This window comes from Rhinopithecus roxellana, chromosome 8, assembly GCF_007565055.1.
Source record: "Rhinopithecus roxellana isolate Shanxi Qingling chromosome 8, ASM756505v1, whole genome shotgun sequence".
Lineage (NCBI taxonomy): Eukaryota > Metazoa > Chordata > Mammalia > Primates > Cercopithecidae > Rhinopithecus > Rhinopithecus roxellana.
Window position 1 is genome coordinate 15055478 of NC_044556.1, and position 126927 is coordinate 15182404.

Genomic DNA, 126927 nt, shown 5'->3' on the forward strand with positions numbered 1-126927 from the left:
TGTAACCTCTACCTCCCAGGTTCAAGCAATTTTCCTCCCTCAGCCTCCCCAGTAGCTGTGATTACAGGTGCTCAACATCACACTCAGCTAATTTTTCTATTTTTAGTAAAAACAAGGTTTCACCATGTTGGCCAGGCTGGTCTCGAACTCCTGACCTCAGGCGATCTACCAGCCTTGGCCTCCCAAAGTGCTAGAATTACAGACGTGAGCCACCACACCTGGCCTTTTAAAAAATATGTATTTTTTTGAAACAGAGTTTCGCTCTTGTTACCCAGGCTGGAGTGCAATGGTGCACTCACCACAACCTCTGCCTCCCGGGTTCAAGCAATTCTCCTGCCTCAGCCTCCTGAGTAGCTGGGATTACAGGCATGTGCCACCACACCCAGGTAATTTTTTTTGTTTTTTTGTTTTTGTTTTTTTTGAGACGGAGTCTTGCTCCTCGCCCAGGTTGGAGTGCAATGGTGCGATCTTGGCTCACTGCAAGCTCCACCTCCCGGGTTCACGCCATTCTCCCCCCACCCAGCCTCCCAAGTAGATGAGACTACAGGTGCCCGCCACCACGCCCTGCTAATTTTTTGTATTTTTAGTAGAGACGGGGTTTCTTTTTATTTTTATTTTTATTTTATTTTTTTTGAGACAGAGTCTCACTCTGTCGCCCAGGCTGGAGTGCAGTGGCCGGATCTCGGCTCACTGCAAGCTCCGCCTCCCGGGTTTACGCCGTTCTCCTGCCTCAGCCTCCTGAGTAGCTGGGACCACAGGTGCCCACCACCTCGCCCGGCTAGTTTTTTTTTTGCATTTTTTAGTAGAGATGGGGTTTCACCATGTTAGCCAGGATGGTCTCGATCTCCTGACCTCGTGATCTGTCCGTCTCGGCCTCCAAAAGTGCTGGGATTACGGGCTTGAGCCACTGCGCCCGGCTAGAGACACGGTTTCACCGTGTTAGCCAGGATGGTCTCAATCTCCTGACCTCGTCATCTGCCCGCCTTGGCCCCCCAAAGTGCTGGGATTACAGGCTTGAGCCACCCCGCCCGGCTAGAGACAGGGTTTCACCGTGTTAGCCAGGATGGTCTCAATCTCCTGACCTCGTCATCTGCCCGCCTTGGCCCCTCAAAGTGCTGGGATTACAGGCATGAGCCACCGTGCCCGGCCAATTTTTTTGTATTTTTAGTAGAGACAGGGTTTCTCCATGTTGGTCAGGCTGGTCTCGAACTCCCGACCTCAGGTGATCCACCCTCCTCGGCCTCCCAAAGTGCTGGGATTACAGGCGTGAGTCACCGTGCCTGGCCTTAAAACATTTTTAAAGGATTGATTAACAACAACAACAGTAGGCTGGACACGGTGGCTCCTGCCTGTAAGCCCAACACTTTGGGAGGATGAGGGAGGAGGATCCCTTGAGGCCAGGAGTTCATGATCTGCCTAGACAAGAGCCAGGCATGGTGGTGTGCGCCTGTAGTCCCAACTACTTGGGAGGCTGAGGAGGGTGGATCACACCACTGCACTCCAGTCTGGGTAACAGAGTGAGACCTGTCTCTAAAAATAAATAAAAACAAACAACAAAGAAGAATGTGCAACAGAGAACCTATGTGGCCTGAAAACCTATAATACTTATTATCTGGTCCTTTACAGAAAAAAAAAAAAAAAACTGCCTACTCCTGAGTTAGGGCATTTGTTATCTATTCCTATGAAACAAATCACCACAGCTGGGCGCGGTGGCTCATGCCTGTAATCCCAGCACTTTGGGAAGCTGAGGTGGGTGGATCACCTGAGGTTGGGAGTTCGAGACCAGCCTGACTAACATGGCGAAACACCGACTCTACTAAAAATACAAAATAATTAGCCAGGTGTGGTGATGGGCGCCTGTAATCCCAGCTACTCGGGAGGCTGAGATGGGAGAATTCCTTGAACCTGGAAGGCGGAGGTTGCAGTAAGCCTAGATTGCACTACTGCACTCCAACCTGGACAATAAAGCAAGAATCTGTCAAAAGGAGGGAAGGAAGGAAGGAAGGAAGGAAGGAAGGAAGGAAGGAAGGAAGGAAGGAAGGAAGGAAGGAAGGGCCGGGTGTGGTGACTCATGCCTGTAATCCCAGCACTTTGGGAGGCCGGGCGGATCACGAGGTCAGGAGATCAAGACCATCCTGTGAATGGTGAAAGCCGGTCTCTACTAAAAATACAAAAAATTAGCGGGGCGTGGTGGTGGGCGCCTGTAGTCCCAGCTACTTGGGAGGCTGAGGCGGGAGAATGGTGTGAACCCTGGAGGCGGAGCTTGCAGTGAGCCGAGATAGTGCCACTACACTCCAGCCCGGGCAACAGAGCGAGACTCCTTCTCAAAAAAAAAAAAAAAAAAAAAAGAAGAAGGAAGGAAGGAAGGAAAAATGGGAAGCTCCGCCGCAAGCCTTTATGGTGCACTTCTCCCCCAGAACCAGAACCTGCACATCCTGCATCCCCTGTTCTTCAACATGGAAAACACTTGAGTAGCCACGGACAAAAATATATAACGTTTCTTACTGTGTGTACACAGGGACTTCCTCCTTCTGGATCAAACACTTCTTTTTTTTTTTTTTTTTTTTTTTTTTGAGACGGAGTCTCGCTCTGTCGCCCAGGCTGGAGTGCAGTGGCCGGATCTCAGCTCACTGCAAGCTCTGCCTCCCGGGTTTATGCCATTCTCCTGCCTCAGCCTCCCAAGTAGCTGGGACTACAGGCGCCCGCCACCTCGCCCGGCTAGTTTTTTGTATTTTTTAGTAGAGACGGGGTTTCACCGTGTTAGCCAGGATGGTCTCGATCTCCTGACCTCATGATCCGCCCGTCTCGGCCTCCCAAAGTGCTGGGATTACAGGCTTGAGCCACCGCGCCCGGCCGATCAAACACTTCTTAGTGTGTAACTTTTTGGAGGAGGGGTCCAACACGCTCTGCTTTTGCAATCAGAAAAGGAAAAAAAGGGCAGAATATCATGCTTAGAGGAGAGGGAATGCTATCGGCAAATTTAAAATTCCAAAATGTAGGCCAGGTACGGTGGCTCACACCTGTAATCCCAGCACTTTGGGAGGCTGAGGCGGCAGATCATGAGGTCAAGAGATTGAGACCATCCTGGCTAACACGGTGAAACCCCGTCTCTACTAAAAAAAAAATACAAAAAAGTAGCCGGGTGTGGTGGCGGGTGCCTGTAGTCCCAGCTACTGGGGAAGCTGAGGCAGGAGAATGGCGTGAACCTGGGAGGTGGAGCTTGCACGGAGCAGAGATCGCACCACTGCACTGCACTCCAGCCTGGGCAACAGAGTGAGACTCCATCTCAAAAAAAAAAAAAAAAAAAAAAATCCAAAATGTAAAGTAGACGGAGGACATTGTCTGGCCATCCCACATCCCAGAATTATAGGTCTGGTGTCTGCACCAACTGGCTTTTTTTTTTTTTTTAATGGAGTCTCACTGTGTCGCCCAGGCTGGAGTGCAGTGGCGTGATCTTGACTTACTGCAACCTCTGCCTCCAGGGTTCAAGTGATTCTTCTGCCTCAGCCTCCTGAGTAGCTGGGACTAAAGGCCCGCACCACCACACCTGGCTAATTTTTGTATTTTTAGTAGAAACGGGGTTTCGCCATATTGGCCAGGCTGGTCTCAAACTCCTGACCTCGTGATCCCCCTGACTCAGCCTCCCAAAGTGCTGGGATTACAGGCGTGAGCCACCGCGCCTTGTCCCAGCTGGCTTTTTTTCAGTACTTTCCCTCGGGGCCTTCTGGCCTTGGTTCTCCTCCAGAATGTAGGATCAATGATTAATGATGGATGATTCTGCTGTCAGGAGCTGAGATGTGGCAGCGGTCCCTGGAGTAGAGTGAGGGACCGTTTCCCACAGGCCACGCCTTAGGAAAAGCAAGTTAAACCAAAGTGGTGGGTGTGGTGGCTCACACCTGTAGTCCCAGCACTTTGGGATGCTGACGTGGGAGGATCACTTGAGTCCAGGAGGTCAAGGCTGCAGTGAGCTATGATCACACCACTGCACCCCAGCTGGGTAACGTGGCAAGTCCCCATCCCCCCAGAAAAGAAGAAAGCAGCTATGCATCTTGGCTTATGCCTATAATCCCAGCACTTTGGGAGGCCGAGGCAGGCAGATTGCTTGAGGCCAGGAGTTCGAGACTAGCCTGACCAACATGGCAAAACCCTGTCTCTACTAAAGATACAAAATTAACTGGGCGTGGAGGCACACGCCTGTAATCCCAGCTACTACTCAGGAGGCTGAGGTATGAGAATCCTTTGAATCCAGGGGGCGGAAAGAGCAGTGATGTGAGATTGTGCCACTGTGCTCCAGCCTGGGCAACAGAGCAAGACTCTGTCTCAAAAAACAACAACAAAAAAAAAAACACCAGAAAGAAAAGAGGATGGGCCCAGTGGCTCACGCCTGTAATCCCAGCACTTTGGGAGGCTGAGGCGGGCGGATCACAAGGTCAGGAGCTCGAGACCATTCTGGCTAACATGGTGGAACCCCGTCACTACTAAAAAAATACAAAAAATTAGCTGGGTGTGGTGGTGGGCGCCTGTAGACCCAGCTACTCCGGAGGCTGAGGCAGGAGAATGGCGTGAACCCATGAGGCGGAGCTTGCAGTGAGCTGAGCTGAGATCGCGCCATTGCACTCCAGCCTGGGCGACAAGAGACAAGAGTGAGACTCTATCTATATATATGTATATTAGGCAGGAATGGTGGCAGGCGCCTATAATCCCAGCTACTTGGGAGGCTGGGGCAGGGAATTGCTTGAACCAATGGGGTGGGGGTTGCAGTGAGCCGAGATTGCACCACTGCACTGCAGCCCGGGCAACAGAGCAAGACTCTGTCTCAAAAAAAGGAAAGAAGGGAAGGAAAGGAAAGGAAAGGGGAAAGGGGAAAGGGAAAAGGAAAAGAAAAGAAGAAAGGAAAGAAAGGAGGGAGGGAGGGAGGGAGGAAGGAAGGAAGGAAGGAAGGAAGGAAGGAAGGAAGGAAGGAAGGAAGGAAGGTAGATAGGTTGGTTGGTTAAGGACTGTCTGGTTCCAAAGCATGCCCCCTTCATCTCCACAATTCTCAACCTAAATTCCAGCTTGAAGGAGTTTGCAGTCAGTTGGCCTGAGTTCAAATCCCGACTATACCACTTACAAGCTGGGTATCCACATGATTTGCTTAATCTCTTGGAGGCTCAGTTTCTTCATCTGTAAGGGCCAATCATGCCTAAGCCAGAAGATCCTAAGGCCTAGGGCATAACCTGCAGAGAGCCCAACACCCAGTGAGCCCCAGATACACTCAGGGAATTCATTTTAGCCATTGTAATTTCTCCACTCACCACTCACTAAATTAATTTGAGCATAACCCCACCAAACAGGTTCCTCAACTTTTGCACATAATGTATTCCTGGAAAAATGTAAGAAACTGATTTCACAAAACTCGAACAATAGATTTCTGTGCTACAAAGGATGTTGCATTTACTCAGAACTACTCAAATTATAAAATTCCAAATTACTTCTCACCCATTAGGTGTCATTGTCAAAGATAGTGTCCAGGGTTTCAAACATGTTATTTTAAAAAATTAATTGGATTGGCCGGGTGCGGTGGCTCACACCTGTAATCCCAGCACTTTGGGAGGCTGAGATGGGTGGATCACGAGGTCAGGAGTTCGAGACCAGCCTGGTCAACACGGTGAAACTCTGTCTATACTAAAGATACAAAAAATCAGTTAGGCGTGGCAGCACGCGCGCCTGTAATCCCAGCTACACCAGAGGCTGAGCCAGGAGAATTGCTTGAACCCGGGAGGCCGAGGTTGCAGTGAGCAGAGAGCACGCAATTGCACTCCAGCCTGGGTGACAGAGCAAGACTCTGTCAAAAAAGAAAAGAAAAAAATAAAATAAAAATTAATTGGATTTATCTTATTGGGTATTTTTTTCTCATTACAAAAATGATAGATTAGATGCTTGTTGCAAGAAAAATTCAAACCAGGTGCAGTGGCTCATGCCTGTAATCCCAGGACTTTGGGGGGGCCAAGGAGGGAGTGTCACTTGAGCCCAGGAGACCGAGATCAGCCCAGGCAACAAAGTGAGACCCTGTCTCTACAAAAATAATAAAATTAGCTGACATGATGGTGCACACCTATCATCACAGCTACTTGGGAGACTGAGGCAGGAGGATCACTTGATTCCAGGAATTCAAGTGAGCTATGATGATGACGCGGCACTCCAGCCTCGGTGGCACAGTGAGACTCTGTCTCAAAAAAAAAAAAAAGGGAGAAGAAGGAGGAGGAGGAGGGGAGGATGAGAAGGAGGAGGAGGGAGAAGAATAAAGAGGAGAAGGAGAAGGTGAAGGAGATGGAGAAGGAGAAGAAGGTGACATGAAATGAGAGACAAGATTAATCCAGCATGCTTAATAGTTTAGTAGTAGATTTTTCCATTGTGTCCTTCTCGAAAGGTTTCACCAATGGATGCTGTCTCCCGTGATTTGGGAGATTTCTCATTTCCCTACAGCTTCTCCAGCTCTGAGCATTCCTGATCAATTTTTCATTTGACTCAACTGGAGTGGGAAATTGGCTAGATTGTGAAAAGCACACACATGCTCCAATGGTCTCCATCTCCTCCATAATATTTTGTTTTTGTTTTTGTTTTTGAGATGGAGTTTTGCTCCTGTTGCCCAGGCTGGAGTGCAATGGCGCGATCTTGGCTCACCGCAACCTCCGCCTCCTGGGTTCAAGCAATTCTCTTGCCTCAGCCTCCCAAGTAGCTGGGATTACAGGCATGCACCACCCTGCCCAGCTAATTTTGTATTTTTAGTAGAGACAGGGTTTCTCTATGTTGGTCAGGCTGGTCTCGAACTCCCGACCTCAGATGATCCGCCCACCTCAGCCTCCCAAAGTGCTGGGATTACAGGTGTGAGCCACCGTGCCAGGCAATTTTTTTTTTTTTTTCAGATGGAATCTCTCTTTGTTGCCCAGGCTGGAGTGTAGTTGTGCGATCTTGGCTCACTGCAACCTCCACCTCCCGGGTTCAAGTGATTCCCCCACCTCAGCCTCCTGAATAGCTGGGACTACAGGCACGCACCACCATGCCTGGCTACTTTTTGTATTTTTAGTAGACAGGGTTTTGCTATGTTGGCCAGGTTGGTTTCAAATTCTTGGCCTCAAGTGATCTGCCCTCCTGGGCCTCCCAAAGTGCTGGGATTATAGGTGTGAGCCACTGCACCCGGCCTTCCTCCACAACTGAACACACAGTCACCCAGCTTAAGCCTCCAAGGGTCTGATTCCAGGTCAAGATTTGCTGTTTTTGTTATGTTTTATTTTATTTTTGTTTTTGTTTTTGAGACAGAGTCTTGCTTTGTCACCCAGGCTGGAGTGCAGTGGCATAATCTTGGCTCACTGCAACCTCCACCTGCTGGGTTCAAGTGATTTTCCTGCCTCAGCCTCCCACATAGCTGGGATTACAGGCACCCGCCACCATGCCTGGCTAATTTTTGTATTTTTAGTAGAGGCGAGGTTTCACCGTGTTAGCCAGGCTGGTCTCGAATTCCTGACCTCAGGTGATCCACGCACTTCGGCCTCGCAAAGTGCTGGGGTTACAAGAGTGAGCCACCGCGCCCAATCGATGAGGTCTCACTACGTTGCCCAGGATGGTCTTGAAATCCTGACCTCAAGTGATCATCCTGCCTTGGCCCCCCAAGTGCTGAGATTACAGGCATGAGCTGCTGTGCCCAGCCAATGAGCTTTTAATGTACACAATGTGGCAGAAGTGATGCTATGTGACTTTCAGGCTAGATCATAAAAAGATACAACTTCCACCTGGCTCTCAGCTCTTAGATGGTGTGCTCGGGAGGCCAGCTCCCATGCTAGGAGTACACTCATGCCACTCAAGTATACTGGGAGGAATCGAGGCATCCCGCCAATCAAAGCACCCATCTGCATGCCCTGGGAGTGAGCCACCTTGGAAGCAGATTCGCCAGCCCCTGTCAAACCTTCAGATGACCGAAGCCGTGGCCAACCTTCTGAGAGGCCCTGAGCAAAAAGCAAAGCAAACAGCCCAGCAAAGCCATTTCTCAAGTCCTGAGCTACAAAGACTACATGAAATCATAAGGATTGACCAGGTGCAGTGACTCACGCCTGAAATCCCAGCATTTTGGGAGGCCAAGACAGCAGGATCACTGGAGCCCAGGGGTTCAAGACCAGCCTGGGCAACACAGTGAGACCCACAGCTCTACAAAAAAGTATAAAAATTAGCCGGGCATGGTGGCACACACATGTAGTCCCAGCTACTCAGGAGGCTTAGGCAGGAGAATGGCTTGAACCCGGGAGGCAGAGCTTGCAGTGAGCTGAGATCGTGCCACTGCACTGCAACCTGGGTGACAGAGCGAGACTCTGTCTGAAAACAAAAACGAAACAAAACAAAACAAAATAAACAAACGAACAAATCAGCCAGGTGCGGCGGCTCACACCTGCAGTCCCAGCTATTCAGAAGGCCAAGGCAGGAGGATCGCTTGAGCTCAGGAGGGTGAGGCTGCAGTGGAGCTATGATTGTGCCACTGCACTCCATCCTGTCTTTAAAAAAAAAAAAAAAAAAAATGCCACCTCTAACAGACCTTTGCTCTGCATATTCTGTGCTTAAAAAAAAAAAAAAATCAAAAAACAAAAATCCTAGCAGATCTGATTTATGTCAGGGCTAGCTCAGACTCTTACCTGTTTCCTTCCCACTCAGTGCCCATCTCGGCCAGTGGATGGGACATAACTATGACCTCCCTCTGCACTGGGCAAATAGATTAGTAACCGGCAACTATGACAGGAGATGCCCTCCAAACCTCCCCACTTCCTTCAGGATAAAATCCCAGGTCCTCTCTGCAGTCTCCAGCCCCCGTCCCTGCCTAGAATTCCACCATTCAGCCACGAAGAATCATGAACTGCTTTTGTTTGCGAATATAGTAGTCTCCAGAGTGCAGTACATACACCCTATAAAAAAAGTTTTGGGGTTTAACTAGAAAACACTAGAATATCTAGATTTGGGGGGGTTTATTTTTTTTTAGTTTATTTATTTTTTAACAACTTTTTTCTTTTCTTTCTTTCTTTCTTTTTTTTTTAAGAGACAAGGTCTTGCTATATTGCCCAGGCTGGTTTTGAACTTCTGGCCTCAAGTGATTCCCCACCTTGACCTCCCAAAGTGCTAGCATTACAGGTGTGAACCATCATGCCCAGCTTCATTTACTTCTCCACATTTTTTCAAGAGTCACCCTGTCACCCATGCTGGAGTGCAGTGGCATAAGCTCATCTCACTGCCACGTCTCCCTCCTATATTCAAGAGATTCTGCTACCTCAGCCTCCCAAGAAGCTGGAATTACAGGCAGGCACCACCATGCCCAGCTAATTTTTGTATTTTTGGTAGGGTTGGGGTTTCCCCATGTTGGCCAGGCTAGTCTCAAACTCCTGGCCTCAAGTGATCCGCCCGCTTCAGCCTCCCAAACTGTTGGGATTACAGGCGTGAGCCACCAAGCCCAGCCCTCATGTATATTTTTGAATCTGCAGTTTTCTGTTTTCTTTCTTTCTTTCTTTCTTTTTTTTTTTTTTGAGACGGAGTTTTGCTCTTGTTGCCCAGGCTGGAGGGCAATGGCATGATTTTGGCTCACTGCAACTTCCATCTCCCAGGTTCAAGCAATTCTCCTGCCTCAGCCTCGCAAGTAGCTGAGATTACAATTTTTTGTTTCCTAAAGAACATATATTTTGGCTGGGTACAGTGGCTCATGCCTGTAATCCCAGCACTTTGGAAGGCCAAAGCAGGAGGATCATGAGGTCAGGGGTTCCAGACCACATGTAGTGTCCAACATAGTGAAACACTGTGTCTACTAAAAATACAAAAAATTAGTCAGTCATGGTGACGGGCACCTGTAATCCCAGCTACTTGGGAGGCAAAGGCAGGAGAATCACTTGAACCCGAGAGGCAGAGGTTGCAGTGAGCCGAGATCATACCATTGCACTCCAGCCAGGCAACAATGCGAGACTCCGTCTCAAAAAAAAAAAAAAAAAGAATATATATTTCTATAATAAAGATACTGTTACGTAACAATTTACAGAATATATTGATATAATTGTATTTGTATATAATTTAAATAATATCCTGGCTGGGCGTGGTGGCTCACGCCTGTAATCCCAGCACTTTGGGAGGCAGAGGCGGGCGGATCACGAGGTCAAGAGTTCGAGACCAGCCTGACCAATATAGTGAAACCCCGTCTCTACCTAAAATACAAAAGTTAGCTGGGCGTAGTGGCGCATGCCTGTAATCCCAGCTACTTGGGAGGTTGGGGCAGCAGAATCGATTGAACCCGGGAGGCGGAGGTTGCAGTGAGCCGAGATGGCACCACTACATTCCTGGGCGACAGGGCGAGACTCTTCTAAAAAAAATAATAATAATAAATACAAATAAATAAATTTAAAAAAAATATCCATCTTTGAGACCAGGAGTTTGAGACCAGCCTGTGCAATATAATGAGACCCTGTCTCTACAAAAAAAAAAAAAAAAATTGAAAATTAACCAGGCATAGTGGCATATGCCAGTAATCCCAGATACTTAAGAGGCTGAGGCAGGAGGATCGTTTGAGCCCAGGAGTTTGAGGCTGCAGTGAGCTGTAATCAAACCACTGCACTCCAGCCTGGGCAACAGAGCAAAACCTTGTCTCAAAAGATAAATAAATAAATAAATAAATAAATATCCATCTGAGGGTGTGACTTTAACAGTTTTACCTATAGAGGTGTGCAATGGAGAAAAAAATTTAGAGTCGTTGAACACAATGCTATTTTGCCCCTCAGAGAGTATCTGGCAGTCTCTGGAGACATTTTTCGTAGTCACAACAGGGAGAGTGGGGAGCCACTGGCATCTAGTAGGCAGTGGACAGGGATGCTGTTAAATGTCCCCCAATACACAGGACAGTCCCCCACACAAAGAACCAGGCAGCCCAAAGTGTCAAGAGTGCTGGGCTTGGGAAGCCCTTGCCAGAAAGCCCCAGACTTAGTCTTGCTTTGGGGGCTCTGCACGGCTGCCTCATCTCCCCACTCTATTCGTCCCCGAGCTAAGACTTCCAATTTCAGTGACTGTACAAAGCAACCCCTCCTCCAGTGAAGTAGCCATCTCTGTGTCCCCAGGCTGGGCCACAGCCCCACCACCTAACGGCTCCCTGATGCGCCCTGTACTGGGTTAGAATTGTCCAGCCCACGGGGTTCTTAACCATTGCAGATTCCCTGGATCCCTGAGACAGCCGGATTCTACCGGGCAACTAAAGACCAAGAATCTGTATTTTCCTCAAGCACCGCTCCCGGCAACCACACACACTGCCTGCCCCTATCAAGGGCACACAGCAGGTGGCCCAGTGACTAGTTGAGTGCCTACTGCAAGCCAGGCGCTATTACGCGAGCCACTCGGGAATCTTGGCACATACTCCACTCCATGGTGTAGACACCAGGATCCTCCCCATTTCACGGAGGAGTAAACTGAGGTTCAGAGAGGTGACCCTAGCTAGGACAGAGACTCAGGGCAGGAAAAGGGCCCAGGTCCTCATGAGCGCCAGATTCCCGGGGAAGGAGGGAGGACAGAGAGGAGGGTAATGAACTGGGGGAGCGCGCGCGCTGGGTGGGGGGGCGCGGGGCCTCGCCGCGGCCTTCCGATGCGGCCCCGCCCCCACGAGGGACGTGAAGACGCGGACCCCGCGCAGCGTGGGGACATGTGACCGACTGCAGAGGCCGCGCCGCCTCCCCCGCCCGAGGTCTGCGCGCTCCGCTGCAGGGTGCAGACCCGGGGCGCCCGCCTGGGTTTGGGGCGCAAGAGCAGAGGCGGAGCCAGGGCGGAGCCAGCGCGCCGGGTCCCCCCTGAATCGAAAGCGAAACAGGGGCCGGGGAGGAAGGGCGGAGCCGGCCCCGAGGCACCGCCCCCTGCCCTGCGCGGCTGCTGGACCGACGGGCGCGCCCAGGTAGGGGGGCGGCTGAACCGCGCAGTGCGGACCCTCGCGGGGACCTGCGCCGCCGTCACCATGTCTCAGGAAGGTGTGGAGGTAAGAGATGGCTACAGCTGGGCCGGGGGCAGACGCGACAGACTCCGAGGAGCGGCCGGGAGGCGCGGAGGGGGCTTCGCAGTTCCTGGGGACCCCTATCCTAGAACCCCAGATCCTTACCCCTGCCTGGCGCTCATCCCTCTTGAAAAGGAAAGTGACTCCCACGTTTCCCCAGAGCGAAATGAGGCCTCCCCGAGGAAAAGCGGGGGCTGCAGGGTCAAAGGTCAGAGGCCAGAGATAACCTGGCCGCCCCCCCACTTTAGGCTGGGACGCTCGCCTCAGTCCGCGCCCTCCCCCAACGCTCTGTGGGGACTTTGGCTTTTTCCAGGAAATGCCGTAGAGGGATGAAAGGGGGGGGCGGCGGAGGCCAAAACCAAGGGTCAAGTTCAGGCCGGGAGAACGGTGCCTAGAGATGGGGGAGGGACGATCGCGCTTCCCCTTCGTCCACTGGAACCCCCCTGTCCCCATCCCAGCTGGAGAAGAGCGTCCGGCGCCTCAGGGAGAAGTTTCATGGGAAGGTATCCTCCAAGAAGGCGGGGGCTCTGATGAGGAAATTCGGCAGCGACCACACGGGAGTGGGGCGCTCCATCGTGTACGGTGAGGCTGCGGGGGTCCCGGGCCTGGTGCGGGGACCGCGCGTGGGAGCGCCAAGGGGGCGTGGTCTAGGGAGAGGCGTTGAGCTCACCTCCCCCGGAGGTCCCAGCCTCGGGGAGGCTCTGCATCGCGGCTCTGGGTGGCCTGGAACTCCCGCAGACCCTTGAAGGGCCCTTCTCTTATACGCACTCTCCCCCGCAGGGGTAAAGCAAAAAGATGGCCAAGAACTAAGTAACGATCTGGATGCCCAGGTAACCTGTCCCCTCCCCTCGCAAAGGACCAGGTCACGGGAGGGACAGCAAGAGGGGGGACCCGACCGGTTCATGGTGACTGACACTTCTCTGAAACAGGAGGGACCAGGCATTGTTGGGCCGTAACTCATCACCCAATCTCACTTTTTCACCTCTCCATCGTTTGTCCGGCCAGGGAGCCTGCAAACAGTAGGCGCTCATTATGCACTGATTGTATTCAAAGGGGGACAGCCATGAAACTAGGCAATGAAAGGAGGCAGGATTATTGCCATCGTAGAGGGGGCAGAGGTCAGAGAAGACTTCCTGGAGGAGGAGGTACCAAGTCTTAAAGGATGGAGAGGAGTGAGCTCTGGGAGGGGAAAGGGAAAGAAAGGCAGGGGTCTTAGGGTGTGGGAGGGAATGGCATGAGCAAAGGTTGGGAGGTGCGGAAGGGTTGTTAGTGGCAGTCTCTAGAAAGGCTGGGATGAGCAGGGGATTGGGGAGGGGAGAGAGGCAGGGGAACGGAACCCTTGTGTTGAATGAATGAATGAATGAATGAATGAATGAATGAATGGCTTTGAAGCACAGGTGCATCATGGCTACTTTGCTTCTTTGAAAGCTTTGGTGATGGGAACACTGTGGATTTCGCCTGCCTGAAAGGCTCAGTGTAGGGCTGTTACAGTATAATAGACCTGGAGCCATGGCTCACGCCTGCAATCCCAACACTTTGGGAGGCTGAGGTGGGCGGATCACCTGAGGTCGGGAGTTCGAGACCAGCCTGACTAACATGGAGAAACCCGTCTCTACTAAAAAATACAAAATTAGCTGGGCATGGTGGCGCATGACTGTAATCCCAGCTATTCGGGAGGCCGAGGCAGGAGAATCGCTTGAACCTGGGAGGCAGAGGTTGCAGTGAGCCAAGATCACACCATTGCCTTCCAGCCTGGGCAACAAGAGCGAAACTCTGTCTCAAAAAAAAAAAAAAGGCCAGGCGCAGTGGCTCACGCCTGTAATCCCAGCACTTTGGGAGGCCAAAGCGGGCGGATCACGAGGTCAGGAGATCGAGACCATCCTGGCTAACATGGTGAAACCCCCTCTCTACTAAAAATACAAAACAACAACAACAACAACAATTAGCCAGGCGTAGTGGCGGGCGCCTGTAATCCCAACTACTCAGGAGGCTGAGACAGGAGAATGGCATAAACCCAGGAGGCAAAGCTTGCAGTGAGCCAAGATTGTGCCACTGCACTCCAGCCTGGGCAACAGAGCAAGACTCCGTCTCAAAAACAAAACAAACAAAAAACCCCAGAGTATAGTAAAACATGTATCATAGTCTACATTTATACATATAAAAATATGATAAAAATGATAGCAGAGGGGCCGGGTGCGGTGGCTCACGCCTGTAATCCCAGCACTTTGGGAGGTTGAGGTGGGCAGATCACTTGAGGTCAGGAGCTCGAGATTAGCCTGGCCAACATAGTGAAACCCCATCTCTACTAAAAATACAAAAAATTAGCTGGGCGTGGTGGTGCATGCTTGTAATCCCAGCTACTTGGGAGGCTAAGGCAGAAGAATCACTTGAACCTGGGAGGCGGAGGTTGCAGTCAGCCGAGATCACGCCATTGCACTCCAGCCTGGGCGACAAGAGCGAAACTCCATCTCAAAAATATAATAATAATAATAGCAGAGGGTAGCATTCATTGAGTATTTCCCATATGGCAAGACTCCAGGAATTGATTTATTTCATCTCCACAGTGACCCCAGGAGACAGGTCCTATTATTTATCCCCATTTCACAGACAAACTGAGGATGAAGTCACTTGCCAGGTTCACGAAGCAAGGAGGTGGCTGCTGCGATTTGAACCCTGGCCACCTGGAGTCAGAGCCTGGGCTCTAACATGCCTGTCAGTGGGAACCCAGGAGGCAGGGAGTGGCTTGCCCAAGTCCCCACAGCTGGAAGTGATAGAGCTGGGATTGGAACCCACATCTCTCTCAGTCCAGATCCCCACCACTTAGCTGAGCACAACGTGGCCTCAAAGGGGCGATATTGTCACGACACCAACAAGCATGTGGCATTTGCAGGCAGGAAGTGAGTACAGGGGGTCAGGCTGACCTCACTCAGGCAAGCCCTCCCCTAAGCCTCAGTTTCCCCATCTGAGCAATAAGGTAACAGGTGTGCCCACCTCTCAGGGCTGCTATGAGGACAACTGAGGCCACACACCTGGCTCTCAATATGTGGGCAGTGCTCTGTGAGCTGGCGAGCTAGGGGCACCCTATTCTCCTCGCGGCCGGGGCCCTCCTCCAGCAAACGGGTGGAAAGAGACCGGAGCCCCACCCCAGTTTCTGCCCCTGCTATCTCCACCCAGGATCCACCAGAAGATATGAAACAGGACCGGGACATTCAGGTGAGTTGGTGGCTAGGGCTTGAGATGGGGAAGTAGGGAGGGGGACATCTGCAGGCACGGAAGGATGTCCATTAGGGCAGGAGGGGAGATACTGGGGCAGGAGGAGGACTCGTCTGTAGGGAGAGGAGGGCTGACGCTTATGTTGGTACAGAAGGGGTGACACCCTTCCACCTCATCCCCACCTGCCCCATTCCACAGGCAGTGGCGACCTCCCTCCTGCCACTGACAGAAGCCAACCTACGCATGTTTCAACGCGCCCAGGATGACCTTATCCCTGCTGTGGACCGGCAGTTTGCCTGTTCCTCCTGCGACCACGTCTGGTGGCGCCGCGTGCCCCAGAGGAAGGAGGTAGTGACCCACAATTTAACCTTGACTTTGACTGTCCCGAACTCCACTCCTGACTCCCATCCTCAGTGACTGTACCTCTGACCTAAGGATTTCCATCACTGAGAGTCCAATCCCTGACATCCAAACTCAGAGCTCAGCCTTCATCTCTGATCCCAACCCCTGACCTTAAATGTGAGAAGCCCAATACCTCCTTACCCCAGAGCCTGACCCTTGACCCCACAATTGAACAGCTACTACAGAAATCAAACCTGGCCAGGCGCAGTGGCTCATGGCTGCAATCTCAGTGCTTTGGGAGGCTAAGTGGGGAGGACTGCTTGAACCTAGGAGTCTGAGACCAGCCTGGGTGACAGGGTGAGACCCTGGTTCCAAAAAAAATTTTTTTTTGAAGAGATGGGGTCTCGCCCTGTCACCCAGGCTGGAGTACAGTGGCAGGATCATAGCTCACTGCAGCCTCCACCTCCTGGGCTCAGGTGATCCTCCCCACTCAGCCTCCCAAGTAACTGAGACTACAGGCCTGCGCCACCACACTTGGCTAATTTTTGTATTTTGTGTGTGTGTGTGGAGATGGGGTTTTGCCATGTTGCCCAAGCTGATCTCAAACTCCTGGGGTCAAGCAATCTACCGCCTCAGCCTCCCAAAGTGCTGGGATTACAGGCATGAGCCACTGCGTCTGGCAAAAAAAATTTTTTTAATTAGCTGGGAGTGGCGATGTGTGCCTGTGGTCCCAGCTACTCAGGAGGCTGAGGTGGGAGGATCGTTTGAACCTAGGAGGTCGAGGCTGCAGTAAGTCATGATCACAACACTGTATTCCAGCCTGGATGACTGAGTGAGACTCTGTCTCTGAAAAAAGAAAGAAAGAAAAGAAACCAAATCTGACCTCAAAAACACAGCCCCAAATCTGGCCTCTGAACCTCCTGACCAGTAGTTCGCTTCTGGTCAATGCTTAACTAGTTCCTGCAAAAGAGGCAGGAAGCCAAGATGTGTAGTGTTTGCCAATTTCTGTGGTGTAAGTATTCCCACCATGGTCAGTATCAGGCTCCCCAAGTGAAGTCACTGATTGAGTTGGGTTGCTCAAGCTGAGGCCAGCCACTGCAGCACACTGCTAGCCCTGACCCCAACCTCAGACACCTCTGACAATCCTTGGTGCCCTCTCTGCACGCCCCTCCCCCCCACCACCAGGTATCCCGGTGCCGGAAATGCCGGAAGCGCTACGAGCCAGTGCCAGCTGACAAGATGTGGGGCCTGGCTGAGTTCCACTGCCCGAAGTGTCGGCACAACTTCCGGTGAGGGCGCTGACCCCCAGCTCCCCCTCAGCCCTGCCCCACCCCAGCCCTGCCCCTCCCTGCCCTGGCCCCACCCTGGCCCAGCCTCGCCCTCGGACCCTCACAGCCCTGCCCGCCCCCAGGGGCTGGGCACAGATGGGGTCCCCGTCCCCCTGCTACGGGTGCGGCTTCCCCGTGTATCCAACACGGATCCTCCCCCCGCGCTGGGACCGGGACCCGGATCGCCGCAGCACCCACACTCATTCCTGCTCAGCCGCCGACTGCTACAACCGGCGAGGTGAGGCTTTTCTCCTCCAACATCCTGGGCAGTCTTTGTCCCCTTCTGTGCCTTTAAGTCCCCAAATCTCCACTCAGTCCACTTCGTCTCCCACAGCAGCAGCCACTGCTTCTACGTGGCCTCCATGGCCCCCCAGTCTCCATGGTCTTGCCCACCAGGCTCTGAGGTTTCACCCCAGTGGCCTGTGCCTGAGGGTCTCCATGGCCTCTGCCCCCATGGTCTCTGGGTTTGGGGCCCCTGTTTTGTCCCCTGTAATCTCAGGTGACCCCCATGTCCCCAGGTCTCCTGTATCTTCAACACCCCTGAATGTCCAGTTGTGCTGGTCCCTGTATATTGTGGCCTCAGCTCCTCCCTAGAGCCCCTCATGTCCTCAGCCCCCTCCTGCCCAAACTCTCATGGGACCTCGAGTTCCATGTCTACAGCACCTCTCCCTCCCTAGAGCCCCACGTGCCTGGGACATCCTGTGCTCACCCCAAGAGCCGGAAGCAGAACCACCTGCCCAAAGTGCTCCACCCCAGCAACCCTCACATTAGCAGTGGCTCCACTGTGGCCACCTGCTTGAGCCAGGGCGGCCTCCTGGAAGACCTGGACAACCTCATCCTGGAGGACCTGAAGGAGGAGGAGGAGGAAGAGGAGGAGGTGGAGGACGAGGAGGGCGGGCCCAGGGAGTGACCCCTGCCAGGTGCAGATACAAACCAGACACAGTCTGTGGCTACTTTGTGTTATTATAAGATATGAGCTCAAACCGAGATATGAATGACCTTGGGGAGCCATCTGGGGCCAAGATATTGATGGGGGGGATTCCTGGGTCCCATTTTCAGCACCCAGGGTCACAGATCCACAGTGGGAGGTTCTGTGGGACACACTGGCACTGAGCCACAAAGGTGTGGCCAGGACAACTTGAGTTCCTGCTGACCAATGTCCCCTGGGGCCTAGGGGACAGAGGAACAGAGAGTCACAGCTTCAGGGGCCGAATGAGCATGGCGGCCTTCCTGAGAGAGTATGCTCCACCACGAAACTCAGCCCAGTAGACACCATCCTGGTAGCGGCTTCGGTAGTGGCCGCCGCGGTGCCACACACCGTTGAGGTTGGAGTGGGCACAGGCATGGTACCACCAGCCTCCCCGCTGGTACAGGGCACAGTTACCTGAGGGGAGAGAGAGAGTCCATGTCCTCTCACCAGAATAAAAGTCTCTACCTGCACCTTACAGTGCAAGGCTTTTGCCAGGTATCCCCTGGCCCCTCCCATTCTTATTGAATACAAGCCCTGATCTTCCATCTCCTCAGCAAAAAAATAGGAGCCCTGGCCCCCCAACTTTCTTCGGAGTAATAGCCTTAATTCCTTCCCTATCTCCTTACCAAAGTACGAGTCATGCCTTTCCCACTTTTTCTGCAAACTAGGAGTCTACCACTCATTCCTTTATCAAAGAAAAGAAAATGATCTACTTCCTTTCTAGAATAAGAGTACTAGCTCTCACCCTCTGCCCTTCACTTGAACAGGAGTCTTGATTCTTTTTTTGCCTCATCAGAGAAGGAATCTGGACTCCCCATACCCCCAGCAGGATAAAAGTCCTGACCTTTGTTCTCTTGACAGAATAAAAGCTTGCTTATCCTAATACTTACCAGAGGGGCGTCTTACCTACCCTACCTCCTTTCATTCCCTCACCAGAACAGAAGTCCCGCCTCCCCTATCCTCCCACCAGAATAAGAGTTCTCCTTACCAGAATAGGAGTCTCGGTCCCTATCCACGGTGCTGAAGGGCTTGTCATTGTGCCAGGAAAGAGAGTCTCCAGCATCACCATGGTACTGGCCAAGCCGCAGGCGGTAGTGGTCGCTCTCAGGTTCCAGGGAGAAGCCATCATAGTGGGCACGTGCTCCACGGCCCCCCCAGTCTTCCAGGAGAACCAGCAGCTCATGGTCCCCACGGCTGGTCAGCTGATACACGGGTTCAAGGCCCAGCCAGTATTCTCCGTCTGGCCACCCAAAGCCCGCCTGGCAGGGCAGGAAAGTCAGGAAGCCAGAACAGGCTCCCTCCCCTTCCCTGCCTCTGCCCACCTGTGCCCACCTTATAGTGCTGCCAGGTAGTGAAGAAGTTGACTGAACCATCTTGCCTCCGCTGGATCACAGTCCAGCCTCCACCCTCCAGCTGCTGCTCACACCATGCTGACACCACATGCCGGCCCACTCGCAGTTCATACACTCCACTCTGTTCATGGCCTGCCTGGCGGGCCTCTGCACAATCCTGCCATGGGCCTGTGGGCACAGGGATATGTGGGAGGCACAGCCTGGGCTGACCAATCCTTTACTGGAGCAAGAGTCGAGATTCTCACAGGTCCCCTCACCAGAATAAGAGTCCTGCCTCTCCCACTTTTCTACCAGAGTCCTGCCTCTCCCATTTCTTCACCGGAATAAGAGGCCTGCCTCTCCCATTTCCTCACTAGAATTCGAGCCTCAATAGCCATTTCCTTACCTGAGTAAGAATCTGGGTCCCTTGTCTCTAACCAGAGGAAGTGTCAAGCCTGGGGTTCTTTTTTATTTTTATTTTTTATTTTTCGAGACAGAGTCTCGCTCTGTTGCCCAGGCTGGAGTGCAGTGGCGTGATCTCAGCTCACTGCAAGCTCTGCCTTCCAGGTTCATGCCATTCTCCTGTCTCAGCCTCCCGAGTAGCTGGGACCACAGGCGCCCGCCACCACGCCCAGATAATTTTTTGTATTTATAGTAGAGACGGGGTTTCACCGTGTTAGCCAGGATGGTCTCGATCTCCTGACCTCATGATCTGCCCACCTTGGCCTCCCAAAGTGTTGGGATTACAGGCATGAGCCACTGCGCCCGGCCAAGTCTGGGGTTCTTAAACCCTGGTTTTTATGGTCTCCTCACCAGAATATAAGTCCTGAATATGGTACTCTGAACCAGTTCAAATTCTTACCAAAGTAGCAGTCCTAAATCTACAATCGCCTCACTAAAATAAGAGTCCCTCCTCTTCTATTTCTTGTTTCTCCTATTTTCACACCTTAGAAGTTTGGTCTTATTTTTAATCAGAATCATTTCTTCCGGTCCTCTCACGATGAGAGAAATTTGCCACTAAAATCCTGACTCCTCAATTTGCCTCTACCCACAATTCCTCAGCTCTGCTGTCGACTTACCCACAGGCTTGGTGGGGACAGCAGGTTGACCTGCAGGGATGGGAGAACCCAGGGGCTCCTGCTGTCTCTCGATCTGGTCTCTCTGGGGTTCTGGGACTGGGTCCAGCGTCCTATTGGTGTCATTGGTGCTACCCACAAGACGGACCGGAACCACAGGCACCAGTGGGGGTGGTGGCAGGACCTGGGGTGACGGAGAAAGTCAGGTGTTATTGTACTAACCCTCAGGCCAGGAGGCCTGGTCTCAGGGGCAGAGATGGTGGATAAATCTCCCAGGTCCCAAATGACCTGGACATCTGGCAGTGGGGGTGTCCCAGCCCCAGGAATAATCCTCCCCAAAAGCTAAACAACTTGGCTTTAAAGTGCAGACAGGTTGTGTGCGACGGCCCACGCCTGTAATCCCAGTACTTTGGGAGGCCGAGGCAGGCAGATCACCTGAGGTCAGTAGTTCAAGACCAGCCTGACCAACATGGTGAAACCCTGTCTCTACTAAAAGTACAAAAAAAAGTAACTGAGTGTGGTGGCTCACGCCTGTAATGCCAGCCACTCAGAAGGCTGAGGTAGCAGGATTGCTTCAACCTGGGAGGTGGAGGCTGCAGTGAGCCAAGATCACACCACTGCACTCCAGCCTGGGAGACAGAGCAAGACTCTATCTCAAAAATAAAATTAAAAAAATAAAGTGCAGACAGAGCTGGGCTTAAATACCGGTTCTTGGTGCTCCTGGCTTAATTGATCTGTGCCCCAGCCACCTTCTCTGTAAAGTAGGCATAATAAGAACACATCCAACAGTATCTTAAGTTACTGACTCCTCTCACCAACCCTGTAAGGTAGGGACTGTCACAGAGCAACATACTCTTATCCCAAACCCAGACCCGGACACGTTCCAGAATTCAGAATAACACGGCTGGATTTAGACACAGTGACATAGGGAGGGTTATGTATATGCATGTGCGTACAGAATATACATAACACTCCTAAAGAGGTTTTTGGTCTTTACGTGATAATGATATGCTTAATTATAGGATCCTATGACTATTCACATTAAGTGGATAAGTAAAGGCTATAAATAGCCACCAGTCACTTTTTGACCCAAATAAGTTACCAGATGGGGCGAGTAGCAATCCGGTTTTCAGGGTTTTGCGGATCTCGGAACTGTGGATTGGGGTTGCAAAACGCCCATTTCACAGACGATGCTGCTATCCGGGGAGGCTGCGAGGTTACCTGCTGCTGCCCGCCCGCGCCTCCCGGGCACAGGCGCTCCAGGCGGGCGATGAGACTGCTCTGCTGGGTGACGAGCTGCGCCAGCTCGCGGAACTTGACGTCCAGCTGGTGGAAGCGGGCGGCGGCGCGCTGAGCCTCGGCGGACGCGTTGAGCACGCGCTCCCCGAGGAGCTCCAGCGCCGCGGCAGGATCCGCCCCCGGATCCGCCCCCGGGCCCGCCCCGGGCCCCGCCTCGTGTTGCAGCTGCGCGCGCAACTGGCCCAGGCGCGCGCTCAGGCCGCGGCTCTCCTTGCGCAGCGCGCGCACTTCGCCGGCCACTGCGCCGTCGGCCGCCGCCAGCCTCTGCAGCTCGTGCAACAGCTCCTCGTGGCGGCCGACGCGCATGCGCAGCGCCGCTAGCTCGCTGGCGTTGGCGGCCTCGGGCGCCGCCCGCGTGGACGTTGGACCGCTCCAGCACACTGCGCCCGTGAACTTCTGCGGCGGCAGCACAAAGGTGTAGGTGCAGCGCGGGGCACCCTCCCGCGCCCACGACGCGCCCAGCAGGAGCAGCAGCTGCAGCGCACGCAGCCAGGGCCTCCCCATGGCGGCGGACCTGCAGGCAGAAGAGGAACGGGAGGAAGACAGGGTGCTGGGGCCCGGCCAGACTCCTCTGCTTCCACGGGGGGATGCGCGTGTCTGCACCCGCGGTGTCCCGGGCCCATGATTCCCATCCCCATCTCATTCCCCCCGCGGCTGGAGGGCCCCAGGGTGATCCCACTCTGGCTACAACACCGAGCTCCTGGCGCCCCGCGAGATAACGCATCTCAGGCATTCATTCAAGCGAGGCCGGCGCGGTGGCTCACGCCTGCAAACTCAGCACTTTGGGAGGTCGAGGCGAGAGGATCGCTTGAGACCAGGAGTTCGAGACCAGCCTGGCAACATGAGGAGACCCCTATCTCTACAAAAAAATTAAAAATTAGCCGGGCGTGGTGGTGCACACCTCTGGTCCCAGCTATTCGGGAGGCTGAGGCAGGACGATCACTTGAGCCCAGGAGTTCAAGGCTGCAGTAAGCCATGATCGCTCCCATGCACTCCAGCCTGGGCAACAAAGTGATACCCCTTCTCAAAAGTAAATAAATAAATAAAAACAAGCCTGATGTGGCAATTCAGGCTGGTAATCCCAGCACTTTGGGAGGCCGAGGTGGGCTGAGCGCTTGAGCCTAGGAGTTGGAGACCAGCGCAGACAACAGAGAGAGACCCTGTCTATACAAAAAATACAAAAATTAGCTAGGCATGGTGGCAAGGGCTTGTCATCCCAAGATCGCCTGTGCCCAGGAATTCCAGGCTGCAGTGAGCTGTGATCACGCCACTGCACTCCAGCTTGGGCGACAGAGCGACTCTGTCTTAAAAAAAAAAAAAAAAGTCACTAGGTACTATGCACAAATGTGTGCCAGCCCCCTTTCTAGGCACTGGAAATACATTTAGGAACAAAACAGACAAAAATCCCTCCCCCAGTGGCAAAACAAAACAAAACAAAAATACTGTATAGGATGAATAGAGTATATTAGACAATGTTAAGTGCTAAAAATAATAGTAGGACTGGTGAGGCAGCTGAGGCCTGTGTTAAGGCGGGAAGACTGCTTGAGTCCATAAATTCAAGACCACACTCCAGACTGGGCAATGTATCCAGATCCTGTCTCTACAAAAAAAAAAAAAAAAAAGTAACTGCAAGTCACAGAACCACATCTGGCTAATGTTTACATTTTCTGTAGAGTCAGGGTCTCGCTATGTTGCCCAGGCTGGTCTCCCCTGGCCTCAAGTGATCCACCTCTGCTTCCCAAAATGCTGAGATTACAGGTGTGACCCACCATGACCTGCTAATTTTTAAAATATTTTGTAAATCTGGGCTCAGTGGCTCACACCTGTAATTCCAGCTCTTTGGGAGGCAGAGGAGGGAGGATCAATTGAGGCCAGGAGTTTGAAGCTGCAGTGAGCTATGATTGCAGCATTGCACTCCCGCCTGGGGACAACAGAGCAAACCCTGTCTCTTAAAACGAGACAATAAAAACAGCAAACTAGGTAAAGAATATGGAGGTCTGTGCAGGGGCAGCTTGAGAGGAGGGGGTTGCCTAAAGGGAAAGCCTGGTGGAGGAGGAGATCTAAGCGCAACAGCTCTGAGACTGGACCCTGCCTGATGTATTAAAGCAACCTGGGAGAGGTTAAAGCAAAAGCAAAGGAAGGCCGAGTGCTGTGGCTCACGTCTGTAATCCCAGCAGTTTGGGAGGCCAAGGTGGATGGATCACCTGAGGTCAGGAATTCGAGACCAGCATGACCAACACAGTGAAACCCCGTCTCTACTGAAAATGCAAAATTAGCTGGGTGTGGGGATACAGGCCTGTAATCTCAGCTACTTGGGAGGCTGAGGCAGGAGCATCACTTGAACCTGGGAGGTGGAGGTTGCAGTGCGCCGAGATCGCACCACTGCCCTCCAGCCTGGGCAACAAGAGCGAAACTGTCTCAAAAAAAAAAAAAAAAAAAAAAAAAGCAAAGGGAGCAGAGTGCAAGGAGATGAGATGGGTGAGGGAAACGTCTCACTAACTGCCTTCCCATCTGTTGGATATTGGAAACCCCAACTTCCACATCCTCAGACAAACTCCAGCAGATCCAACCCATCTAAGCAGATCTAATCCATCAGCCAGACCTGTCTGCTCTTCTGTTTAGATCCTGAATTCCTCCACGTCCCCGCTACTCCCCGCTGCCCCCAGACCCTCCCTGAATTCCCAGCTCAAGACACCATCTGGATGACAAGCTGCCTCCCTGCTCTCTGGATTTCCATCCTCAACCCCAGGTCTAGTCTCCCCAACAGCAGCCAGAGGGCGCCTGTGAACATCGGAGTCAGTTCACGTCCCTCCCTCCCTCCTCTGCCCTGAATCTTCCTTGGCTCCCACCTCCTTTAGAGGAAAAGCCCAAATCCACCCACCGTCCATAAAAACTTGCGCTATCTGCCATATCCCCTCCTGCCCTCACCTCCTCCCATGCACTTCCTCACTCGAAGCAAGTTCCAGCGTCAGGGCCTTTGTACCTGCTGTTTTTGCAGCCTGGAACATTGTTCAAAATTTAACATCATTCCCTTCCTGTCCTTATTCAAGTCTCAGCAGCCCTCCTTGATCAGCAGATTTAGGGTTGTCCCTCCATATACAAGCACTCGCTCTCTCATGCTCTCTCTCTCTCTCTCCCCGCCCCCCACCCCCCCCCCTTTTTTTTTTAGATGGAGTTTTGCTCTGCAGTCTCAGCTCACTGCAACCTCCGCCTCCTGGGTTCAAGCGATTCTCGCGCCTCAGCCTCCCAAGTAGCTGGGATTACAGGCACGCACCACTACACCCAGCTAATTTTTGTATTTTTAGTAGAGACAGGGTGCCTGGTCAACATGGTGAAATCCCGTCTGTACTAAAAATACAATTAGCTGGGCATGGTGGCATGGGCCTGTAATCCCAACTACTCGGGAGGCTGAGGCAGAAGAATGGATTGAACCTGGGAGGCAGAGGTGGCAGTGAGCTGAGACCATGCCACTGCCTTCTAGCCTGGGCAACCCAGTGAAACTCCATCTCAATAAAAAGAAAAAAAAAAAAAGACAGAGTCTTGCTCTGTTGCCCAGGCTAGAGTGCAGTGGAGCAATCATAGCTCACTGCAGCCTTCAACTACTGCACTCAAGTGGTCCTCCTGCCTCAGCCTCCTGAGTAGTTGTAACTATAGGTGCACACCACCATGCCCAGCTACTTTTTTGTAGGGAGGGAGTCTCACTATGTTGCCCAGGCTAGTCTCCAACTCCTGGGCTCAAGTGATCCTCCCACCTTGGACTCCCAAAGTGCTGAAATTACAGGTGTAAGCGACCACACTGGGCCTAAACCTACACTTCCTGATGCCTGTACAAGCACATATCCTGAGAGTCTCCATCTCACACACATATTGCCGCATTCATGCATTCAACCACAGGTGCCTTTGAGTGCCTATCATGTGCCAGGTGCTGTTTTAGGCAATGAGGACACAACCTTAAACCAAACAGACAAAATTCCTGCCCTTACAAAGCTGACATTCAAGTTGGTAGAACAGAGAAATAAGTCAAACAGTTGCTAGGTAGGTCAGAGGGTAATCGTGCTTAGGAGAAAAATGGAACAGGAAAGGGGGTGACAGTCCTGGGGTTGGGGGACATTTAACAGAGAAGTCAGGACTGGGTGTGGTGGCTCACGCCCACAATCCCAGCACTTTTGGGAGATCGAGGTGCCTGTAATCCTAGTACTTTGGGACGCCGAGGCGGGAGGATCACTTGAGGCCAGGAGTTTGAGACCAGCTTGGCTAACGTGGCGAAACCCTGTCTCTACTGAAAATACAAAAATTAGCCAGGCGTAGTGGCACACGCCTGTAGTCTCGGCTACTCAGGAGGCTGAGGCACAAGAATCACTTGAACCCGGAAGACAGAGGTTGCAGTGAGCCATGATTGCACCACTACACTCCATCCTGGGCAACAGAGCGAGACTCTGTCTCAAAAATAAATAAATAAATAAATAAATAAATAAAAGAGAGGAGTCAGGAAAGGCCTCACAGAAGAAGTGACACTTGACTGGACACAGTGCCTCACGCCTGTAATTTCAGCACTTTGGGAGGCCAAGGCAGGAGGATTGCTTGAGCCCAGGAGTTTGAGACCAGCCTGGCCAACATGGTGAAAGCCCATTTCTACTAAATATAAAAATTAAAATAAAATAAAGAATGACACTTTTGCAAAGACCTGAAGGAAGAGAGAGAAGAGGAAGAGCATTTCAGGCAGAGGGAACAGCAGGTGCAAAGGCCCTGAGGTTGCACCCAAGAAATGGCAGAAAGGGGCCAGGCATGGTGGCTCATGCCTGTAATCCCAGCATTTTGGGAGGCTGAGGCGGGAGGATCACCTGAGGTCAGGAGTTCGAGACCAGCCTGACCAACATGGTGAAACCCCGTCTCTACTAAAAATACAAAAATTAGCTGGGTATGGTAATGCATACCTGTAAACCCAGCTATTACTCACGAGGCTGAGGTGGGAGAATCGCTTGAACTCAGGAGGCAGAGGTTGCAGTGAGCTGAGATCACTCCATTGCACTCCAGCCTGGGCTACAGAGCAAGTCTGAAAAAATAAAAAATAAAAAAATAATAAAAAAGGCCAGGTGTGGTGGCTCACGCCTGTAATCCCAGCCCTTCGGAAAGCCGAGGCGGGTGGTCAGGAGATCAAGACCATCCTGGCTAACACGGTGAAACCCCATCTCTACTAAAAATGCAAAAAACAAACAAACAAACAAACAAAAATTATCCGGGCATGGTGGCGGGCGCCTGTAGTCCCAGCTACTCGGGAGGCTGAGGCAGGAAAATGGCGTGAACCCAGGAGGCAGAGCTTGCAGGGAGCCGAGATTGTGCCACTGCACTCCAGCCCGGGCAACAGGGCGAGACTCTGGCTCAAAAAAAAAAAAAAAAAAAAAAAAAAAGGAAATGGCAGAAAGGTCTATGAGGCCGGGACAGAGAGAGTAAGCGAGGGGGGAAGCAGGAGGAGGTAAGACGTGACAGGGCAAAGGGTGAAGGGTTCTGTGGGCCCGGAGGAGGACTTGGGTTTTACTCTGAGTCAGCTGGGAACCATGGAGGGTTCTGGGCTGGAGATGGCCACATTTACTTCTGGACTCAGACACCAAGCAGGGGCTCACAAGAGTCAGGGGCGGAGGGTCCTCTCTTTGTCCCCTGATCACTGACACGCCCCCACCCCCCACAACAGAGACTGACCAACCCCCCTGGGACTGGGACGTGTGTATAACACCCACTGCCTTTCATACTGTCAGCCTGGGGTGGCGGGGTGGCCTGGGGGCCCCTAAGCCAAGCTGTGGTCGGAGTTTCCCCACAATGAGAATCAGCCTCCACCTACCTTCCCACCCTCTCACCTCTCACGCCCAAGACCCTGAATCCAGCGAAGCTCACAGAACACACAAGAAGTCCAAGGAAGAGCCGAGGGTCCAGTGGGTCCTCTGAGCTAGAGAAGGAGAGAGGGTGGTGGGACAGGAGAGAGGAGGCTTAGTAACCACTCCCCAGCCCCCAGAGCCTGGGAGTGGAGCTGGGATGCTGGGCCCAGGAGCCCAAACTATAAATATTTAGCTTTTCCTGGATGAGAAATGAGACAGAATTGCCAGACCCCCCTGCCCAGGCCACCAGAGCCTGATAACACAGGTCAGTGTCCTGGACATCCCTCCCCTTCCCCCCCATCCTCCACTGCAGAGCCCAGAGTGTGGGAGCCGCAGGCCCCGGGGCCGCCAGGCAGGATCCCAGCCCCAGACATGCACACACCACACACAGAACGAGGAACAGCGCTGGGGACTCACTGTGTGCAGGGCTTGGTTCTAAACTCTCCACACCTTTTATGTATTTGATCCTCACAACCTGAGCTGGATTCTGTACGTACCCTCATTTTACGGCAGGGAAAACTGAGGCTCAGAGAGGGTAAGCGACTTGCCTGCAGTCACACAGCCAAAAAGAGACCAGGACGGGAGCCATTCGAGGTAGCCTGACTCAGAAACTCACACATGTACACCACAGCAGTCACACACATATGGGCACATAACAGAGCGGACACAAAGACACACACACACTGGCATGCACGCACACATGCAAAAGTCTGGGTGCAGTGGCTCATGCCCGAAATGCCAGCACTTTGGGAGGCCGAGGCGGGTGGATTACCTGAGGTTAGGAGTTTGAAACCATCCTGGCCAACATGGTAAAACCTCGCCTCTACTAAAAATATAAAAATTAGCTGGGCATGGTGGTGTGCGCCAGTAATCCCAACTACTCCGGAGGCTGAGGCAGGAGAATCGCTTGAAGGCAGGAGAGTCACTTGAAGCTGGGAGGCGGAGGTTGCAGTGAGCCAAGATGGAGCAACCGCACACACTCCAGCCTGGGCAACAAGACTGAAACTCCATCTCAAAGTAATAATAATGATGATAATAAATTGAAGAATTAATAAATTAAAATAAAAAATAGATATAAAAGACAGCTGGAAATTTTTAAATTGTGGTAGAAGCAATATATTCTTAAAGTGAAAACCTTACCTCAGTTACATGTGATTTATGTTTTCTGGATTGATCTGGATTTTGTAATTATAAATAAAAATGTAAGGCCGGGCACAGTGGCTCACGCCTGTAATCCCAGCACTTTGGGAGGCCAAGGCAGGCAGATCACGAGGTCAGCAATTCAAGACCAGCCTGGCCAAGATGGTGAAACCCCATCTCTACTAAAAATACAAAAATTCACCAGGGATGGTGACAGGCGCCTGTAATCCCAGCTACTCAGGAGGCTGAGGCAGGAGAATCGCTTGAACCCGGGGGGGTGGAGGGTGCAGTGAGTCACTGTACTCCAGCCTGGGCGACAGAGTGAGACTCTGTCTCAAAAAAAATAAATAAATAAAAATGTAAGATTTTGAGTCCACTTAATTATTTGTTGAAAATAATACAAGTCAGTATAATAGAGAAGCATTCACATATTCAACACTGTAAGACAAAACACCAGAGACCTTGGATTTGATAATTGATCTGATATGTTGCACAGTATTCATATGTACAGTGATAGTTACCTTTCTTTGGGTATTTTGTGTATGTGTGTGTGTGTGTGTGTGTGTGTGTGTAGTTTTTTTTTTTTTTTTTTTCTTTTTTTTTTGAGACGGAGTCTCGCTCTGTCAACCCAGGCTGGAGTGCTGTGGCCGGATCTCAGCTCACTGCAAGCTCCGCCTCCCAGGTTCACGCCATTCTCCTGCCTCAGCCTCCCGAGTAGCTGGGACTACAGGCGCCGCCACCTCGCCCGGCTAGTTTTTTGTAGTTTTTTTTTAGTAGAGACGGGGTTTCACTGTGTTAGCCAGGATGGTCTCGATCTCCTGACCTTGTGATCCGCCCGTCTCGGCCTCCCAAAGTGCTGGGATTACAGGCTTGAGCCACCGCGCCCGGCCGTGTGTGTAGTTTTATGCAGTAAGTTCCATGTAGTGCTGGCACTTATTTAATTAACTATTCATGATTTTGTTAATACCTTGTTATAGAATTCAGGCATGTATTTTCAGCATAAGAAGCCAAACACACCAGCTTGTCATTGGAGAGAATATATTAAGTGAGAAAAACATTCAGGAATTAGAGCTTTAACATGTTAAAGTTAGTGCTAACCATTGTCATATTGGATCTGAACCTATCCTAATATATAGCCATAAAGCTTGACTTTTGCATTGGAACTATGCTTTCATAAATAAAGGATATCTCATTGATTAAAAAAAGACACAGCTGGAAACATAACACAGTTTCAGGCAACAACTGTATGTTCCAAATATGGTCACACACACATCTGGTCACACAACTTAAAGGGAAATGGGGGTGGGCTGAGTGGGTCTTTATCTGTGTGTCAGGCTTTCCACACCCTGCTTCTTGTGATCACACAGTAGTGTACAGATACAAAACAGGTCCACACAGTTGACACCTGGAAACCAATCTACCACATCACAGAGGTCACCATCTGTCTCCCACACACTCGTTCACATTTTCACACAAGTCAAATCACACAAGACGGAACTGGGGGAAGTAACCATGCAGTCATTTCCCAGGGGTACAAAGAAACTCACGTAGGGCCCCGCAGAGCCCAGGCCCAGGGTCTGAGCCCTGTCTGAAGGCCCCACCGACGACCAGCCACACGCTGGGAGAGCCGCCTCCTTCCCTGGGTCTGCACTGTCCTGAGCTCCCGAGTAACTCGAGTGGACTCCAGGGTTGAAAGAGGAAATGGTCGTCTCAGATCTTAGAGAGGCTGCCAGGCTGGGCTCTGGGCCTGGGCTGGGGCCCCCACACTGGGCCCCTCGGCCCCCCACCCTCAGCCCCTTCTGGCTTCCCCATTGGCAGTAGAGAGGGAGGGAACTTCATAAGTCACAGAGAGGGGCTGAAGAAGACAGAGAGTCAGACAGATGGAGATGGGAGAGACATAGGGAGATGGCAGAGATAGGGAGAGATGGGGAGATGGGGAGAGACACAGGGAGGCAGACGAGAAGAAACAGGGATGGGACCAGACACAGAGAAAGGAAACTTCTTTAGTTTCCATCTTTAGTTATAAATGATGAAAGAGACAACTAATGACAGAGACAACGTTGCAAGAGGGAGACAGAGACAGGGGGTAGACGAAGGGGAGGGGAGACACATCTGGGGGAGAGGAGGAAGAATTGGGGTGCCAGAGAGAGCAAGGAGGGAGAGGAGGCCGATGGGGGAGGGGAGAGCAATGCTCAGCCCAGCGAGGGGGTGTCCCTTTCCCCTACTGCAAGGTTTTGGGGAAGACGCCAGAGGCCTGAGGCCAAGACTGAGGCTTTGAGCGGAAAGAAGGAGGGGGCGAGTTATTCACGAAGCGCCCGCCTTGCCCTGAGTTTCCAGAGGGTGATGTGGAGTTTCCATCCCTCAGTCCGTCTGCAGACAGGGGTACCCGGGGAGGACAGCTGGTCCAGAGGAGCTGCGGGACAAAAATGAATGATTGCCACAGTCATTCCCTCCAGTGGCTTCTCCCCAAGTACGTGGAGCCAGAGCGCCCAACATTATGCGTACATGATCGCTCTTAATTCGTGAGCCCGGGGGACGTTATCATCCTTACTTTGGGAAGAGCCTCGGAATGCAGAAAGTGGTTTTAGCCCAGCTGGAGGAAATGGGCCGAAGCGGGATTCGAACCGGCGGATTAGTTTCTCTGCAGCCCGGAGCCGCGTAGCCCCGCCCCTTTCTCCCTAGAAACAGGCGCCCGTGTCTCCATAGCAACCGCTCCACCTGATTGCCCCTCCCCGCTCCCGGAGGCCACCTAGTGCGCAGGCCCGCATGATGACGTCCCAGACCGTGCCTGCTCTCAGGCGCCGGAAGTGAGCGGCGCAGCGCCGGAAGCGGTGGACACAGGAGGCCTCGTGGAGGACACGGCAGCATGGGGCGGTCAGGGAGGGTAAGGCTCGGAGGCTTGGGAGGCAGGGGGCGCAGGCGTATTCCCAGCCGAGATCGCGGCGCTCACGGTTTGTCTCTTGCCGCTGCAGTCCCGGCACCAGAAGCGCGCCCGCGCTCAGGCGCAGCTCCGCAACCTCGAGGCCTATGCCGCGAACCCGCACTCGTTCGTGTTCACGCGGGGCTGTACGGGTCGCAACATCCGGCAGCTCAGCCTGGACGTGCGGCGGGTCATGGAGCCGCTCACTGCCAGCCGTCTGCAGGTCTGTACCCCACCCCCAGCCCGCCTCCACCCACCCTGGGCCCCGTTTTCGCGGCTGCAGTAATGGCTCCCGCTATAAAAGTGTGGGAGGCCTCAGTCTCCCCTGCTGGAAAAAGTGACCCTCATGGGGAGCATCATCTCTACCTTTCAGGGTTTTGCTGAGCTGGAGTGAGGGCGCGCAGCTTGGGAGATAGTTGGTCGCCTAAGCCTGACGGTTAAGACTGGAATCTGGAGCCGGGCGTGGTGGCTCATGCCTGTATTCCTAGTATTTTGGGAGGCTGAGGCAGGAGGATCACTTGAGCCCAGGAATTCGAGATCAGCCTGGGCAGCATGGCGAAACTCCGTCTTTGCAAAAAATAGAAAAAGTAGTCGGATATGGTGGTGCGTGCCTGTAGTTCCAGCTACTCGGGAGGCTGAGGTGGGAAGATTCCTTGAGCCCAGGAAATTAAGACTGCAGTGAATCAGGATCGTGCCACCTCACTCCAGCCTGGGCGGCAGGAGGACACCGTGTCGAAAAAAAAAAAAGAGGCTAGAATCTGGAGGCAGCAAAGCAGGGTTGGAAACTGTCTTCTCCCCAGTACCTGAAGCAAGTTAGTTAACCTTGCTGGGCCTCAGTTCGCTCATTTGTTAATGGGAAGATGCGCTGTGAGCAAGAGACAAGAATTAGAACTCAAATCCGCATCTGATTGACTCTAAAGGCTAAGATCTTTTTGCTTCTCTGGGCTTGTTGAAAGGGTCTGATACAAGACAGACCATAACAGGATTTGCACCGTCAGCTTATAGTCATCGCAATAAGGGATAAGCTCTGTTTTCTCTTTTTCTTTTTGTCATTTCCAGGTTCGTAAGAAGAACTCGCTGAAAGACTGCGTGGCAGTGGCTGGGCCCCTCGGGGTCACACACTTTCTGATCCTGAGCAAAACAGAGACCAGTGTCTACTTTGTGAGTAGATGCCCTCACCCTTCATCTCCCCCAGACCCCCACTTCCCCCTTCTCTTATGATGAACACTTGTGCCTCTGAGCTGCTGTGATTTCTGGCTTCAAAGTAAACGCTCTGAAGAAGAGATGGGGCAAAGGTGCCTACTCGCAGGCTCCTCTACCAGACCCCTCCAGCGTCACTGATCTTTTCTTCTCCTGCAGAAGTTGATGCGCCTCCCAGGAGGCCCCACCTTGACCTTCCAGGTCAAGAAGGTGAGAGGGGTGGAGGTGGTACAAAGCCATGGGGGTCAGAGCTGGACTTGGGGGTGTCGCCAGCCACGTGTGGTTGGTGGTCACCCCCTCCTCACTCCTGCCCTACAGTACTCGCTGGTGCGTGATGTGGTCTCCTCATTGCGCCGGCACCGCATGCATGAGCAGCAGTTTGCCCACCCACCCCTCCTGGTACTCAACAGCTTTGGCCCCCACGGCATGCATGTGAAGCTGATGGCCACCATGTTCCAGAACCTGTTCCCCTCCATCAACGTGCACAAGGTGGGTCTGGCCTGGCGAGGTGGCAGGTATGGGTGGGTGCAGCGGGTAGAGGTCCCACAGGCCCTCAGATGGATTGCTCAGTCCTCCCAGTTCTGAGGCTGAGAGCTCCTGGGTCTGCTGAGTCCTGAGGGCAAATGCCACTCCTGTGTCTGATGATGCTGGACAAAAGTATCCAGAGATGCCCCCAGCGCTTCCCACCCCATGAGCTGCGCCTTTTCCAGCAGGTGCAAAGAAATACTGATGGAGCTCTATTCCCCGTGTGTGTTGAGTGCTGGACTGAGCAGGATCATAGCATCTCTTCTCATGGCCCCATTTTACAGAGGGAAGCTGCAGGCCCAGTGTTATGGCTCAGGCCTGTAATCCCAGGACTTTGGGAGGGCGAGGTGGGAGGATCACTTGAGCCCAAGACTTTGAGATAAGCTTGTGCAACATAGTGAGACCACATGTCTACAAAAAGTAGATTTTTAAAAAGCCCAGTGTGGTGATGCATGCCTTTAGTACCAGCTACTGGGGAGGCTGAGGTGGGAGGATCACCTTAGCCCAGGAGGTCGAGATTGCAGTGAGTTGTGTTCATGCCACTCTACTCCATCCTGGGTGACAAAGCGAGACCCTGTCTCAAAAAAAAAAAAAAGCAAAACTGAGGCTGGCCAAGATGCTGATTTTAGATTCCAGGGGGTAGGACTGGATTTTTAAACTTGTCTGACTCCTGAGTTCTAGCTCCTAATCCTTGTCACTAGTGACTCTTAGGTGGGACTTAGAAATTATGTAAGATATCAGTCATCAGGCCGGGCGCGGTGGCTCAAGCCTGTAATCCCAGCACTTTGGGAGGCCGAGACAGGCGGATCACGAGGTCAGGAGATCGAGACCATCCTGGCTAACACGGTGAAACCCCGTCTCTACTAAAAACTAGCCAGGCGAGGTGGCGGCGCCTGTAGTCCCAGCTACCCGGGAGGCTGAGGCAGGAGAAGGGTATAAACCCGGGAGGCGGAGCTTGCAGTGAGCTGAGATCCGGCCACAGCACTCCAGCCTGGGCGACAGAGCGAGACTCTGTCTCAAAAAAAAAAGATACCAGTCATCAGAGAGTCTAATACGGGCTCAGGGACCAGGATTTCTTCTTTCCTTTTTTTTTTTTTTTTTTTTTTTTTAATTATTATACTTTATGTTCAAACCTGCACGTTCTTTCCTTTTTTTTTTAAGAGACATGTCTCCCTACGTTGATCTTGAACTCCTGGGCGCAGGCAATCCTGCAGCCTCTGCCTCCCAAGTAGCTGAGACTATAGGCATGAGCCACCATGTCCAGCACATTTTTCCATCTACTTTTTGTAGACATGGAGACTCTCTATGTTGCCCAGGCTGGTTTTGAACTCCTGGGCTCAGGCAGTCCCCCCACTTCAGCCTCTGGAGTAGCTGAAACTGCAGGTGCGAGCTGGAGGCAGCATTTCTAGCCGGTGCCACAGTCCACGAACAGTGCGTGCATCACCCAAAGCCCCCACTTCCCCAGACTTTGCCGTGAGCCTACGGAGCATGCTCTCTTCCTCACCTTCCAGGTGAACCTGAACACCATCAAGCGCTGCCTGCTCATTGACTACAACCCTGACTCCCAGGAGCTGGACTTCCGCCACTAGTGAGTGTCCCAGTGGAATGGGGGACGAGGGGGTGCCGGGTGGGGGCCCCTGCGTGTGGCTGATGACAGCACTCCTGCTGAGACTCTGTGATTGTTGTCTCAAAGTAAACGCCCTGACGCACTGTGGGAAGGGTGGGATGGGGACTGTCAGCCTCGTGTCCCCTGACCATCCCCCTGCCGTCCACTCATGTTCCTGCAGTAGCATCAAAGTCGTTCCTGTGGGCGCGAGTCGCGGGATGAAGAAGCTTCTCCAGGAAAAGTTCCCCAACATGAGCCGCCTACAGGACATCAGCGAGCTGCTGGCCATGTGAGGAGGGCACAGGGCGGAAGGCCACTGCTGCTCGGGGACCCCAGAACAGGCCCGGAAGCCTGAGCTCCCCCACTGAGCCCTGTATGTCCTACACACAGGGGCGCGGGGCTGTCGGAGAGTGAGGCAGAGCCTGATGGCGACCACAACATCACAGAGCTGCCTCAGGCTGTTGCTGGCCGTGGCAACATGCGAGCCCAGCAGAGTGCAGTGCGGCTCACTGAGGTGAGGCCCAGGGCAGGGGACCCCTGGGTTCCCCCAGTCCCAACAATGGGCTGACACTTCTCCCTCATCCCCCTAGATCGGCCCGCGGATGACACTGCAGCTCATCAAGGTCCAGGAGGGCGTCGGGGAGGGCAAAGTGATGTTCCACAGTTTTGGTGAGTCCGGGGCCCGCGGGGGTGCGGGGTCATGGGTGCTGGACTGCATCCGGACCTTGGCGACCCGCGTCTCCTGACTCAGTGCACAAGACGGAGGAGGAGCTGCAGGCCATCCTGGAAGCCAAGGAGAAGAAACTGCAGCTGAAGGCACAGAGGCAGGCCCAGCAGGCCCAGAACGTGCAGCGCAAGCAGGAGCAGCGGGAGGCCCACAGGTCTGGGCAGGGCTGGGCACGGCGGGGCCGTGGGATCCCTGCAGCTATGTTGACCCCCACCCCCTCCTCCAGGAAGAAGAGCCTGGAGGGCATGAAGAAGGCACGGGTCGCGGATGGTGATGAAGAGGCCTCTGGGATCCCTTCGAGGACGGCGAGCCTGGGGTTGGCTGAGGAGGACGATGACCAGGAAGATGATGACATCGAGTATTTCTGCCAGGCGGTCGGCGAGGCGCCTAGTGAAGGTATGGAGTGGGGTCTGCAGCGGGGCACCCAGAGCCTGTCCTTGTCCCTGGGAACCCTGACACTGTCTCTCCCCACAGACCTGTTCCCCGAGGCCAAGCGGAAACGGCCTGCCAAGTCTCCAGGCTGGAAGCGGCAGGAAACGGATCGAGGCAGGGGTCGTCTTTGTGACCGGAAGTTTCCCAAGCCCAAGGACAAGCCTCAGGGGTCCCAGACCAGGCGGGGGCCCAGAGGGGCTTCCCGGGATGGTGGGCGAGGCCGGGACCGGGGCCGCTCACAGAAGAGAGTGGCCTGAGCCCAAGCCGCACCGGAGCAGTGGATGAATTGAACGCCCCAGATTGGGGCCCGAGAGACATGGCCCTCGGTTTCCTTTCATAAAGGAGTTGTGTCCCCACCCTTCCACTCCAATAAACTGAACTGGCCAGGGGTCCACGTCGGCGTTTGGGATGGGGGATCCTGGAGCCCTGCAAAGGAACCCAGAGTCGCCTGGGCAGGTGACCCCGGCAGACCCTCCCACCTGGTTTCTTCCTGGAAGCTGGGTCTCTCCCCTACCCTGCGTGGGGTTGGTTTCATTGGTGGCAGCAGTGGCCATGAGGCCCCTCCCCACAGTCCCACCAAGAGCCCTGCAAACAGGTCACGCTTTAAGCAGATGAGCTTGAACCTCAAGAGGGCTGTGCACAATGAGGAAGGAAACGTGGGTGGAAAGGCACCCTGACATGCTCTGCTGGCTGGGCCAGGAACTGGGGGTGGGGCTGGGGCAGGACCCGCTAAACCACCAGTGACTGGGGGAGGAGCTGCGGAACTGGGTAGCAAACACAGGCTGAAGCTCAGCACTGGAGCATGGCAGCCAACGTCTCAGGTAAGGAGAAGGCATGTTGGCTTTCTCTGCGGGTCTGTGGTTAGCCCTGCAGATTGTCAGGAGGTGGGGGTGGTGGGGCATGGGTATTGTTAAAACCTAGGTCTGGGGCTGGGTGCAGTGGCTCATGCCTGTAATCCCAGCACTTTGGGAGGTTGAGGCGGGCAGAACGCGAGGTGAGGAGTTTGAGGACACCGTGACTAACCAGAAACCCCATCGCTACTAAAAATACAAAATTAGCCAGACCTGGTGGCACATGCTTGCAATCCCAGTACTCTTGAGGCTGAGACAGAAGAATCACTTAAAACCCAGGAGGCGGAGGTTGCCCTCCAGCTTGGGCAACGAGCAAAACTCTGTCTCAAACCTGGTGGCACGAGCCTGTGATTCCAACTACTGGGGAGGCTGAGGCAGGAGGATCACTTGACCCCAGGAGGTCCGAGACTGCACTGAGCTGTGATTGCACTTCAGCCTCGGTGACAGTGAAATCCTGTCTCCAAAAAAAAAGCCAGTCTAGATGACACTTCCTCCCTGAGCAGGCTGGCGTTGGGAGTCCTCCGGAGGAGCCTGTCCCAGCCTGCAGTGGCAGGAGTGGGGTGTACAAGGAGTGAGTGCCCCTGTGCTGCTGGGCCTTGGGCACTGCGGTGAGCACTGGCGCCAGTAGTAAGCAGGCCCCCCCATTCTCCTGAAAGAGGGAGATTTTTCTCACCATCATCAGGTGAGGCACAGGGTATGGGGGAAAATACCGCAGGGAAGGGAGAGTGGAGGGCACATAGTGGTTAGGGTGGCCTTGGGCCCTCTCACAGGCAAGACCACAGACGTGGGGAAAGGAGCCTCAAGAAAGTCTGGGTGGGGCCAGGCGCGGTGGCTCATGCCTGTAATCCCAGCACTTTGGGAGGCTGAGGCGGGCAGATCTGAGGTCAGGAGTTCGAGACCTCCTGGCCAACATGGGGAAACCCCATCTCTACTAAAAATACAAAATTTAAAATTAAACCAGGCGTGGTGGTGGGCGCCTGTAGTCCCAGCTACTCAGGAGGCTGAAGCAGGAGAATCACTTAAACCGGGGAGGCAGAGGTTGCAGTGAGCTGAGATCGCATCATTGCACTCCAGCCTGGGTGATGAGAGCGAGACCCTTGTGTCAAAAAAAAAAAATGTCTGGGTACGAAGGTCCCAAGGCACAAGCCTGCAAAAGCAGCCGGGAAGCCAGGGTGGACTGGTGCGAGGGAGTGAATCGTGGAGCACAGAGGGTGGCACTGGGGGGTATGGCGGGCGGGAGTGCTTTTATGGGACCTTGTGGGGTGAGTCTGGGTTTTTGGCGGCAACTCTATGGCCAAGCGTGAGCACCTGGAAGCAGATGGATGGGGATAGGACTCCAGCGCTCGCTGGTGCCCTCTGGTGGCCACAGGGAGAAGAGTCTGTGGGCGGCGGCTAGTGCTGAGGTCAGGGCAGGATGCGGGGGCTGGATCCCCAGTGGGGCCTCAGATGGCACAGGTCAGAAGCGGAGCCAGCAGGCCTTGTGGGGGCTGGACTTTGAGGAGGAGGCCTCTGGTGAGGCCAGGGACTCCCACAGGCAGGTGTGGTGGGGGAGCAGGGTGGCCACTGCCCGTGTTACCAGTGGACCCTGAGCTCCAAGACTGCCTGGCCCGCCTCAGCGGAACCCTGGCTGTGAGCCCAATCCTGTCCATATAAAGGAGTGGAGCCCGGTTTCCTTCCAGGGAGGGGAAAGAACTTGTGTCAAGGAATCCATGCCATGGCAGACGTGGGCTCTGGGGGCAGCAGGAGCCGCCTTGTGGGAGAATAGGGCTCAGATGGTGACACCTTCTGCCCACAGATGCCAAGTCCTGCCCTGCCAACTTCTCGGCAGCTGCCGAGCACATCCTCAGTGGGTTCCAGGAAGACTTCCTGTGGCCCATACTGGTGGTTGAGTTCCTGGTGGCTGTGGCCAGTAATGGCCTGGCCTTGTACCGCTTCAGCACCCGGGAGCAGCGCCCATGGTACCCCACTGTGGTCTTCTCAGTCCAGCTGGCAGTCAGTGACCTGCTCTGCGCCCTGACACTGCCCCCACTGGCCGCCTACCTCTATCCCCCCAAGCACTGGCGCTATGGAGAGGCCGCATGCCGTCTGGAGCGCTTCCTCTTCACCTGCAACCTGCTGGGCAGCGTCATCTTCATCACCTGCATCAGCCTCAACCGCTACCTGGGCATTGTGCACCCCTTCTTCACCCGCAGCCACCTGCAGCCCAAGCACGCCTGGGCTGTGAGCGCCGCCGGCTGGGTCCTGGCCGCCCTGCTGGCCATGCCCACACTCAGCTTCTCCCACCTGAAGAGGCCACAGCAGGGGATGGGCAACTGCAGCGTGGCCAAGCCTGAGGCCTGCATCAGGTGTCTGGGGACAGCAGGCCACAGGCTGGAGGCCTACAGAGCATACAGCCTGGCGCTGGCGGGGCTGGGCTGCGGCCTGCCGCTGCTGTTCACGCTGGCAGCCTATGGCGCCCTCGGGCGGGCCGTGCTACGCAGCCCGGGCATGACTGTGGCCGAGAAGCTGCGCGTGGCGGCGCTGGTGGCCAGTGGCGTGGCCCTCTACGCCAGCTCCTACGTGCCCTACCACGTTATGCGTGTGCTCAACGTGGATGCTCGGCGGCGCTGGAGCACCCGCTGCCCGAGCTTTGCAGATGTGGCCCAGGCCACAGCAGCCCTGGAGCTGGGACCCTACATAGGCTACCAGGTGATGCGGGGCCTCATGCCCCTGGCCTTCTGTGTCCACCCACTGCTCTACATGGCCGCGGTGCCCACCCTGGGTTGCTGCCGCCGACACTTCCCTGGCTACAAGGACAGCTGGAACCCAGAGGACGCCAAGAGCACTGGCCAAGCCCTGCGCCTCAATGCCACAGCCGCCCCTAAACCGTCGGAGCCCCAGTCCCATGAGCTGAGCTCGTGACATAGCCTAGCTGAAGCCGCCGCCTCACCCCAGGTGTTGCTGGAGAACCCTGAGGGCAGGACCCCAGCCCTAACACGCCCCTTTCCCCAAAAAGCAACACCTGTGGTTGCAGCCAGGTCAGGCCCAGCTGCAGCCCAGGCAGGAGCAGTTGCCTTTCCCACCCAACAGCGCTGGCCCCAGGGCTCCCTGCAGGGTCAGGGACCAAACCATGCCCAGGGGAGGGGAGGCGCTGGCCCCCGCCACAGGACTGGAGAGGCGAGAACAAACAGGACTGGGTAGAGAAAGTGGAGCTTTTTTATTGCCCTTGGAGCCCACGCTCTCAGAGGCTGCCTTCTGTCGCCAAGGGTCCTGGGCCGAGCACGCGGTGGCAGCTGGCTTAGTTGGTGGATGGCCTGGGGTAAGGGAGGGTGGGTGGCAGGGTATGAGACCTCCAGGGGCGCCCCAAGACCCCAGAGACCCAAGTGGCGCCTTGCGGCAAGGTGGGGGCAGAGAAGGACAGGGTAATGTGAGGCCAAAGCGGGCACCGAGCCAGATGGCCAGCCTCAAGGCCTGGCCCACGGACTGGCAGGAACCCCAGGCACAAGAGCTGCCACTCCTCTGCCCCTCTGCCAGGTTTTGGAAAAAGACAATAAAGGACTGTGTCCTCAAAACCAGCTGGGGGACTGTTAAATTGGCACAGGGCTACTGGTTGGCCCAAGGCTCCATGGAGGTGCTGGGACGAGGTGGGGAGCAGGGGCTGGGACGAGGTGGGGAGCAGGGGCTGGGGCGGGGAGGGGTGGGGCGGGGGTGGAGTCTTACTTGGCCCACTCGACATTGAGAATGAGGTGGTCATAGCCGAAGCCGGACACCCCAGCGATGGCACGCGCGGCATCCTCGCGGCGGTGGAAGCTGATGAAGGCGAAGCCCTGTGCAGGGGCGGGGTGGGGTCAGGGGCACAAACTAGGACAGGCGACCCCAGGACAGGTGACCCTCACACAGCCCCGCCGCACCCGCCTGCCTGCCCACCTTGGACTGGCCGGTGGTCTTGTCCTTAGCCAGGTAGATGCGGGAAATGGAGCCAAAAGGCCGGAAGAGCTCCTGCAGGTCGGTCTCACGTGTGTCCTCTGACAAGTTGGTGACACGGATGGTGGCGTTGTCGTCGGCTGTGCGGGAGAGGGGAGGTGGCTGTGAAGGGGAGGCTCCTGCCCAGCCCTTGTGTGCATGCTTCAGGGATAATTACGAGGTGCCGGGAGATGCCCACCCACCAGCCTGGCATCAGGGTGCCCCTCACCTCTGCGGTTGGGCTGCATGGACTCCCCGCGGCGGCTGGCCCCGTCGCGCAGGCTTGGTGGCACGTACTTCCCTGTCTTGTTCTGCGTGGCCTGCACCGGCTCCAGCTCTGGGGACCAAAAGACAGTCGACTGAGTTCAACCTCACCCTGGCGCGGGAACGGGGACACAGCCGCCCCAGGAAGCTCAGGCTTCAGTGCTGACCCAGCGCAGGCACCGTGTGCCAAGCCACAGGCAGCCGGTTGGCCATGAGGACACCAAGGTGACACCTAGGAAGCTGACACCATTTGAGCTCCTGGCCGGTGACATTGGCAGAGGAAGAGGGAGCCCTGACCCCACCCCACAGAGGGCGGGTTGGGGGGGGGCGGGCGACGGGAATGGCAGCCTCACATCCACAGCAACAGCAGGCATGGGACACACGACAGGAACAGACAGGAACAGTGCCCAGGTTTCCCTTGCATGGTAGGCGACAAATGCACGTCTCCACTCACACTCACCACCAGCAATCCCACCAAAAGATTCGGACGGTACAGCCACAGGCATGCAACAGAGACACTACACAGTGCATACACACAAGGGGGGGTGGTCAGCACCCTGGGGCCGACAGACAGCAGCTCCCCTCAGGACAGTCACAGGGCCACCAGCAGAGTCACAGCTGCCAAGTCACACATATATGAGAGACGCTCGTCTCCCAACCACAGGAGGTGCAGCAAATTAGGAAGGCATAGACGCCCTGAGGAGAGTCGGGCGCCATCAAACCTGCCATGCTGTCGTATGGGAGATGACAGCACAAAGGCAGCAGTGGGGACAGAACCCGCGCACTGACAGCAGGACCCCCCCGCCCCCGCAATGGCAGCCAGCATCCCCAGCCCCGCACCTCCCGGCAGCTTCTCCTTCTCGCCGGTAGACAGGCCCAGCTGCTCGGCCAGCTCCTTCTGCATAGGGCCCAGCGTGTCCTTGTAGGGGCAGCGGGTGGTCCAGTGGTCGCCCTTGCAGATGCGGCAAGACACGATCTTCTGGCCCTTGAGTTTGTTCATGGGGTCCTCCTCCTCCTGGCAGTTCAGGTCCTGACAGGGGCAGGTTGTGGGGAGCTCAGAGGCGGCTGAGGCACCCCCTTTGCCCCCACCCCAGGATGTCAGCCCCACCTGATTGCCCCGCTTACCTCTTTGCTGGTGATGAACGTCATAGAGACATCATCGCTGACGGTGGTGGTGGCCACATTGGGTCCCGGGGGGTCAAACTCTGAGTTCCCGAACTTCTTCCAGTTCTGGGCTCAGGGAGGGATGGGGGACAGTTGAGGGCAGGGGCAGGCAGGGTTCCACAGGGGGTACCCTAGACCTACAGCTGCCATCCCTAGAGTGCCTGGGCCTCGAACCCCATTTTCATCCTCCTCAACCACTCCCCAAATAGTCCTGGCGACAGTTCCCATTTCCTGAGTACACGCCAGGCCCAAGCTCCAGGTGACAGCTACACAGCCTGGAGCCTGTGCAGGCTGGCGGACCAGCTCCCACCACAGCATGACACTCAGGGATGTGTAGGGGTCCACCCAGACCTCCGGGCCCTTGAGCTAGAAAACCTGAGCCTCGGCTTCCTCCCTTCCTCCCTTCTAAAACGGGAACCACAAAAGCTTCCTGCCTCCCTGGGTTCCTAAGGAGACTGAATCAGAGAAACACTTCCTGCAAAGTGTTTGGCATGGGGTATGTTATAACTAAGCGCACAGCAAGCTGTTCTAAGTGTATTTATTGCTAACACTTCTAACTGCTGCGACCACCTCCCGCCTCTGTTCCTCCAGGCTGACAGGCCAAGAGGAACAAGAATCTAACCCCGGCTGGGCCCGGTGGCGCCCTCCTGTAATCCCAGCACTTTGAGAGGCAAAGGTGGGAGGATCTCTTAAGCCCAGGAGCTGGAGACCAGCCTGGGCAACATAGTGAAACCCCATCTCTACAAACAATTAAAATTAGCCGGGTGTGGCAGTGCACACCTGTAATCCCAGCTACTCAGGAGGGTAGGGTGGGAGGATGGCTTGAGCCTGGGAGTTCAAGGCTGCAGTAAGCTATGATAGTGCCACTGCACTCCAACCTGGGCAACAGAACTGGACCCTGTGTCTTTAAAAAACTTAAAAGAATCTTAACTTTCACTCGATATTTATAATCAAATTTATTTGATATTTATTAATATAATTTGATATCATCAAACTTTTATTAAATATTTATCATTTATTTAATCGCTATTTATCATCGACTCCTATGCCCTGGACTTTCCAGAGTCCCAAGAGAGTGCAAGCACTCTAGGCCTCAGTTCAGCTTCAACAAAATAGGTACGAAGAGTTAAGCCCAGCTGGGTGCGATGGCTCACGCCTGTAATCCCAGCGCTTTGGGAGGCCAAGGCAGGTGGATCACGTGAAGTCAGGAGTTCGAGACGAGCCTGGCCAACATAGCAAAACCCCGTCTCTACTAAAAGTACAAAAATTAGCTGGGCGTGGTGGCGTATGCCTGTAACCCCAGCTACTCAGGAGGCTGAGGCAGGAGAATCACTTGAACCCAGGAGGCGGAGGTTGCAGTGAGTTGAGATCGTGCCACTGCACTACAGCCTGGGGGGCAGAGCGACACTCTGTCTCAAAAAAAACAACAAAAAAAGAGTTAAGCCCCATCTCTAAACACAAAGGTCCTGGAGCACGGTTTCCCAATTCCTCTGGGTTAGCCCTGGGGAAGGAGCGCCTCACCTTCCTCCTTGCAACAGCCTTTGAAGCCTTCCGGGTCTCAATCCTGAAGGTGCGGACAATCTGAGGACGGCAGGGGAGAAGGGTCAGGCTTCTGGGACTAGGGGATCTCCTTTACCAATCCCCTCAGCACACCCTGCCGCCTTCTGGTCTAAGGGCCCCCAAGCACAAGGGGCCCCACTCCCTGCCCCCCTACCCTCACCTTGAACTTCTTGCCATCCTCATCTATCTTGTACTCTGTCACTGTCTTTATGTTTCCGTTGATGACCTCCTTGGGAGGCGGCAGTGGAGCTGGGAGAAGGGGAAAAACAGAAGGACTGAGCCCTGGGTCATGGGGATCAGGAGCGGCAGGGCTGGAGGGAGAGGCAGCCCGGACACGGAGTGGCAGTCCTCACTCACCTCCTGGCAGTAGCTCTGGCTCTGGGCTGGTGTCGCCAGTGGCCAGAGGGATCCCCTTGAGGAGCTCGCTGGTGACACATTTGTCTGCAAGAGGCAGCGTGGGGAGGAGGGGTCAGCTCCAGGGCAGGAGCTCCCCAGCTGCGATGGAAGGGCCTTTGGGATGACGCCTACAGCAAGAGCTGAGAAAGGCAGGCCAAGGGCAGAGGCCTGACCAGGCAGCGCACTGGGATAGCCCTGTGAGGACTCGGAGTGGCAAGGATGGGGGATCCCTCGTAGGAAAGTGGGTGCCAGGCCATGAAGCCAACCAGGCGCCAGTAGAGAAACAGGAGACGGGAGATTACAACTTTCTCCCTGGAGTAGGGCAACAGCTTGGAGGATTTAGGCAGTAGCATGGGAGGAACAGGGACCCGCCGGGGAACACCTAGAGTTGGCAACAGGCGGCTCCCAAGGAGGATGGCGCGGGGCAGGGGCTGGTCGTGACGGGGGACACGGTGCCAGACTGGGAGATGGAAGCAGGCGGCAGTCGCCCGGCTCGGGCCTGGCCGCGATTACCCCGGGCGACCGGGTACACTCACCATCCTCCCCCTCCTCCTCCACCTGGTCGGCCCAACTGGGCTTCGAACTGCCGAAACAAATGTGTGGGAAGCGAAGATTAAGTCAGCAAGGCCCGGTCCCCGCAGCCTCGGCACACCCAGGCCCCATAATACTTCCCAGAGCACCCCAACCGCTTCCCGTGCCCCCTTCCGCGATCCCGGACTCACTCAAAGTCTCCAGTAGGCATCGCAAAAAGTATTCTCCACGCAACCCAAGCCCGGCCAGAGAGCGGAAGTGGGTGGAAAACGAGACTTCCGGTGCCGCCGTCGCCGCTAGAGAGGCCCAGCCGCGGCACTCACAGCGACACCTGCGGACGGAGGTGGAGGCGCACGCGGCTGTGTGTGCTGCTGGACGCTGCTGGTACCAGAGCAGGGCTGGCGGGGCAGAGGCTGATTTCAGGGCTGGTCCTATTAACCTTTAAAATTAAAATAGGCCGGGCGCGGTGGCTCAAACCTGTAATCCCCTCACTTTGGGAGATCGAGGTGGGCGGATCACCTGAGGTAAGGAGTTCGAGACCAGCTTGGCCAACGTGGCGAAACCCCGTCACTACTAAAAATACAAAAATTAGCTGGGCATGGTAGTGCGCGTCTGTAGTCCTAGCTACAGACTGGAGGCTGAGGCAGGAGAATCGCTTGAACCCGGGAGGTGGAGGTTGCAGTGAGCTGAGATTGCGCCACTGCACTCCACCCTGGCGACAGAGTGAGACACCGTCTCAAAAAAAAAAAATTAGCCAGGCGTGGTGGTGGGCACCTGTAATCCCAGCGACTCGGGAGGCTGAGGCGGGAGAATCGCTTGAACCCAGGAGGCGGAGGCTGCAGTGAGCCGAAATCACACCACTGCACTCTAGCCTGGGCTGCAGAGTGAGACTCTGTCTCAGAAAAATAAGTAAAATTAAAATAAATAATAATAATCATAACAAGGCTCACTTATTGATTGCTTATTGTATATGAAGCATGGTGAGGAGGATATTACTTCCATTTTACAGCTGAAGAAACTGAGCCTCAGACTGGGTCCGGTGGCGCATGCCTGTAATCCTGCACTGTGGGAGACTGAGGTGTGGGGATTGCTTGAGGCCAGGAGTTTGAGACCAGCCTGGGCAACATAGTGAGAACCCCTGTCTCTAAAACAGAAAAAAAAGAAAAAAGAAACTAAAGCTCAGGGAAAACAATCCTTTTGCTTAAACTGTTCCTTGTCTTCTTTCCCGATCCCAATGATTCAGATGCCAAGTCGCCCCCCCCCCCCCAGCCACTCCCTCTTCTTTTCTTTGTAGCGTTCTTGGCTTTCCGGTATAATTTTGTGCATTTACTTGTTTATGGCTCAGCTCCTTGCTCTAAGCACAACCGTCCTCAGTTGGAGTGATTCATGATGACTCCCCAGGGGAAAAAACTGGTTTTCAGGGAGGAAAAAAATCTTAGATATTGTGGTCTTCTAAAGCCAGCTCTATCAGACATCTTATTCCTAAGTATTTAGTTTCTGCCTTTAGGGAGCTATTAAATGTAATTAAATTAAAATTAATTTAGTTGATGTAAATTCGATTTTAGAATAATTCGGGTTTTCTCCTAAGGAGGGTGATAATGAACAAAAAAAGTTTGACAATGCCGGATACAGTGGCTCACACCTGTAATCCCAGCACTTTGAGAGGCCAAGGCGGGCAGATCTCTTGAGGTCAGGAGTTCAAGACCAGCCTGGGCAACATGGTGAAACCCGTCTTTACTAAAAATACAAAAATTAGTTGGGTGTTGTGGCCCGCGCCTGTAATCCCAGCACTTTGGGAGACTGAGGCAGAAGGATCACTTGAGCCCTGGAGTTCGACCAGCCTGGGCAACACATAGTGAGACCCCCATCTCTAAAACACATATTTTTTTTTTTTTTTTTGGGGATGCAGTCTCACTCTGTCGCCCAGTCTGGAGTTCAGTGGCGCATTCTCGGATCACTGCAACCTCTGCCTCCTGGGTTCTAGAGATTCCCCTGCCTCAGCCTCCCGAATAGCTGGGATTACAGACTACGGCCACCATGTCGTGCTAATTTTTGTATTTTTAGTAGAGATAGTAGAGACAGGGGCCCGCTTCGGCCTCCCAAGGTGCTGGGATTACAGTTGTGAGCCTGGCCCCTGAAAAAAAAAAAAAAAAAACTTTAAAAAAATTAGCTGGGCATAATTCTGTGTGCCTGTAATCCCAGATACTCAGGAGGCTGAGGTGGGAGAATAGCTTCAGTCCAGGAGGTTGAGCCATGATCACACCCCTGCACTTCAGCCTAGGCAACTGAGCAAGACTCTGTCTCGAAAACACAGACACACACACACACAAACACACACACAAAACAAAACAAAACTTGTAAGGGAGAATGGCCTGAGAAAAATAAATAAATAAGAAGACAGGAAAAACAAAGTTTATGCTGTTTATCCTCTGAGGTGTGAGTGAGGAGGCCACTCAAGGGTTTGGAATATCACCAGCTTTTCTTGTGGAAAAAATTATTCTAGAAGCCTGTAGAGAGCCAAGTGGAAGGGAAAACATTAACGGGAGAGCCGGAAAGAGAGGCACACCGCTGTGGTTTGCGGCGGTTTTTCAGGAGGGTGTCCTGGCTATATGGGTGAAAATATGAAGCTGGTCCGAAGGGCTGATAAACATTTGTACAAGCTTACTCAAATGTACTCTGAGCAACACAAAATCCAAACAACCTAGCAGATTGGGCAAAGCTTTAAAAATTCGATATCACCCAGTGGTAGTAAAGATGTTATAGGGAAACAGGCCAGGCATGGTGGCTCACGCCTGTAATCCCAGCACTTCAGGAGGCTGAGGTGGGTGGATCACCTGAGGTCAGGCATTTGAGACCAGCCTGGAAAGCATGGTGAAACCTTATCTGTACTAAAAACACAAAAATTCACTGGGCATGGCGGTGGCGCGCGCCTGGGATCCCAACTACTTGGGAGGCTGAATCAGAAGGATCACTTGAACCTGGGAGACAGAGGTTGCAGTAAACCAAGATTGCCCCACTGCACTCCAGCCTGGGTGACAGAGCAAGACTCTGTCTCAAAAAAAGAAAAAAAAAAAAAAAAGCATGTATGAATTTTCCTTTGAACCAGCTAATAATTCCTGCTGCGAATAAACTTGTAAATATATGCAAAGATGTGAGTAAATTGTCTGTGCAGTATTGTTTATGATAGCAAAAACTGGAAACACTCATCCACCATCCATAGGGACTAGTTAAATAGATGAAGTTATGCTATACTGTAATCTATAAATTACTATTTGATCTTTAAGGAGGTAGATACATTTGTGCTCATGTAAAAAACAAACTTCAGGATAAAAAGAGGAAGCAAAGACCGTGCACAGTGGCTCACTCCTGTAATCCCAGCACTTTGGGAGGCCGAGGCAGGTGGATCACCGGAGGTCAGGAGTTCAAGACCAGCCCCTGGCCAACATGGTGAGATGCTGTCTCTACTAAAAATACAAAAAAAATATATATATATATATATCTGGCCGTGGTGGTGGGCGCCTGTAATCCCAGTTACTCGGGAGGTTGAGGCAGGAGAATCACCACTGCACTCCAGCCTGGGTGACACAGCGAGCCTTCATCTCAAAAAAAAAAAAAAAAAAAAGAGGAAGCAATATATAAAATGGCATATATTGTAGGAACCAATTTGTGTAAATCTTTAATAGCACATAGACATGCAGATATATGCAAATCATTTCCTGGAAAGAAAGCATCAGAACCTGTTAATGAGGAATGCTTTGGAAAGAAGGCACCAAGAAAGGAAAGAGTATATTTGGACATGAATTAATATATAACATGCATTTATGTAATATGTGAGATGTAACATATAAATATATTTCTTGGCTGGGCACTGTGGCTCATGCCTATAATCCCAGTACTTTGGGAGGCCAAGGCAGAAAAGTTTCTTGAGACCAGGAGTTCAAGACCAGACTAGGCAACGTCATTGAGACCCTATCACTACACACAAAAAATTGCTGGGTGTGGTAATGCACGCCTGTAGTCCCAGCTACCTGGGAGGCTGAGGTGGGAGGATTGCCTGAGCCCAGGAGGTAAGGCTGCAGTGAGCTATGATTGTACCATTACACTCTGGCCTGGGTGACAGAGCAAAAACCCTGTCTCTGAAAAAGAAAGAGGCTGGGCACAGTGGCTCACATCTGTAATCTCAGCACTTTGGGAGGCCAAGGTGGGCAGATGCCCTGAGGTCAGGAGTTCAAGACCAGCCTGGCAAACATGGTGAAAACTCATCTCTATTAAAAATACAAAAATTAGCTGAGCATGATGGCACGTATCTGTAATCCCAGCTACTCAGGAGGCTGAGGCAGGAGAATCCCTGGAGTCCGGGAGGTGGAGGCTGCAGTGAGCAAAGTGCTGGGATTACGCAGGTGTGAGCCACCATGCCCGGCCACATCAAGGTTTGAGTGCAAGAGTATATCTGGTTACAGATTACAGAAGCGTAATACCCTAACCCCATTAGATGTTATTTTATGTGTAGGAAAAGGCTTAGGGGAGGTCCTTTTGTTTTTTTTTTTTTTTGAGATGGAGTCTTGCTCTGTCACCCAGGCTGAAGTGCAGTGGCGCAATCTCGGCTCACTGCAACCTCTGCCTCTGGGGTTCAAGCAATTCTCCCACCTCAGCCTCCCGAATAGCTGGGATTACAGTCGTGCGCCACCATGCCCAGCTAATTTTGTGTTTTTAGTAGAGACAGGGTTTCTCCATATTGGTCAGGCTGGTCTTGAACTCCCGACTTCAGGTGATCCACCTGCCTCGGCCTCCCAAAGTGCTGGGATTACAGGCCTGAGCCTCCGCGCCCAGCATGCCTTTTTTTTTTTTTTTTTTTTTTTTTTTTTTTTTTTTTTGAGACAGGGTCTTGCTTTATCACCCAGGCTGGAGTGCAGTGGCGCGATCACAGCTCGCTGCAGCCTCAACCTCCCCAGGCTAAGGTGATACTCTTGCCCTAGTCTCCCAAAATGCTGGGATCACAGGCATGAGCCACTGTGCCCAGACTCACTTAAGGAATATGGTGACTCGGGCAAGAGACATGGGGTGCCCTGTGCTCTATAGTGTTTTGTCTTCAAAGCCTCATTCTATAGAGCTGTGCAGACATGTCCCAGAGTCCGGGGCTTTGTGAAATTATGCCAGAAAACGGAAATGAAGAAACCCAGCTTAACATTAGTTACTTTCTCTCATATTGCCATGACAAAACACCACAGACTGGGGGGCTTAAACAGCACACATTTATTTTCTCAATTCTGGAGGCTGGAAGTCCAAGATCACAGTGTCAGCAGGGTTGGTTTCTTCTGAGGTGGTGGCACCTTCTCCGTCTGTCCTCACATGGCCTCCTCTGTGTGTATCTATGTCCCAATCTCTTCTTCTAAGGATATCAGTCTTATTGGATTAGGGCCCACCCTAATGACCTCATTTAAACTAAATTCTTTTTTTTTTTTAATTTTTTTTTAAGGTGAAGTCTCACTCTGTAGCCTAGGCTGGAGTGCAGTGGTGCAATCTCAGCTAATGACAACCTCCGCCTTCTGGGTTCCAGTGATTCTCCTGCCTCAGCCTCCCGAGTAGCTGGGACTACAGGCATGTGCCACCACACCCCGCTAATGTTTGTATTTCTAGTAGAGACGGTGTTTCACCAAGTTGGCAAGGCTGGTCTTGAACTCCTCACCTCGTGATCTGCCTGCCTTGGCCTCCCAACATGCTGGGATTATAGGCGTGAGCCACCGCGCCTGGCCTTAATTTTCTCTCTAAAGGCCCTATTTCTGCTGGGCGCAGTGGATCACGTCTGTAATCCCAGCACGTTGGGAGACCCAGACAGGCAGATCCCCTGAGGTCAGGTGTTCGAGACCAGCCTGGCCAACATAGCGAAACCCTATGTCTACTAAAAATACAAAAATTAGCCAGGTGTGGTGGCAGGCATCTGTAATCCCAGCTACTCGGGAGGCTGAGGCATGACAATCCCTTGAACCCGGGAGGCGGGGGTTGCCGTGAACCAATATCGAACCACGCCCTCCAGCCTGGGCAATGGAGAGAGACTCCTTCCTTTTTTTTTTTTTTTTTTTTTGAGAAGGAGTTTTGCTCTTGTTGTCCAGGCTGGAGTGCAATGGCATGATTTCGGCTCACCACCACCACGACCTCCACCTCCCGGGTTTAAGCTATTCTCCTGCCTCAGCTTCCCTAGTAGCTGGGATTACAGGCATGCTCCACCATGCCCATCTAATTTTGTATTTTTAGTAGACACGGGGTTTCTCCATGTTGGCCAGGCTAGTCTTGAACTCCAAACTCAGGTGATCCGCCTGCCTTGGCCTCCCAAAGTGCTGGGATTATAGGCGTGAGCCGCCATGCCCGGCCAAGACTCTTTCTAAAAAGAAACAAAAATAGGCCATGTGCGGTGGCTCACACCTGTAATCCCAGCACTTTGGAAGGCCAAAGGGGGAGGATCACTTGAGGTCAGGAGTTCGAGACAAGCCTGGCCAACATGACGAAACCCCATCTCTACTAAAAATACAAAAATCAGCTGGGTATGGCGGGGCACGGTGACTCACGCCTGTAATCCCAGCACTTTGGAAGGCCAAAGTGGGAGGATCACTTGAGGTCAGGAGTTCGAGACAAGCCTGGCCAACATGACGAAACCCCATCTCTACTAAAAATACAAAAATCAGCTGGGTATGGCGGGGCACGGTGGCTCACGCCTGTAATCCCAGCACTTTGGAAGGCCAAAGTGGGAGGATCACTTGAGGTCAGGAGTTCGAGACAAGCCTGGCCAACATGACGAAACCCCATCTCTACTAAAAATACAAAAATCAGCTGGGTATGGCGGGGCACAGTGGCTCACGCCTGTAATCCCAGCACTTTGGAAGGCCAAAGTGGGAGGATCACTTGAGGTCAGGAGTTCGAGACAAGCCTGGCCAACATGACGAAACCCCATCTCTACTAAAAATACAAAAATCAGCTGGGTATGGCGGGGCACAGTGGCTCACGCCTGTAATCCCAGCACTTTGGGAGGCCAAAGCAGGTGGATCACCTGAGGTCGGGAGTTCAAGACCAGCCTGACCAACATGGAGAAACCCCATCTCTCCTAAAAATACAAACTTAGATGGGCATGGTGGCACATGCTTGTAATCCCAGCTACTCAGGAGGCTGAGGCAGGAGAATTGCTTGAACCTGGGAGGTGGAGGTTGTAGTGAGCTGAGATCGTGCCATTGCACTCCAGCCTGGGCAACAAGAAGGTAACTCTGTTTCAAAAAAAAAAAAAAAAAATCAGCTGGGTGTGGTGGTGCGTGCCTGTTACTCAGGAGGCTGAGGCAGGAGAATCACTTGAACCCAGGAGGCAGAGGTTGCAATGAACCAAGATTGCACCACTGCACTCCAGCCTGGGTGACACACTCCATCTCAAAAAAAAAAGTAAGTAGAAATAAAAAGAAGGAAATACTAAATTGATTGGACATGCAGATGTGGTAACAGTCAAAAAACAGGGGCAGAAAGGAGACATGGCAATGTCCTTACTGTGGTTTTTCTAGGGAAGTAGACGGGTACGTCAGCATTGCCTTATTTTATTTCATTAAAATAAAACAGCCTTCCACTATGAACTATGGTATGGTGGTTCCTCAAAACATTAAAAATAGAACTACCAAATGACCCAGCGCTTCCACATCTGCTTTATACTTACAAGAATTGAAATCACTGGAGATCAGCCTGGGCAACACAGCGAGACCCCATCTTTACAAAAAATAATAATACATTAAAAGGGGGGAAAAAAAAAGAAGCCAGGCACAGTGGCTTACACTTGTAATCCCAGCACTTTGGGAGGCTGAGGAGGGAAGATCATTGGAGCTCAGGAGTTTGAGACCAGCCTGGGCAACATGGCAAGAACTCATCTTTACTAAAAATAAAAATAAAAATGAGTTAGGCATAGTGGTACATACCTGTAGTCCCAGCTAGTCCAGAGACTGAGCGGGTTGGATCTCTGGAGCAAAGGAGTTCGAGGCTGCAGTGAGCTATGATCGCATCACTGCAGTCCAGTCTGGGTGAAAGAATAAGACCCTGTCTCTCAAAAGACAAGACAATGGCTTCTAATTCTTACACCAAAGTACATCCTCAAGTTGTTGTTTTTGGTGAAGGATTGTATACCTCAGACTGTGACAACTGAAAAAGTGGCATTAAAAACAAGGAAATTCAGGCCAGGCGCGGTGGCTCACACCTGTAATCCCAGCACTTTGGGAGGCTGAGGTGGGCAAATCACCTGAGGTCAGGAGTTGGAGACCAGCCTGACCAACATGGTGAAACCCCATCTCTACTAAAAATACAAAAATTAGCTGGGCGTGATGGCCTATGCCTGTAATCCCAGCTACTCAGGAGGCTGAGGCAGGAGAATCCCTTGAATCCGAAGGTGGAGGTTGCAGTGAGCAGAGATCGCGCCACTGCACTGGGTGACAGAGCGAGACTCCATCTCCAAAAAAAAAAAAAAAAAAAAAGGAATTCAACAAGTTGGCTAGGTTCAAAAAACAATTTACAAAATCACAGCCAATACAAATAGAGCATCTCTCCATAGGCAAAGGACCACAGTTTAGGAAACAAGAAAACATCCCCATTTATATTAGTAATGAAGGGACTAAATACTTAGGAATCGAGTTATGAAGTGTGCAAGATCTGGATGAAAAGCTGTGGACACAAAGGAATTCCTGGACAAACAGGACAAACCCTGTTCTTAGAAAGGAAGGCTTGGCCGGGCTCGGTGGCTCACGCCTGTAATCTCAGCACTTTGGGAGGCCGAGGCGGGCGGATCACGAGGTCAGGAGATCGAGACCATTCTGGCGAACACTGTGAAACCCTGTCTCTACTAAAAATACAAAAAAATTAGCCGGGCGAGGTGGCGGGCGCCTGTAGTCCCAGCTTCTAGGGAGGCTGAGGCAGGAGAATGGCATGAACCTGGGAGGCGGCGGAGCTTGCAGTGAGCGGAGATCACGCCACTGCACTCCGGCCTGGGCGACAGAGCGAGATTCTGTCTCAAAAAAAAAAAAAAAGAAAAGAAAAAAGAAAGGAAGGCTTGTCATTAACATGTCAATTCTTCCAGAAGTCTGCAAAGTTAATGCAATCCCTATGAAACACCTGCTCGATTTTTAGCGGATGTGCCAGTTCTAAAGTTTCAACCCAGTCATTTAACTCCTAGAAAAGTAGACTATATGTGGATACACATATGTATACAAATCTACGTCCAGCCATCTCTCAGTATCCCCAGGGAATTGGTTCCAGGATCCCATGTGGTACCAAAATCAGAATGTGCTCAAATCCCTGATAGAAAATAGCATAGGCTGGGCGTGGTGGCTCACACCTGTAGTTCCAGCACTTTGGGAGGCCAAGACAGGTGGATCATTTGAGGCCAGGGTTTCAAGACCAGCCTGACCAACATGGTGAAACCCTGTCTCTACTAAAAATACGAAAAAATTAGCCAGGTGTGGTGGCGCATGCCTGTAATCTCAGTTACTTGGGAGGCTGAGGCAGAAGAATCGCTTGACCCCAGGAAGCAGAGGTTGCAGTGAGCCAAAATTGTGCTACTGCACTCCAGCCTGGGCAACAGAGTGAGACTCTGTCTCAAATATAAAATAAAGTAAAATAAAATAAAATAAAATAAAATGGCATAGTATTTGCATATACACTACACGCATTCCCCTGTGTACATTACTTTTTGACAGAGTCTTGCTTTGTCACCCAGGCTAGTGCAATCTCAGCTAAATGCAACCTCCACCTGCTGGGCTCAAGCAATCCTCCCATCGCAGCCTCTGGAGTAGCTGGGACTACAGGTATGTGCCACCATGCTCAGCAAATTTTTGTATTTTTTGTAGAGAGGGTGTTTCGCCATGTTGGCCAGGCTGGTCTTGAACTCCTGGCCTCCAGTGATCCTCCTGCCTTGGCCTCCCAAAGTGCGGGGATTACAGGCGTGAGCCACTGCACCCGGCCTCTCCTATGTACTTTATATCATCTCTAGATTACTTGTAATACCTGACATAATGTCTACACACTGCTTTATTCTTATGGATTCCACATAGTACTTGGTGAGCGGCAAATGCAAGTTTCGCTTTTTGGAACTTTATGGACTTTTTCTGGATATTTTAAATCCGTGGTTGGTTGAATGGCAGAGGTGGAATCCTTGGATACGGAGGGCTGACCTGCATCACAATTCAGTCTACTGCTCTTGAGACTGTAGTTGTTTCCAAACAATATAAAGAAAAAAAGTTCAAATAAAGGCATTCTATTTATTGTATAACATAGTGAGTATAGTTAATATATTATATTCTTGTCCAGGCACAGTGGCTAATGCCTATAATCCCAGCATTTGGGGACGCCAAGGCAGGCAGATCGCTTGAGCCCAGGAGTCTGAGACCAGCCTGGGCAACAAAGCGAGACCCTGTCTCTACAAAAAATATAAAAATCAGCTGCCGTGCGTTGTAGCTCGTGTCTGTAATCCAAGCACTTTGGAAAGCCGAGGCAGGCAGATCACTTGAGACCAGGAGATCGAGACCAGCCTGGCCAACATGGGGAAACCCCGTCTCTACTAAAAACATAAAAATTAGCCAGGCCTGGTGGCGGGCCTGTAATCCCAGCTACTCGGGAGGCTGAGGCATGAGAATAGCTTGAACCCAGGAGGCAGAGGTTGCAGTGAGCCGAGATCGCACCACTGCACTCCAGCCTGGAGACAGAGTGAGACTCTGTCTCAAAAATAAAGAAAATAAATAAATAAATAATAATTAACTGGGTGTGGCAGCACATACCTATGGTCCCAGCTACTGCAGAAGCTGAGGTGGGAGGATCACGTGAGGCCAGGAGTTTTAGACCACCCTGAGCAACACAGTGAGAGCCCATCTCCATAAAAAAAATGTAAAACTTAGCTGGGCATGGTGGCATGCGCCTATAGTTCCAGCTACTCAGGAGGCTGAGGCAGGAGGATCACTTGAGCCCAGGAGATCAAGGCTGCAGTAGAGCATCACTGCACTCCAGCCTGGGCAACAGAGCAAGATCCCGCCTCTAAAATATATATATATATTTTTTCTATCTATCTATCTATCTATCTATCTATCTATCTATCTATCTATCTATCTATAGGCGGGCGCCTGTAGTCCCAGCTACTCGGGAGGCTGAGGCAGGAGAATGGCGTAAACCCAGGAGGCGGAGCTTGCAGTGAGCTGAGATCCGGCCACTGCACCCCAGCCTGGGCGACGGAGCAAGACTCCGTCTCAAAAAAAAAAAAAAAAAAAAAAAAATAAATAAATAAATAAATAAATAAATAAAATATATATTTTAAAAAGGACAAAACTGATACACATATTAATGGCATGGATGAATCCCAAAGGCATTTATGCTGAAAGATCCCAAACACAAGCACACATGCTGGCCTGAACAGGCAAATGTCATCTATGGAGACAAAACTGGATGGGAGGCTGCCCAGGGACCGGGAAGGGGAAGATCAAGTGGGAATAGGCACGAGGTGACCTGAGGTGACAGAGACATTCTCCATCTCGATAAGGACGTAGTCTACAGTGCTACATTCGCTTCTCGAAATTTAAGCTGAACACTTAGGACTTGCGTATTTCATATTCTACCCTAATTTTCAAAAACAGAGGAACAAGCGAGATTCCTAGGTAAGACAACCTTCGAGGTGTGAGACAGTTTTTGTTTTGTTTTTGAGACAGTCTCCCTTTGTCGCCCAGGCTGGAGTGTAGTGGCGTGATCGTGGCTCACTGCAGCCACTGCCTCCAAGGTTCAAGCGATTCTGCCTCAATCTCCCGAGTAGCTGGGATTACAGGCATGTACCACCACGCCTGGTTGATTTTTGTATTTATACTAGAGATGGGGTTTCGCCCTATTGGCCAGGGTGGTCTTGAACTCCTGACCTCAGGTGATCCACCTGCCTGGGCCTCCCAAAGTGCTGGAATTACAGGCGTGAGCCAACGCTCCTGGCCCAAAGCAGTTTATTTTTGAGACAAGGTCTCAGTGTGTTACCCAGGCTGGAGTGCAATGGCACAATCTCGGTTGCAGTGAGCCGAGATTGCTACTGCAAACTCCACCTCCTGGGCTCAAGCGATTCTCTTGCTTCATTCTCCTGAGTAACTGGGACTACAGGCACATGCCACCATGTCCCACTAAGTTTTGTATAGGCAGTCTTAATAGACACTACCATAGGGCGCGGTGGCTTACATGGAAGCAGGGGATCACTTGAACCCAGGAGGTGGAGGTTGCCACATGCCGAGATCAGGCCACTGCAGTCCAGCCTGGGTGACAGACCGAGATCCTGTCTCAGAAAAATAGAAAATAAAAGATCATAGGTACATGGGCAAAATGCATAGTGTGACCTTGTGAGAAAACAAGGATTCGGTTGTCTTGATCAAGGTGCCTCGGAATCCAGAAAAAGAAAACTCATTATACTCATTATATACTTTAAAATGATTTTTTTTAGCTTAAAATAGCAGCAGAAAGTATATTTTAAAAAAATCTCGGATGGGGGAACTTTACCATATGTCAGGCTGAGCTGTTGTACTTTGCTGTGTGCATTTGCTATCAGTCTTATTCAAAAAATAAGCTGAGATTCCCATTTTTAGTCCTTACAAAAGTGATTCATGTGTTAAAATGGGAATGTCAGAAATGTGGAAGAAGATACATGTTTAAGATCTCTTGGTGGAGGGAGGGAAGGCATTTCTAAATAGGCTACAAAGGCCGGGTGTGGTGGCTTATGCTTGTAATGCCAGCACTTTGGGAGGCCAAGGCGGGAGGATCACTTGAGGTCAGGAGTTCAAGACCAGCCTGGCCAACATGGCAAAACCCTGTCTCTACTAAATTAACAAAAATTAGTCGGATGTGGTGGCAGGCGCCTGTAATCCCAGCTACTCAATCCCCGCTACTTGGGAGGCTAAGGAAGCAGGGTTAAACCCGGGAGGCGGAGGTTGCAGTGAGCCGAGATCATGCCACTGCACTCTAGCCTGGGCGACAGAGTGAGAATCCATCTCAAAAATAAACAGGCTACAAAAAACTAAGAGTGACAAATAGAAATAAATTGACTTCCTAAAACTGGGAGGTCTCTGTATGGCACAGACATGAGCCAGGATGACTGAGCTGGGGCAGTCATCCCAAATGCCCAGGGATCTCCCAGCAAAGACAGTCATGTGGCCACCACAGAGAAGGGGTACATCCAGTGGCCACTGGACACACAGAAGTGTTATGTCACTATTAAAAAATGCTGGTCGGCCGGGCGCAGTGGCTCAAGCCTGTAATCCCAGCACTTTGGGAGGCCGAGGCGGGCGGATCATGAGGTCAGGAAATCGAGACCATCCTGGCTAACACGGTGAAACCCCGTCTCTACTGAAAATACAAAAAAATTAGCCGGGTGTGGTGGTGGCGCCTGTAGTCCCAGCTACTCGGGAAGCTGAAGCAGGAGAATGGCGTGAACCCAGGAGGCGGAGCTTGCAGTGAGCCAAGATCACGCCACTGCACTCCAGCCTGGGCGACAGAGCGAGACTGTCTCCAAAAATAAAAAAGCTAATGGGAGGCTGTGTGCAGTGGGTCACACTTGTAACACAGCACTTTAGGAGGCCCAGGTGGGTGGATCATATCAGGATTTCAAGAACAGTCTGGCCAACATGGTGAAACATCATCTCATCATCTCTACTAAAAATACAAAAATTAGCTGGGCGTGGTGATGGGCGCCTGCAATCCCAGCTACTCGAGAGGCTGAGGCAAGACAATTTCTTGAATCCAGGAGGCAGAGGTTACGCTGAACCAAGACTGCCCCACTACACTACAGTCTGAGCAACAGGGCAAGACCCTGTCTCAACAACAACAACAACAACAACAAAAAAAAAAAAAAAAAAAAAAAAAAAAACCTTTGAAAAGAAAAAAACCCAACTAAAGAAGGGGTTTTGCTTTGGGATAGGAGCTCCAAGGGCAGCTCAGTGGTGACTTCTCTCTCCTTGTTCGACCAGTCGCTGCACAGAGCTCTGCCTCATGGTCACAGGATGGCTGCTCTACTGCCAGGCATCACAACCCACTCCAGACCAAAGAAGGGCTACCAGCCATGGGGAAGGCTAGCCAAGACTTTCTTTAAATGGCTTTCCTGGAAGCTACACTAGGAAGTTCCATTTGCATGTCATGGGGATCAACTCATGTGACTCAGTTCTGAACAAACAGACACACGGAGTGTCTAGCTTCAAACATGTGCTAGCTTCAAACGTTCCATGTGGGTCGCCTTCAGTGTGGGGGAGCTTGTTCCTGTCTGGCCTCAGCCAGAAGCCCCATGTAAATCACGAGTCCCCACCCAGGGTGGTTTATAGGAGAGATTTATTTGAAGAAATATTACAACATATAAAAACTACATAAAGTCTTAATTTCCACTCATACAGTGGTAGATTTGATATAATGCATAATAAAAAACTTTTAAAATCCAGAATGCACAAAGTACTGCACAATTTGATCACTAAATCATTAGTTGATAAGCGAACCTCACACAACAGCTTCATGTCAGCCAAGGCCACAAACACCATGTACCACACATGTGAACGGACAGATTGACATGTTAAAAACACAACATCAGTGCATGTTGGGGATTCCTGGTGCCAGAAACAGGGGTGACGGGAGGGCAGAACTAGTCCTTAGCAGCTTCCTCCTCCTTTATTTTAGCTGAAGGGAAATAAAAGGAAAAGTCACTCTCGGGAACACGCACGGTATCACGCTACATGACAGGGGAGTAACAGACATGGACCATCAGGAAATGTTAACGTACTGATGTAACAGCGGACCCAATAAGCGGCAGAGTGCTAAGGGAACATTCATGGAGACTGAACACTCCTCAAACGGTCCCGGGGGTTCTAGACCCAGAGGCTCGAGTGAACAGCTGAGGCAGGTGCCTGCTAAGCCAGACTCACTGAACAGGAGTGAGGGAAATGGCCCCAGGGCCAGCCCAGCAGCCAACCTGACCAAAGGCCTGCTGTGTGCAGTGCGCCTGCTCTAAGCACTCGACACGTGCAACTCAATCCTCACAGCAGCCCCTTCAGAAAGATGGGTGACCCACACGAGTCCCAGAGCCCAGAGCGGTGGCTGGCAGCTGCCCCTGCATGTACCCCCAGAGGGCGGTCAGGCCCGAGAGGAAGCCCGGCCCACCCCACCATACCTGAGGCACTCTCTCGGGCTTTGGCCAACATACAGAGCTTGATCTCCAAGCCAATGGCTTTGGCCAGGGGCGGTGGCACAGCGTTGCCCACCTGTGGGAGGGGAGAAGGGCAATGCCTGATGTGGATGGCCAGGCCCGAGGCCCGGGGTCAGGTGTACTGCCAGCCCCTGCTCAGATGCAGGACAACCTGGGCACTGCGCCCCTTGGGGAGGGGTTCTGGTCCTGCTCACATGGGCCCAAAGCCCTTCCAGCACAAGGTCCTCGGATCCTCCAACTGGCCCATCGTCCCACCCCACAGCCATAGTTCACTGGGCCTTTGAAGAGCTTCGGAAAGACCTGAGACAAAGACACATGGGGCTGGGCGCGGTGGCTCACGCCTGTAATCCCAGCACTTTGGGAAGCCAAGGCAGGTGGATTAGTTGAGGCCAGGAGTTCAAGACCAGCCTGGCCAATATGGCGAAACCTTGTCTACTAAAAGTACAAAAACTAGCCGGGCATGGTGGCACATGTCTGGAATCCCAGCTACTCGGGAGGCTGAGACAGCAGAATCGCTTGAACTCGGGAGGTGGAGGTTGCAGTGAGCAGAGATGATGTCGCTGCACTCCAGCCTGGGCGACAGAGTGAGATTCTGTCTCAGGAAAAAAAAAAAAAAGACAAATGGGCTACCTAGACACGTTTCGCTCCCAGCTAAGAGTGGCTGCTTCCCTGGCCGGCGCGGAGGCGCACGCCTATAATCCCAGCACTTTGGGAGGCCGAGGCAGGCAGATCACCTGAGGTCAAGAGTTCAGGACCAGCCTGGCCAACATGGTGAAACCCCGTCTCTACTAAAAATACAAAAATTAGCTGGGTGTGTTGGCACACAACTGTAATCCCAGCTACTTGGGAGTCTGAGGCAGGAGAATCGCTTGAAACCAGGGGGGTGTAGGTTGTGGTGAGCTGAGATCGCGCCACTTCACTCCAGCGTGGGCGAAAGAGCAAAGCTTCATCTTAAAAAAATAATTGGCTGCTTCCTGAGGACCGGATTCGGCGGGAGGGGCGAAGCGTGGTTTCCACAAGAACCCTGGACACTGGTTTTTAAGCTATGCACGTGCCCTGTGTTGATGAAAATACACTTAACTAAGATTAACTCATAGACTAACTCGTTAAGTCAACCTGACACCTGAGAAGCAGGTAGGAATTAAGGTGCTAGTTCATTTGAACCTACAGCGAGTGAGCTGTCGCCACCGTGGGTTTTAGCCTGCTCCCTTAGTGTGACGGACTGTCCTTCTGGCTCAATCTCTGACTCAAAGACAAACAGTAAGGAACCAGCGTAGGGATACAGCCTGACTCGGATGTCTCAGCCCCGTCCCTCCTGTGGGCCATCATCCTACTGCGAGTGCTGGGGCTACCCGGCAGCCAGCAGGTGTCAGAAGTGACTGTGCTGGCCCCAGTCCCACCCAGTGACAGGCACAGAAGCCTCCTTCCCGTCCAGACCCAGTGGGTGCCGCCCCACTGACCTGCCGGTGCTTGTCCAGGATGTTGCCGAAGAGCCGGTAGGTGTCGGGGAAGCCCTGGGAGCGGGCGCACTCCCGCACGCTCACCACGCGGTGCTGCTCGGGGTGGAGCACGCGGCCCTGGGGCAAGAGGCGCAGCAGGTGAGGGTAGTAGCACTCAGGCCAGGTCACCGTGGGGGACAGGGAGGGAAATGGCAACCTGGCAGCGTCCGGCCGTGGCCTTGGCCTACGAGCCTGTCCCATGGACACGGAGGGGGCAGGAGGCAGAGGAGGCCAGGTGCCTGGGGTCCTGGGGTGCTGTCCTCCAATTGGCTAAGCCCACACCTCCACCCAGTTGGGCCTCCAAGTACAGGGCCTGACTCAGGCCCTTGGACACCCCCTCCCCACCTACCTGCTTGCCCATGGGCTCGGGGTTGGTGACGGTTGTGCTGAAGAAGCCGTCCCACTCGAGCCTTCCATAGAGGCCAGCCCAGTGGTTGTGCCGGTTCCCAGTGTGGGGCAGGCACCAGGGGATGAGGGTGTTGAACTGCCTGGCTGCGGGGTCGCAGGCTTTGCCGGCTGGAAGAGAGGACAGTGATGAGGCTGCAGTTACGGGATGGGGTATAGGCTTTGGACGGGGGACAGTGGCTCTTAGAGCTTTGGGAGGCAGAGATGGTACTTCCTGTGCAAGGGGACCCCTGGGGTGGAGCAGCCAACAATCCTCGTTCTCTGGGCACTGTTTTTGTTATTATTACTATATATTTTTTTTGAGACAGAGTCTGGCTCTGTTGCCCAGGCTGGAGTGCAATGGCACGATCTTGGCTCACTGCAACCTCTACCTATGGGGTTCAAGCGATTCTTCTGCCTCAGCCTCCCAAATAGCTGCGATTACAGGCGTGTGATACCACGCCCAGCTAATTTGTGTAATTTTAGTCAAGACAGGGTTTCACCATGTTGGGCCAGGCTGATCTCGAGCTCCTGACCTCAAGTGATCTGCCTGCCTCGGCCTCCCGAAGTGCTGGGATTACAGAGATTGAGCCACTGTGCCTGACCTGTTTCATTTATTTTATTATTTTATTTTATCTATTCATTCATTCATTCATTCATTCATTCATTCATTCAATTCTTTTTAGAGACAGGGTCTCACTCTCTCCCCCAGGCTGGAGTGCAAAGGCACAATCACAGCTCTCTACAGCCTCAAACTCCCAGGCTCAAGTGATCCTCCCGCCTTAAAGTGCTTCCCAAAGTGCTGATATTACAGGTGTGGCCACCAACCCAGCCTGCTTTTACTACTTAACATGGTCAGCAGCTACCTTCTCTGGGACACCCAGGCTTGGTGTGTCTGTGCCCTGCCCTGGCCTCCACGTTCACAGGTCAAAGCCCCAGGGCTCTGCCTTCCTCCCCCTCAGCCCATCGGGAACCACGACCTACAGGCCCCACCTTCCACGCAGGAGCAGACCCCACGGAGGGCCCCAGAGCTGCTGCGGCCATTCTTCCTGTCATGGTGGGTATACCGCAGCTTCCTGGCCATGGTGCCGTCCGAGAGCCGCACCTCGATGTTCGGCAGATCGCGCCAGTCTGAGCCGGGGGCCAAGGGGATGTGCCGCATGCGGGCAGCCACCAATGCACTCATGTCCTGAAAGAGTGTGGGGGACCCAGCTGTCACCTTGTGTAAGCAGCATCTGAGCATCCATGGTGGGCTGGGTGCTGGGAACACCATGGTGACCAGGAAGCCCCCTGGAGCTCACGCCCATCGGGAAAGAGACAGTCGGGGATGTTGCACTTGGCTCAAGGCCATGGCAGAGACCTGAGGCAGCGCAGGGGTAGAACAGCGTGGGAATCTAAGCTGAGTCTTTAGGGTGGAGGAAGGGGAGTGGTGCCAGGGGATGGTGAAAGGGCTGGTCTTGGCATCCTGGGAAAACATGCAGGAAGAGGCAGCGAGGGGGGAAGGCAGTGGTGGGTGGGCAGTGGCTTGACACCATTCCAGACCGAGTCTGAGTCCAGGAGTGCGGGAGCTCTGACACTTCCCATGACCGTGGGAGAGAGGCCAGGGGTCACGCAAGGGCTGAGGACTCAGGAGGAGGAGCCTGGGATCAGATTCCATGTCCCCCTTGAGCCTTGGGCAGGCTCTGACTGTTCCCATGAGGCTGCTAGGCTGGGCCTCGAGGAGGAGCTGCTCTGTCGGGGTGCCGTTACCTTACAGATGTGGTCCCTGAGGATGGGCTGGTACTGTGCGCCCCGGAGCTGCCTCTGGAACCAGGACTGAGGCTCCCCGTTGTAGGAGATCTCCAGTGCTGAAGCTCCATTCCGCACCTCTGGCAGGTCGGACATTGTGTCCCGCACCGTGATGGTCCGGAAAGGACCTGAGCTCAACCTGCAACAGAGCAGGAGGTCGACACCTCTGGGCATGCACACAGCAGCTGTCCCCTCGTCACAGGTGCCGCCCCCTGCCTGCTCACATGGCCTTCTCCAGAGGTCACAGCACACTGCCTGAGGTCACATGAGTGGCAGTGTGCCTGGATGCCATCTGGAAGAGGGGACAGGGTTATGGCGTGGACTTTGTGGATGACCATAGCCAAGCATGCAGCCAGCCGCTCTACATGCGCTATCTACTAGGGAAGCAGATGACGCAGGGTCAGAATTGGAGAAGGGGGGTGGCAGAGCACCGTGTGGCAGGATGGATGCCGTACCATCCTCTCCTCCCTAAACCTCACCAGGGAGCACTCACGGGCCCTATGAGCTACTGAGGCCCACTCGGCAGTGTGTGGAGGAGTGACCGGTGCCACCTACCTGGTTATATTGCTCACGAACTTCTTGTCGTCCACCACCACACTCAGCTGGCAGGCCCGGGGCGCAAACACGTGCAGCGGCTCCGGGAACAGGGGAAGTTTCTCTCCAGGGGCTGCGGCCAGGATGATGGCCCGCCTCCGCGTCTGGGCTACGCCGTACTGACCGGCCTGTGGTGGAGAAGGACAGACACCCCCACCATCAGTGGGACACTCCCAACTGGACTGGCCAGACCCAGGCCTGGGGTCAGCAGCCTGACTCGGGAGCGGCTGGCCGATGCGGAGGGCACTTGCAGAATCCCCAGTCACCCCAGCAGGTATGCTCCTGGTCAGAGGAGGTTGGAGCAGATAAAGAACAAAAGCAGCTGAGCCCAGGGGACAACTACTGGGGAAGGTGGGAACGAACCTTGCGGGCAAGTCTAGCCAGCTCTGAAAGCACTGCAAGGGCCCCGAGGTCTTAGCACTCAGGGAAAACAACATTGGAGACCAGGAGCCCTGCCACTTCCCTAATGGCTGTGGTTACAAGGACAGAGAACGTGGCTGTGACAAGTCTTGCCTGCTGAGCCTGAGTCACCCTGAGGCTGAACTAGGAGACCAGGTAGCCAAGTGCTTGCCCACTTAGGCAGACATCCTGTGCTAGCATCTGAATAGCTGCTTCATTTTTAGTTATACCCTCAATTGCTGAGCTGATACAGAGGATGGGGGATGCTTTTCAGATAAGGCCTGGGCCCCACAGACCATGTCCACCCCTGTCCCTGCAGACACAGCCACCTGGAGTGCAACCCTCGGCCATCTGTCGGGGTTTGTATGTGCAGTTACCCAGAGCAAAACTGTCTTTTAAACCGATCGAACAGCAGCTGCCTACACATGTCTCTGCACACCTCACTTCCCCTCCCTCATGCAGATTCAACCGCTCCGCGGTGCTCCGTGGTGGGCTGCTCACCCTTCCCCATCGAGGGAAAGGAACCGGGAGCTACCTGGTGAGAAGCCCCTGGCTGCTGGCCGGGTCATGTGCTGGCCACATCCATCTGCCCGCCCCGGCCCCGGGGCCCACCTGCAGCACGCCGAAGGTGCACTGATAGCCCATGCGGACCAGGCAGCGGAGGGTGAGCTTCAGGACCATGGAACGCTTGAAGGAGACAAAGTTCCTGACATTCTCCAGGAGGAAGAACCGGGGCCGGTAGTAGTCGCAGTAGCTGTAGGGGCAGGAGAGACTGCAGGAGTCACCTCCACAGACAGAGGGGAGGAACGACCCACTGTGCCGGAAGCCCCTTGTGAATGTTATCAAAGTCTCTCCCTACTGAAAGCTGAGCTGTGAGTTTCCAGGGGGCAGAAGCCTCAGTGCAGGGTGAAAATGACCACTGCTGACATGCGGCACAGCCCCAGGCCATCTGTCAACACTGGGGGGCTTCTACCTGTTTACCTGAGGAAGGAGACCACCAACGAGTTTTTGAACTTGGAGTAGGTGCGTGAGTTGAAGCGGTTCATGCCACTGAAGCCCTGGCAGGGCGGGCCACCACACAGCATCTCCACATCTCCCTTCTGGGGCAGCCGCTGGCCGCGGGAGTTGGTGGTCTCCCCGGCCATGACCAGCTTCAGCAGTATGTTGCAGTCCTCTGTGAACACCGTGGAGCCGGGGTTGTTCAGTCGGAACGCCTGGGCCGCGGGGTCCCACATCTCGATGGCCCACAGCGTGTCAGAGATGCCTGGCGGATCAAGGTCGAAGCCATGCTTTCAACTCTCCAGAAGGAGATTTTTTTTTTTTTGAGACAGAGTCTTGCTCTGTCACCCAGGCTGGAGTGCAGTGGCGTGATCTCGGCTCACTGCAAGCCTCCCAGGTTCAAGTGATTCTCCCACCTCAGCCTCCCGAGAAGCTGGGACACTGCAGGTGCCTGCCACCACGCCCGGCTAATTTTTGTATTCTTATTAGAGACAGGGTTTCACCATGTTGGTCAGGATGATCTCGAACTCCTGACCTCGTGATCCTCCCACCTTGGCCTCCCAAAGTGCTGGGATTACAGGCGTGCGCCACCGTGCCTGGCCTTGGAAGGAGATTGAGTCAGGAAGGTGACCAGGGTTGGAAGTCGTTGCAGGTAGCACCTGCCCAGTCTGGGCTCACCAGGTGTTCAGAGATGGAGCCTACGGGCACTCACCTGCTTGGTGGAATCCCTCCGACAACCCCCCGCAGCCAGAAAACACGTCCAGGGTCCGCAGCTTGGGCAGCTTGATCTCCATCTCTGGCTCGCTAGGCTCACAGGCTTGGGACTTGGGCTTGCCCTTCCCTGGGGGAGACAGGCCAGAGGCTAAACCTGGTCCTCAGAGTCCAAGCCCCACCTTGCTCTCAAGCACCTTGTTAATTCAGGCAGTCTCGCTGTCCCAGAGTTGGTAACACCAGAGGTGGTTTTACACTGAGGGATTCACAGGCAGCCTCCAAGTTACAGAAGAATGACTTGAAAAGAAACTCATACAATGACGTACCTTTTCCCTTGCCCTTCCCTTTGTTTCCAGGGCTACGGGCATGGTTGGGAGGATCTTCAAAGCTTTTACTCTTCGCATTATAGGCCTGAAAAGGAGAGAACTGCAATCGTTTGGGAGAGAAGCGCACTGGTCCCCTCTCTAACACAGACTAGTAAGAAGGCAATTTCATAGCCACTTAATTTCTCCCTCAGTGGGGCATGGTCAGTTAGCCACCAATAAGAGTAGTGTGACTTTGCCACAATGGAAACTTAAAACAATCCATCTTATTAATACTAACATTTGATCTGGCTGACACTGAAATGCCTATTGGAGTGCACTTGGGAATACTCATTCTAGAACAGGAAAAAGTGCTATACAGAATCTGCTGTCCAATTGAGCTATCCTCAATAATCCCAAGCCTGGGAAAACGTGGATGTATCGTTTTAAGATAACAACAAGGAAAGGCTAAGCCCCAACAATTTACAAGCCATGAGCTTGATCAGCTGACTAGTGGGCCCTCTCCATAACCAGGGCCACCTGCACGGGCATGTGGGCTGGGCCTGGACGTGGGTACCTGGACCAAGGGACCCAGGAGCAGGGGTATTTTCTCCAACTCATACTAAGACACCAGTCAGGCTGGTGGAGGCTGCCTCACGGTCCTCAACATTCAGTTGCACCAAGACACTAAAACGTTATGTTCTCTAATGACGTGCTTTTTAAAAACCAGGAGTGTTAAACTCCGGAACTACTTGAATCTCATACAACTTGTGCTCCGGAGAACCCTGCCCAGACCCCCGTAAAGCTCCTGCAGAACAGCTTCACGTCAGCCAACCACCCACTTCTTACAAAAGCTGAAACCCTGCAGCCAAGCCGCCTTGTGCATAACCCGACATCAGACTCCTTCTGGACAACTTTGACCCCGAAGCCTTCCCTCTAGCAAGCAGGGGCACCACCTCGAGGAAGTAGAAGCGGTTGGGGCCGCCCATGGAGTACACCTGGACGCACTCAGGCAGGTCCTCCCCATACTCCACGGTGCAGCGGCCCTGCACGGCCTTGAAGTCCACCACAGCCTCCTCATCGCTCCAGTAGAGCAGGTTGATGTCTGCGTGGTAGCTCGCCGGGGTGGACTTGTGGGTGTTCTCAGGCCTGCGAGCGGGAGAGGCCTCGTTAGGAGCTCTCCTTTGTGGTGAGCTTATGCCGAATTAAACAGCACCATGTTCCTAGGGTGCTCAGGGAACTGCTGGGTAAAGACCCCCCCCCCGGTAGGCAACCACCAGGTAAAGACACCCCCAGTTAGGGAGACCAGGTAAAGATCCCCCGACTTAGGGAACCACAGGGTAAGGAACCCCTGCCAGTTAAGGAACCGCAGGGTAAAGATATCCCCTCCCCACACTGGGGAACTGCAAGGTAGACTCCCCCCATTTAGGGAACCACAGGGTAAAGACCCACCCCTAGTTAGGGAACCACAGGGTAAAGACCCCCCCGCAGTTAGGGAACCGCAGGGTAAAGACCCCCCCCCAGTTAGGGAACCACAGGGTAAAGACCCACCCCCAGTTAGGGAACCGCAGGGTAAAGACCCCCCCCAGTTAGGGAACCGCAGGGTAAAGACCCCCCCCACCCCCAGTTAGGGAACCGCAGGGTAAAGACCCCCCCCAGTTAGGGAATCGTAGGGTAAAGATATCCCTTCCCCACATTAGGGAACTGCAAGGTAGACTCCCCCACAATTAGGGAACCCCCGGATAATGACCCCCCCCCGCAGTTAGGGAACCACAGGGTAAAGGCCCCCTCAGTTAGGGAATCATAGGGTAAAGACCCCCTCCCCCCATATTTAGGGAACCGCAGGTAAAGATATCCCCTCCCCACATGAGAGAACTGTAAGGTAGACTCGCCCCCAATTAGGGAACTGCCAGGTAAAGACACCCCAACCGTTAGGTCAGGTTGGCTGCTTGCTCTGCACGCCTGGCCCTGCCCTGCTGTGGCCACCTGCCGGTAGCAGCCTCTCCAGAGTGTGTTTCTCTCACCTGTACCACTTAGAACCCTTATTTCCTGTTATTACAAAGGCTTCAGGAAATCTTTGATCTATGTTAGCTAAGAGGTGAGGCAAGTGTATACCTTCCTGTACAGGCTAGTTTCAGGTTAATGCCTAATCACCACCAGTTACTCGGGTCTTAGAAAAAGAAAACGTGGGCCAGGCGCGGTGGCTCAAGCCTGTAATCCCAGAACTTTGGGAGGCCGAGATGGGCGGATCATGAGGTCAGGAGATCAAGACCATCTGGCTAACACGGTGAAACCCCATCTCTACTAAAAATACAAAAAACTAGCCGGGCGAGGTGGCGGGCGCCTGTAGTCCCAGCTACTTGGGAGGCTGAGGCAGGAGAATGGTGGGAACCTGGGAGGCGGAGCTTGCAGTGAGCTGAGATCCGGCCACTGCACTCTAGCCTGGGCGACAGAGCGAGACTCCATCTCAAAAAAAAAAAAAAAAAAAAAAAAAGAAAGAAAGAAAGAAAAAGAAAACGTAATAGGCCAAAAGCTTAGGAAAGAGAAAAAATCCTAGAGACAGAAAGGAGGACCTGGGAACAGGTCGGGACAGTAGGACAGAACCTGGACAGTCATAGATGAAGCTCTGGGGTGTGGATGCCCAGACACTCTACCCTTTTTTTCTTTTGAGATGGGGTTTGGCTGTCACCCAGGCCAGAGTGCAGTGGTGGGATCATGGCTCACTGCAGCCTCAAATTCCTGGGTTTGAGTGATCCTTCCAGCCTCAGCCTCCCAAGTACCTGGGACTACAGGTGTGTGCCACCACGCCCAGCTAGTCTTTTTTTTTTTTTTTTTTTTTTTTTTGGTAGGGCCAGGGTCTCACTACATTTCCTCAGGCTGGTCTTGAACTCCTGGACTCAAGTGATCTTCCTGCCTTAGCCTCCCAAAGTGCTAGGATTAGAGGCGTGAGCTACAGCGCCCAGCCAGCTTAAGGATTTCTTTTGGAAAAAGGGCTCTGCAACATTAAAATAAAGACCTAAAAGTGCGGGCTGGGAACTAGAATTCTAGTCATTATCAATGCCCACTGATAATCAGAAACACTTGGAAAAACAGCTAACTCAACCTAACTCTTAGAACAACTGTGGGTGCTATGTCACAACCCTGTTTCAGGCAGAGCCTTCTAGAAGAGTCTGTGGCCTCGTGGAAGAATAGAGGCCTCCACTGACCTGTAGAACTTGTTGACCCGGATCTTGATGTCAGTCTCGTTGGGCCTGCCGTTGCTCTTCTTGGGACAGAAGATCTCTTTGATCCGACCAATTCGGTAGGGCTCAGGGGCATCCAGGTTGCTGCCTTTGATGTAGTCGGAGTATTTTCGGTAGTGCTCTGGGTACAGGTCCTCATCCACAGGCTCCTTCCGTGGGCGTTTCACAGGACTGGACAGCTTGATGCTGCAGAGAAGCACCCACTTAGCATCAATGAACCTTCCACCTTGCAGTGGTCAGTCAGGCATGACTGACCTGTGACAATAGCCATTTAAAGTCAAACACCCGATGAATTAAGGTAGGTGTGTACCTTAAGAAATGATTTAGGCTGGGCATTGTGGCTCCCGCCTGTAATCCCAGCACTTTGGGAGATCGAGGCAGGTGGACCACAAGGTCAGAAGTTCGAGACCAGCCTGGCCAACATAGTGAAACCCTGTCTCTACTAAAAATACAAAAATTGGCTGGGCGCAGTGGTACACGCCCGTAATTCCAGCTACTCAGGAGGCTGAGGCAGGAGAATTGCTTGAACCCAGGAGGCAGAGGTTGCAGTGAGCTGACATTGTGCCACTGCACTGAAGCCTGGGTGACGGAGCGAGACTCCATCTTGAAGAATAAAAAAATATTTAGCTGGAGATTCAGTCTCACGGTTTGAAGCATGCATTTACCCTCTGTGCATTACTGGCTATGGTGGTGGCCAACATTGCTCAAATACCCCAGGCTCCTGCCTCCCGACCACTTGGCATCTTGTGTTTCCTGGCATGTGACATGAGCAGAAGTGACCTAAGAGCATGTCACTGCCTGGGGAATGTCCTGTGTGCTTTCCCTTGGGCTCAGAGACTGGCAACCCAGCTGCTGGGCTTCTGACTCCAGCAGCCCAGATATCCAAGGGACACAACAGGCGGAGTTCTCTGCTGACCTGTGATGGGCACCTCGTGTGAGCAAGACAGTGGCTACTGTGGTTTTTGTTGAGACACTTTCACTCTGTCACCCAGGTTAGAGTGCAGTGGCATGATCTTGGCTCACTGCAACTCCTCCTCCCGGGTTCAAGCGATTCTCGTGCCTCGGCCTCCCAAGTAGCTGGGATTACAAGCACCCGCCACCACACCCAACTAACCCTGGCTAATTTATTTTTAGTAGAGACAGGTATGTTGGCCAGGCTGGTCTTGAACTCATGACAGGCATGAGCCACCATGCCCAGTCCAGTTTCTGTGGTTTTAAGTCACTGTGATTTGGGGTTGTTGCTATGATACAACCTACGCTACCCTAAGGCTCTGATCTAGAAGAGACACTGGAGAAGGCCAATCTAAGGCGACACAGGGGTCTGGGGCAATGGGAATGAGGTCTGACTAGTGTGGAAAAGCTGTTCTTTGGAGAGGGCCTGCCGTTAGGGAAGGCGGCTGCCATGTTCTCCCCACTAGGCCTCCCAGGAGTCTGACGGGCCCCAAAGGCACCTCTGTGCTGAGTCTCCCACTCTGCCAGGAGCACCTGGCAGAAAATACTACAGGTAGGTGTCCCCTTCCAATCAAGGACAACCAGAGGGGGTAATGCACCCTAACTGTGCCAAAGCTGGAGGGACCCTATTTCTCCAGGTCTCATAATTCACACTAACTGAACTAAGGTAAGGGAGCTGGGGCTCTAGGGAAATGGAACTGTGAGCTGGGAAAGCATCTGGAAAATGTGGGCTGTGATTCCAACCACGCACTTATTCTTAGCAAAAACATAGAATGCATCAGTGTGGAAACGATCTGTGGCTTTAGGTTTTTCCTGGAAGAGCCTCGATCCTCCAACACAGTTAAGTCATCTGATGTAATTCCCTCTTACCAAGAAGTAACTCATGTTCATTAAGCCTTTACTTTAAGCCAGGTACTGTATGGAGCACTTTCAACTCACTCAACCCTTTGAGCCCCAGCAGCCAAGATCCCACTCTCCCACTTCACAGCAGGGGACGGAGAGGAGGTGTCCTTGGGCAGAGGCAGAACTGGGGAGGGCCCCCAGCTGTCCCTTGCGCTTTAGCCATTAAGTTCTTTTTTGCTTTTTTTAATTTTGAGACGGAGTCACACTCTGTCGCCCAGGCTAGAGTGCAGTGGCATGATCTTGGCTCACTGTAACCTCTGCCTCCCAGGTTCAAGTGATTCTCCTGTCTCTGCCTCCCGAGTAGCTGGGACTACAGGTGTGCACCACCACACCCGGCTAATTTTTGTATTTTTAGTAGAGACGAGGTTTCACCGTGTTAGCCAGGCTGGTCTCGGACTCCTGACCTCAGATGATTCCCCGCTGCCTCAGCCTCCCAAAGCACTGGGATTACAGGTGTGAGAAATCACACCCAGCCAAACCAGTGAGTTCTGACTTTTACAGTCAGCTTTGCTCTGAAATAGCATCGCGGTCAGTCTACACTCCATGCTTTATGTTGTCTATTTGCCACCTATGCCAACGTGATGGCTGGGATAACAGCTGGTGCGGAGGGGTTGGGGATGTCTGTGAGGAGGGGGACACTACAAAGCCAGCCTGGCTCGGCCTGGAGCACCCTGGCCCCAGCTGCTCCGAGGGGGCACTCACTTGAACGTGAAGGCCTCAGGGGGCAGGTACACGCCATCACCGACTCGGTATTGGATGCCGTTCTTGGTGGCTGAGTAGTAGAGGACCCGGCTGTCCAGGTCCTCGAGCTGCTCCAGGACCCTGGGGATTTCTTTTTGCCTCATCTCAGCCAGACGGGCACAGCTCGCACAGAACCTGAAGGAAACAAAGGGACAGAAGCGTAAGGCCCTGAGGTGGCCAGTGGTGGCTGCAGCAGCTACTGCCAGCTTAATCCAGAGACTCTGGCGACCAAGAGAAAACATCTGCAGATGCTAGAAGGAAGGAAGTGGCTTTCTTGTGCTTTGTGTTCACATTCTGAAGGCACTTATTTGAGACCAAAGCCCAGAGAGAATATAGCAAGAAAATCAAGTCACTTTTGAGTCATTGATACAAAAACCCTAAGATATCAATGAACAGAGTCTAGAGTACGGTTAAGAACACACCAGCAAGAGTCCCGAGCGGCTCGGTGAGGAACTTAATCCAGCAGAGACTCTTACTGTTCTCTCTATAAAGCCTCAACAGGTATTTGAGGAAATTCAACATTATTCTTGACTAGTAAGCCCTTAAAGGAGACCTGAAGACAGCCTTAAAAATAGAGATCAAGGCCCAGCATGGTGGCTCATGTCTGTAATCCCAGCTCTTTGGGAGGCCAAGGCAGGAGGATTGCTTGAGTCCAGAAGTTTGAGACTAGCCTGGTCAACACAGTGAGACCCCGTTTCTACAAAAAAAGTTTTTTTAAATTAACCAGGCAGGGTGGTGCATGCCTGCAGTTCCAGCTACTCAGGAGGCTGAGGCAGGAAGATCACTTAAGCCCAGCAGGTCGAGGCTGCAGTGAGCTGTGACCACACAACTGCACTCCAGCCTGGGTGACAGAGTGAGACCCTGTCTCAAATAAATAAATAAATAAGTGAGGTTGGGTGATAATAAATAAATAAATGGGGTTGGGTGATAATAAATAAATAAATGGGGTTGGGTGCGGTAGCTCACGCCTGTAATCCCAGCACTTTGCGAACCTGAAGGGAGCAGATCACCTAACGTCAGGAGTTCCAGACCAGCCTGGCCAATATGGTGAAACCCTGTCTCTACTAAAAATACAAAAATTAGTCGGGCATGGTAGCAGGCGCCTGTAGTCTCGGCTACTTGGGAAGCTGAGGCAGGAGAATTGCTTGAACCCAGGAGGCAGAGGTTGTAATGAGCCGAGATCGTGCCACTGCACTCCAGCCTGGGTGACAAGAGTGAAACTCCATCTCGAAAAAATAAAAATAAAATAAATAAAAAATAAAATGAAAATAGAGATCAAGCCGAAGCCAGCATGAGACTTATAAGAGAAGCACAGATACCCCCAGGGGAGCCCTCTTGGCCTCCCTGGGTCTCCCTGGTTGCCACCTGCTCCTCTGGGGGTGCTGGCTGCTGCTTTTAGTTGAAAAAAGTGAGGTACGGAGGTTAAAAAGAAGGCATGGGGCATTGGACATTAACAAATAAAAGCTGGCCAGGCACGGTGGCTCATGCCTGTAATCCCAGCACTCTGGGAGGCCGAGGCGGGCGGATCACCTGAGGTTGGGAGTTCGAGACCAGCCTGACCAACATGGAGAAACCCCGTTTCTACTAAAAATACAAAAAAATTAGCCAGGCATGGTGGCACATGCTTGTAGTCCCAGCTACTCGGGAGGCTGAGGCAGGAGAATCACTTGAACCCAGGAGGCGGCGGTTGCGGTGGGCCAAGATTGAGCCGTTGCACTCCAGCCTGGGCAACAAAAGTGACACTCTGTCTCAAAAATAAAATAAAAAATAAAAGCTTCCCTCAAAGCAGTCACCCAGTTAGAAAAGAATCGAATAAAAGGTCTCATTTACAGGAGAAAATATCTAAGAAACAGCCAAATACATGCCAAAGCTGGGCACACACTGAAGAACACACGGGAAGTCTTGAAATGGGAAGATGAACCCTGTTCCTTACAAAGCCAATGCCAGGTCATCCACACACTTAAAGCAACTCCAGGCCATCTACACCCTTGAGCGTCATCCATAGTCAGGCTGGCCTTTGGTGAGCAAGAAACACAAACTGGGGGGCCACTGGGGGAAGCCAACCAGACGGAAGCACATGGGAAACAGGAGCGATGTGGGCTGAAAGTGCCTGTTGACCCCGAGCCTGGCCCCAGTGCTCACTTGAACTTGTTGTCCTCCGTTGGCTGGGTTTTTGGAGGGGACTCGAATCTCGCATAGTCTTGATCGTACCACAGCTGGTAGAAGTAGGTCTTCCCGTCATCCCCCTCCAGCAGGGACTCGGGATCCATGCCTCCCTTGGGAGATAAGAATGCGTGTCAGGCCAGGCGTGGTGGCTCATGCCTGTAATCCCAGCACTATGGGAGGCCGAGGCAGGTGGATCACCTGGCCTCCCAGGCTGGTCAGGAGTTCGAGACCAGCCTGGCCAACATGGTGAAACCCCGTGTCTACTAAAAATACAAAAAAAAATTAGCCAGGCGTGGTGGCGGGTGCCTATAATCCCAGCTACTCGGGAGACTGAGGCAGGAGAATCACTTGAACCTGGGACGCAGAGGTTGCAGTGAGCTGAGATCATGCCATTGCACTCCAGCCTGAGCAACAAGAGCGAAATTACGTCTCAAAAAAAACCCAAAAAAACAAAAATACACACACACACAAGATAATACAAATAAAAACAAAACAGAACACATGTCAGCAATTGACCCTCCATGGCAAGGCAGGGGCTCGCGAGGGGCACCAGGCACTCACCTCCATGGCCCAGTTTTCAGATGGGGATTTATAGATGACTTTCACTTTGCTGTGGATATATGAAAGCTGCATATCCTCACATTCATCCACCAAGAACAACTCCAGAGGGTCCGACGTGGCCCCGAGGACTGTGTCTGTCCCAGCGCAGAACCAGTGGGCGTGAAACATCTGCCCATTGATGCTGTCCTCCCACAGCGCCGTGACCCTGGAATCAAGACGGGCATGGGGAGAAGTTCTGACCTGGCCAGCAGATAAGTGACCGAGTCTGGGCAGCGGCACTCGTCCTTTTCGGTTTTCATCTAGGGCAAAAAGCTGCTGGTGCTATTTTGGCAAAACAGGCATCTCCTACTTGATGAGAAAGGACGTGCAGAAGTCAAGCAAAAAGAAAGATGCAAACCTTGCGAGATACAGCGGTTTTGAGGAATCATCTGGAATAACAGAGACACAGTCCCCAACTTCCAGGGTTTCCGCATCAATGCACACCTTCTTATAGTAACTCTTCTTCCCATCAGTCTGAAAATGACAGCATATGTTCAGGGAAGATCATTTTGAGGGTCTTTGCTGGCCTTGACCTGCATGGTTCTCTGTTACTTAATGTAAGACATGACTCCATTTGATCAAGAAGTCAATGAAGAGTTGCTGCTAAAGAGAACATCCCGTTCTACAAGGGCTTCAATAATAAAAAAGAAGAGAACATCCACCTTCCTCGGCTGGATGCTGTAGCCAAGGGAACTCGCGTCCCTCCCACTTCCGCTCTGCCACTTGGGTCCCAGGATTTGATTTTAACAGCATAGCCCCCAACACCTCACCATCGTCTGTAAGGCCACAGCCTGAACCCTGGCCCCTGTCCTGCCTGTCACCCCCTGGCTCAAGCCACTCCAACTGCAGGGGCCTCCTTCCTTTTCTCCAACAAGGTAAGCTGACTGGCACCTCAGTGCAGCTCTCCCCCAGGTGTTCATGTGGCTAGGTCCTACCTGACCATCTCCATCTCAGCCCGGGTGTCACCTCTGCAAGGCCTCGTGGCCCCAGCCTCCTCCCAGCCCCCTACCCTGCAGAGGTACTCATGCCATGCAGCAGTACCCATGTCTGTCCTCCTGCAGGGGCTCAGCCACGGCCCAGGCAGCCAACAGGTGGCAAGCCTCATGCTTAAGTGAACTGACTGCATCTTTATTTATGGACATCAGAGAAGCAACACAGAGGATACTCACTCCTTTCTCTCACACTGTGGTAAAGGAACTGACCCTCAGTGAAGCCGATGACCACAGAACAACTGGGAGGCCATCTGTTGCTGCCCCCAAAAGACCCACCCCACGCCAGAGGGGGCTGTGACGGCTCTCTTGAAAACAAGCTATGAGGGGCCAGGCGCGGTGGCTCCCGCCTGTAATCCCAGCACTTCGGGAGGCTGAGGTAGGTGGATCACTTGAGGCTAGGAGTTTGAGAATGGTCTGGGTAACATGATGAAACCTCGTCTCTACTAAAAACACAAAAAAAGTTAGCCTGGCCTGGTGGTGCATGCCTGTAATCTCAGCTACTCAGGAGGCTGGGGTAGGAGAATTGCTTGAACCTGGGAGGCAGAGGTTGCAGCGAGCTGAGATCATGTCACCACACTCCAGCCTGGGTGATAGAGCAAGACTCTGTCTCAAACAAAACAAAACAGAAAAACAAGCTGAGGGCTCAACTGCCTGACGCCCCTAGAACTGTGTCAAATGCCCATTTTGGGACATTAGGAGAACTGAGCCTTGTGGCCACACAAAAATGCCTTGCTGGTACTGAGCCACAGAACATGGTCTCCTGGCCAGTCCTGCTCCTCTCAGGGGCAAACAGGCAGGTTTCTTGGTGCTGGGGCTCAGGTTGACCAATAGGTCAGGTTGGCAAGATACTAGGGGAACCTGCTTATCGGGAACATGGCAGTGAGCCGAACGAGGGGCTCCAAGGGTTACCTTGACAGCTTCTCCAACCCAAGAGATGCGATTCTTGTTCTGTTTCTTTTTCTTCCCCTGGTGCATTTTTTTGGGTGACGGCATCTCTGGGATGTTATCATCGACTTCCTCATCGTCATCTGCCTCCTTCATGGCCATATTGGGACACCTGCAATGTCACTGGTTATACCTAAGGCCCCTTTTCTAAGTAAGACCAACCGAGGCTGTTTTCGTCCTAACAGGGACAGGCCCTGAGACAATGCCTAACGAAGGAATCCTGGTGCTGTCCCACACACGCGGGCCCTTCTCCACAGTGCATCCGCCACCAGCTGGCAAGTCCTTTGCCACAGGAGGAGGACCCGGCCGGACCTACCTCCGCTCTTGGCAAGCCTGCTTGCTCCGTCCACTGCCACCAAATTTAACCATGTCCTTGCAGGCTTTACACTTCCCACACTCAGGCTGCTGACACACCTAAAAAATGGTATTAAAAAGGCAAATCAGGGCCGGGCACAGTGGCTCATGCCTGTAATCCCAGCATTTCAGAAGGCCAAGGCAGGTAGATCACTTAAGGTCAGGAATTCCAGACCAGCCTGGCCAACGTGGTGAAACCCATCTCTACTAAAAATACAAAGATTAGCCAGGCATGGTAGGGTGTGCCTGTAATCGCAGCTACTTGGGAGGCTGAGGCAGGAGAATTGCTTGAACTTGGGAGGTGGAGATTGCAGCGAGCCAAGATCACACCACTGCATTCCAATCTGGACAAGAGTGAAACTCCATCTCAAAGAAAAAAAAAGGGGGAAATCACACAGCCCTTAGTAACAATGAGACAAATGATGAATTAAGACTTTTAGGTCTCAAAAAATTTAAAAAAAAAAACAAAAAAGGTGAATCGTGGCCGGGCACGGTGGCTCATGCCTGTAATCCCAGCACTTTGGGAGGCCAAGGTGGGTAGATCATGAGGTCAGGAGATTGAGACCATCCGCCAAGGTGGGTAGATCATGAGGTCAGGAGATTGAGACCATCCTGGCTAACATGGTGAAACCCCGTCTCTACTAAAAATACAAAAAAATTAGCTGAGCGTGAGGGCGGGTTCCTGTAGTCCCAGCTACTCGGGAGGCTGAGGCCAGAGAATGGCATGAATCCAGGAGGGAGAGCTTGCAGTGAGCTGAGGTCACGCCACTGCACTCCAGCCTGGGCGACTGGACAAGATTCCGTCTCAAAAAAAAAAAGGTGAATCACACAGCCCTTAGTGACAATCAAACAAACGGTGAATTAAGACTTTTAGGCTAGGCATGGTGGCTCATGCCTAAACCGGTATATTGGGAGGCTGAAGCAGATGTAGGTGGATCACTTGAGTCCAAGAGTTCAAGACCAGCCTGGGCAACATATTAAGACCCCCCATCTCTACAAAAAATTAAAAATTCGCCAGGTGTGGTGACAAATTCCTGCAGTTCCAGCAACTCAGGATGCTAAGGAGGGAGGACTGCTTAAGTTCAGGCATTTAAGACCAGCCTAGGTAACATGGCAAAATGCCATCTACAATATTTTTTTTTTAATTAGCTGGGCATGGTGGCATATACCTGTGGTCCCAGCTACTTGGGAGGATCACTTGAGCCCAGGAGGTTGAGAATGTAGTGAGCTACAGTCATGCCACTGCACTCCAGACTGGGTGACAGGGCAAGACCCATCTCAACAACAACAACAAGAAAAAACAGACTTTTAAAAATGTGCCTGTTTGGCCAGGTGCAGTGCCTCATGCCTCTAATCCCAGCAGTTTGGGAGGCTGAGACAGGAGGACCACTTGAAGCCAGGAGTTTGAGACCAGGCAAGGCAACACAGCAGGACCCTGTCTCTAAAAAAAAAAAAAAAAAAAATTCAGTCTTATTAGAAGTATGGTGAGAGAAAAAATTCCCTTCCCATTCTCCAGATGGGCAAAGGTTAAGAAGCCAGAGAGGTGGTGTGAGGAAACAAGAACGCATACTACTCAAATAAGTTGATAGAACCATTTTGGAGAGCAGTCTTCTAGATCAAACTTAAGAATACACACCCACAGCCTAGCAACGCTATTTCTAAGTAGATACACTTACGAGAAGCTTTGCTCAAGGATGCTGCCTTATATTTATAATACTGAAGAGGTGCCTATCATTGAGAAGTTAGGGTGTTCATTTAATGAAATACTACAGAATATTTAAAATGAAATAACTAGATCTATCTGTATCAACATATAACAGCTGCATAAATAAAAACAAAAGATTTTAGGGCTAGGCACAGCGGCTCACACCTGTAATCCCAGCACTTTGGGAGGCCAAGGTGGGCAGATCACTTGAGGTCAGGAATTCAAGACCAGCATGGCCAACATGGTGCAACCCCGTTTCTACTAAAAATACAAAAAAATTAGCTGGGTATGGTGGCAGGTGCCTATAATCCCAGCCACTTGGGAGGCTGAGGCAGGAGAACTGCTTGAACCCGGGAGGCGGAGGTTATGGTGAGCTGAGATCGTGCCACTGCACTCTAGCCTGGGTGACAGAGCGAGACTGTCTCAAAAAATTAAAAAATTTTTTAGAAATTATAAAACATTGGACACACGTGTGTTAACCAAGAAAAATTAAATAAAACCAAAGTAACAATGGTGACGACATGCAGGCTCCTGTTAAGGGATGCCAGCGGGGATCAAAAGCAAAGCCCTGAAGCCAGTGTTCATCCAGAAGAAAGTCAGGTAATATGTATCAAAATATACCTGGTCTTTGGGTCATAGGACTAGGAGGTTGGTTCCTCCTGAATGAAGTAAACATATATTTTCAAAACTCACAGAAAGGAAGGCCTCCTAAGGGCCTCAAATCTAAGTTGGACAAAGTGCCCACTTAGATGTGAATACTCCCTTAGCACTCCAACGGGGGCCTTCAGACAGTGAGATGCAGGCACAGCAGAGTCACCCAGAAGCCAGGTTCGTCAGTTAAGGACTGTGGCATTATCAGCAAAGCACCCAAGCACGCCTCTGTGGACATCTGTCCTATTGATGTTCAATGAAGCAAGCAGGGTCCTCCCAGACCACTAACTAATTTCTGTCTCAGGGGTCACATTTGAGCAGCCAGAATCTTAAGCCACAGAGAGAAAGTTGGAGCAGTCCTCAGATCAGGCCAGAAGCTGGGCCACCTCAGGGGAGTGGGAGCCCCCACAGGCGAGGTTACCTCGCACACGCCACATCGCCGGCGCTTAAAGGCGTTCTCCTTGTCTTCTCTGTCATCCTTTTCAATTTGCTCTGCAAAGAAAGTGTCGAAGATCTGGTAGACCAACTTGGTGGTGGTGGCTTTTGTGGGTCCCCTGTCCTTCTCCCTGGTAGAATGCCTGATGGTCTGCCGCCTCGCCTGGGCTCGCCTACGGGAGAGGGTCCAGCATCTCAGAGGACTGGGACAGAGGATCGGGACCATGCTCTAACCTCCCCAGTCTCCAGTCTTCACTCTCGTCCCCGCCGCGTCCTTACCTCTGTCCCAGCGTGACCCCGGCCAGCTTGATCAGGTCCCGCATGCAGGGCGTCAGGAAGATGGGCTGCTCGTCACTGTCCCCGGCCTCGTCATAACTCTCCACCTGCTCCACCACAAACTGCGCGTGTCGCAGGAGGGAGTCCTCCGTGAAGCGGTTCAAGTTGAGGCCAGAAGGAGGAACCGTGGTCTTGAAAGAGAACAAGTTTCTCTTATACTTAAGCCAAACTGGCCTAAATCCAACTGAAGAACAGTGTCTGCTGGTTCTGAAGGCAAGTTTCCGGTGGGAATCCCAGATGCTGAGGCCCCTCGATCTCTTACCTCGATCTTGTTGATCAGGTCCTCGTAGGTCGAGTCGGAATTGCTCTGCAGGAACTCCACCACAATCTTGCTGATGTAGATCTTCTCCTGCATCAGCCCAAATATGGGCGCATACTCCGGGCTGGGATCCATCAGAATGTATTCGGCAAACGCTGGGGTGAACAGAGCAGGTGTGAAAAAGGGGTTGGAATCTGATGGCACCTACGGTGGCCACAGGGCAGGGAGGAGTCTACCAAACTCACCCAACAGTCTAAAAGTCATCCTGTACCCAAATGTCAGAAACACAGGGCACAACACATCATAGCTGGCTTGTTCTGAAGAAGCCTGTCCGAGTCAGCCAGAGCAGAGAGCAAAGACTAGCTGAGTAGGCCTACATTGAGCTATCTCTGGTTTTTGGAATTCAGTCTGGGTTTGTGTTGCAAGAGTAAGACCTGCTTTTTTTTTGGGCGGGGCGGAGGGGGGGAGGAGGATGGAGTCTTGCTCCATTGACCAGGCTGGAGTGCAGTGGCGTGACCTCGGCTCACTGCAACCTCTGCCTCCGGGGTTCACATGACTCTCCTGCCATAGCCTCCCACGTAGCTGGGATTACAGGTGTGCACCATCACACATGGCTATTTTTTGTGTTTTGGGTAGATGGGGTTTCACCATGTTGGCCAGGCTTAGCGAATTCCTGGCCTCAAGTGATCCCCCTACCTCAGCCTCCCAAAGTGCTGGGATTACAGGTGTGAGCCACCACATCCGGCCAAGACCTGCTCTTACAACTGGAGAGTCAGTTCCAGAGCTGGTCATAACTAACACAAGAGGCTACCCCAACTGAACCTGCTAAGGTTCCCACAGTCACATGGCCTTCTGCAAGCCTGCTGAGAATTCCCACCAGAGCCCCACCAGCCCCCAGGAAGGAGAACATGAAGGCCCCCTTTCAGACCCCCGGCCAGCCTATGATGGGCCACACACTTACAGGTGCTGAAGCCAATGAGGGCCTTTTCACCTCCATCAAAGCCAGTGATCCACCATTCATTTATGGGGCCAAGATTTTTGCCATTAACACCACCTAGAGCAGAAAAAGGAAAGGGACTAAGGGCTCTGACTCACATCCCAAACCCAGGAGGGCTAAGAGGTGCTCCAAGCGCCCAGCTCAGCAGACATCCCATCAGCCAGGTCGGGTGCTCCTCAGTCACCACAGTGACTTGGCCTACAGCTCTTCCCAGAACAAAGTCTCATGCCCTAACTTTAAGAGGCAGCAGCTCCAGCTGAATATTGCTTTATAAGTATATTTCTATTTATACATATATATAAGTATGTGTGCGTATATGTATAAATACGTGTGTGTATATATGTGTGTATACACATATTTATAATTTTTATAAATTTTATAAATTTATAATTTTTATAAATTTTTTTTTTTTTTTTTTTTTTTTTTTTGAGACGGAGTCTCGCGCTGTCACCCAGGCTGGAGTGCTGTGGCCGGATCTCAGCTCACTGCAAGCTCCGCCTCCCGGGTTCACGCCATTCTCCTGCCTCAGCCTCCCGAGTAGCTGGGACTACAGGCGTCGCCACCTCGCCCGGCTAGTTTTTTGTAGTTTTTAGTAGAGACGGGGTTTCACCGTGTTAGCCAGGATGGTCTCGATCTCCTGACCCCGCGATCCGCCCGTCTCAGCCTCCCAAAGTGCTAGGATTACAGGCTTGAGCCACCGCGCCCGGCCAAATTTTATAAATTCATAAATTTATAATTTTTATTTTTTTTTTATTTTATTTTTTTTTTTTTTGAGACGGAGTCTCGCGCTGTCACCCAGGCTGGAGTGCTGTGGCCGGATCTCAGCTCACTGCAAGCTCCGCCTCCCGGGTTCACGCCATTCTCCTGCCTCAGCCTCCCGAGTAGCTGGGACTACAGGCGTCGCCACCTCGCCCGGCTAGTTTTTTGTAGTTTTTAGTAGAGACGGGGTTTCACCGTGTTAGCCAGGATGGTCTCGATCTCCTGACCCCGCGATCCGCCCGTCTCAGCCTCCCAAAGTGCTAGGATTACAGGCTTGAGCCACCGCGCCCGGCCAAATTTTATAAATTCATAAATTTATAATTTTTATAATTTTTTATAATTTTTAATAGAGGCAGGTTCTTGCTATGTTGCCCAGGCTGGTCTCAAACTCCTGAGCTCAAGTGATCCTCTGGCCTCAGACCCCCAAAGTGCTAGGATTATAGATGTGAACCACCCTGCCTGGCTGTTTTTAAAGTGTGCCCCAAACAATCCTGGACTCCTCCTTACCTTCAAGAGATGGGTCATCATCATAGATTGGTTTTGCTGAACCGGAAAAGAAGAGTTCGATATTCTTCTCGATGAGGCCGGTGTCGATGGGACACAGGTGGCCGTGCTTACAGTACACGCTGGACAGGAAACAAAGCACACGCTTACCAGCTAAGCCATGAAGGTGGGTCTTGGTGCAGACTTCAGATCAGGCACGAAGCAATGAGACAATGTACAAGTCCGACACTCTTTTTTTGTTTTTGAGTCTTGCTCTGTCCCCTAGGCTGGAGTGCAATGGCGTGATCTTGGCTCACTGCAACCTATCCGCCTCCCGGGTTCAAGTAATTCTCTTGTTTCAGTCTCCCGAGTAGCTGGGATTACAGGCCTGCACCACCATGCCCAGCTTATTTTTGTATTTTTAGTAGGGACGGTGTTTCACTACGTTGGCCAGGCTAGTCTTGAACTGCTGACCTCCAGTGATCTACCTGCCTGGGCCTCCCAAAATGCTGGGATTATAGGCTGAGCCACCACGCCCGGCCCCGACATTCATTTTTTTGGTTGCGGGAACACTAAATTAAGACAGTGTTCTATCATCTGGAGTGTCTACCTTCTTCTCCCACCTAAGCATCAAGAGTATGTGTGTCTGCAACAGCAACACCAAAAGATCAGTCAGACTTACAGTGCGGGAAATACCGGTTTCTAGAACAGTTTCCACTATGCAGTGTAGCCACCAGATCTATTCAGCTGCAGAACATTTCCGTCGCTCAAATGTTAATAAAGCCTCATTCCCATCAAGTAGCAGTCACTCTCCAGTCTCCTCCCAACCGGCCCTCAGCCCCCAGCAACCACCTGCTTTCTATACCTATGAATTCACCAATTCAAATACCTCATATGGTTAATTTTATATTATACGAGTCAGACCTCAATTTAAAAAAGTAATAAAGCAGGTTATAGAACAGTGTGAAAAGGGATGTGGGAGAGAAGGACTTCTGCCTCCTTTTGGGCACCCGTGACCCCACTGTCCAGATGCCCCTTGACATTTGGGAGCAGGTTCCTTAGTGAAGACAGAGAGGCAAGATGTCAAACTTAAGGAAAAAGACATGAACTGGGGGTTCTGCTTATGAACCTGCTCATCTAGGCACAAGGATCACCCTTTCCCGGCCAGAGGTGCTGGGCTATCCTCAGAGCCCCCATATGGAGTCTGCACAGGTCTCTGGAGAGCACCCCTCCACCACACTCACCCGGCTTAGTGCCTTGAAAACCAGAAATGCTCAAACAAAAAACGGAACACCTCCTGCGGAGCTCCCCTACTGCGTGCCAGGCATGGCAGACAGAATAGGTGGCAGCCCTGCCCTCAGGATGTAAGGCCCAGAAGAAGAGACAGATAGATGAAGACAGCATGGATCAAGGGAGGGCCTACAGAAGAGGGGGTCCCGCTCCCCGCTGCACAGGTGGGCTGGAGGCTTTCTCCATGGGGAGACATGGGAGAGAAGTTCTAAGTCCCAGGCAGTGGCAGGACCCACTGATTCGCAGGCCAGACCCCACCCATGAGTGGCTTCTATCCGCCACTTTCAGGCCAAGTACAGCAGCATGGAGAGTCCCTAAATAACCCAGGCAGTCCAGCTCCAGTGGACAGAAGGCATGTGACTTCTGTAAAGTGTCCTCCAGGCCACCATCCCACACTCCAGCAACAAATCTATGATAGATCTCAATTCAGGGAGGAAGCTGAGACACTTAGGACTCTGGCAGCCCCAGTCCCAGGCTCCCCTGAGCCTTTGCCCTGATGAAGGCGGGAGTCAGGCCCTGGGGCATGGTAGCCAGCTCTGCCCACCACAGCACACCTCACTCACACCAGCAGGCAGAGGTGTGTGGCCCTGCTTTGGGCCAGGCCTGGGGGGCTAGCAGTTGCTGATGGGTGCAACAGCATCTTGGTCTGGATCGGGATCCCAAAGAAGGAGAGGGAGGGGAACAACTATCAGCCAGGCACAGCCCTCCCAGTGGGTGCAGGAACTGCTGCCTGTGGGTGTTTCCAACAGGGGTCCCCAAGGTACTTCCCCCTCCCATTCACAGAGAGGGAAAACACCACCCAGGCCTAAAAGCTGAGGCATTTCCCATGAAGAACAAGGTGAAGCCCTATAGGGTAACTGCACCCGCAGGCAGAGGGAGCAAAATGGGGTCGGGAATGCCTGAGAGCACGGGGCCTCTGCCCACTCAAGAGCTGACGCGAGCCTCGGTGAAGGTACAGGCCAGATGCCAGGCACGTTCCCTCAGAGGACACGAGAGTCAATGCTACAAGGTCTACAATGCCCTGTGTGGCCCAGCCCCAACCCACCACCACACCAGGCTCGCCATTCACCTTCCACAGCTGGCACAGGCCCCTCCGAGCCCTGGGAATCATGCCCTCTTCTACCTAGGGTGCCCCACCCCGGCCATCCCCTCGGCCTCTTCTCTCGCAAGGTCTTTACTGAAATCATTGCCTCTTCCGTCTTCACAGAACTTCCTCCTCACACTCATTCTCTCTACATGCCACCAGCCTTTTTAAAAATCTGTCATGGCGGCTGGGCGCAGTGGCTGAAGCCTGTATTCCCAGCACTTTGGGAGGCCCAGACGGGTGGATCACGAGGTCAGGAGATCGAGACTATCCTGGCTAACACGGTGAAACCCCGTCTCTACTAAAAAATACAAAAAAAAAAACAAACTAGCCGGGCGTGGTGGCGGACGCCTGTAGTCCCAGCTACTCGGGAGGCTGAGGCAGGAGAATGGCGTGAACCCGGGAGGCGGAGCTTGCAGTGAGCTGAAGTGAGCTGAGATCCGGCCACTGCACTCCAGCCCGGGCGGCAGAGCGAGACTCCATCTCAAAAAAAAAAAAAAAAAAAAAAAAAAATCTGTCATGGCTGTGACTACCCGACAGGTATCATCCATTTTTGGCTCCGTGAAGGCAGGATCTGAGCAGCTACATCGACACCTAGATCACTGGTACCTAGCACAGAGCAGGCCTTCATCTGAGCGTGTGGCCCTCAGGATGTGGGCAGAATGGAGGGGTACTATGTGTAGTGTAAAAACCCAAAAACCAAACCAAAAATCAGCAAAGCTCTACTGTCCCTTCACCATGTTTTCCACGGTGGCTCTTTGAGACGGAGTTTTGCTCTGTTGCCCAGGCTGGAGTGCAGTGGTACCATCTCAGCTCACTGCAACCTCTGCCTCCAGAGTTCAAGAAATTCTCCTGCCTAAGCCTCTCGAGTTAGTTGGGATTACAGTCGCGTACGACCACACCTGGCTACTTTTTGTATTTTCAGTAGGTTTCGCCATGTTGGCCAGGCTGGTCTCAAACTCCTGACCTGAAGTGATCTGCTCACCTCGGCCTCCCAAAGTGCTAGGATTACAGGCATGAGCCACCGTGCCCAGCCCTCCAAGGTGGCTCTTATCCACGAAGTGTTAGCTTAAGACATGTTGCAGGTCAGGCCCTAAAAACCGTAATCTTGAGCCCGTAGACGCCTCTGGGGAAGTGCCTCCTTCTACGAAATACACACACACACACGAAAGTGCACTTACCTGAAGCAGGTCAGTTTGTGCTGGGGAAGCGCCTCATAACTCTCAAAGCCAGACTCGTTGGCGTCAAAGATGGACAGTTTCTCATTTGTCAGCATCTGTGGCTCATCCACCTGAAGGACACAGGGCCGGTGAGCAGAGGGACGAGGGATGGGCAGAGGAAGGCTGGGAAGAGAGCTGCACGTACTGCGTCTGGTGGGTGCTGCCCATATTTGAGGTCGGGGTCGTCCAGGTACTGCCCGCACTGAATGCACTTGGGAGGGTGAGTCTGTGGGAGCAGGAACACAGATGATGGCGCTCAGAGAGCCGCTCCCAGCTGCCTCGTGAGCATCGCCACCAGCTTTATTCCCAGGAGACATTTACCTTGGAGTTCACGACTGTTTTGGCACGAGCCATTTTTTTCTCCGTTCTGGGGGGAAAAAGCACAGGATCGTTTAATTGTTTCAGAAAATATCAAAATCACCTCTGTGAGGTTTCTGCCTGAGGCGCCTGTGGCACACGGAGGCACCAGCTGCGGCAGTGAGGCCCAGGCGCGAGGTCACAGTGGCTCTTCACCGCAGGGGCGTCCTGCCTGATGCATCTTGGTCCTATGTTCACCAACCCAATCCAAAATGAGCCTAAGGTGGCTCCCCAAGGTTGCTCTGGCAAGTACTAAAACCTTTCCCTTTTGCTCTAGAACCCTCATTGTAACATTAGCATCTGCTTTGGATAATGTCAAGAATAAATTCTTACGGTTCTTTGGGGGTCGTTTTGCGTCTCTTCTCCTCCTACACAGGGAAAACAAAAGAGGATTAAAGGGTAAGAGAGTTTTACACCCAGATAGTGCTTTGGTGTTAAGAACTTTGTGATTATCATAAAACAGAGAGAAGGGGGAGGGAGGGAGTGAGAGGGCCAGCAGGTGAGCTCTGATTCACTCTACCATCTAAAGTCATATAATCAAAAATCTTATAGCCAGGCCTGGTACAGTGGCTCATGCCTGTAATCCCAGCACTTTGGGAGGCCAAGGCACACAGATCACTGGAGGTCAGGAGATCCAGACCAGCCTGGCCAAAGTGGCGAAATCATATCTCTACCAAAAATACTAAGATTGGCCGGGCGCGGTGGCTCAAGCCTGTAATCCCAGCACTTTGGGAGGCCGAGACGGGCGGATCATGAGGTCAGGAAATCGAGACCATCCTGGTTAACACGGTGAAACCCTGTCTCTACTAAAAAATACAAAAAAAACTAGCCGGCGAGGTGGCGGGCGCCTATAGTCCCAGTTACTCAGCAGGCTGAGGCAGGAGAATGGCGTAAACCTGGGAGGCAGAGCTTGCAGTGAGCCGAGATCCCGCCACTGCACTCCAGCCTGGGTGACAGAGCGAGACTCCCTCTCAAAAAAAAAAAAAAAAAAAAAAAAAATACTAAGATTAAGCCAGGCCGGCACTTGTAATCCCAGATACTCAGGAGGCTGAGGCAGAAGAATCACTTGAACCCGGGACGTAGAGGTTGCAGGGAGCAGAGATCACACCAGTGCACTCCAGCCTGGGCGACAGTGAGTGAGAGTCCATCTCAAAATTAATGAATAAATAATCTCATAACCAAAAACTTCCTGAAAAGATTCAGAGGGGAAGCCAATTTTTTAAAACCTTAGCTTTCCTGTATAAGTGACACCTCAAGGTAAACAAATAATTGGCCAGGCATGGTGGCTCACACCTGTAATCCCAGCACTTTGGGAGGCCAAGGCAGATGGATCATGAGGTCAAGAGATTGAGACCATCCTGGCCAAGATGGTGAAACCCCGTCTCTACTAAAATTACAAAAATTAGCTGGGTGTGGTGGTGAGTGCCTGTAGTCCCAGCTACTCGGGAGGCTGAGGCAAGAGAATTGCTTGAACCAGGGCGACGGAGGTTGCAGTGAGCCGAGATCGCACTACTGCACTCCAGTCTGGCGACAGAGTGAGACTCTGTCTCAATAAATAAATAAATAAATAAATAAATAACTGGCCAGGCACAGTGGCCCATGCCTGTAATCCCAGTACTTTAAGCAGCCCAGGTGGGAGGACTGCTTGAGCCCAGGAGCTCAAGACCAGCCTGGGCAACACAGTAAAACCCTGTCTCCACAAAAACAGAAAGTTAGCTGGGTGTAGTGGCATCGCCTATATATAGTCCCAGCTACCTTGAAGGCCCAAGTGGGAGGATTGCTTCAGCCTAGGAGTTCGAGGCTATGGTAGCTATAACTGTACCACTGCACTCCAGCCTCGACAACAGAGTGAGACCCTGTCTCAAAAATAAATACTAAAATGTGAAGGTAAGCAAACAATTGATGAGGGGGTATACAGACTGAGTCATGTCCCCTGCAAAATTCATACATTAAGACTAACCTGCTATGTGATTGTATTTGGATACAGAATCTTTAAGGAGACAATTATGGTTAAAAGAGGTAATAAAGGTGGGGCCTCACCCAATAATACCAATGTCCTTGTATTTTTTGTTGTTGTTTTTGAGACGGAGTCTTGCTGTGTCCCCAGCCTGGAGTGCAATGGCGTGATCTCGGCTCACTGCAACCTCCACCTCCTGGGTTCAAGCGATTCTCCTGCCTCAGCTTTCCAAGTAGCTGGGATTACAGGCCCCTACCACCACGACTGACTAACTTTTATATTTTTAGTAGAGATGGGGTTTCACCATGTTGTCCAGGCTGGTTTCAAACTCCTGACCTCAGGTGATGCGCCTGCCTTGGCCTCCCAAAGTGCTGAGAAGACAGGCGTGAGCCACTGTACCCAGCCCCTTTCATTTTTTGAGATAGTCTTGCTCTGTTGTCCAGGCAGGAGTACAGTGGTACAATCTCAGCTCACAGCAACCTCCAACTCCTGGGTGCAAGCAATTCTCGTGCCTCAGCCTTCCAAGCAGCTGGAACTACAGGCATATGCCACCGCACCCAGCTAATTTTGCTGTGTCCCCAGCCTGGAGTGCAATGGTGAGATCTCGGCTTACTGCAAAGTTCCACCTCCCGTGCTCAAGCGATTCTCCTGTCTCAGCCTCCCGAGTAGCTGGGACTATGGGTGCGCACCACCATGCCCAGCTAATTTTTGTATTTTTAGTAGAGACTGGGTTTCACCATATTGATCAGGCTGGTCTTGAACTCCTGACCTCACGTGATTCACCTGCCTCAGCCTGTCAAAGTGCTGGGATTACAGGCGTGAGCACCGCGCCCAGTCTTCTTTTTCCCAAGACCAGTCTGGGCAACATAGCGAAACTCCGTCTTGAAAAAAAAAAAAAAAGAAAGAAAAGCGAGACGTTTACCTTTTCATCCTCGTCTTTTTCATCAGAAATCTGTGGATTTGCTTTTTCAGGTTCTTTTTCTTCAGGCCTCCGTTTGGCAGCTCTGCAGGGTGAACAGATATATAGCAAGTAGCAGCCTAGAAACACCACATCGCCAACTCGCACGGAAAATGACAAACTAATGCCTCCCCATGGGAAAGCAAGTGGGAGCTTTACAGTCACACTGCCAGCTTATCATCCTGAGACGAGGCCTTCAGAGGCCCCAGGGTCCCCGCACATGTCGACATCACCACAGGTTTCTAGAACAGGCTTTCTCTCTTGTTTTCTTTTTTTTTGAGACGGAGTTTTACTCTTGTTGTCCAGGCTAGAGAGTAGTGGTGTGATCTTAGCTCACTGCAACCTCCACCTCCTGGCTTCTAACAATTCTGCCTTAGCCTCCTGAGTAGCTGGGATTATAGGCACCCGCCACTACAGCCAGCTCATTTTTGTATTTTTAGTAGAGACAGGTTTCCACCATGTTGGCCAGGCTGGCCTCAAACTCCTGACCTCAGGTGATTCACCCACCTCAGCCTCCCAAAGTGCTGGGATTACAGGTGCAAACCACTGCACCTGGCCTAGAACAGGTTTTCTCCTGGTTCAGAAAACACAAAAGCACAAGCATTTTAAACACTTACAGATCTTTGGGTTGACTTCTGTGCTTCTTCTCATCCTGAGAGAAAAATAGGGGGGAGGTAGAGAAATAAAGAGGGGAAAAAATTAGTTTCTGAGCCAGAGTGAGATAAAATGCAAACACCAAAGTTACAGGTTAGGGATCCTCACTGTGGAGCTGGAAGACAGGCAGGCCTGGGCAGATCTACCCGGTAGACACGAGGCTTTACTTTCCCTCCCTTAATTCCCCACCTGAAACTAACAAGAGGACACTAAACAACCTCCTACACCAAGGCTTCACAAACTGTTTTTGTCAGAGCCAGAGGATCAGTATTTTCAGCTTTGCTGACCACGTGGTCTGTGTCAGGATGATCATCTCTGCCATGGCAGCACAAAAGCACCCACAGGCAAAATGTAAATGAAAAAGTATGGCTCTGTTCCAATAAAACTTTATTTACAGGCTGTGTGCAGTGGCATGAGCCTGTAAGTCCAGCACTTTGGGAGGCTAAGGCAGGAGGTTGCCTGAGGCCAGGAATTTGAGGCCAGCCTGGGCAACACAGTGAGACCCTGTCTCTACAAAATCTTTCTCTCTCTAGATAGAAAGAGAGAGAGAGAGAGAGAGAGAGAGAGAGAGATGGAGTTTCACTCTTGTTGCCCAGGCTTACTCTATCTATCTATCTATCTATCTATCTATCTATCTATCTATCTATCTATCTATCTAAGAGAGAGATAGAGTTTCACTCTTGTTGCCCAGGCTGGAGTGCAATGGTGTGATCTTGGCTCACTGCAACCTCTGCCTCTCGGGTTCAAACGATTCTCCTGCCTCGGTCTCCCTAGTAGCTGGGATTACAGGCATGCGCCATCATACCCAGCTAATTTTGTATTTTTAGTAGAGACGGGGTTTCACTATGTTAGTCAGGCTGATTTCGAACTCCTGACCTCAGGTGATCCGCCCACCTCAGCCTCCCAAAATGCTGGGATTATAGGCATGAGCCACCACGGCTGGCCTACAAAAAATAAATTTAAAAAGTAGTGCATGCCTATAGTGCCAGCTACTTGGGAGGCTGAGGTGGGAGGATCACTTGAGCCCAGGAGACTACAGTGAGCTATGATAGCACCACTACACTCCTGCACTCTAGCCTGGAAAACAGAGCAAGGTCCTGTCTCAAAAAAAACAGGCCGGGTGTGGTGCCTCACACATGTAATCCCAGCACCTTCGGAGGCTGAGGCAGGTGGATTGTTTGAGGTCAGGAGTTAGAGACCAGCCTGGCCAACATGGTAAATCCCCATCTCTACTAAAAATATAAAAATTAGCCAGGCATGGTAGCACATGCCTGTAATCCCAGCCACTCGGGAGGTTGAGACAGGAGAATCACTGGAACCTGGGAGGTGGAGGTTGCAGTGAGTCAAGATCACACCAGTGCATGACAGAGGGAGACTGTCTTTAAAAAAAAAAAAAAAAAAACGAACCAAACAGACTGAACACAATGGTTCGTGCCTGTAATCCTACCACTCTGCCACTTTGGGAGACTGAGGTAGGTGGATAACTTGAGTCCAGTTTGACTGAGACCAGCCTAGGCAACACGGCAAAACCCTATCTCTACAAAAACTTAAAAAAAACAAAAAAACAAAAAAAAACTAGCTGGACATAGTGGTGCCTGCCTATAGTCCCAGCTACCTGGGAGGCTGAGGTGGGAAGATCACCTGAGCCTGGGAGGTCAAGGCTGCAGTGAACCGTGATGGCACCATTGCACTCCAGCCTGGGTGACAGAGACAACACCTCTTGTGCAAGGGGCCCCCTGGGGTGGAGCAGCCAACAATCCTTGTTCTTTGGGCACTGCTTTTATTATTACTATATATATTTTTTGAGAGTCTCACTCTGTTGCCTAGGCTGGAGTGCAGCGGCATAATCTTGGCTCACTGCAACCTCTGCCATCTGGGTTCAAGTGATTCTCCTACCTCAGCCTCCCGAGTAGCTGGGATTACAGGCACGTACCACGAAGCCCACCTAATTTTTGTATTTTTAGGTGACATGGGGTTTCACCCTGTTGGCCAGGCTGGTCTCAAACTCCTAACCTCAAGTGATCCATCCACCTCAGCCTCCCAAAGTGCTGGGATTACAGTAGTGAGCCACCGTGCGCAGCCCTCACATCCTTTTCTTTTTTTTTTTTTTTTTTTTTTTTTTTGAGACAGAGTCTTGCTCTGCCGCCCAGGCTGGAGTGCAGTGGCCAGCTCTCAGCTCACTGCAAGCTCCGCCTCCCGGGTTCACGCCATTCTCCTGTCTCAGCCTCCCCAGTAGCTGGGACTACAGGCGCCCGCCTCGTCGCCCGGCTAGTTTTTTGTATTTTTTAGTAGAGACGGGGTTTCACCGTATTAGCCAGGATGGTCTCGATCTCCTGACCTCGTGATCCACCCGTCTCGGCCTCCCAAAGTGCTGGGATTACAGGCTTGAGCCACCGCGCCCGGCCTCCTCACATCCTTTTCTACCATGAGGCAAAAGTGTTGGCGGTGTGAGCTCAGGCCCCTGCCAGTTTCCAATAGAGGGCAGGGAATAATGTGAGTACTCCAGTCTGAAGGGATCCCAGGCAAGTGCTGACAGTAAGGTGCCCAACATTTGGACCGAAGAGGTGAGGGACAGGTGGCTGGAGGCAATACCAAAGGCTCTCCTGCTACAGGGTGAGGATGGAAACCCATCAGCGACTGGGTCAGAAGTGAGGGTGCTCGCCACCCAGCAAGCCCGTGACTTTGGGCTCCACTCCCTAGATCGCAACAGGCAGAAACCCAGAGACTCTCTTGGGGTCTTTGGCGTCTCTTAGATAGGAACCCGCTGCCCCACACCGATGACCTAGCTCCCTTCCCTGGAGTTCATGCAGGAGGGCCTGCAGGCAACCTGGCCGTCCTGTACTTTGACAGAGGCCCAGCAGTGCTCCACATGATGCTTTAGGGTTTAAACATATGCACTTGGCTGAACTAGACTGGGGAGGCTGGCAGGGGGACAGCTAGACTCAGAAGAACATAGGAGGCTAGGAAAGAAATTGAGGTGTGGCCGACATGTGTCAGAGCTGACTGTGTATCAAGGCTTCTCAGCAGTGAGGCCTCAGGAGAGGATGCTTTACGCACATCTCAACCCAGGTGCACACAGACCCTCTCTAGTGTGAAAGACAGAGGACAACTGAGTGTTCACTAGGCACCGGGCACAGGCACCCAGCCACAAATCCCGGGCCCCAAGAGGAGGAAAAGGTGACCTTCCCAGAGTCTGGATGACCCCGTGGAGCCTGGGTGGATGGGGCTGGACTTGAACCCAGATGCCCACCCTGCACCCTCCCGCCCAAGCAAACAGGAGCAGAAGAACAAGGGGGAGTTCAGAAACAAAGATCCCGCCTTTACTTTCTCATCTCCGTCTTCGTCCTCGTCAGCGTGCACACCTGCCCTGGCTTCTCTGTCCGGCTCCTCCTTCAGTTTCTGTTTGAGTGTTCTGTCACAGAAGACAACACACACAGGCTGGTCAGCTCGGCGGGGGGGCCCTGCACCAGGGCCAACAGCCCCTAAGGGTTGACACAAGCTCCCCAGGTTCAGAGGACAGGCTGCCTCTCCAGTTTTCACTGCAGGAAGCCCAGAGGGCATTTACTACTCCAGGACTCAAGGTCTTTAGGAACACCGTCAATACCCCATCTGAATGTTGGTCAGAGATGCCAGTGGTTTAATACAAAAAATAGACAAAGGGACGCCATGATTTCTGTGGCCTGATGGGAATCCAGCCTGCGGTAGAGGAAGACCCGTGTCTGGCCTGCCCAGGCTGAGGAGAGCTGGGCTGATGTGCGATCTGCGTCAGTGACCGTGGACAGCTGACTGCACACAGGGGTCTGAGTCTTCACCTACCCCTCTGCCAGGGCCCTGCCGCTGAGGTGGGGTATTCTGCCCACCTCTGGATTCAGGCTCACTCTCAACATTTGCTTCAGCTAATTGTTTTTTCTTTTGTTTTTTTTTTTTTTTTTCTTGAGGCAGAGTCTCGCTCTGTCACCCAGGCTGGAGTGCAGTGATGTGATCTCGGCTCACTGCAACCTCTGCCTCCCGGGTTCAAGTGATTCTCCTGCCTCAGTCTCCCAAGTAGCTGGGACCACAGGCATGCACCACCATGCCCAGCTAATTTTTTGTATTTTTAATTAGAGACGGGGTTTCACCATGTTGGCCAGGCTGATCTTGAACTCCTGACCTCAAGTGATCCAACCGCCTCAGCCTCTCAAAGTGCTGAGATTATAGGCGGGAGCTACTGCACCTGGCCCAAATTTTTTCAACAAAGGTTTGAAAAAGTGCTACTTTTCATTTCTGCCCTTGTGATCTGGCACAGCCACAAGTGTGTACCCAGGCTGGCCAAATTGTGGAGGCAGAGCTGGGTCAGCCCAGCTGTCCCCACTAAGCTAGCTCAAGATCAGCTGACAGCCACAAAGCTGTAGACAAGTGAGCTTGAAAAATGCTCGCTGTTCTAGGCCTCTGGCCTTGGAGTCATTTGTCACACAGCATTTTCACGGCAAAAGGTAAGTGACACAGCTGCTCACTCGATGGCCTTTCACTACCACACAACACACAGCTGTGTGACCAACCCTGAGGAGGGCCCTGGGGTTGGGAGGAGAAATCGAAGCTAACTTCACCCTGTAATCCCAGCACTTTGGGAGGCTGAGGCAGGTGGGTCACCTGAGGTCAGGAGTTCAAGACCAGCCTGACCAATATGGTGAAACCCTGTCTCCACTAAAAATACAAAAATTCGCTGGGCATGGTGATGCACGCCTGAAGTCTCAGCTACTCGAGAGGCTGAGACAGGAGAATTGCTTGAGACTGGGAGGTGGGGGTTGCAGTGAGCTGGGATTGCACCACTGCACTCCAGCCTGGGTGACAGAGGGAGACACCATCTCTAAATTAAATTAAATTAAAATTTAAAAAGTTAACTTCGGCCTTCACTTCAGGGTGGCCTCACCTTTCACAAGTAGAACTCGCCCACTTAGGAGACATATGATTGGTGCCCAGGGTTCCACAGCAACCCGTTATTTTACCAGGATACTTATGTTAGCAATTCAGTTTCACAACATAAAGCACAAACAACTTACGGTTCTTTGGTTTGACTTCGGAGTCTCTTTTCTTCCTAAAGTTGTGGGGAAAAAAGATAAGTTAGTTTTTTTGATTTGGTTTGGATCTTTCTGATCCTAGAGTCCAGTGGTGGGAGTAAAGACTGTCTACTGGCGGGCACAGTGGCTCACGCCTGTAATCTCAGAACTTTGGAAGGCTGAAGTGGGAGGATCACTTGCGCCAGGTGTTCAGGACAGCAATTTTCCTTTCTTCTTCAGTGGGGTAAGTAGACAGGAAATGAAAGTCTTAGAAAGGAGATACTACAACACTGCAGTTTAAGTATTTTTACTTCAAAATTCCTCTACCACTTGTCATCAGTAAGTGTTGATAGCCTCACAGAAAGTAACTTTATTATAAATCTCCACTTCCGATATAAAGGAATGAAACAGGATGGCCCAATCTGGAAAGGAGCTCCAACTGAGACAACACCACATCCTCTGAGACTGCATTTATTCATTTATTTATTTATGAGACGGAGTCTCACTCTGTCACCCAGGCTGGAGTGCAGTGGTGTAATCTTTTTACAGAGATTTTTTAGTAGAGACAGGGTTTCATCACATTGGCCAGACTGGTCTTGAATTCAAGTGATCCGTCGGCTTTGGTCTCCCAAAGTGCTGGTATTACAGGTGTGAGCCACCATGCCGAGCCTGAGGTTGCATTTAAAGAACTAGAGCCGGGCGCGGCGGCTCAAGCCTGTAATCCCAGCACTTTGGGAGGCCGAGGCGGGCGGATCACGAGGTCAGGAGATCGAGACCATCCTGGCTAACACCGTGAAACCCTGTCTCTACTAAAAACTACAAAAAAAAAAACTAGCCAGGCGAGGTGGCAGGCGCCTGTAGTCCCAGCTACTCAGGAGGCTGAGGCAGGAGAATGGCATAAACCCGGGAGGCGGAGCTTGCAGTGAGCTGAGGTCCGGCCACTGCACTCCAGCCTGGGCGACAGAGCGAGACTCCGTCTCAAAAAAAAAAAAAAAAAAAAAAAAAAAACTAGATACTTCTTGCCAGAGAATCAGGCAAGTCAAATCCAACCCTCAGAAACTCCACATGTGGTAGTTTGTGAAGAGATCACAAAGGTCAGCGATATTAAGAAACACTTTGCAGCCGGGCGCAGTGGCTCACTACTATAATCCCAGCACTTTGGAAAGCTGAGGCGGGCGGATCACGAGGTCAGGAGATCGAGACCATCCTGGCTAACACAGTGAAACCCCATCTCTACTAAAAATACAAAAAATTAGCCGGGCGTGGTGGCGGGCGCCTGTAGACTCAGATTTTACAAAGAAGATGAGAGACTGGGGAAAGAGCTAGTCTGACTTCACAGAGGAGAATGCAACTTTATGTCTGGATGATGCTAAGGAATTTTAGCACCTCCTACGTCTGAAAGTTAGATCTTCACCAAGATCCCATCAGCCAGAGAAGGAAGTGGGCGAGGTGACAGACTGAAACTCTGTGACTAGTTGATTAAGTAGCATAGGTTGGCCAGTGTGGTGGCTCATGCCTATAATCCCAGCACTTTGATGGCTGAGGCAGGTGGACCATTCGAGGTCAGTAGTTTGAGACCAGCCTGGCCAACATGGTAAAACCCTGTCTCTACTAAAAACACAAAAATTAGCCAGGTGTGGTGGCAGGCACCTGTAGTCCCAGCTACTTGGGAGGCTGGGACACAAGAATTACTTGAACCTGGGAGGCGGAGGTTGCAATGAGCCAAGATTGCACCTCTGCACTCCAGCCTGGGTGACAGAGCAGGAGACTGTCTCAAAATAAATAAACTAATTAAATTAAATAAATACCACAAATAAGTAGCAAAGGTCCTCACTATGACAACCTCATACCCCACCTTCCATGTAGAGAACCACAAAAAAATAAGTTTGTAAAGTATTTTAGGCCAGGTGTGGTGGCTCATGCCTATAATCCCAGCACTTTGGGAGGCCAAGGCAGGCAGATCACCTAAGGTTGGGAGTTCAAGACCAGCCTGACCAACATGGAGAAACCCTGTCTTTACTAAAAATACAAAATTAGCTAGGTGTGGTGGCAGGCACCTATAATCCCAGCTACTCAAGAGGCTGAGGCACGAGAATCACTTGAACCCGGGAGGCGGAGGTTGCGGTGAGACAAGATCACACCACTGCAATCCAGCCTGGGCAACAGAGCAAGACTCCATCTCAAAAAAAAAAAAAAAAGAATTTTAGCACCTCCTATGTCTGAAAATTAGATCTTCACAAAGATTTCATTAGCCAGAGAAGAGGGCAAGGAAGGTGACAAACTGAAGCTCTGTGACTAGTTGATTAAGTAGCATAGGTTGGCTGGTATGGTGGCTCATGCCTGTAATCCCAGCACTTTGGTGGTGAGGCAGATGGATCATTCGAGGTGAGGAGTTCGAGACCAGCCTAACCAACACAGTGAAACCCCATCTCCACTAAAATTAGCCAAGTGTGGTGGCGGGCGCCAGTAGTCCCAGGGACTCAGGAGGTTGGGACACGAGAATCACCTGAACCTGGGAGGCAAAGGTTGCAATGAGCCAGGATCGCACCTCTGTACTCCAGCCTGGGTGACTGTCTCCAGAGCGAGAGACTGTCTCAATAAATAAATTAATTAATTAATTAAATAAAATGAAATTTTAAAAATCACAAATAAGTAACAAGGGTCCTCACTATCACAACCTCATAACCCACCTTCCATGTAGAGAACCACGAAAAACAAATTTGAAAAGTGTTTAGCCAAAGTCAAAGGCATTTCGATCACTGGCAAAAGCCATCTTGTTCTTCCACATTCCCCACTCGCTGTCCCCATGTCCTGGAAGGAAATTGGGACCACATAGGATTAAGGGAGAATTAAACTTAGAGGTGATAGAGCTTTACTTTTTCATCTCTTTCTTCTTCCTTTTCAGAGCGTGCTCCTGGTTTTGTTCTTTCAGGTTCTTCTGCAGGAAGCGGTCTAGCAACTCTGTCAAGCAAAATAACACAGACCCCAAGTGTGAGTGCCAGAAGCCTCCCCAAAGAAGCAGTTTTCATAAAGCTCCTCTTTCCTACCCCCAAAAGCAACCTTTATTATCTCAGGAGCCCTGACAGATACACACTCATTTAACCTGTAGTATCTGATATGACTTTTATATCTGGTTCAAATGCCAGCTGCCCTCAATTCATTCTTTCCAAGGAAAGAGGAGAATTGTACTTGAATCTAAACACCAATGATCTGACCCCAAATTCAGATCCTTCATAAGGATATGGCTGCCTTGGAAACTCACGATAAAGTTCTTCTTTTTAAACTTTTTTTTTTTTTTTTCGAGACAGAGTCTTGCTGTCGCCCAGGCTGGAGTGCAGTGGCCGGATCTCAGCTCACTGCAAGCTCCGCCTCCTGGGTTTACACCATTCTCCTGCCTCAGCCTCCCGGGTAGCTGCGACTACAGGCGCCCGCCACCTCGCCCGGCTAGTCTTTTATATTTTTTAGTAGAGATGGGGTTTCACCGTGTTAGCCAGGATGGTCTTGATCTCCTGACCTCGTGATCCGCCCGTCTCGGCCTCCCAAAGTGCTGGGATTACAGGCTTGAGCCACCGCACCTGGCTTTTTTTTTTTTTTTTTTTGAGACGGAGTGTTGCTCTGTCGCTCAGGCTGGACTGCAGTGATATGATCTCAGATCACTGTAGCCTCCACCTCCTGGGTTCAAGCAATCCTCCTGAGTAGCTGGGATTAGAGGCACGTGCCACCACACCCAGCTAAGTTTTATATTTTTAGTACAGACGGGGTTTCACCATGTTGGTCAGGCTGGTCTTGAACTCTTGACCTTAAGTGATTCACCCATCTCGGCCTCCCAAAGTGCTGGGATTACAGGCATGAGTCACCTTGCCCGGCCTTAAACTTTCTGAAAAAGTAGTTTTGTGATCAAGATTACACAACTCGTAGAACAAAAAGAAAGGTATAGTAACTATTCTTACCGTTCTTTGGATGTAACTCTACGTCTCTTCTCATCCTGTGTGGAGGGAAGGGAGGAAGAACAAAAAAGATTATAATACTGGTTTCAAGAGAAGATCAACACCAAAAGTGTGAGTTGAAATACTAACACATTTGACATGGTTACAACAAGAGTGGGAAAGGAGGGGGCCTGGGTTTTTTGGGAGAAGATCTGGGAACTCTTACTCTCGTATTAATCCCCACCAACCCCAAAACAAAGGCAGGTCTGAGAAGTAGGCAGGCACACTGTCCATCAATAGAGATCACCTAGTGATGCTACGCAAGAGAATCAAAGATTCCCCATCTTGCGTCAGGAATCTGTTTAGTTTATGTACTAGAGACCAGTCTGGGCAACATGGGAAACCTCATCTCTACAAAAAATACAAAAATTAGCTGATTGGCATGTGCCTGTAGTCCCAGCTGCTTGGGAGGGTGAGGTGGGAGGATCGTTTGAACCCAGGAGGTTGAGGCTGCAGCGAGCCATAACTGTGCCACTGCACCCCAGCCTGATGACAGAATGAGATGTCTCAAAAAAAAAAAGAAAGAAAAGAAAAGAAAAAAGACAACTGTAATCCCAGCACTTTGGGAGGCTGAGGCAGGTGAATCACTTGAGGTCAGGAGTTCAAGACCAGCCTGGCCAACACAGTGAAATCCCATCTCTACTAAAAATATAAAAATTAGCCGGGTATGGTGGCACATGCCTGTAGTCCTAGCTACTCAGGAGACTGAGGATGGAGAGTCACTTGAACCCAGGAGGCAGAGGTTGCAGTGAGCCGAGATCATGCCATTGCACTCCATCCTGAGTGAAAGAGTGAGACTCTGTCTAAAAACAAGTTAACAAAAAAAAAATTGGGGCCGGGCGCGGTGGCTCAAGCCTGTAATCCCAGCACTTTGGGAGGCCGAGGCGGGCGGATCACGAGGTCAGGAGATCGAGACCATCCTGGCTAACACGATGAAACCCCGTCTCTACTAAAAAAATACAAAAAACTAGCCGGGCGAGGTGGCGGGCGCCTGTAGTCCCAGCTACTCGGGAGGCTGAGGCAGGAGAATGGCGTAAACCCGGGAGGCGGAGTTTGCAGTGAGCTGAGATCTGGCCACTGCACTCCAGCCTGGGTGACAGAGTGAGACTCCTTCTCAAAAAAAAAAAAAAAAAAAAAAAAAAAAAAAAAAAATTGGCTGGGCACGGTGGCTCACACCTATAATCCCGGCACTTTTGGAGGCCAAGGCAGGAGCACTGCCCGAGCTCAAGGAGTTCGAGACCAGCCTAGGCAACATGGTGAAACCCTATCTCTACTAAAATACAAAAATTAGCCGGGCGCGGTGGCACGTGCCTGTAGTCCCAGCTACTCGGGAGGCTGAGGCAGGAGAATCGCTTAAACCTGGGAGGCTGAGGTTGCAGTGAACCAAGATTGCGCCATTGCACTCTAGCCTAGGCAACAAGAGCAAAGCTCTGTCTCCAAAAAAAAAAAAAAAGTCCAAACACACACATACATATATATATATACACACACATACACACACACATACATATATATAACAGGTATGTATATAAGACTGCCTTCCCACTCGAGCTATGACATCATTTCTCCCCTGGGCCTCCAGCCTGCCCTGCAGATTTCAAATTTGCCAGCTTTCACAATCTTGTGAGCCAATTTCTCAAAATAAAGTCTCTCCCCATAAATATATATTTCAATGAAAACAAGAAAAAAAAAACAAATTATATACACATACACGTGCATATGTATCTATCTGTATACACACATATACATTCTATTGGTCCTGTCTCTCTGGAGAGCCCTAACTAGACAGGGTTTTTATTTACTTGGACAGACCACATATGAAGTCACAATCGTCAAATGCCACGTTAAGGTAGAGTCAGGAAATGAAAGCACCGGCCCTACCTGGTCTTTGTCTTCTTCCTTGATGGACTCATCCAATTTGGCTCTTTCAGACTCTTCCTGAGGTTTCCGTTTGGCAGGGCTGTCACACAGTGAGGCTGACCATTAGTGGAACAAGACCCTAGGCCTCCAGCGGGCCTGGAGTGGACCCTCATTCACCAGGATGTTGAAAGAGGCTTCAAGTTTAATGTTTCTCTGAATGACAGGTTTAGAATGCTGTCTTGCCATCTTGTAAGTCCTAAGAAATCATGGGTCTAAACACTGATCAACAGCTGCCACTGTCAGATGTTACACACTTTTCTGATGGAGGAACACAGCACCATCCATAAAGTCAGCTTCAGACCAGGTACAGTGGCTCACGCCTGTAATCCCAGCACTTTGAGAGGCCAAGGCATGAGGATCACCTGAGTTTAGGAGTTTCGGACCAGCCTGGCCAACATGGTAAAACCCTGTCTCTACCAAAAATACAAACATTAGCCAAGGATTGTTGCAGGCACTTGTAATCCCAGTGACTCAGGAAGCTGAGGCAGGAGAATCACTTGAACCTGGGAGGTGGAGGTTGCAGTGAGCCAAAATCATGCTACTGCACTCCAGCCTGGGTGACAGAGCAAGACTCCGTACCAAAAAGAAAAATGAAGTCAGCCTCAAAAAATAAAAAGTTGGAATCTGATCAGGCCTGTAATCCTAACTATCAGTTTATAGGGAACAGAAGACAAGGGGACCTGTGGAACACTACAAAGATGCAATCGGCCCAATCTAGGAACTACTGGACAAATGAATTTCTTCAAGTAAAGGGCAAGAAGATAAGAGGAAATCTTTAAAATCTGTGAGAAATTTTAAGTAAAATAGGAGGGAAGAAATCTATAACTTTAAGAAACAAGTCAAGCAAACGCTGTCTGTTTGCCACACGGCTTGTTCACCACAAAGAGAAAAATGTAAATACCAACTACATATCTGATAGTAGGGAATTCTTACATTTTATAAAGACATCAGAACAGTATTATTTATACTTTGGTTTGTTAAAAAGACTGTTTTGGCTGGGCACGGTGGCTCACGCCTGTAATCCAGCACTTTGGGAGGTCAAGGTGGGCAGATCACCTGAGGTCAGGAGTTTGAGACCAGTATGGCCAACACGGTGAAACCCCATCTCTACTACAAATACAAAAATTAGGCAGGCGTGGTGGCATGCGCCTACAATCCCAACTACTCAGGAGGCTGAGGCAGGAGAATCACTTGAACCCGGGAGGCGGAGGTTGCAGTGAGCCGAGATTGTGCCATTGCACTCCAGCCTGGGTGACAGAGCCAGACGCTGTCTCAAAAAAAAAAAAAAAGACCGCTAAATGTTAGCAATTATTGTAAAATATAAGTAATTAAAAAAAAGTTGTCAAAAGAGATCTTACTATCTAGAAATATACTAAACTATTTATGGACAAAGTAATCCAGGTGGGGCGGGGACACACAATACAGGGGTATAGATGAAACAATGGCTGTAACTTGATAACTGTTGGCACTAGATGGGTATTTCAGGGTTCATTATACAAAACTCATAATTGTGTGTACCTTTCACCTTTCCTATATGAGTAAAAACAGGTAACGTTTTCAGAAATGCTATTCATAAATGTCTAGTGAACAGAACTCTGCAAGATGAAAACCTATATAACATGGAAGACAGAATTGCCACGTGACCCCCTACCAATTCCATCCCAAAACAGCCGACCCCTAAAAAAACACAGCTGCCAATTTATCGTATACTGACCCCTTTGTGAAATGAGATGTAATGGTGGTTTGCCTGGTGCTTTTCCTTGTAATCCTGGGGCTAGGTGAAGGTTCAGCTGTTTAAAGAAAAAAAAGCATTAAAAAAAAAAAGCCACTGTAAATAGAAAGCCCACAGCAATAATGCAGTTCAACATTACTAAGCTATTGCAGGAAGCCAGGTTCTAAGGACTAAGCATCTTTGCATTTTTATTCTAGTCAATAACCAGCTTGCTAATGTCAGCAGTTAGCACCTGCCAGTTTGCCGAGCCATATCATGTCAGTTATTTGAGGGGCCAAATGCTAAAGAAGGCCAGGAAACAGAACCTCTTGTTAAAATACCAAAAGATGAAGTGGGCCAGGCACAGTGGCGCACGTCTATAATCCCAAAACTTTGAGAGGCCGAGGTGGGAAAATAATTCAAGCTCAGGTATTCGAGAACAGCCTGGACAACATGGCAAAACCCCATCTCTACTAAAAATACAAAAAAATTAGCTGGGCGTGGTGGTACACACCTATAATCCCAGCTATTCAAGAGGCTAAGGCACAAGAATCACTTGAACCCAGGAGATGAAGGTTGCTGTGAGCCAAGATCACACCACTGCATACAGCCTTGGCGACAGAGCAAGACCCTGTCTCTTAAAAATAAAAATAAAAATAAAAATAAAAATAAAAAAAGAAGGCCGGGCGCAGTGGCTCAAGCCTGTAATCCCAGCACTTTGGGAGGCTGAGATGGGCAGATGACGAGGTCAGGAGATCGAGACCACCCTGGCTAACACGGTGAAACCCCGTCTATACTAAAAAATACAAAAAACTAGCCGGGCAAGGTGGCGGGTGCCTGTAGTCCCAGCTACTCGGGAGGCTGAGGCAGGAGAATGGCGTAAACCCAGGAGGTGGAGCTTGCAGTGAGCTGAGATCCGGCCACTGCACTCCAGCCTGGGCGACAGAGCGAGACTCTGTCTCAAAAAAAAAAGAGAAAAGGAAGAAAAGAAATAGGCCGGGTGCAGTGGCTCATGCCTGTAATCCCAGCACTTTGGGAGGCAAGATGGGCAGATCACAAGGTCAAGAGATTGAGACTATCCTGGCCAACATGGCGAAACCTGTCTCCACTAAAAATACAAAAATTAGCTGGGCATGGTGGCACCTGCCTGTAGTCCCAGCTACTCAGGAGACTGAGGCAGGAAAATCACTTGAACCCAGGAAGTGGAGGTTGTGGTGAGCCAAGATCACGCCACTGCACTCCAGCCTGGCAACAGAGTGAGACTCCGTCTCGAAAAAAATAAAATAAAATCAAGAGCTGGGTGCAGTGGCTTACGCCTGTAATCTCAGCACTTTGGGAGGCCAAGGCAGGTGGGTCACCTGAGATCAGGAGGTCGAGACCACCTTAGCCAACATGGTGAAATCCCGTCTCTACTAAAAGTACAAAAATTAACTGGGCGTGGTGGTGCGTGCCTCCATCTCAAAAAATAAAATAAAATAAAATAAAATAAGGCCGGGCACAGTGGCTCACACCTGTAATCCCAACACTTTGGGAGGCCGAGGCGGGCAGATCATGAGGTCGGGAGATTGAGACCATCCTGGCTACCACGGTGAAACCCCATCCTACTAAAAATACAAAAAATTAGCCAGCCAGGCGTGGTGGCAGACACCTGCAGTCCCAGCTACTTGGGAGGTTGAGGCAGGAGAATGGCATGAACCCAGGAGGCGGAGCTTGCAGTGAACCGAGATTATGCCACTGGGCGACAGAGCGAGACTCCGTCTCAAAAATAAAATAAAAATAAAAATAAAATAAAAATGAAGTGGCTGAGAACCAGACCTGAGCTCAAGTACTATTCTCTTGTTTGTTTGTTTGTTTGTTTGTTTTGAGACGGAGTCTTGCTCTGTTGCCCAGGCTGGAGTGCAGTGGCCGGATCTCAGCTCACTGCAAGCTCCGCCTCCCGGGTTCACGCCATTCTCCTGCCTCAGCCTCCTGAGTAGCTGGGACTACAGGCGCCCGCCACCGCGCCCGGCTAGTTTTTTTTTTTTTGTATTTTTTAGTAGAGACGGGGTTTCACCGTGTTAGCCAGGATGGTCTCGATCTCCTGACCTCATGATTCGCCCGTCTCAGCCTCCCAAAGTGCTGGGATTACAGGCTTGAGCCACCGCGCCCGGCCTCTCTTGTTTGTTTTTTTAAAAATTCCAGAAGAGTTCCTTTGCCTACAAACTAGACAGGAGTCTGAGAATAAATGTTTAGTTTAACCAGGCATATAAGGTCTTAGAAGGAGTTAAGTATTTTTAGCACTTGTCATCTGCAACCTCTCACACATGTAGCCATGTTTTGGGATCTAATGCTGTAACTTGGTCAAAAACAAATTTTTTTTTTTGAGACAATGTCTCTCTTGTTGCCCAGGCTGGAATTACAGGAGCCCGCCACCACACCCAGCTAATTTTTTGTATTTTTAGTAGAGATGGGGTTTCACCATGTTGGGCAGGCTGGTCTCGAACTCCTGACCTCAGGTGATCCAGCCACCTTGGCCTCCCAAAGTGCAGGGATTACAGGCATGAGCCACCGCACCCCTGGCTAAGACAAAATTTAAAGATGTACACATCTTAGTTAGGAAGTGTCCAGTAATTACTAGTGAGGACGTGTATACAAGAAAGGAACCTGGAAACACTGATCCAGGGTCCAAGTTTAACTGCCCGCTTATACGCTACCAAAGCCTCCTTCTAGGTTGAAAATGAGCCAAGTGGTGCCAGGCGCAGTGGCTCATGCCTGTAATCCCAGCACTTTGGGAGGCTAAGGCAGGTGGATCACTTGAGGTCAAGAGTCCAGACCAGTCTGCCCAACATGGTGAAATCCTGTCTCTACTAAAAATACAAAAATTAGCTTGGTGTGGTGCTGCCTGCATGTAATACTAGCTACTTGGGAGGTTGAGGCAGGAGAATCGCTTGAAACCGGGAGGCGGAGGTTGCAGTGAGCCGAGATGGCGCCATTGCACTCTAGCCTGGGCAATAGAGCAAGACTCTGTCATAAAAAAAAAAAAGAGTCAAGCTGGGCCAGGCGTGGTGTCTCATGCCTGTAATCCTAGCACTTTGGAGGATTCTTGAACCTGGGAGGCAGAGGTTACAGTGAGCCGAGGTTACACCTCCGTGCTCCAGCCTGGGCAACAGAGTGAGACTCCATCTCAAAAACAATTAAAAGGAATCATCTGCTCTTACGCTTAGTCTCTCCATCGGACTTGCTCCTCCTGGGCGTGCGAGGTTTGGAAAGGGGTTTGGGGGGACTGTTGGCATCTGCCATTCCCACTCTATGGTCTTCACCTCTTGCTTGGTTCCCGTTTTCTAGACGTCCATTCACTTCCCGGTTGCAAGCATGAGCACCGTTCTCCAAGGACAAATCTTTATTTAAAAGGGATTTGACTTTAGCCAGGTAGCCCTCCTATAGCAGGAAAGGATAATTTAAGTAGCAGTGAATGTAAACAAGTGTCAGAGAACAAGGAAACACATGTGTTTCCATCATCATCATCATCATCATCATCATCATCAGGCAATGAGGACAGCTGGGGATCTTGCTGCCTTGGTGGTCACAGACAAGTTACTAGGAGGTGACATTTTTCTAGAGGCTGGGATGCTGAGAACTGACTTACCTCAGATAATTCTTCTTTACGTAATTTGGTTTCCAAGTCACATAACTGATTCTTTATTTCTGTTTGCAGAAATTCATGCAAGAGATTCAATTTCTCCTTCACACATTCCTGAGGGAAGGATATAGGTTTAGCAGTCCCCAACCCAAGCTATTCACTAATGGACTAATACACATATTACTGAGCTGCCTGGTCACATCACAATGACTGAACAGCAGGCAATGCTGTCTCGGTCAAAACACAGTCATGAAATGTGTTCAGGGAATTTCCATTAGGATCATTTCACTCCTGTCTCCAAAGTGGTGAAAAATGGAAAAGCTGGAGGTGAGACGGAGACTTATCATGGTTTACAAGAATGATACTGTGCTTCTGTAAAGTGTTGGCCAGGCACAGTGGCTCACATCTGTAATCTCAGCACTTTGGGAGGCCAAGGCAAGTGGATTGCTTTGAGCCCCAGAGTTCAAGACCAGCCTGGGGTGACATGCAAAATCCCATCTTTACAAAAAATACTAAAAAATTGGCTGGGCACGGTGGCTCACACCCGTAATCCCAGCACTTTGGGAGGTCGAGGTGGGCGGATCACGAGGTCAGGAGATCAAGACCATCCTGGCTAATACAGTGAAACCCTGTCTCTACTAAAAAAAATGCAAAAAGATTAGCCGGGCGTGGTGGCGGGCGCCTGTAGTCCCAGTTACTCGGGAGGCTGAGGCAGGAGAATGGCGTGAACCTGGGAGGAGGAGCTCGTGCCACTGCACTCCAGCCTGGGCGACAGAGCAAGACTCCATCTCAATAAAAAAAAAAAAAAAAATTTGGCCAGGCGTGGTGACTCACGCCTGTAATCCCAGGACTTTGGGAGGCCGACACGGGCGGATCACGATGTCAAGAGATCGAGACCATCCTGGCTAATACGGTGAAACCCCGTCTCTACTAAAAAATACAAAAAACTAGCCGGGCGAGGTGGCGGGAGCCTGTAGTCCCAGCTACTCGGGAGGCTGAGGCAGAAGAATGGCGTAAACCCGGGAGGCGGAGCTTGCAGTGAGCCGAGATCGCGCCATTGCACTCCAGCCTGGGCAACAGAGCAAGACTCCATCTCAAAAAAAAAAAAAAAAATTAGCTGGGCATGGTGGCTTGAGCCTGTAGTTAGAGCTACTCGGGAGGCTGAGTGGGAGGATCACTTGAGCCTGGGAGGCGAAGGTTACAGTGAGCCAAAATTGTGTCACTGCACTCCAGCCTGGGCTACAGAATAAGACCCTATCTCACAACAGTAACAATAAAAACACAATAAAACAGTGTTACCAGGACAAGTTACAATCCAGAGTAGATTGTTTAGGAACTGAGATTGGTTAAAAAAAAAACCCCAGGCCAGGCGCAGTGGCTCACGCCTGTAATTCCAGTACTTTGAGAGGCCAAGGTGAGCAGATCACGAGGTCAGGAGTTCAAGATCAGCCTGGCCAACATGGTGAAACACCATCTCTACCAATAATATAAAAATTAGCTGGGCGTGGTGGCAGGTGCCTGTAGTCCCAGCTACTCAGGAGGCCGAGGCAGGAGAACTGCTTGAACCCAGGAGGTGGAGGTCGCAGTGAGCCAAGATCGTGCCATTGTACTCTAGCCTGGGTGAAAGAGTGAGACCACCTCAAAAAAACAAAAACAAAAACAAAAAAAAAACCCACCCAACTATTAGCAGCAAATTAGTGCTGACATTCACCAAGAGTATCCAAATTATCTTTGAAATCATGGGAAAAAGTGTGAAATCCATTTAAAGAAAACAAACCTCTTTTCATGAGCCACAAAGTGTGTCAGTCACATTTGGTAGCAAGAAAAATTTTAAGGTGGAGATTACCTTTTCTGTTAAGCTGTCTCTTTCCAAATCTTTGAGCCTGGGAGGAAGAAATAGGGGAGAAAATACAAACACTTGTTAAGCAACTTCATTTGCCTGTAAGAATATCACAGTTCTAAAGAAGTTTTGGACAGAAACAAGTTTAACGTATGAGTGTTAGAAAAAACTAAGCTGGCTTTTGTCTCCCCACAAGAGTCGAGAGTGTCCTACTGGAATGCCTAATGCTAAGAAGTCATCTGATCTGAACAAGCTTCCCCTTTTGGGGGTCATTTTTCTGATGACTGTGAGATTACACAGCAGCTCTGTAACAGAATATGTATATGTGTGTGTATACATATATATGTGTGTGTGTATATATATATACACACATACACATATGTGTGTATGGAGTGCAGTGGTGCAATCTCAGCTCACTGCAACCCTTGCCTTCTGGGTTCAAGTGCTTCTCACCTCAGCCTCCCAAGTAGCTGGGATTACAGCTGCCACCAGCCTGGTTAATTTTTTGTATTTTTAGTAGAGACAGGGTTTCACCATGTTGGCCAAGCTGGTCTTGAATTTCTGACCTCAAGTGATCTGCCTGCCTCCATCTCCTGAAGTGCTAGGATTACAGGCATGAGCCGCAGTGCCTGGCATGCATATATACATGTAATTTTTTTTTTTTTTTGAGACAATCTCCTTCTGTCGCCCAGGCTGGAGCGCAGTGGTGCAATCTCGGCTCACTGCAACCTCTGCCTCCCAGGTTCAAGCTATTCTCCTGCCTCAGCCTCCCAAGTAGCTGGGACTACAGGCGCCTGCCACCACGCCCAGCTAATTTTTGTATTTTTAGTAGAGACAAGGTTTCACCATATTAGTCAGGCTGGTCTTGAACTCCTGACCTTGTGATCTGCCCGCCTCGGCCTCCCAAAGTGCTGGGATTACAGGTGTGAGCCACCAGGCCCGGTCTGATTTTTTTTTTTTTTTTCACTCTTGTTGCCCAGGCTGGAGTGCAATGGTGCGATCTCAGCTCATCATAACCTCCACCTCCTGGGTTCAAGCGATTCTCCTGGCTCAGTCTCCCGAGTAGTTGGGATTACAGGCATGCACCACCATACCCAGCTAATTTTACATTTTTAGTAGAGACGGGGTTTCACCATGTTGGTCAGGCTGGTCTCGAACTCCAGAGACCATGCCCAGCCTATATATTTTAAAAGGTACCAGGGACTGGGCATGGTGGCTCACACTTACAATCCCAGAACTTTGGGAGGCCAAGGCAGGCGGATCACTTGAGCCCAGGTGTTCAGACTAGCCTGGGCAACATGGCAAAACCCTGTCTCTACAAAAATTAGTGGCTGGGTGTGGTGGCTAATGCCTATAATCCCAACACTTTGGGAGGCCAAGGTGGGTGGACTACCTGAGGTCAAGGGTTTGAGACCAGCCTGACCAACATGGCAAAACCCCATCTCTACTAAAAATACAAAAATTAGCTGGGCGTGGTGGTGGGTGGCTGTAATCCCAGCAACTCGGGAGGCTGAGGCAGGAGAATCGCTTGAACCTGGGAGGCAGAGGTTGCAGTGAGCCGGTCACGTTGCCCAGGCTAGAGTGCAATGGCAAGAGTGAAACTCCATCTTAAAAAAAAAAAAAAAAAAAAAAAAAAAAGCCTGGTTGGTGGTAGGTGCTTGTGGTCCCAGTTAGTTGGGAGGCTGAGGAAGGAAGATCACCTGAGCCAGGTTGAGGCCACAGTGAGCTGTGACTGCATCACTGCACTCCAGTCTAGGCAACAGAGTGAGACCCTGACTCAAAAAGATACCAGGAAAGGAGTGACAGGTCATACAGTTGGGGCCCTTCCGTAAGGGAAATGACCTACAGCTGGTCTTTCTCCAGTTGGGTCTGACCACAGCCCATAGCAAGGTGTGCCACAGTATGGCCAGTGTCAGAATGAGTAGCCCAGGGCCACAGGACACTGGGGGAACAGCCAGTTAATGTTCCTAAAGGCCTGGTGGGGGGTGGTGGCATTTTAATGAGGATGAAATGGGGGAGTGAAGCATCTAGGGAAGCAAGGAGTACCCACACACAGGGCGGATAGAGGTGAAATTAGAGGAGGTGGCTGGCGTCTCCCCGAACAACTCATTCTTCAGGATGTCTCTAGCTAATCATTCCTAAATGTAGAACTGCCAGGAGTTTGTCTGGGAAATCGTGGTCTGATTTGATTACTGACAATTAGTGGCTTGACTCTTTCGGGGACAAAGAGGGAAAAAATAAAAGAACAATAGCCGGGTGCGGTGCTGCGGTGCTGAGTGCCTGTAACCCCAGCTACTCAGGAGGCTGAGATGGGAGGACGGCTTGAGGCCAGGAGTTCGAGTCCAGCCTGGGCAACATAGGGAGATCCTATCTCTTCAGAAAAAAATAAAGAAACAAGAAGAGAAGGTACCAAGGAAAGGGAGGGGAACACAGAGGCTGTTGTTCCCAGCCTGGGTACTAACTGCAGGCGTGGAATGAGAACAGGTCTAACCAGCTGGGTAAGTGTCTGTTGGTGGAGAGAAGGTGCCCCAGGCAGGGACCAGGCCACTGCCATCTCTGGACCTTCCCACCCAGCACCCGCACAGACAGGTGCTCAGTTATCACTTGCCTGAAGGGCAGAAGTGGCTCCTCCAGGCTGGCCTTCCTAGAGGGCAAGTACAGGCAGCAGCATGAGGAATGCTTTGCTGGACCGATGTCTTACAGCGGCTGCTCTGGGTCATGCGGGCCCCGATTCCCCACCAGCACTGCTCACATCTGAGCACCTGCTGAATGCCAGACCCTGCTCCAGGCAATGAGTTAAGTGATTAAATGTAGGTGCCACTAGGCAGGGACTTCCTGACTTGCTGCATGGTTAGGAAAGACTGCTCTGCAGGGCCAGGTACAGTGGCTCACGCCTGTTATCCCAGCACTTTGGGAGGCCGAGGCGGGCGGATCACAAGGTCAGGAGATCGAGACCATCCTGGCTAACACAGCGAAATCCCGTCTCTACTAACGATACAAAAAAATGGCCAGGCACGGTGGCTCAAGCCTGTAATCCCAGCACTTTGGGAGGCCGAGACGGGTGGATCACGAGGTCAGGAGATTGAGACCATCCTGGCTAACACGGTGAAACCCCATCTCTACTAAAAAATACAAAAAACTAGCCGGGCGAGGTGGCGGGCGCCTCTAGTCCCAGCTACTCGGGAGGCTGAGGCAGGAGAATGGCGTAAACCCGGGAGGCGGAGCTTGCAGTGAGCTGAGATCCGGCCCCTGCACTCCAGCCTGGGCGACAGATCGAAACTCCGTCTCCAAAAAAAACAAAAAACAAACAAAAAAAACCACTCTGTAGAAGAGACTTCGCACCCTGCAAACACAGTGGTAATATAGACTGCATATTATATATACTCTATCAGTTGGACTCAAGGTGCTACGAGGTGAGACACACCTGTAATCCCAGCACTTTGGGAGGCCAAGGCAGGAGGATCACTTGAGGTCAGGAGTTTGAGACCAGCCTGGGCTACATTGAGAGATCCAGTCTCTCAAAAAGAAAAAAAAGTAAAAATTAGCCAAGTGTGGTTAGTCTGCACCTGTGGTACCAGCTACTTGGGAGGCTGAGGTGGTAGGATCGCTTGAGCCTGGGAGGTTGAGGCTGCAGTGAGTTATGATGGCACCGCTGCACTCCAGCCTGTTCAGCCTGGGCAACAGAGCAAGACCCTGTCTCACAAGGAAAAAAAAAAAAAAAGATGCTTTGACATCAGGATTTCCAGGAGCACAGGGAACCTCTTCCAGGCAAAAGTCATTCTACCCTTGTAGCAACTGGGGTCCAAGGAGAGCCTTAAGTCAGGAGGGCTACAGAAACTGGTACTTCCAGCCAGAGGCACACATGCTGTGGTAACAGCATTACACTTGACTTCTCAGTCACTCTGCTGAGAAAACTGGAAGGACATGGCTTCTACCTCTACCAAGCCAGCCAGTCTCCTGATCCCGAGGTTGCCTGGGGTGTGAAGGACAAGGTTCAACTGATTGCGGAGACCAAGGTGTCCTTTGCAGAATGGGTCTGCTTTCTTTCAACCCCTCCTATGAACTGGGATATTTAGCCTGGCAAAGAGAAGAATAGAGAAACCTTCAAAACCCCTAGAATGTCTCATCCAGTGGAGACTGGATTTAATCTGCCTGGCCCCAGAGTGGCAGGTGGGATCCCAGGCAGGCACCGAGGAGCTGGCAGGAGGGTCACTGTAAAGACACCCTTCCCTGGTAAAACTGTGATGACACCAATCACACCTGCTGAAGCAAGGAGGGTCGCTGACGGCCAAGAAGGAAGTAGCAGAAGACTCAGAATGCCGGCTTAGCGCATAGCCTGAGACCCTATGATTCCTTCCTAGTGTTTCCCTCGGAGATGAGCCCTCTGCAGAGGGGAGGTAAGATATATATATAAACAGCTGGCTGGGCACGGTAGCTCACGCCTGCAATCCCAGCACTTTGGGAGGCTGAGGTGGGGAGTTCACCTGAGGTCAGGAGCTCGAGACCAGCCTGACCAACATGAAGAAACTCCGTCTCTACTAAAAATACAAAATTAGCTGGGCATAGTGGCGCATGCCTATAATCCCAGCTACTCAGGAGGCTGAGGCAGAATTGCTTGAACCCGGGTGGCAGAGGTTGTGGTTAGCCAAGATCACGCCATTGCACTCCAGCCTGGGAAACAAGAGTGAAACTCTGTCTCAAAAAAAAAAAAAAAAAAAGAAAGATATATATATATATATATATATAAACAGCCACAGAAGAATAAGGCAAATACGGCTCACGCCTGCGGGCTTCCCAAGATAAAGGGTGTAACAGCTTCAGGAAGGAATTGAGAGCTCTGTGAGAACCGGGCACAGGAAGCTGCTTAAACAGGCGGACCGTCGAGAAACGGCTGGTTCTGGAAACACCCAAGAAACAAACGTGAGACTGGCCACACACAGAGAGGGAAAGGCACCTCCAGAGAGGCTGGCGACAGTCAGAGGGAGGGCAAAAGCATCACACTTATCAATCTTATTCCATAGTTAACAAACCACCAAAGCAGTCAAGGGGAAGTAGAACCCGTGATATCAGAGCCATGTTAAGAAAACTAACCCAGCAGAGATATCCAGTATAGATTGGATAGGAAGAAATTATAAAATGTTAGATTACTCTAACACCTCTACGCCAGAAATGCTGGTCTGAAATATAGCAGACCATGGCTGGGCGCAGTGACTCGTGCCTGTAATCTCTATACGCGGGAAGCCAGGGCAGGAGGATCACTTGAGCCCAGGAATTCGAGACTAGCCTGGGCAACAGAGCGAGACCCTGTCTACAAGAAAAAATAATTAGCTGGGTGTGGTAGAATACACCTATAGTCCTAGCTACTCGGGAGGCAGAGGCGGGAGGATCACTAGAGCTCAGGAATTTGTGACCAGCCTGGGCAACACAGTGAGACCTTGTCTCTACAAAAAAATAGTAATTAGCTGGGTATGATAGCATGTACCTGTACTCCTAGCTGCTCAGGAGGCCAAGGCGGAAGGATCACTAGAGCCCAGGAATTTGAGAGCAGGCTGGGCAACATAGTGAGACTCTGTTTCTACAAAAAATAATAATTAGCTGGGTATGGTGGCATGCACCTATAGTCCTAACTACTCAGGAGGCTGAGGCGGGAGGATCACTAGAGCCCAGGAATTCAAGACTAGCCTGGGCAACACAGCGAGACTCTGTCTCTACAAAAAATAGTAATTAGTAATTAGCTGGGTGTGCTAGCATGTACCTATAGGCCTAGCTGGAACCTCTGGAAGCTGAGGCGGGAGGATCAATAGAGTCCAGGAATTCGAGACCAGCCTGGGCAACACAGCAGAGACCCTGCCTGCCTAAACAAAAAATAGTAATTAGCTGGGTGTGGTAGCATACACCTGTGGTCCTAGCTACTCAGGAGACTGAGGCAGGATGATCACTAGAGCCCAGTGAGCTATAATTGTGCTGCTGCATTCCAGCCTGGGTGACAGAGCAAGACCTTGTCTCTAAAAATATAGTGGACCATGCAAGACAAGTTACAAGTCTCGTCAACCCAGCTTCTTCAGGCTGGCTGTATGGCAGTTGGAGCAGGGCTGCCCAAGACAGCATCTGCAGTAGGCAAAAGAGTAGACCCACTGGGCGCGGTGGCTCATGCCTGTAATCCCAGCACTTTGGGGGGCTGAGGCGGGCAGATCACCTGAGCTCAGGAGTTCAAGACCAGCCTGGGCAACATGGCAAAACCCCATCTCTACTAAAATTACAAAAATTAACCGGGCTTGGCCCGGCACGGTGGCTCACGCCTGTAATCCCAGCACTTTGGGAGGCCAATGTGGATGGATCACGAGGTCAGGAGATCGAGACCATCCTGGCTAACATGGTGAAACCTCGTCTCTACTAAAAATACAAAAAATTAGCCAGGCGTGGTGGTGGGCACCTGTGGTCCCAGCTACTCGGGAGGCTGAGGCAGGAGAATGGCGTGAACCCAGGAGGCGGAGCTTGCAGTGAGCTGAGATCAGGCCACTGTACTCTAGCCTAGGCGACAGAGTGAGACTCCGCCTCAAAAAAAAAAAAAAAAAAAGACTCATAGTATAGTAATTTTTTTTTTCTTTTGAGACCAGGTCTTGCTCTGTCGCCCAGGCTGGAGTACAGGGGCATAATCATGGCTCACTGCAGCCTCGACCTCATGGGTTCAAGTGATCCTCCCACCTCTGCTTCCTGAGTAGCTGGGACCCCAGGCGCATGCCACCATTTTTGGCTTTTTTTTTTTTTTTTTTTTTTTTGAGATGGCTGGGTAGGGGGGGGGTCTTCCTATGTTGCCCAGGCTAGTCTTGAACTCCTTGGCTCAAGCAATCCTCCTGCCTCTCCTCCCAAAGTGCTGGGATTACAGGCATGAGCCACTGCACACAGCCTAGTCTAATAACTTTCACACATACTGGGAAACCAAAATGTGTGTGTGACTCACTTTCTTGCTAGATTCACTTTACTGCAGTGATCTGGAACCAAACCCACAGCATCCCCACTGTATACACAGGACCACATAATTAATGGGTGACGAAGGGCTTTGGACAGGTGCAGCTCTCAACACATCTATACCGATAAGCTCAGTCTTCCTAACACCCATGGAGCAGGTAGCCCCACCCCCTTGTTACAGATGAAACGCCAAGGCGCCAAGAAGCTCAATAACTTAAGCCATACAGCTGGCAAGTAGGGCGGGACGTGAGCCCCAGCAGTCTGCACCCCTAGAATTCCACCACAGGGGAGCAAAACAAAAAGAGGTAAGTCAATTTTGCCTTATTCACTACGTCCTCAGTAGTGGCCAAGGAACTGGAGTTAAGGAGTTCAAGACCTAGCTCAATCCAATCACAGAATGACTAGCAGACAAGAAAGCTGTAGTAGTTACAAAAGCTAATCAGTTGTGCGAAGGAGGCTGCTAGCATTAATGTGTTAATCCAGGCTGTACAGGGGAAGAGCTAGCATGCAAGCATTCAAGTCTATTGTGCTCCAAGCTACAGATACAGTGAATATGGCAGACACGCTCTGGTAACAGACTCTGAAATAATCACTAATTTCAGTGTTCTAATGGCACCATGTGGGGTACACCAACAAGATTCAACACTTATTGTGGGGAAGCAAGCCTAGCTGTCTGAGAGCAGGCTTAAGAATCAATTAACAGGCCAGGAACGGTGGCTCATGCCTGTAATCCCATCACTTTGTGGGGCTGAGACGGGCGGATCACTCGAGGCCAGGAGTTCAACACCAGCCTGGCCAACACAGCAAACCCCGGTTTCTACTAAAAATAAGAAAAAATTAGCTGGCTATGTTGGCGCATGCCTGTAATCCCAGCTACTCGGGAGGCTGAGGCAGGAGAATTGTTTGAACCTGGGAGGCAGAGGTTGCAGTGAACCAAGAGCTCACCACTGCACTCCAGCCTGGGCGACAGAGCGAGAGTCCATCAAAAAAAAAAAAACAAAAACAAAAAACAGGCCGGGCTCAGTGGCTCACACCTGTAATCCCAGCACTTTGGGAGGCCAAGGCAGGCGGATCACGAGGTCAGGAGATCGAGACCATCCTGGCTAATATGGTGAAACCCCGTCTCTACCAAAAACACAAAAAATTAGCCGGGCATGGTGGCGGGCGCCTGTAGTCCCAGCTCCTCGGCAGGAGAATGGAGTGAACCCGGGAGGCAGAGGTTGCAGTGAGTTGAGATCGCACCACTGCACTCCAGCCTGGGTGACAGATAGAGACTCTGTCTCAAAAAAAAAAAAAAAAAAAAAAAAAAAAAAAAAGAAAACAAAACAAAAAACAAAAAACCAAAAAAAAAAACATCAAACAATGAACCAGCTAGACACCATGGCTCATACCTGTAATCACAGCATTTTGGGAGGCTAAGTCGAGTAGATCACTTGAGGTCAAGAATTTGAAACCAGCCTGGTCAATGTGGCAAAACCCAGTCTCTAATAAATATATAAAAATTACCTGGGCTTGGTAGCAGGTGCCTGTAATCCTAGATACTTGGGACGCTGAGGCAGGAGACTTGCTTGAACTCAGGAGGCGGAGGTTGCAGTGAGCCGAGATCATGGCCACTGCACTCCAGCCTGGGAGACAGAGCAAGACTCAGCCTCAAGGGGGAAAAAAAAAATTAGCTGGGCGTGGTGGTGCACACCTGTAATCCCAGCTACTTGGGAAGCCGAGACAGGAGAATTGTTTAAACCCAGGAGGCGGAGGCTGCAGTGAGCTGAGATCACACCACTGCACTCCAGCCTGGGCCACAGAGCAAGACCCTGCCTCAATTAACAACAAAAAAATCTCAGTTTCAGGTACTGTTGGATGCCATGTTTATTTTTCATATAATGAAATATTTTCAAAATGTAAAAAAAAAAAAAATCTGTGGAGTGAGTCATATAAACTGCAGTTTCAATGTCTACCACATGGTCAAAAGCAGTCCTCCAAAACTCCAATGCCTACAGTGAAGCAATCTGAGCTCAAAGAAATGTGGAACCCAGGGTCAATGGTGGATTGTAAGGCTCACCTAATGGTATTCCAATTCAGCCAAACAAAATATTTGCACAGGGCCAACAGAGCCCCTGAGGCAGTGGCCTATTGGCAACCCCAGTTGAAGGGAAAGGCTTTGGCAAGCAGCAGACCTTAGCAGGAATTCCTGCTTCCTGGCAGTTAACTCCTCCAGCATCTACTTTTAAGCACTACTTGAGGAATAATGGCTGGGCCCAGTGGCTCATGCCTGTACTCTCAGCCCTTTGGGAGGCCAAAGCAGAGGATCGCTTGAGCCCAGGAGTTCAAGACCAGCCTGGGCAACAAAGCAAGACCCTCATCTCTAAAAAAAAAAATTTTTTTTTTTTTTTTTGAGACAGAGTTTTGCTCCTGTTGCCTAGACTGGAGTGCAATGGCACAATCTCGGCTCACTGCAACCTCCACCTCCTGGGTTCAAGCCTCCTGGGTTCAAGCGATTATCCTGTCTCAGCCTCCTGAGTAGCTGGGTTTACAGGTGCCCGCCACTATACCTGGCTAATTTTTTTTTTTAGTAGAGATGGGGTTTCACCACGTTGGCCAGGCTGGTCTCGAATTCCTGACCTCAGGTGATCCCCTCATCTTGACCTCCCAAAGTGCGGGGATTATAGGCGTGAGCCACCGAGCCTGGCCTTCTAAAACTTTTTTTAAGGATTAGCTGGGCATGGTGGCATGTGCCAGCTACTCAGGAGGCTAAGGCAAGAGGACTGCTTGAGCTCATGGGTTCGAGGCTGCAGTAAGCCATGATTGTGCCACTGCATTCCAGCCTGGGTGACACAGTGAGATCCCGTGTCTTAAAAAAAAAAAAGCTAAGTTAGCCACTAGCATGTGAACCTTTATGTGCCATGCATATTCTCATTTAACCCAATACCACCTGAAAACACATATCATTATTCCTAGACTATGGATACAGAGGTGGCATATGCTTGTTTAAGATCATCGAGCCAGTGGATGCCATGTTTTCAAGAAGGCTGGGCAGGCCAGGCACGGTGGCTCACACCTGTAATCCCAACACTTTGGGAAGCTGAGGCAGGAGGATCGCTTGAGGCCAGGAATCGAAGACCAGCCTGAGCAACATGGCAAGACTCCATCTCTACAAAATAAAAAAAAAAGGAATAAAAAAGGAAGGCCAGGCCCAAACTTCTCTGAATTGGGTCTAACATCATGAGGCCAGGTACTTTCGTAACTTCACTTCCATTCCATTTTAAATCAAGTTTTATCTTGGGAGGATACTGGCACAGATGATTCAAGAAGATATATACCCACTAACTGGTTAAGAAGTGGTTTGACTATAATCCCAGCACTCTGGGAGGCTGAGGCGGGTGGATCATTTGAGGTCAGGAGTTTGAGACCAGCCTGGCCAACATGGAGAAACCCCAACTCTACTGAAAACACAAAAATTAGCTAGGCATGGTGGTGTGCACTTGTAATCCCAGCTACTCAGGAGGCTGAGGCAGGAGAATCACTTGAACACCGGAAGTGGAGGTTGCAGTGAGCTGAGATCACGCCACTGCATTCCAGCCTGGGTGACAGAGCGAGACTCCATCTCAAAATAAAAAAGTAGTAGTTAAGGCATGGTGGCTCATACCTGTAACCCTAACCTTTGGGACACAGAGGCAGGAGGATTGCTTAAGGGCAGGGGTTTAAGACCAACCTGGGCAATATGGTGAAACCTCATGTATACAGAAAAAACTAAGAAAGTCAGTTGGGCATGGTGGTGGTCGCCTATGGTCCCAACTACTCAGGAGGCTGAGGATCCCTTGAGCCCAGGAGTTCAAGGCTACAGTGTGTTATAATTGTGCCAGGGCACTCCAGCCTGGACAACAGAGTGAGACTCATCTCTAAAAATAAATTTTTTTTTTTTTTGAGACAGGGTCTCACTCTGTCACCCAGGCTGGAGTGTAGTAGCACGATCTCGGCTCACTATATACAGCCTCAATTTCTCGGGTTCAAGTGATACTCCCACCTTAGTCTCTTGAGTAGCTGGGACTACAGGCACATGGCACTACTCCTGGCTAATTTTTGTATTTTTAGTAGAGATGGGTTTTTGCCATGTTGCCCAGGCTGGTCTCAAACTCCTGGTTCAAGAGATTCATCTGCCACTGCCTCCCAAATTGCTGGGACTACAGGCGTAAGCCACAGCATCCAGCCTTCAAAAAAAAAGTGGGGGGTCGAACCAAATATCCATCCCTCCCTAAAGACCCAAATCACAACTGGCCTGGCCCAACCAGGCCAGTTAACAAGCCCAAGGAAATAGAAAAATGGCAAAGAGTGCTTTCACAAATTCAGCTGGAAGTGTCCAGGCCTGGTGAGGGTTCCTATGCCTCATGCACACCTCACTTGAACAAGTTGTCAGGAATGAATTGATGGCGTTCATGGACACGGGGCTGGGACCACTGCTCCCACTGATCCTGTGCACGGAAGTCGGATAGAGGCATGAATTGCTAAACCCAGGGCCTCCAACATTAGACGCACACACTAAACAACACACCCATGAACACACACAAACACACACGAAAGTGTAGCCGGTTCTCAATAGCAAGACTTCTCTGATGCCCACGGCTCACAGGCACAGATTTACAGGAAAAGACCAACCATGCAGCCTTCACGCTTCCTGAGCCCTGCGCGGCATTGCACAGTTAAAGTTCCTGCCATAACACAGACTTTCCCAAGCAGCAAGGAACACACAGTCCCAAGTGACAGAATGAGTCCCCCCTACGGAAGGCTGGGCTCTCAAATATGAGCCAGCCCAGCCCGGGCCCCGACCAGTGACGTCCGTCTCTGGAGGCCGCCATCGGGATGCTCAGCTTTGGGGGAAAGGCACTGAGGGACCCCCCACCAGAGAAGCGCCACCGGGGACCGGGCTGGACACCGGAAGTGGAGGCCGAAGTGCCGGTGCCCGAGGGGTGTCCGTTGGCCGCGGGCTGCCCACTTCCTGTGCTACCAAGCTGGAAGCAGGAGCCCGGCCCACCGCTGCTTGGAGAAGGGGACCCCGGAGACGAACCCAAAGCTTGCTGTATTTGGGGATCAAAAGAGAACCCCCACCCTGCCTAGTTTCTAGCCACCAGGGAGCTACGGGGGAATCCACAGCCCATTTTGGCGCCAAACAGCCAGGGCACGCGCGACCGGAAGTGCCACCCTGCCCGCGCCAACTGCCGCTGCGCGCCGCACCACCCCACGCATGCGCGCCCGTCTGTCAGCAGCGGCCACCGGCCACCCCGAGGGGAAGCGACCCCCCACCCAGCGCCCTGCCTGGCCCCCCGAGTCCGCGTTCCCCCCATGGTACCTACCGCCTGCGGACATCGTCGGGCAGTGAGATGGCCGGGACGGCCAGTGTGGGCACCCGGGCTGGGGCGGTACGCGCCGGCATCTCGGAGGCTGCAGCAGACGCGACGGCGGCAGCGCAGGCGCCCCGGCTTTTCGCGCGGAAACCGATGGGGAGGGGCGATGAGCGGAGGCGGCGTCTACCACCCCAGTCCGGGCGCGGGGAGGGGGGAGCGGATGTACCAAAAGGAAAGAGGCGATACCCTGTGCAGAAGGATGGAACGGAGCAGGCCATGCCCAGGGACCACGCATGCGCGAGGCGGGCACGCACCCCCGCGGGGAGCAGTGGGCTCGTCCAAGCTCCACGGTTTGCTGGGAGGTGGGCACGGTGCCCGAGGCATTCATTCATTCATTCTTTCAGGTGTGATGGGGATAAAGCAGCAAGTAGCCCCCAAGGGCTTGTGAGAGCCCTTGAGTAAAGTCCTCAGTTCCAGTTCAGCCTCTATCTATTTGCTGGCTATACGACCTTGGATGGGTCACTAGGACTCAGCCTCTGTGTCCTCATCTGTAAAACGGGGTAATTGCACCTACTCTAGAAAATCTTGAGTATGCACAGAATTTGTAGCTAGTACCAAGAATCTCACAGTGTATAGAGACCCGTACCACTTCTATACCCAGTGTGTGTGGGGTTTTTTGTTCCCCTTTTTAAGCACCACGTGGCTCATGCCTGTCATCCCAGTACTTTCAAAGGCCAGGGCAGGAGGATCGCCTGAGTCCAGAAGTTTTAGACCAGCCTGGGTAACATGGAGAAACCACATCTTTTATTTTTATTTTTTTTTTTTTGAGACGGAGTCTCTCTCTGTCGCCCAGGCTGGAGTGCAGTGGCGCGATCTCGGCTCACTGCAAGCTTCGCCTCCCGGGTTTATGCCATTCTCCTGCCTCAGCCTCCTGAGTAGCTGGGACTACAGGCGCCCGCCACCACACCCGGCTAGTTTTTTGTATTTTTAGTAGAGATGGGGTTTCACCGTGGTCTCGGTCTCCTGACCTTGTGATCCGCCCACCTCGGCCTCCCAAAGTGCTGGGATTACAGGCGTGAGCCACCGCGCTCGGCCAGAAACCACATCTTTTAAAAGAAAAAAAGAAAAAGAAAAATTAGCTAGGCGTAGTGGCGTGTGCCCGTAGTACAACTACTCCAGAGGTTGAGGCAGGAAGGTCGCTTGAACCGGAGAGGCAGAGATTATAGTGAGCCATGATTGCACCACTGCATTCCAGCCTGGGAGACAGAGCAAGACCTTGTCTCAAAAAAATAAAAATAAAAAGTAAAAATAAATTAAGAAGCACTATGCCAGGCTCAGTGGCTCACGCCTGTAATCCCAGTGCTTTGAGAGGCCCAGCTGGGAGGATCACTTGAGGTTAGGAGTTCAAGACCAGCCTGAGCAACATAGGGATACCCCATCTCTACAAAAAATACAAAGATTTGCTGGGCATGGTGACATACACCTGTAATCCTACCTACTCAGGAGGCTGAGGTGGGAGGATGGCTTAAGCCCTGGCAGTGTAGGCTGCAGTGAGCTATGATTGGGCCACTGGACTCCTGCCTGGGCGACAGGGTAAGACCCTGTCTCACTCTGTCACACCGGCTGAAGTGCAGTGGTGAGATCTCGGCTCACTGCAAACTCTGCCTGCCAGGTTCAAGCGATTCTCATGCCTCAGCCTCCCTAGTAGGCTGGGATTACAGGCATACTACACCACGCCTGGCCAATTTCTGTATTTTTAGTGGGAGAGACAAGGTTTCACCATGTTGGCCAGGGTAGTCTGGAACTCCTTACCTCAAGCAATCCACTTGCCTCAGCCTCCCAAAGTGCTGGGATTATAGGCCTAAGCCACCGCAACCAGCCGGAATTTTTTTTTTTTTTTTAAGCACCAGAACACGGGGGAAAGATTGTGTCTTTAACAAATGGTGCTGAGATAACTGTATAACCACACATAAAAGAATGAAGTTGGACCCTTACCTTACACCATATACAAAAAACACAAAATTGATTAAAGACTTAAACATAAGACCTGAAACTATAGTGCTCCTAGAAGAAAACATGGGGAAAAGTTTCATGACATTGGATTTGGCAATGATTTCTTGGATATGACAGCAAAACACAGGCAACAAGAGAAAAGATAGACAAATGGGTTTGCATCAAACTTAAGGATAGCTATACAGCAAAAGAAATGACCAACACAGTGAAAAGGCAACCTACAGGATGGGAAAAAAAAAAAAAAGTTTGCAAACTATATTATCTGGTAAAGGGTTAATATCCAGAATATAGGAAAAATTACAGCCAGGCACAGTGGTCATGCCTGTGATCCCTGTACTTTGGGAGGCCCAGGCAGGCAGATCGCTTGAGCCCAGCAGTTTTAGACCAGCCTGAGCAACATGGCGAAACCTCATCTCTACCAAGAAAAGAAAAAAAATTATATAAAAAATAAATCACTACTGGTCAGGCTCGGTGTCTCACGCCTGTAATCCCAGCACTTTGAGAGGCCAAGGCAGATGGATCACCCGAGGTCAGGAGTTTGAGACCAGCCTGGCCAACATGGTGAAACACTGTCTCTCCTCAAAATATAAAAATTTGCTGGGCATGGTGGCACACACCTATAATCCCAGCTACTCGGAAGGCTGAGGCAGGAGAATCGCTTGAACCCAGGATGTGGAGGCTGCAGTGAGCCGAGATCGCACCATTGCACTCCACCCTGGGAGACAAGAGAGAAACTCTGTCTCAAATAAATAAATAAAAATTTAAAAAATAAAAAATAAATTACTACAATGCAACAACAAAAACTCGATTTAAAAATGAGCAGATGGGTTGGGTATGGTAGCTCACGCCTGTGATCCCAGCACTTTGGGAGGCCGAGGCGGGCAGATCATGAGATCAGGAGGTCAAGACCATCCTGGCTAACATAGTGAAACCCCATCTACTAAAAATCCAAAAATTCGCTGGGCGTGGTGGCAATTGCCTGTAGTCTCAGCTACTCAGGAGGCTGAGGCAGGAGAATGGTGTGAACCCGGGAGGCGGAGCTTGCAGTGAGCCGAGATCATGCCACTGCACTCCATCCAGCCTGGGCAACAGAGCGAGACTCCATCTCAAAAACAAACAAAAAGAGCAAATGACTTCAATACATACTTTCCCAAAGAAGATACGTGAATAGAAAACAAGCATATGAAAAGATGCTCAACATCACTGGTCATCAGGGAAATGCAAATCAAAACCACAGTGAAATATCCCTAAGACCCCTTAGAATGGCCACTGTCAAATAATAAGTGTTGGTGAAAATGTGGAGAAATTGGAACCCTTATGCACGGTTGAGAGTCAAATAAAATGGTGGAGCTGCTATGAGAAACTGTGGAAGTTCCTCAAAAAATTAAAAATAGAATTATCATATGATCCAGCAATCCCATTTCTGGATATAAATTCAAAAGAATTGAAAAGAGGATCTTAAAGAGATATTTGCATACCCATTTTCATTGCAGCATTAGTCACAACAGCCAAGAGATAGAAAAAAAAAAAAAAAAAAAGATCATATTGCTTCTAAGAGATGGAGTCTTGCTATGTTGCCCAGGCAGGTCTCAAACTCCTTGGCTCAAGGCATCCTCCTACCTCAGCTTCTCAAGTAGCTGGGACTACAGGTATGTGCCACCATAATGGGCTAATTTTTTATATTTTTTGTAGAGACAGGATTTTTCCATGTTGCCCAGGCTGGTCTTGAACTCCTGAGCTCAAGCAATCTGCCGGCCTTGGCCTCCCAAAGCACTGGGATTACAGGTGTGAGCCACTGCAGCCAGCCTAATTCAGTCTTTAAAAAAGAAAAAGTGGCCAGGTGCAGTGGCTCATACCTGTAATCCCAACACTTTGGGAAGTCAAGGCAGGCAAATCACCTGAGGTCAGGAGTTCGAGACCAGCCTGACCAACATGGAGAAACCCCATCTCTACTAAAAACACAAAATTAGCCAGACGTGGTGGCTCATGCCTGTAATCCCAGCTACTCCGAAGGCTGAGGCAGGAGAATTGCTTGAACCCAGGAGGTGGAGGTTGAGGTGAGCCAAGATTGCACCATTGCATTCCAGCCTGGACAACAAGAGAGAAACTGTCTCAAAATAAATAAATAATATAAAAGTAAAAATACAAAATTAGCTGGGTGTGGTGGCACACACCTGTAATCCTAGCTACTGAGGAGGCTAAGGCAAGGCAAGCACTTGAACCTGAGAGGTGGAGGTGGCAGTGAGCCAAGATCCCACCACTGCACTCCAGCCTGGGTGACAAAACTGAAACTCTGTCTCAAAAAAGAAAAAAGAAAAAAAATTTTTTTTTTTTTTTTTTTGAGACTGAGTCTCACTCTGTCACCCAGGCTGGAGTGCAGTGGCGCGATCTCGGCTTACTGCAAGCTCTGCCTCCCGGGTTCACGCCATTCTCCTGCCTCAGCCTCCCAAGTAGCTGGGACTACAGGCGCCCGCCGCCATGCCCAGCTAAGTTTTTGCATTTTTAGTAGAGATGGGGTTTCACTGTGTTAGCCAGGATGGTCTCGATCTCCTGACCTCGTGATCCACCCACCTCAGCCTCCCAAACTGCTGGGATTACAGGTGTGAGCCACCGCGCCTGGCCTGAAAAAATATCTTATTATACGCTGCAACATGGATGAACCTTCAGGATATTACGCTCAGTGAAAACTTAATCACACAAAGACAAAATACCGTACGATTCCACTTATGAAGCATCTAAAATAATCAAAATCTTAGAAACAGAAAGTAGAATAGTGGTTACCAAGGACGGAGGAAGGAGGAAAAGGAGTCACTGTTCAAGAGTTTCAGTTTTACAAAACGATTCCAGAGATCTGTTGCACAACAATGTGTATATACTAAACTGCACACTGAAAACTTTATAAGATGGTAAAGAAAATACTATTAGTAAACGGGGCTAAGGTTTTTTTTTTTTTTTTTTTTGAGACAGAGTCTCGCTCTGTCAGACAAGCTGGAGTGCAGTGGCACAATCTCGGCTCACTGTAACCTCCACTTCCTGGGTTCAAGCGATTCTCCTCCCTCAGCCTCCTGAGTAGCTGGGATTACAGGTGCGCACCACCATGCCTGGCTAATCTTTGTATTTTTAGCAGAGAGTGTTTTGCCGTGTTGGCCAGGCTTGTCTTGAACTCCCGACCTCAAGTGACCCGCCCACCTCAGCCTCCCAAAGGGCTGGGATTACAGGCATGAGCCACAGCACCCAGCCCTAAAAGGTACTTTCCCTTCAAAAATAAGAAGCACCAAAAAGGAGTTTAAAATTCAGGCATATTTTTACATTTTTGTATTACAAAATATTTGTATTATAATATTCACAAGTGAATGTGTTTATATGCATGTACACACTCACGCACACACAGTTCCCCCAACAGCTGGTGGGGAAGGGTCATTTTGGCCAGAAGCGAACCCTCACACAGAACCCCTGTTTGCTATAAATTACTCACACATGGCAGGACCCAGGAAGACTGAATAATAAGACTAAAATTCCCAGTGGTTAATATTGAATCAGCACTGATGTATTCTACCAGGTTCTTCAGATAACTTTTTTTTCTTTTCCAATTTTTTTTTTTTTTTAATAGAGACAGGGTCTCACTATGTTGCCCAGGCCAGTCTTGAACTCTTGAGCTCAGTTACAGGCATGAGCCACTGTGCCTGGGGCTTTTTGCTGTTTTTTTGGTTTTTTGTTTTTTGTTTTTTTTTTTGAGACGGAGTTTCCCTCTGTCACTGAGGCTGGAGTGCAGTAGTGCGATCTCAGCTCACTACAAGCTCAGCCTCCTGGGTTCACGCAATTGTCCTGCCTCAGTCTCCCGAGTAGCTGAGATTACAGGTGC

General features: G+C 51.4%; 6 protein-coding genes and 2 non-coding genes across 14 annotated transcripts; 5 read left to right on the forward strand and 3 right to left on the reverse strand.

The window, feature by feature from the left end:
* The first annotated feature begins 11686 nt into the window (after positions 1–11686).
* On the forward strand, positions 11687–18767 carry SHFL (shiftless antiviral inhibitor of ribosomal frameshifting). Of its 2 annotated transcripts, none has more exons than XM_010373789.2 (8): positions 11687–12010; positions 12484–12607; positions 12806–12855; positions 15200–15238; positions 15437–15586; positions 16766–16869; positions 16992–17146; positions 17586–18767. In XM_010373789.2, the coding sequence occupies exons 1-8, from the start codon at positions 11990–11992 to the stop codon at positions 17816–17818; spliced, it is 876 nt and encodes a 291-aa protein (XP_010372091.1). In that variant the 5' UTR covers positions 11687–11989; the 3' UTR covers positions 17819–18767. The 2 variants fall into 2 exon arrangements, with proteins under 2 accessions (XP_010372091.1, XP_030791430.1); XM_030935570.1 differs by having other exon boundaries at positions 17100–17146.
* Positions 17854–31567, reverse strand: ANGPTL6 (angiopoietin like 6). Of its 2 annotated transcripts, XM_010373791.2 has the most exons (9): positions 31545–31567; positions 31146–31272; positions 30142–31007; positions 27421–27525; positions 21507–22098; positions 20289–20469; positions 19211–19398; positions 18867–19137; positions 17855–18292 (listed from the first exon to the last, which is right to left on the reverse strand). In XM_010373791.2, the coding sequence occupies exons 5-9, from the start codon at positions 22086–22088 to the stop codon at positions 18102–18104; spliced, it is 1413 nt and encodes a 470-aa protein (XP_010372093.1). In that variant the 5' UTR covers positions 22089–22098; positions 27421–27525; positions 30142–31007; positions 31146–31272; positions 31545–31567; the 3' UTR covers positions 17855–18101. The 2 variants fall into 2 exon arrangements, with proteins under 2 accessions (XP_010372092.1, XP_010372093.1); XM_010373790.2 differs by lacking the exons at positions 30142–31007; positions 31146–31272; positions 31545–31567 and having other exon boundaries at positions 17854–18292; positions 27437–27619.
* Positions 31355–36393, forward strand: PPAN (peter pan homolog). 2 transcript variants are annotated; one of them, XM_030935568.1, is made up of 12 exons: positions 31355–31478; positions 31567–31737; positions 32574–32675; positions 32874–32924; positions 33033–33203; positions 34751–34827; positions 35027–35134; positions 35236–35359; positions 35436–35514; positions 35597–35726; positions 35799–35968; positions 36047–36393. In XM_030935568.1, exons 1-12 carry the CDS (start codon positions 31461–31463, stop codon positions 36259–36261), a joined length of 1416 nt encoding a protein of 471 aa, XP_030791428.1. In that variant the 5' UTR covers positions 31355–31460; the 3' UTR covers positions 36262–36393. The 2 variants fall into 2 exon arrangements, with proteins under 2 accessions (XP_030791428.1, XP_030791427.1); XM_030935567.1 differs by having other exon boundaries at positions 31387–31478; positions 35597–35968; positions 36047–36388.
* LOC115899460 lies at positions 32720–32804 on the forward strand. Its single transcript, XR_004059161.1, has one exon. It is a non-coding gene; the product is annotated as a small nucleolar RNA SNORD105 (small nucleolar RNA).
* LOC115899470 lies at positions 34877–34954 on the forward strand. Its single transcript, XR_004059169.1, has one exon. It is a non-coding gene; the product is annotated as a small nucleolar RNA U105B (small nucleolar RNA).
* Positions 36394–36623: 230 nt separating the features above from the next.
* P2RY11 (purinergic receptor P2Y11) lies at positions 36624–40426 on the forward strand. The gene is made up of 2 exons (XM_030935569.1): positions 36624–36825; positions 38651–40426. The coding sequence occupies exons 1-2, from the start codon at positions 36807–36809 to the stop codon at positions 39754–39756; spliced, it is 1125 nt and encodes a 374-aa protein (XP_030791429.1). The 5' UTR covers positions 36624–36806; the 3' UTR covers positions 39757–40426.
* Positions 40033–44988, reverse strand: EIF3G (eukaryotic translation initiation factor 3 subunit G). The gene is made up of 11 exons (XM_010373788.2): positions 44904–44988; positions 44718–44764; positions 44143–44226; positions 43946–44034; positions 43747–43806; positions 42187–42291; positions 41902–42091; positions 41027–41134; positions 40762–40898; positions 40555–40661; positions 40033–40148 (listed from the first exon to the last, which is right to left on the reverse strand). The coding sequence occupies exons 1-11, from the start codon at positions 44921–44923 to the stop codon at positions 40133–40135; spliced, it is 963 nt and encodes a 320-aa protein (XP_010372090.1). The 5' UTR covers positions 44924–44988; the 3' UTR covers positions 40033–40132.
* Positions 44989–59037: 14049 nt separating this feature from the next.
* On the reverse strand, positions 59038–121368 carry DNMT1 (DNA methyltransferase 1). Of its 4 annotated transcripts, none has more exons than XM_010373784.2 (40): positions 121062–121368; positions 108754–108790; positions 106914–107021; positions 106486–106705; positions 103292–103367; positions 101539–101617; positions 99622–99656; positions 98548–98632; positions 95675–95709; positions 93960–94047; positions 90599–90633; positions 89946–90027; positions 87400–87434; positions 87031–87076; positions 86855–86935; positions 86671–86780; positions 83140–83258; positions 81838–81930; positions 80880–81031; positions 80561–80748; positions 80268–80454; positions 77453–77550; positions 77101–77248; positions 75558–75673; positions 75161–75365; positions 74576–74709; positions 72395–72568; positions 69803–70024; positions 67553–67745; positions 66621–66705; positions 66296–66424; positions 65566–65848; positions 65197–65338; positions 64147–64313; positions 63553–63730; positions 62797–62992; positions 61769–61935; positions 61381–61497; positions 59885–59975; positions 59038–59394 (listed from the first exon to the last, which is right to left on the reverse strand). In XM_010373784.2, the coding sequence occupies exons 1-40, from the start codon at positions 121328–121330 to the stop codon at positions 59360–59362; spliced, it is 5040 nt and encodes a 1679-aa protein (XP_010372086.2). In that variant the 5' UTR covers positions 121331–121368; the 3' UTR covers positions 59038–59359. The 4 variants fall into 4 exon arrangements, with proteins under 4 accessions (XP_010372086.2, XP_030791784.1, XP_030791785.1 ...); XM_030935924.1 differs by having other exon boundaries at positions 62788–62992; positions 106588–106705; positions 121062–121212; XM_010373783.2 differs by having other exon boundaries at positions 59039–59394; positions 62788–62992; positions 121062–121189.
* Positions 121369–126927: the final 5559 nt, after the last annotated feature.

What these genes read in the sequence shown, in the direction of transcription:
- DNMT1 (XM_010373784.2), bottom strand. Translation starts at nt 121,330, where the DNA reads ATGGCCTGCTCCGTTCCATCCTTCTGCACAGGGTATCGCCTCTTTCCT. An exon ending in AGGAAGAAGACAAAGACCAG is followed by an intron (nt 99,657 to 101,538) that starts GTAGGGCCGGTG and finishes CCCTCCACACAG; the next exon opens with GATGAGAAGAGACGTAGAGT. An exon ending in CCTCATTGGCTTCAGCACCT is followed by an intron (nt 81,032 to 81,837) that starts GTAAGTGTGTGG and finishes TGTTCACCCCAG; the next exon opens with CGTTTGCCGAATACATTCTG.
- EIF3G (XM_010373788.2), bottom strand. Translation starts at nt 44,923, where the DNA reads ATGCCTACTGGAGACTTTGA. An exon ending in ATGCCTACTGGAGACTTTGA is followed by an intron (nt 44,765 to 44,903) that starts GTGAGTCCGGGA and finishes TTGTTTCGGCAG; the next exon opens with TTCGAAGCCCAGTTGGGCCG. An exon ending in GAAGGAGAAGCTGCCGGGAG is followed by an intron (nt 41,135 to 41,901) that starts GTGCGGGGCTGG and finishes TTTGGTCCCCAG; the next exon opens with AGCTGGAGCCGGTGCAGGCC.
- PPAN (XM_030935567.1), top strand. An exon ending in GAGCTGGACTTCCGCCACTA is followed by an intron (nt 34,828 to 35,026) that starts GTGAGTGTCCCA and finishes ATGTTCCTGCAG; the next exon opens with TAGCATCAAAGTCGTTCCTG. An exon ending in CGGCGAGGCGCCTAGTGAAG is followed by an intron (nt 35,969 to 36,046) that starts GTATGGAGTGGG and finishes CTCTCCCCACAG; the next exon opens with ACCTGTTCCCCGAGGCCAAG.
- ANGPTL6 (XM_010373790.2), bottom strand. Translation starts at nt 22,088, where the DNA reads ATGGGGAGGCCCTGGCTGCGTGCGCTGCAGCTGCTGCTCCTGCTGGGC. An exon ending in GCGCGGGCGGGCAGCAGCAG is followed by an intron (nt 20,470 to 21,506) that starts GTAACCTCGCAG and finishes CCGTCACCCCAG; the next exon opens with GTCCTGCCACCACCCCCACT. An exon ending in GGACCGAGACTCCTATTCTG is followed by an intron (nt 18,293 to 18,866) that starts GTAAGGAGAACT and finishes CTCTCCCCTCAG; the next exon opens with GTAACTGTGCCCTGTACCAG.
- SHFL (XM_010373789.2), top strand. Translation starts at nt 11,990, where the DNA reads ATGTCTCAGGAAGGTGTGGAG. An exon ending in AAGTGTCGGCACAACTTCCG is followed by an intron (nt 16,870 to 16,991) that starts GTGAGGGCGCTG and finishes GCCCGCCCCCAG; the next exon opens with GGGCTGGGCACAGATGGGGT. An exon ending in CGACTGCTACAACCGGCGAG is followed by an intron (nt 17,147 to 17,585) that starts GTGAGGCTTTTC and finishes CTCCCTCCCTAG; the next exon opens with AGCCCCACGTGCCTGGGACA.